This window comes from Pholcus phalangioides, unplaced genomic scaffold, assembly GCF_987345545.1.
Source record: "Pholcus phalangioides strain wild (caught in Gottingen) unplaced genomic scaffold, Ppha-v1.0 ptg000012l_1, whole genome shotgun sequence".
Taxonomy (NCBI): Eukaryota; Metazoa; Arthropoda; class Arachnida; order Araneae; family Pholcidae; genus Pholcus; species Pholcus phalangioides.
In genome coordinates this window covers 3,264,476-3,408,654 of record NW_028301605.1, presented here as the reverse complement: position 1 = coordinate 3,408,654, position 144,179 = coordinate 3,264,476, and the positions used below count along the sequence as shown (strand labels likewise).

General features: G+C 38.3%; 3 protein-coding genes across 12 annotated transcripts; 2 read left to right on the top strand and 1 right to left on the bottom strand.

The window, feature by feature from the left end:
* Positions 1-11,037: 11,037 nt before the first annotated feature.
* Positions 11,038-29,071, top strand: LOC149079158 (ethanolamine-phosphate phospho-lyase). Its single transcript, XM_089240058.1, has 8 exons — positions 11,038-11,228; positions 18,215-18,333; positions 20,470-20,795; positions 22,814-23,022; positions 23,117-23,211; positions 24,258-24,382; positions 25,160-25,404; positions 28,726-29,071. Exons 1-8 carry the CDS (start codon positions 11,152-11,154, stop codon positions 28,868-28,870), a joined length of 1,341 nt encoding a protein of 446 aa, XP_089096184.1. The 5' UTR covers positions 11,038-11,151; the 3' UTR covers positions 28,871-29,071.
* A 2,832-nt stretch (positions 29,072-31,903) lies between these two features.
* LOC149079157 (NADH dehydrogenase [ubiquinone] 1 alpha subcomplex subunit 7-like) lies at positions 31,904-32,493 on the top strand. The gene has a single exon (XM_089240057.1). It carries the CDS (start codon positions 32,014-32,016, stop codon positions 32,368-32,370), a length of 357 nt encoding a protein of 118 aa, XP_089096183.1. The 5' UTR covers positions 31,904-32,013; the 3' UTR covers positions 32,371-32,493.
* A 10,805-nt stretch (positions 32,494-43,298) lies between these two features.
* On the bottom strand, positions 43,299-121,659 carry EndoA (SH3 domain containing GRB2 like, endophilin-A). 10 transcript variants are annotated; one of them, XM_089240048.1, is made up of 14 exons: positions 121,512-121,646; positions 71,280-71,388; positions 69,928-69,996; positions 67,143-67,215; positions 63,800-63,934; positions 62,690-62,823; positions 62,477-62,543; positions 58,837-58,937; positions 56,296-56,399; positions 54,591-54,739; positions 54,256-54,270; positions 51,260-51,388; positions 46,949-47,197; positions 45,748-45,886 (listed from the first exon to the last, which is right to left on the bottom strand). In XM_089240048.1, the coding sequence occupies exons 2-13, from the start codon at positions 71,322-71,324 to the stop codon at positions 46,962-46,964; spliced, it is 1,257 nt and encodes a 418-aa protein (XP_089096174.1). In that variant the 5' UTR covers positions 71,325-71,388; positions 121,512-121,646; the 3' UTR covers positions 45,748-45,886; positions 46,949-46,961. The 10 variants fall into 10 exon arrangements, with proteins under 10 accessions (XP_089096176.1, XP_089096175.1, XP_089096180.1 ...); XM_089240047.1 differs by lacking the exon at positions 121,512-121,646 and adding an exon at positions 75,684-75,816; XM_089240050.1 differs by lacking the exon at positions 54,256-54,270 and having other exon boundaries at positions 43,299-45,886; positions 121,512-121,659.
* Between the last annotated feature and the right edge of the window lie 22,520 nt (positions 121,660-144,179).

Here is a 144,179-nt window from a genome sequence, read left to right as displayed (position 1 = left end):
CATGAAGAAGAAAATAAAAAAAGCGTTGCATGTAATCTCGGTGGGTTTACGACTTGGGGGTTACAGTAGGCCCTGACACAAACTATAGAAGAGGTTTAAAGCAAAATGGAGTAACTGTAAAGACAAAAAATTGTGTGTGTTCGAAGACTTTTCATTCAAAGAGGGCTGCCATAAAGAAAGCAGACAAAGATTTGTTGACCATTCATTGAAATTTTTTTGAGTGCTGGTAGTAAATGCAATCCAAGAAGTAGATGGGTGAGAAATGAAAGCTTATGTGTAAAGAAAAACCCACCGTTTTCATGCAATTACAGACGGATAGCCATCTAGTTTAGCTCATAACTATATTCAACCGGCACTGAGTGGTCTGATCATTGATCATTTTCGTCGCACCACGGTCATTTTCTGCATGCGAGGGCTAATTAGACCCCGGGACCTACAATTTATTGCCGATTCCGAAAGGCAGGCTTGTTTCTTATACTCATCGAGAGGTTGGTGCGCTAACCCCTCGATGGGGGACTCAGCAATTTTGTGCTGCGGTCAAGTCGTCATTTTTAGTTGTACCCCTATGTCAGGAAAGTTTTCTGACAAGGACGAACCGGGTATCGAACTCGCGACGCCTCTAAACCTGAGTGGTCTGATGGGGAATATATTGATAAAAATCGAATAAGGAATGATTGCTCTGGGGTATTTTTTATGAATTTTTGGGGAGGGGGTGTGCCAACAACCATCGCCTCCACTGAAAAGAAATAAAGTCGAATTCAGTTATAACGAACTCCATCCAAGAGACCAAATCATACATGAGGAAAAATACACGCGAAATTACATTTTTTAAAACTACATTGCCGTATAACTTAAGAAACTGTAATTGCATAAATTTGCTGTTGTTTCAATCGCAAGTGTTCATATGTCATTCATTTCAGTTTAACAGGAAAAACGTGATTTTAAACATATTTACGACGATCTTAACGTCATTTGGTTTGCTGATTGGTTTCTATATGCAATCCAAGCAGATAATTTATTGGTCTGTATCTGTCAAACTAAAATTTGTGGTTTTGCCAATGCAAAACCAATTCAGCGACGCATTTTTCACAATCTTCAAAAACCTCGTTTTATTTGATAGTTTGAAATGATGTCTAAATGCCAAAGATTTGGAGTTCGAGTCAAAATGAAAATGCCAAATAATTGAAATTATGTACTTCGTATAAATGAAATATTTTAATATTGAAAGCTATATATATATAGAGGTTAATCGTAACCGTAGTCAAACGTCTCATAAATGTGAAATTTTGTCATAAAACTGAGTGTAAGGCCCGAATCCCCTTGCACACAAGTGGAATTTCAAGGCATTTACGCACAACCGAGCCCCTCTTGGCCATTTTTCTTTTTTTCTCCCCACCCTTTCTTTCTTTTGTTTCCTTCTAAAATTTTATAAAAGTAAAATGACATAATAATTATAAAAAGGACTGCTTTCACATCAAAAATTATGCAAGAACTGCTTTCACATCAACCCCATTATAATGAACTCCAAGACACCGGAGTAATAAAGAAATTTCGTTACATTTCAGATTTTTTTATTGTTCCTATGTAAACTAATCCGGGGGGGATTAGAAAAGTTTTCGTTAAAACGATATTTTTTCCGTTATAACGGTATTGGTTAAAAATGGAGTCGACTGTATTTTTTTACGTGTATATGTAGACTGCATGGGTAACATGGAGTATGGCACTACTTGCGAGCCGTTAGTCTTACAGACATACCCAACTAGAAAAAGTATCCAAATCACGTGTCCAACTCAGATATGTCATTCATGTTATAAGGGGTTGTATAGTTATAAAATAAATAAAAAAACCAACTTTTTATACAAATACAAATACAAATACAACACCACAACAGGCAAATTGCCCAACGAGGTGGCTGACTTAAGAACATCATGGATCCCCGAGCCCTTTTTTACCCTACCTACGAGCCCTACCTACTACTGCTACACCACACATGCACCCCGCCCACAACCCCCCGCGGAACCCCCAACGAATCGGTACATGCGGGAATGTGCGTGTACGTGTAGTGAAACCTGACGTGAAGATTTTTTTGGTTTTCTGTAATGCTTGTTATGTGTAGTGCTGCCATCTGCCACCAGTTTTTCAAACTATGAGTGAAGTGTTATGATTGAATGATTTTTCGTTGTAGGACTGTTGCTCTCTGTGGCGAGACTTTTTAAAGGGGAGATCGGCTCGCATTTGCGCCTTGAAGTTGGGAACCACAGAAAACCAACTTCAGCCGACCACCACTGTGGGGTTCGAACCCGGATCCTCGCATCGCGAGTCCGTCACTATAACCATCCCCGTGTGCCAAAGAACCCAATTAAGAAGTTGTTGCTCTGTCTTTTCCGATGGCAACTAAAATAATTTCACGTTTCTAACTGCAATATTCACCGAGATATGCGAATTCGAAAAATTGAGGAAATTTGGGGGGAAAAAAACAGCATTAAATGCGGGTAAAATGGTTTCCTCGCATTTAATGATTTTTTTTTCCAACTTTCTTCGAATATCTCAGTGAATATTGCACTTAGAAACGATGAATTTTTTTATTGGAGACCGGGAAACAACTTTCCAATTGGGTTTTGGGGCACAGGGTATACACATAAAGAAGTTAACATTTTTATTTTAATAACTATGTAACCCCTGGCAACATGAATCAAATATCTGGGTACTACACATTATTCGGGTACTTTTTCCAATTGGAAGTATGCCTCTAAGACCAACGGTTCGCCATTAAAATGCCGTATGTCCCGTTACCTATGCGCCTTGTATATTAAATATAGTACAGACTATTATGTGAAATATTGTGTTGTTGTTAAGCCAACTCGCACGTTGCTTCGTTCGCCTGCGAGAGAGCGGCCACATTATGAACCAAAAAGCCACTTGAAGGTAGCTTGTCACATCCAACGAAATGCATCAGGTCTTCACCGTATCGAAATTGAAGTCAACAAACTGATAATTTTCTTATTTGAAAATCTGATTAGGGGTCATTCAAGTATTACGTCAGCATCGAGGGGAGGGAGGGGGTTTCGGATTTGCTGACTTTTGATGATGGGGGGGGGGATTGAAGGTTGCTTACGTCGTCATCAACGACCCCTTTTTGAAGATATGAAATATTCTAAGCTGCTGACGAAATTTTGCTGACGGGGAAGGGGGGGGGGGGGGTCAGTGTTTTGCTGATAACGCGGGGGGGGGGGTCAAAAATGGCTGAAAATCTGCTTATGTAATACTTGAATGGCCCCTTATTTATATTTGCCGACGGGCTTGAAATCCTGATAATGAATCATTATTATGTTCACACGAACAGTTTTGTCACTGCGTTACGCAATGACAAAATTCGTATATACCGGGTGACTCGAAATGTTACGCCGTCCGCCAATAGAATTTTTTTTTTTTTTTGCCTTGTAGCAGCATTTGCCGCGAATTCACAATGGCACTAACAATTTTAAAAGGGAATTAAAATTAATTTAATGCTCTAGAATACTTTAAGAAATTCATTTTTAAAAATATTGTTGGTGCTGCTACCTACTTTCAAAATCAGAAGTGCGTTATCAGGTGATGACGAAGCTCAGGTATAAAAAACTAAATTCTTCATTCAGCTTTGCACCTTATAAACAAACTGACTTATAAACTGACCTGAAAGATCGAAATTCCAGTTCAGTAATTTTTTCAAGACCCAAGGAGACATCCAAAACATAGGACCTCCACATTAGCAGACGACAGGTAAGACCGTAAAAAGTGAATTTTTCCACACTGCACTTTATAGTAATGTGCTGCCATCTAATGTCGAATTTGAAAGCGACTCATGTGGTGATGATGAAGTTCAAAGTGAAAAAAACTATATTCTTTATTCCGCTCAGCTCCTTATAAACAAAGCTCGTGAACTGAACTGGAAATTTAAACTATATGTTCGGTTATTTTATTTGAGCATAAGGAGACGTCCAAAACAAAGAACCTCTTAATGAGCAGACGACAGAGAAGAAGTCGGTTCCTTACAAGCTGAAGCTCACAAACAGAACTGGAAGTTCGAACTACCAGTTCGGTTATTTTTTAAGGACACAAGGAGAAGTCCAAAACAAGTAACCTGGAGAGAAGCAGACGACAGAAATTATATATTACTGGAGGGAGCATCCAGCTACCGCGACCGCAGCGACATCAAATGCAAAGAAATCGCGTGACTCGGTCAAAACAAACTTCTCGCCTGGCAATTTTTCCATAGAAATGTACAGTTCGGTCTCTAAATATTGGGTTTTAAAGATTTAAAAGAAGGATAGAGAGAAGAACTCATCTAAAGAGAGAGGTTAAATTATTTTTATTTAATACTGGAATCATTTCTTTCATAATTTCTTGAATTTTCCTTCATCAATTATGGATTTTCCTTCATTATTTTTTGAATATTCTTTCATTAATTCTGGAATTTTATTTCCTTCATTAATTATTATTTCTTTCATTACTTCTGAAATAATTGCTTTCATCAATTCTGGATTTGTTTCTTTCATTAATGCTGGAATTATTTCTTTCATTAATGCTGGAATTATTTCTTTCATTAATGCTGGAATTATTTCTTTCATTAATGCTGGAATTATTTCTTTCATTAATGCTGGAATTATTTCTTTCATTGATTCTGAAATTATATCTCATGAATTCTGGAATTGTCTCCATTAATTTTGGAATTATCTCTTTTTCATTAATTTTGCAATTATCTCTTTCATTAATTTTATTATTATCTCTTTCATTAATTTTATTATTATCTCTTTCATTAATTTTATTATTATCTCTTTCATTAATTTTATTATTATCTCTTTCATTAATTTTATTATTATCTCTTTCATTAATTTTATTACTATCTCTTTCATTAATTATTTCACTAATTTTCGAATTATCACTTTTATCAATGCTGTAATTCTCTCTTACATTAATTCTACAATAGTTTCTTCCATTAATGCTGAAATTATAACTTTCATTAATTTTGGAATTATCTCATCCAAGCTGAAATTATTTTTCATTGATTGTTTTAAACTCCTATTATGAAGTGGTGCCTCAGAAAAACGAGACGTAGTTGAATTTTTCGAGAATCATCCAGGTTTCCATTTTTTTCCATTCATCATCCATTTTTTGGGCCTCCAAAAAATCCCTTGGCTCGGGGGGGGGGGGGGGGGCTATGATGCTATTACGACGATCCTGCCTGTCAGTCCTACTCTTGTGGAAGTCATGGAATTCCAGTAATTGATTCCTTTACTTCTATTAATTTACATTAATTACACAAAAATAGCAATAAAAAATTCGAAAAATGATCAAAGTTATCGAATTGCAACGTATATTTGATAAAGAGGTGATGAAGCGCTTTAAAAGTACGACAAAATGTTATGACTGTTCAATATGATTCGAGCCACGATGTCAACAGCTGGACCACGCGCTAATTATTATTAATGATCTACGAATTTTGTAAAATTAATTTAAATGTCATTCTCTCTCAATGGGTCGTGTTTGATTACGATCAAGACTGTCAACGCGTTCATGAAATAATGAAAAAAATTAGAGTAATAAAATGCGTTCTTTCTGGAAAAAAATTTCCCTCCAAGATTTATGTTCGCAACTCGAAAAGTTTGTAAGTCGGGAACAACTACATAAAATTTTTTTAGAGGGAGCCGCAAAAATTTTTTTTTGCATTGGGCCGCGAAATTCTTCCGAGCCCGGACCTGTGTCCGATTTTGAATTTAAATATCTCAGGGAATAATGCAGTCAAAAACATGTGATTTGTTTGTTGGACTCGGAAGAGAAAGAGAAACAACTGTCTCATTGGAAATTAGAAGGGGGGGGGGTCGTACAAAAATTTACATTTTTTATTTCGTGTACACTGTATTTTCATCCTCAAAACTCGTACAGGGTGATTTTTGGTCATATTTTCAGAATTTTTAAAATTATAACCATACCGCTACGACGAACGGTTGATGGATAAAGGCTGTATCAACACTCCAAGGAGAAACCATTGAAACTTATAATGGCCATAATATTACCAATAGGCAGGGCCGCAACTAGGGGGGGGGGGCAGGCGAGTCTGGTGCCTCGGGCGCATTACAAAACGGGGCGCAAATTCAACCTGTCCTTCAGCATTACGGAGGGGGGGGGGTGCTTAAATGAGTAGCTGCCCTCGCTAACCAAGTATCCAGTTACGCAGTTGCGGCCCTGCCAATATCTTATTTCTGACAAATCGCCGTTATATTGGGTACTTTTTCTTTTAGATACATTCTCAAGTTTGTAATTTTACACCTGGTAGCATTTCTTTTACTTCTATGGATCAAACTACACAGTTGATCCACTAATGACCCACAAAAATCATGTCCTTATTCTGCAGAACTTGGTTTGCTGCATGGGACCCATCTGGTCACTTCTGGCAACCAAGTGACAATTAGATCTGGTTCCGATTTTCAAGAGTAAATATGCAAATAGGTAGGTAGGAATTTTTAGCAAGGTAGTAGTTCCTCTCTCAGAAAAGTCGCTTTGTATGCGGGCGTATGATAATGTTAAGACAGTCCCGGGCGAGCTTTATGAAAATTGTGAAAAGCTAATCGAAAAACTTGGCAATAATGTGAAGTCTAGTTTTCAATATAATTAGATTCTCATCTTTCGTGTCATTCTTGTGATAATGATCTTCGACTATACAATCAAGTGTTCTTACAATTTTAGGATCTTCTATCGGATGATGGATGTTGAAAAAAAATCGTGCATTTAAAATAAAATACCATATGATATCTTTTGGTGGTGCCCCTTTGGTACTGATACCCTAAGCACGTGCTTATTTTTCTTAATGTTTAATCCGGCCCTGTGACTTTCTCTGGAATGAATGTTTCAAACAAATATTTAAAAATTTTTCACACGTATTTTAGTTCATTTTTTTAAGTTCATAGTATGGCTACTACAACATGGACCTATGTATATCCTTGATACATTATTGAAAACGAGTGAAAGGTTGAACTTTTCAATTGTGATTCATTTCTGTCTGGCTACTCCCTCATTATATACCACTTTTATCCGCATGAAGAGAATAAAATTAATAAAACTGCTTGCTACCACATTTGGCGATTTTTATCACTACAAGAATGCGTATTTTGGAAGCTACAACTGACATTTTCTCAACGAAACCATAATAATTTACACAAAAATAAACTGATTTGAAATAATACAAATTTCATCCGTACATGAGGGCGTTACATCCATACAGTAACTTGATGACATTGTACCGTCTTCAAGCGCAGAATTTACATTGATTGAAAATAATTTATTATATATATATATTTTTTTTTTACTGTATTCTATTACGTTCATTTTGCTCTTTCCTTATTTTCATAAATTAAAAATTAATCAAATTAAATTCAAAAATATTTATATACTTCAGACAATTTTTGAATAACTATCTTCTAATGGAAAAACGGCCGGCGGGAGGGGGGGGGGGTAGAAAATTATTAATGTTCGCAAGAGGGAGCCATAGGAATGAGAAATGGTTGAAAGGGGGGCCATGGACAAGAAAAGGTTGAGAACCACTGCTCTAGACAATGGCAGTTTTGCATAAAAATGTATAACTACCTATAAAAATAGTATTTTTGCCTCTCTTCACGCCTGAGATAAAACTATTACAGAAAAGAAATTTTTTTATTGATTAATTTGTGTTTGTTGTATGTGTGAAATTGCCCTCAAACAAGAAAATCAATTAATTAGTTGATTAATTAATTTTCAGTCAATATCGTTATTAGGACCATCTGAGTCAAGGTCTGAAGTCACTATGTGTACCTCAGATGTTAACTTGAAGAAAGAATCATTCTAAAAACTACTTAATGCCTAAAAAAAATGAAGATTCACATATGTATACTTCTGGAGCGAAGAGGTTGCACATATGTCACATGTAACATACATTTACTACATACGTTAAGCGAAATTTCATTTCTTATAATTTAGAAAACTACTGACGATGAGGTATTGCAATTTTCTTGAAAAATTCATTTTATTCCTGAAACATTATGTAAGTGTTTACATTTTTGTGTGATAAGGTTATAAAAGGTTTTTCAGGAATGTTGGAAATGAAACTTTTACTTATTACTTGAATATTTCATGACTGAATATGGTATGAGTGTGAATGTGTGTTATCATCATCATCATCATCATTTGGCGTCCCATAAGGGAAAAGCCTAGGCAAATTTTTCCCATTGCTCTAACACCAAGTGGTTTAACATGAGTTGTGGATCATGTGAGAATGAAGAGAAACATTATTCTGTGGAAATTTCCAGAGTTTGGTGGCTGCTCCGGGGACGAAAGTTATGGTATCTGTTACCACATTATATTGAATCTCTGTATATGGGAGATTATGGAAAACCGCAACCGGTAAAGCCATATCAGAAAATTTGAGGATGCTCCTGTCTGCGGTGCCCTTTTAGAAAAGGAGCAGAGAAGGTCTCAGGGTTATGGCTGAGAACTCAACATGAAGTTATTAAATAGTAATGCATGAAAGTCCAAGTTAAAGCAGAATTGAAACTCACCATGAATTTATGTGTTTAGTGTGATTGAGAAAATTTACTAGGTTGTAAATGCAGGAAGCATTAACAACTTCACTTAGTGTCACCTGATGATCACCGAAGTAGTTCCTTCTCGGGAAGGCGAGACATCGTCCCACATAGTGGAGTGGAGTTTCGTCTTCTTCTCCACACGCAGGACAAATAGGTGAATCTGTATAGCCACAGTTGTGTAGGTGTTTCGCTAGGTTAGCATGACCAGTGATGAGTGAATGTGTGTTACATTACATAACATAATATGATGCATTATAATCATATACTCAAAATAAATGTATGATAAGAGTAATTTTAATGTCCTTTTATGTTTTAATAACCCCTAGTTAAAATAAATTTTCGAAATTAAAAGTGGCAAAGTGAATGAGAAGAGAATATTTAAAAATATAAATGAAATAGGCTGTATATATAAGAGATAGGTTATATATATATAATAAGATTTAAAAATTCACAGAAGTCTGAAGTCTGAAGAAGGGTGAGGGGACTAGTGGGTTCACCTTTTAACGTCTCGTTGAACATTAAATTGGGGTGATAAAATGTGTGCTTGCCTCAGCTGATCAAGCATGTAGTTGCGGCCCTAGTGGTCGGTATTCAATGTCGAAGTCTTTCAATTTAACGATAACTATTCTATGATAATTTTTTTTTGTCCACAGAATATTGTTATATTGAGATTTCACTTAGTTTTATTATGGATATACAGTTTCTCTTAGATAAGATATCCACGGCATCTCATCAGTTTCTTAGCTCATCAAGCAAGTATACTCATACTATTTTGCAATATTGTTGGAAATAATGTAATTTTATAAAAAAAAATTTTAGAAAAATGTACTTAACTACGGAAAAATCTTTTTTTTTCTTTTTGGAGTAATTTCAATATTTATAGAACAATCCTCCAATTTGAGCTAGGGGTACGGTGATCTCTCACTTATACACCCACTCACTCTTATTGGTTCCATTATACGGTTCTTTCACTTATGCGTCTTTTTTTCTTGTTCCTTTGCACCTACGCATAAGTGAGAGATAACTGCACATTTAATGTTTCAAAATTTAAAAAAAACAACATTTTATTGACTTAGTTTTGAAACAGAGATTTGCCGTTGCAAAAAGGTTTCACGCCCTGAACTTACGGTAGCCCACTAGTTAATGAATGAATTCAAATGAATGAGAGAAAAATAAAGACCTGATTCAAGTTAGTTATTTATTCCATATTCTTACTACTACTACTAAACCACGCATGTACCTCGTCCATATTCCTCAGCGGAACCTCTAACGAATTGGTACATGCGGGTATGTGTGTGTACGTGTAGTGAAACCTGACGTAAAGTTTGTTTCTGTGTAATGCTTGTTATGTGTAGTGCTGCCATCTCTCTGCCACCAGTTTTTCTAACTATGAGTGAAGTGTAATGATTTAATAATTAATCGTTGTAGGCCTGTTGCTCTCTGTGGCGAGACTTTTTAATGGGGAGATCGGCTCGCATTTGCGCCTCGAAGTTGGGAACCACACCATATTCTTACTGCCCGTCAAAAAAATTAATGGGAATTTTTTCAACATTTTAAAATATCTGAGCTTGTCAATGCTAAAATAAGGGGAAAGCGAGAGATTCACTAGACATCTCGTCAATGCCGCAAAAAGGGTTAAATACATTGTGCGCCGCTATGCAAGAGAGCCTAGGTTCGTGTCGTGGTGGAGACAAGATTACTTTTCTTTTCGAGTTTACCTCACAGCATAATATCCAGAAAATATGTTTCTTTGACATCTTGGGCCGAGAAAAACTGTCTATCTCTACTGTCCTACTTGAGGGAGGAGGGGCATTTCCTGAAGTTAAGAGATGCTTCTACTTCAGCTCCTTACTCCACAGTGCGGAGGCTCCGAGGTGGAGTCCCTTCCACCGGGGCACTGCCCCGGGACCCCGAGCCGAATGGGGGCCCAAAAATGTTTACATTTGTTTAGTACAATAAGACAGACCCCCAAGGAAAAGTCTGCCCCGGGGCCCCGAGAAAGCAAACTACGGCCTTGGTAAATGGAAATAATAATACTGAATAAATATTTTCATTGGCCTTGGCCAAAGCATCGGCCTACAAAATGGAACTGAAATAATTTAAATATTTATGTTCACTCCACCTATTCAACTAGCTTCTTGAAAATTCTGTTAATTTTGTAGATATGGCCTATTAAAAATAAACGTTTTACACTTTATGAAACCCACAGGGCCGCAACTAGATGCTTAGTCAGCGGGGGCAAGAACGCATTTCGGTGCTCCCTTAAAACGTTAAAGGGGAGATTAAAGTGTCAAATTTGAAAAATTTGTCGGTTTTTGTGTGTTCAAATATCGCCAATCATTTCATGCAATTCTAACAAGAAGCCAAGGACACAGATTTATCAAGTTAAGAGGTAAGATAAGTTTTTCGTTGTTTTTTTTTGTTTGTTTCTTTTTTTATCAGAGCTTTAGGCCCGGCGTTGGCTGCTCTACTGATTTCTGGTGCGCTCTTCTTATCGACTACTATCCACACAACCACTATTGCAATTCCTTATTGGCATTTCATTATAACAGTTATAATGGGATCGAACATCATCAATTGTGAAGAAAAGTTCTCCAAAGAAGAGACGCTCAGATTACGTAATGAGTTGATAGGGTGAGTAATATATTTTTGTTGATTTTTGAGTAATATTTGTTCGATCGAATGAATGACATCTGGCGGGCATTTCGTCAGACAGAGATCTTGCGATGATTGAGTTTGATTTCCAAGTGAAATTTATAGTTGTAGAACGTCCACCCAACTTCTTAAATTTCTGATGGATCACCTTCAAAATTTTACACATCAACAAGAGGAACAAATTTTTAAAGGGGAACATTTCCCCTTGTTTTTCTCAAATGCGATTTTCAACTGTTTCTAAATCTTTAGGATGAGCTTTGTCGGATTATGTTGCAGTACTTATTCAAACAGGAATATTTTTGGTCGAAATTACAATGTAAAGTTAGTCGTTCCTACAAGAAGGAACATATCCAACTTGTTCATTCACTTTCATACCTTCAATTGAAAAGGGAACGTAACGAAGCGGTCGAACTATTAGCGTTAAGGGATATTTTTCAAAACAGCACATATTTCAGAAGCACTTTCAAAGTCGCGTGCTGCAGAAGAACCTCTCATAGTTCAGTGACGGACTCGCATCACGAGGACCCGAAACTGACCATGATTCCCGCTCTGTCCCCATAGGGGATATAAGCTGTTTACCCAGAGGGTTTGGGCCATGGTGGAACAGCGATGAAACGTCCCCGGAGAACTAAGCACCGAAAAACCACTAGCGGGTAAGAAGACAAAAATTTGAGGTTACATGGGCAGGTGCATACGCACGTCGCCATCAGGACACGAAGGGGGGCCCCAGAAATAACTATAGACACATATATATAAGAGAGATATAAAAACATATAAACACTCATATATATAATATATACAAGACAGGCGCAGGGCCGTCTTAAGAGTATCATGGGCTCCCCGGCCAAGTGGTTTTTCGGAGGCCCTTCCTGATAAATCCTAGAAAATTTCAACCGGATCTCATTTTTGTGAGGCCCCTCATCTCTTGAGTGCCCGGGTGAGCCCATGCGACACTGGACAGGTGACATTGTCCAATGGCAGCAACGGGAATCAAGGAACTTAACCGTCTTTCAGAAGCCGCGCACAAAGATACCGTGAGACAACCCCAAAATATCTCATCTCATGCCAAAGAATGAGATGAGATATTTCATGAGACATTTCACCTGATGAAGGGTTGTTATCAGCTTGTAAGGCATTGTAAGGCATTTTCGTGACTGTGGTTTTGTCTTCGTTTTAAATGACTTATCTAATAAGCCGCTTAATTCTTTCGATTCTGGAGTGATTTCTCAGTAAGGGGTCATTCAAGTATTACGTCAGCATCGAGAGGGGTTTTGGATTTGCTGACTTTTGATGACAAGGGGGGGGGGGGGTTATGAAGGTTGCTTACGTCATCAACCACCCCTTTTTGAAGATATGAAATATTTTAAGCTGCTGACGAAATTTTGCTGACAGGGGGGGGGGGCGGGGTCAGTGTTTTGCTGACTTTACTTTTGCTGATAAGGGGGGGGGGTTCAAAAATGGCTGAAAATCTGCTTACGTAATACTTGAATGGCCCCTAAGTGTTGCTTCCAAGTGGTGTAATTCTGTGGCGTAGTAGAGCCAAAATGAAATCACCGAAATCAAATGAAAACATCGCGAGGACCTGAGTTCGAACCCCATCGTCGCCACAGTGGTAGTCGACTGAAGTTAGTTTTCTGTGATTCCTAACTTCGAGGCGCGAATGCGAGCCGATCTTTCCCTTTAAAAAGTCTCGCCGCAGAGAGCAACAGGCCCACAGCGGTAAAATTATTCAATCATTGAGCTCTTCACTCATAGTTAGAAAATTGATGGCAGATGGAAGCACTATACATAACAAACATTACACAGTAACAAACGAAATGTTAGGTTCACAACACTTACACGCACATTCCAACATCTATCAATTCCTTAGAAATTTCCGCAGAGGAATGCGAACGAGGTGCGTGTGTGGTTTAGTAGTAGTAGTAGAACCTCTCGATAACGGATACCCATGGGACGGAAAAAATTTTCAGCTGACGAGTAATGTCCGTTAATGGATAATAAAATAGAGTCCCATCGACGTAATTCAGAAAAGTGTCCGTTTTTCGAGGTGTCTGCTAACGGCGTAGTAGAGCCAAAATGAAATCATCGAAATCTCGGGAGTGTCCGTTATGGAAGGTTCCACTACTACTAAACCACACATGTACCTCGTCCATATTCCTCTGCGGAACCTCTAACGAATTGGTACATGGGGGAATGTGCATGTACGTTTAGTGTAACCTGACGTGAAGTTTGTTTCTGTGTAATGCTTGTTGTGTGTAGTGCTTACATCTGCCATTAATTTTTTTAACTATGAGTGAAGTGTAATGATTGAATAATTATATTGCTGTAGGCCTGTTGCTCTCTGTGGCGAGACTTTTTAACGGGGAGAGATCGGCTTGCTTTCACACCTCAAAGTTGGGAACCACAGAAAACCAACTTCAACGAACCACTACTATGGCGACGGTGAGGTTCAAACCCGGATCCCCGTGATGTGAGTCCGTCATTGTGACCACTCAACCACCATAACATCTAACAAGATAACCGCAGATCCAGAGAAATGTGATACAGCTTTTAAGCCGGCAGTAGAACTGCTGTTTCGCAAATTCTTACCTTCTGTAATGCATTGAGTGAATGTTACTCCAAATCTTTGTCTTCATGCTATACCTACAGCATGAATCGAGATTTTCATTCCTGTTATTGCCACCTAAGTTATAAACGGAGTCCTCCAGCATTAAAATTTCATGGTACGATCTTTGTTGAGGTATATTCATAGCCTGTGTGAGAACAACAGATAGATATAATGTTAGTTAAGAAATAATTTTTTTAAAAAACCTCGTCTTTCCATATTCCTCACGTAAAGTTTGTTTCTGTGTAATGCTTCTTATGTATAGTGCTGCCATCTGCTACCAGTTTTTCTAACTATGAGTGAAGTGTAATGATTGAATAACTAATCGTTGTAGGCCTGTTGCTCTCTGTGGCGAGACTGTTTAATGGGGAGATCGGCTCGCATTTGCGCCTCGAAGTTGGGAGCCACAGGAAACGAACTTCAGCCGACCACTACTATGGCGACGGTGGGGTTCGAACCCGGATCCTCTGGAAGGTTCCACTGTGGAATGATCGTGTTTTCTTATGTTATTCACGAGAGAGAAGTAAGGTCTCTTTCTTGGCTACTTTACCATGCACACCAATTTCGGTCATATCACCATATGACAATTTCCGACCATTGAGGTTCGGCTGGAAACAAGGCGCCATCTATCGGTGCCCCCCACAGGCCCGGTAGGTAGGGAACTTGTTTTTTATCTTCTCTCAGCTCGAACCCGTGTGGGCACTGATGGTAACGTTCATGGTGGAAGACGAGTATTGGGGGGGGGTTATTTCTGTGTAATGCTTGTAATATGTGTAGTTCTACCATATGCCATCGATTTTTCTAACTCTGAGTGAATTGTAATTATTAAATAATTGTACCGCTGTAGGCCTCTCTGTGGCGAGACGTTTTTAACGGGGAGATTGGCTCACATTCGCGCTCGAAGTTGGGCACCACAGAAATCAGCCGACCACCACTGTGAGGTTCGAACCCGGTAATCGGTGATGGATTGATCGACGATAGCTTAGGCTATTTGTACAGGGTTCAATATAGCAACCCAAAACTTTAATTTCAGGCTCTTCATGTTGTTATTGTTCTCATTACTGTATGTATGGGATTTTCGTATTACTATTATTGAGGGGCCGTTCAAGTATTACGTAAGCAAATTTTTAGCCATTTTTGACCCCCTTCTCTCCCTCCCTCCCTCCCCTTGTCGGCAAGTCAGCAAAACTTTGATCTCCTTCCCCCCCCCCCCCCCCATCAGCAAAATTTCGTCATCAGCTCTGCTCCTCTGAATGCTAACGCATATTGGTGGGATCAGAGACGTACACAGGGAGGGGAAAGGGTCATAGGGGGCTCGTTGCTCCTTCGACGATCGAAAATTCATTTTTTTAATGCAAAACAATATTTTTTTTAAAATTGAAATTTCGGAAGAAAATACCTTCATATGTTATTATAATCAATTTCTGTTAATTTCAATGTTATTTGAAGGCTATGAACTCAAAATTTATCTTTAAGAAATCCATTGCGACCCACCCTCTAAGCCGTATAATGATAAATCGTATAAAGGCCCTTCGCTCGCGGATCAAATATGGCCCTGGGGGTTATCTGATGCGGCCTGCCCTCCTCCAACCTAATTTTGTAAAAATGAACTAAGCGGCACATTTACAGATCACTTACGTGTCCCGTGGTACAATTCCAGAACATTTAAGCGGCCCGTGGCACATTTTCAGATAATTTAAATGACCCGGAACACAGTTCCAGAGCACTTGAGTGGCGCGGACACATTTCCAGACCACTTGGACAAGCGAAACATTTAGAGATCACTAAAGTGGTTCTGTGTAGGGCACTTATCAATGGGGGGATGTTACTTCAAGTGCCCACAAACTATCGAAAGGTTTTTCTCGTTTTTTTAGCACCGAGTAAGATGCCATTAAGAATATTTCATATTCTCATAAAGAGTGGTTGATGACGTAAGCATTATCCAACCCCCACCCCCCCCCCGTCATCAAAAGTCAGCCAATCGGAAACCCCCTCCACTCCATCGATGCTGACGTAATACTTGAATGGCCCCTAACCCTTTCACGTACATGCTTTCGGCAACAAATTTAGATGACCCGTATTGGAAGTGCAGGCGATAAATATAAAAAAAAATTTCCCTTGTTCGCATGTTAGAAATAGAAAGGGGAATAAGGATGAGTGCAGTAGATTGCTCCTGCCGCTGTGGTGGTCGAGTGGTCATACTGATGGATTCGAATCCCAAGGACCCGGGTTCACCGTCGACACAGTGGCAGTTGGCTGAAGTTGGTTTTCTGTGTTTAACAACTTTGAGGCACGAATGCGAACTTATCTCCCCATTAGAAAGTCTCGCCGCAGAGAGCAACAGGCCTACAACTGTAAAATCTTCAATCATTACACATCACTCACAGTCCGAAAAACAGATGGCTTGGTGCACATAGCAAGCATTACACAGAAACAAATTCACAAAAGGTTCACAACACCTACACGCACATTCCGGCATGTACCGATTCGTTAGAAATTCCGTTGCGAGGTGCATGTACAGTTGAGAAGAAGTATATTTCTCTCTCGTGATTTTTGAGTAAAAAATTCCCTCACGCGGGAAGAATAAATATTTACACACAGCTCTCCCCAAAGGAAGACGATAAAAGAGTGAAGAAGCTGAGGTGAACGGGGAAGGGGTCTTCCGAGGTAGGTCGTGCAATAATACATTTACAGCCAGGGATCCTTGATTAGAAACAAGATCCACGACCCTACCTTAATTCTCAGGGGGGGCTCTCGAGATGGGTCGTATAACAGTATATTTACAGCCAATCCTTGGCTGTATGTATCGAAATACGAATCCACTTACAGCAGGGATTCTTGAGCTATGGGTCATGACCAAAACTTAATTCGCAGCGGCTTCAAAGAAGGGTCGCACAAAATTTACTCACAGCGAAGTATTATTAACCTATGGGTCAGGATCCAAACTTTATTCATAGGGGCTTCGTAGAGCAGTGGTTTTCAACCTTTCCAAGCCCGCGACCCGGTTTCATTCATTTTTGTGAGTCGAGGTCCCAATCGAACACACGACCAACGAAAAATGAATGAGGAAAAATGAAACGGCTAATAATTCGCGGCCCGGTATGAATGATGTCAGGTCCCAGTTCCAGGCCGCGGCCTGGCGGTTCAGAAACACTGTCCTAGAGAAGCTATGGGTCATGACCCAAACTTAATTCGCAGGGGCTCCCGAGATGGGTAGTACAAATCCACTTACAGCCAATGAATCTTGATCTATAGGTTCGCGACCCAACTTTAATTCACAGGGGCTTCCAAAACATTCCACACGAATCCACTTACAGCAGGGATTCTCGAGCTATTGGTCACGACCAAAACTTAATTCACAGGGGCTTCCGAGATGGGTAGTACAAATCCACTTACAGCCAGGAATTCTTGATCTATGGTTCACGACACAACCTTAATTCGCTGTGGCTTCAAAGAAGGGTCGTACAAAATTTACTTACAGCCAAGGATTATTGAACTATGGGTGAGGACACAAACTTCATTCGTAGGGGCTTCCCAGAGTAGGGGGCTTCCTAGGCAGGGGAGAGTAGAGGCTTCCTAGGCAGGGGAGAGTAGAGGCTTCCTAACCTTTCCAAGCCCGCGACCCGGTTTCATTCATTTTTGTGAGTCGAAGTCCCGGTCGAACACACAACCAACGAAAAATGAAACGGCTAATAACTCGCGGCCCGGATGAATGATGGCAGGGCCCAGTTCAGGGTCACGGCCCGGTGGTTCAGGAACACTGTCCTAGAGGAGCTATGGGTCACGACCAAAACTTAATTCGCAGGGGCTTCAAAGAAAGGTCGTACAAAATTTACTTACAGCCAAGGATTATTGTGTGTGTGTGTGAACTATGAGTCGGGATTCTAATTTCATTCGTAGGGGCTCTTTCTAGATGAATCGTACCAATCCCCTTGCATACAGTCAGTCCTGTTATAAATGCACTTATTGCATCACTGGTTTCACTAATTTCGAAAAACAAACAGTCTCATGGGTCGCAAAGCTGATCTTGTTGTTGGTTTTGATTGTGGGTGAAAAAAGTGTTGAGAAAACCCATTGATTTTGTGTGTGCATGCGTGCGCGTGTGCAATTTAGTAGTAGCAGTAGTGTGCACATTATCTTAGTAGGTAGTGGGACTACTACTTGTCCTTCAAGTTAAGTTAATGGCGCACACAGGAAAATGCTACCCTGACTTTACTTTTTTGGAACATGGCATACCTACAGATATACAACATGAAGAAGTACAATTTATTAGCAATTAATGTCTTTGTGATAATTCAATTTCGGTTTGTGTTATTATTATTATTTAATTTTTTAACTTCCAACTGTATTTATTTTCCAGGAAGTCATGTCCATTGTTTTTCCAGCGATCACCATTGAAAATTGTCAAAGCATCTGGTGTCCACATGTATGATGAGTGTGGTCGTGAATATTTAGACTGTATAAACAATGTCGCACATGGTAATTAACTGTTCCGATTTCGTTTTAAAAATAACGTATGAGCCAATGCTTTTAGCAGAGCATCACAGAATTACCAAGCTCTCTATGACAGGGGGTGATCACCTACTTGAACTTGAACCACCAGACAGATACCCAGGTTAATATTCCTTAGGGAACCTCTAACGTAAAGGATATCTGTTGGAAAGTAGCAACACCCTCCCCAGTCAAACAAATCTATCCACCCCACCTGATCAAACATGAGAACACTTTTTCAAAGTATATGGGGTTAAAAAAATATATAGTAAACGCAAAATAATGTAAAAATTAAACATCTGTGGAAGCACAATGCACGTCACAGTCCAAGGAAAAAAAAGAGAAAAAGGGGACAAAGAACAGAAATGCAAATATGGTAAACACCCAAGAAATTCAAAGATTAAGCCTAGCCTCTGTGGTAAGTACAATGCACGTCACAGTCCAAGTACATATGTATGAAAAAGGGTTGGGGAAACATCAATTATATATATTATATATCGGTTATATAACACTATGGCAAACACAGAACAATTCCGAAATAAACCTCTATGGCACTATATTACGGGATATTGTCGAGGCAAGTAAAGTCGCCAATTACAGCAAAAATAATTGCCGAAGACAAGTAAAGTTACCAGTTAAAGACAACAAAAATTTCCAGTTACAGCCCAAATAGTTGTCAAAGCCAAGTGAAGTTTCAAATAACAACCAAAAGCATTTCTATGGGGCCGTTCAAGTATTACCTAAGCAAATTTTTAGCCATTTTTGACCCCCTTCTTGCCAGCAAAAGTCAACAAAACACTGACCCCTCCTCACCCTAGTCAGCAAAATTTCGTCATGAGCTCTGCCCCTCTGAATCCTAACTCATATTTTCATAAAGGGTGGTTGATGACGTAAGCACTATCCCCCTCCCCCCTTGTCATCAAAAGTTAGCAAATCGGAAATCCCCTTCCCCCCCCCCATCAATGATGACGTAATACTTGAACGACCCCTAAAGGCAAATAAAGTGGTTAGTTGCAGCAGAAAAAAATTGTCAAAGGCAAGTAAAGTTGCCAGTTACAGCCGAAATATTGTTAAAGGCAAGTGACGTTGCAAAAAAATTGTCAAACGGAAGTGAAGTTGCGAACAACGGCAAAAAAATTGTCAAAGGCAATTAAAGTTGCCAATTATCGCCATTGTTAAAGGCAGGTAAAGTTGTCAGCTACAGCCAAAAAAAAATTGTCAAAGGCGAGTAAAGTTGCCAACTATCGCCACTCTCGGAAAATGAGAAAATTCTGCAAGTCAGAATGTAATTCATAAGAGAAAAATCGTATATGTTTGACAAATATGTGAGATCATAGGCACCTGAATCAAAGCGCTGAGGTCATTTGAGCCTCCAATAAATTTTGTTAGAGAGCTGAGCACCCCCCCCCCCTCCCCCCAGGGCCGTCTTAAGAGCATCATGGGCCCCCGGACCATGATGATCTCAAGTGATTTTTCTGCAGCTCTACCAGGCAAATTCTTGAAAACTTCAAGCAGATCTCATTTTGTGTGAGGCCCCTTCTTCTGTTGAGCCCCCCCCCGGGCCGTGCCCGGGTGAGCCCATGCCTTAAGACGGCACTGCCCCCCCCCCAATAATTTCTAAAAAAAAACAACGCAATGCAGTTTCCCTCTCCTGCGTACGCGATTGAGTCCCGTATATACGAGATGACCAGCAACTTTCAGCCCACGCCCCCCCCCCAGTTTTCTTCATGTCGATTCTACCGTGAGAAATTAATATATTCATAAGACTATAACATGGATAGAAGATAATTATCATAATATTCATGGAAAATATAAGCCATGAAAATAATCTTAGTTCTCGATATCAAAAATTCAACTAAGCCTTGTTGAAAATAGGATTAAACGGGGACATTTTATGTATAAGAAAAGTTTTGCCCTCCAAAATTACGGGAATATCCCATGAAATACCCGTCACATATGATCACTCTTCATATACGATTTTTTGACCCGCGAGCCGTAGAAATACCGCATATCTGGCCCACGGGGCTGAAAAGGTTGTGCACAACCCCCCCTCCCCCGGTTTATGTCATCTAACATGAATCTATTTTCAGCCTCAGCTCATCCGAATGTTATCTTTTCTTTCAGTTGGCCACTGCCACCCACAGGTCACCAAAGCAGCTATCGACCAAATGCAGCTGCTTTGTACAAACAGCCGATATCTACATGATAACATAGTGTCATACGCCAAGAAGCTGTTATCGTATTTTCCCAGTGAATTGAGCGTGTGTTACTTCGTCAACTCGGGATCTGAAGCCAACGACTTGGCGTTGAGGCTTGCTCGTGCACATACGAACCACAAAGATGTCATTGTTCTGGATGGAGCATATCATGGCCACTTGACTTCAATGACGGATTTGAGTCCATTGAAATTCGAAAAAATTCCAGGTGGCAAAAAAAAGTTTGTTCATGTCGTAAGTAAATAACGGGTGAACCCCCCAGCTTTGCTCTGTCAACCCCACTGACTGTAAGGTTACGTAATTTTGTTTGTTTGTTTGTTTGTGTGTCATGAAAATAAGTCAAGCTCGCTATGTAAGCTTTTTGGAGAATTCGGGACCACTTCATTGGTTTGAAAACATGTCGCGGTTCTGGAAGTGATCTGGAAATGTGCCGTGGGTCATAGCCCCCCCCCCACATTCTCGAGTGCCCTCCCTCCAGGCTGGAAATTTTCGGTGGGGCCCCTGTTGTAATCCTCGAAAACTGGGAGGGTCTCAGTTTTCGAGAATTACGGTTACACCAAAATTTTCAAAACGTGTCTTCCAGGTCGGGATTACCCTATAAAAGTTTAATAAAAGATCTTTTACAAAACTTGCAAAAAAAAAAAAAAAAACAATAAGCAAATTGGTTACTTTCACTTGAATGTAACCGGTACGCTTTTGGTTGCATTTTTTATTTTACACACCACTTTATAAGACTTTTATGGTGTAATCTCGGCCTTGAATCGGTATTACACTATAAAAGTTCTTTACAAATATGGCAAAGAAATATGATAGTGTTTTGGACAACTTTGAAAATGAAGTTTTACAAAACTCTTTTATGAAACTTGACAAATGTAACTGATAAACTTATCAGTTGCATATGCTCGAGCGTTACCAACAATCTTATTGGTTGAATTTTTAAAATTTTATATACAACATTTATTAAACTTGTATAGAGTAATCTCGACCTTATCCAAGTTTCTTTCATGAAAGTATTAGCCTCTTCATCCAATATTTGATAAGAGATTTTGATGATGAAGTCCGTAGCGAGAAGGGAGAAACTGGGGAAAGGAAGGGTTCACCAGAAATCTTTTATAAAAGTTTTACAGACGATTTTTTTCAAGTTTTATAAAAGAACTTTTTAATCTCACAATATTGATTATAGTTTTAATTGATCGATATTCCTATCCTTTGAAAGTATTTTACTCGATTAAGATTTTTCTAAGAAGCAATAACAATACTATAGAATAATGTAAGTACAAATACAAATGCCACAACACACAAAATACCCAACAAGGTGGCTGAAAAAAAAGATACCCATAAAAATATGGTTGTCAAATATGTATCTAAACTATATAAAAAATACAGCAATCCAATAAGACCAATAAAAAAACTATAATTATGATAAAATATAAATATAATGCTCATAAATAAAATTATGGTCGTCTCATCTAAGTATGGATACCTTCTCGATTTATTCCAATATGTTTATCGTATTTTTTTTTTTAATGTGTCAATCATGTTAGATTTCACTACCCCCGGTGGTCTATCAGGGAAAAACCACCCTACGACACCACAACCTAGAATTGCCCCTTACCAATACCAATTGGTATTGGTGTCCCCTTGTCGAAGCAGTCGATTGACGGTGTATTAATATTCGTTCATGGTCCATCCTAACCATCCCTTTGAAAATTTTAAATACTTTAATCATACCCCCACCCCCCTCCCAACACTTGAGTCCATCCAATGTAAACATATTCAAGAAATCAAGTCTCTCTTCTTAGCTCAATCCTTATGTACCAGCCAGAACACGCGCAGCTCTTCTCTGCACCCCCTTCAACTACGTCTACATCCCTCTGTAGCTACTCGTCTCCAAAACCTAACGGCCTACTCCAATCTAGGACGAACTAAGCCCCGGAAAAGTGGAAAGATTACTTTAGGACAGTGTTTCTCAACCGCCGGGCCCTGACGTCATTCATACCGGGCCGCGAATGATCAGCCGTTTCACTTTTCCTCATTCATTTGCCGTTGGTCTTGTGTTTGACTGGGCCTTCCACCCACAAAAATGAATGAAACTGGACTGTGGGCTTGCCAAGGTAGAGAACCACAGCTTTAGGAGACCTCGAAGGGACCTTTTTGAGAATGAAACCGAGCATTCTGTAAGCTTTTTTTTTTAGTAGTTTAATAGCCATGTTGTTCATTTTTTGATCTAATCTGTTCTCAATTTCTCTCAGGCACCTTTGCCTTGCTCTTATAGAGGGAAGTATACAAAGGAAATCCATACATCACATGAAATTGGAGTAAAATACGCCGATGAAGTTGCAGTGTTGATAAAAAATGCTCACAACAAGGGTAGAAAAATTGCAGCTTTTATTGCAGAATCAATGGTCAGCTGTGGTGGTCAGGTTGTTCTACCTGAGGGATATCTAAAAGCAGTTTATAGGTATAAAATATTGCATTCTGACTTTATTTTTTTCATTTGGTCTGCTTATAGCCCTGCTTCATGAATTACATGGATTGCATTACTTTTTTCTCAGGTATGTTAGAGAAGCTGGCGGAATTGTTATTGCAGATGAGGTTCAAACAGGATTTGGTCGCTGTGGTGAATTTATGTGGGCATTTCAATTGCAAGGTAAGTAGTCCACAGATTTTAAAAACCTCGATCTCAATGTTATCTCGGTTAAAATGAAGAATACATGGTCCATCTTTGGCTTCATGTATGATCCATTATTTCTTACGCCAAGCTCGTTCACTCAGATAGCTCCAATGATCCTTACCCGTGTTGCTTTCGTTGAATCGAGGCAATGGTTGGCATATGGGATGCCTCAATCAGCGATAAACTTGAATGTACCGTTTTTCCGATTCAAGCCTTTGTAATTGTTTCAATTGGTTACCATTAATAAATAACCTAAAATGCTGATTGACATTTTTTTTGTATTAATTTAGAAGCTAGCAATATAAACAGTCAACGCTCATTACAATGACCGTTCCATTACAACCACGGACGGAGATAAGGGTTCCCCCCCCCCCGCACCAACGTCAAAGGTGGAATCGACAGATGTAATGTATATGCGTATATATATGAATCGACGTCATCATCATCATCGTGCCCCCCCCCCCCTAGGCTTCCAAGTCTATCTCCGCCTATGAAATAGCTGTTCTGCAAATAAATCTGTGTTTGTCAGTCGAACCGCTTCTTGTTTTGCAATCTCGAAGTCTTGTGGTAAAAAGGAACAATATGTTATAATTCCATGACTATTAATGATTATATCAAATCAAAAACTATGAAAACACTTTCCCATATGAGTTCTTCACAAGGAATCATGTGTATAATTATTGGGCGGTTGATAGCATCCACCCTGCATATTTTTTTGTATGTATATTTTTCGGCATTCCTGTTCATTCTGTAATATTGTACATACTATTTTATGCCAATTCCCCCCCCCCGAAACAGTTAAGGCGTCCTTGGTCTCCTAATTATTATCGCACCGGCCCCTTCCCCCGACTGATTACGGTGGCCCTGTAAGATTACCATTATAGTTTGAATTTGTTATTTTCTCCCATTTGAATTTTTGCTAGTCTACAACTATACTTGCATCAATTGAGCAAACTCAATTTGCTATAAAAAAGTTATGCATATAACATCACCCCCCCCCCCTTTTTTTCTGTAATTCTTAGGTGTAACCCCCGACATTGTTACAGTCGGAAAGCCAATGGGAAATGGACATCCAGTCTCAGCAGTTGTCACAACTAAAGAAATTGCGGAAAGCTTCAAAAATCTTGGCATATCCTATTTTAATACAGTATGTATAATTTGTGATTATTTTTTTTCTTTCAAACCGAGCACAATTCCGCTCTATTGCCATGGGCAATTTTCTACCGAATGAGTTGTACCGGAAAAATGTGTGTGCTTGTGTACTTAACAATTTGAGTGCGTAGCTAATGTGTGTGCGTGTGTACGTGAGTGCGTGCTTGCGCGTATATGTTGCGCTTGAAATTTTTAGTATTGCCACCTATTTTTCAACTTGCGAGTGTAATGATTGAAGTTTTGTACTGATATAGACCTGTTGCTATCTGAAGCCAGACTTTTTTAACGGGGAGATTGGCTCGCGTTTGCGCCTCGAAGTTGGGATTCAGTTCGGTGCTACGGACAGGAGTGCCCTGGACGCACCAGTGCATCAGTGCTTTTCGACACGGTGCGCACAAAGTTGAAAAACCTTTTAGATGAGTTATCAGATAATTGACTGTGTTTCGAGACGGACGGCGCTGAATACATCTTTCATTACCGGGACCAAAATGCATTCTTACCCCCGGCTGACCAAATACAGTGGAACCTCCCATAGCAGACGCTCCCTGTTAGCGGACAAATCCCATTAACGGATACTTTTTGAATAAGTCAACGGTCTTCAATGTGTTTTCTACCTATTAACGGACTCTCCCCGTTAGCAAAAAAATTTTTAGGTCCCAGGGGTGTCCATTATCAAAAGGTTCCACTATATCTAGTTACAACGCTAATAAATTTCACTGGTATCAGTTGCAGTATTCTTATTATGACTATGCTTATTTCATTGTTTATGTAGTTCGGTGGCAATCCTGTCTCTATGGCCATTGCAGATGCGGTTCTGGATATAATTGAAAATGAAAGGCTGCTCCAAAATGCTATCGTTGTCAGCAAACACCTACTCAAAGAATTGGAGGTTTTAAGAGACAAACATCCGATAATTGGTGATATCAGGGGAGTTGGATTATTCCTCGGTATCGATTTGGTGAAAAACAAAAAGACTAAAGAACCAGCAACTGAAGAAGCCACTTTGATTGTCGAAAGGTATCAATTTATTTTGTAATTATCGCTGTGTCCTCAGTTTCGTATTGGCGCTTGGCTTGTTCATACTAAACTTTACAAAATGCCAAAATAGCGCTGAAGACGCCAAATGAGAAAGATGCGCGTTTTTACTATTGAGGCTGATCGTCCTCAGGAAGCTATTACGAGCGAAAACAAGTCATGGAATAAGTCACGTGTATGAGGCTGGCAATCATGGAGCCCTCATTCTTATGATCATTTTTACACATGTTCTAAAGTCCCTCTTTTCTTCACTCACGTGATTGCAAACTCTCTAGGTCACTCACTCTTTATGTCATTCACTTATAGTCCCTTCTGTCTGGGCAGAGGCGGATTAGTCGAAGGTTATACAAGTTTTGCCATTCTTCTCCGATTCTACTAATTTTCTTGACCACTCATTCCATTGATTTTCCGCCCCTCTGAATTTGCCACCCTGAGCTAAGTCCCTCCTGTAAATACTTCGGAAAATTGCGTAGCGACGGGTGGATTGCATTGGCGATGAATTTACCGCACCCGTCTATCTGGGAATTAATGTGGTTTTTGTGAACTTCGGGGAGGCTCTCGGATTTAGTTCTGAACGAGACTAATTCGTAAATCTGGGGGGGGGGGGGGAGTGGCTGCGCAGGATAGAAATTTTAGGAAATTTACATAAAAAACTATTACGAATTTATATTTAGTACATAAGTTTTCTTTCAATCTGAGAACCAGAAATAGTACAGTAATTGGTTTATGCCAGCGTTTCTCAACCCATGGGTCCGCGAACCAGAGGGGGGGGGGGTAGAGCAATAAAGAGGGGGGTAGGGCAGTAAAGAGGGGGGGGGGGTGTCCGCAATCGACTTAAAAATTTGTTTATAATTAAAATGAAAACTATTCAAATGTACTCCACATATATCAGTAATGTTCACGGAGGTGTAAACAAAAACATTTACGCCCAGGTACTGTAAACTGAATTGTTCCAGACATTTCACTGGTTCACTGGTCCTTGAGTTCAGAAACGTTGAGAAACGCTAGTTTGTACGATTCACGGAAAATTCACCAACAATAATTCACCGGCGGAAAATTAACCGAAAGCATTTCACCGACTAACAGTTCGTCACCAGTGAGTGACTGAGAGACTGGGAGCAAGTCAGTGAATCTGAGAGAGTAAGTGACACTCACTCGTTCTCCTGCCCACTCATTCACTCGATCATTTTTGCTCACCTCCTAGGCAAGGCCGTCTTAAGATCATCATGGGCCAAGTGATTTTTCTGAGGCCCTACCAGGAAAATTATTGAAAATTTCAACCAGATCTCATTTTTGTGAGGCCCCCGGGCCGTGCCCGAGTGGACCCATGCCTTAAGATGGCACTGCTCCTAGGTCTTTCTATGATTTCATCACCTGCTCTCACTCTCACCTCTATCATTTGTTCGCCTGCTCACTCTCATCTCTATCATTTGAGCTCACCTGCTCATTCACTCGCTCAATTTCTTTTTGGCCATTTGCTCATCTGCTCCTTCATTTGGTCATTTGGTCACCTGCTCACTCACTCGTTCATTCACCTACTCACTTGCTCACTCGCATACCTGATCACACGGCTTAAGCGAGGGTGCAAAGGGTGTGGTGCACCCGGGCTGCAGGTTATAATGGACGGCAGCGTAGATTTTAGTAAAGACTCCAAAATTTTTAAAAATTTCACTCAGTGAAAACTCATATATGACATCATGCTTTTGAGTCATACCACGACAACGGAGATGTTGAGAAACTTAGGGGGACAAAATAGACAGGGCCTATGACCGTAATATCAGAAACAATAATGTAAGATATCAGGGGCGACTGGAAACAAAATCTTTATTTGGAATCTGTGATTTTTGTGCCTCCTGTCTATTCCCCCATAGCTTTACATCCGGCGTGAGGGCCCCCAGACTGGAATCTTTCGTGGACCCCAAGCCAGATATTAAATGGGGACCCTTCTGCACTTAATTTATAGCGTGAAAAAAAAATGGTAAGGATAGAGTCCCGGGCCAGCGGACTGGAGCCCTGTCAGCCTTACCCTTGTGGGCCATGCCCCTCCCTCATAACTTATCCCAATAATTCTTAACAAAAAAAAAATCTTTTTTTTTGCCCTTTTATCTCAGATTTAGCGCCTCTCCAGAACGGACAGAAATCATTTTCTTTGGTCAATGAAACTTTTTTCACCTATTCACCATGGACCTGGCACCCCTCTTGAGTGGCGCCCCTTGCGACTGCAATGAGTCGCATGGCCCAACAGCCGCCCCTGTATTCTATGAAAAGGGGCAAGTATGCATTTTGATTCCTTCACCCAGGAGTATTTTTTCCAGAATGGTCTGGAAGCAAAGGAAAAATTCGGCTTCTCACTTGTCTGGTTCCTGGAGTAACAGAAACACCTTTGAAATACATCTCTTAATAAAAATAACCTCATTATACATCACTATTGATAAGTGATGATGGCTTCCCAAATTAAGCGCTGTTTTAAGGATTAAATCACCTGTTATCTGGAATTATTAAGAACCGTAGAATAATTCTAGATCAAAATGCAGAAAAATCTGCTTCAAAAGCGGGACGTACGGTCACGACCATTTTGTATGGTAAACAATGGTTTGCGACTTTTCTCTGAAAAAAAATAAATCAGGTATATCTAGAGGTCCTCTTGACTGAAGCCCTGCCAGTTTCCTACCACGGTCGCCTTTAGGGGCAGCATATGAGGCCTCGCACCCAGGTGACAGATAAGCTCGAGCCGCCCCTGCCTGTTCACTCACTAAAATGATCAATCACCTACTCCTTACCTATCAACCCTTAACCCTTCAACGCGTCAGAAAAATTCTTTCGAAAACGGGCAAGGACGTGTTCACGCGACCAAAAAATTCTCTCGAAAACGGGCGAGGACGCGTCAACGTGTCCTGGTCAGACCAGTGCCTTCCCCTAGCTGCTTTGTCTGAGACTTGTCACTTGCTCACTCATCAACCCTTAACTCACTTACTCACTCATCAACTCTCTAACTCACTTGCTCATCAACTCTCTAACTCACTTGCTCATCAACTCTCTAACTCACTTGCTCATCAACTCTCTAACTCACTTGCTCATCAACTCTCTAACTCACTTGCTCATCCACTCACTGTGTCACTTTGTTAATGAATTGTTTGTCGTTGAATTGCGTACATCTAATCGCTTCCCAAGCGGTTAGTTGTTATGTCGGTGAATTGCGTAGCGGTGCGGTTGGTTGCTATGTCGGTGAATTGTTGTCGGTGAATTTTCCGCATACAGGTTTGTATCTTTCAAATATCGATATTCTTAATTTTTTCCTTCTAGGATGAAAGACCGCCGCATCATCATCAGCACTGAAGGTAAATTTGAGAACGTACTGAAATTCAAGCCCCCGATGGTTTTTTCTGTCGACGACGCAGATTACCTGGTTTCAGTGTTACACGATGTGCTGTCTGAAATGGAAAGTTAGCGAAAATGACTTGAAACATGGTCGGACTTGAATTCTACGAATGAAAATAATGCTATTAACAATGAGATTATCGATTATGCATCAAGTTTATAATTAGATCGTCTATCAATAAAAGTGCGGATGAACTCAGTTGGCAAAGCTGCTGATCCTATCAAAAGATTTTACATCCAAAGGAAATAAAGCGAAATTTTTTGAAAAATAGGACCTCGTTGTTCTTATATGCAGAGCAATGAAGCAATGAATTTATCCATGATACACTGCTTGACCAAAAATAAAAACTCATTACATAACAAAAAAAAGCGAAATGAAAAAAAAATTGTTACAAAATTCACCTTCTGTGATCTGTAAATCTGTAATTTCTTGGAATTCATCAAATCACAAAAAATCCAATGAAGAAAAAGTAAAAGCTTTTACAAGTTTCAAATAACCCCGGACAAGAGAGAAATTACCAGCATTTTTGGCTTGGTATGTCCGCCAAAAATATTATTTTGTCTCACCAACGAAATCCATCGATGAAGGAAGCAGCGTTAGCAACTTTACAAACCTTTTTGGCACCATTTTATCATTTTTGGTAACAATTGACAATGTCCCGTATTTTTCCCATGTTTAGGACCCGAATATTAGATATCCCAAATTTTATAGAAAGAAAATCATTTTAATCTTTGATATGTCGATAAAGAATTAAAGTATCTCAGCGTTAACTTCATTGAAAATACGGGAGAAAAAAGGGGGATACAGTTCACGCCCCTCTTAATGTGATCACACCTGGATTCGGGAATTTCTGATAACAATAACAAAATTATAACAATATTCTGTTATCCAATAACTCTGAAAAAGGTACTTTTATTTCCCTTTTGAGCTAAAATCCTGCATTTTTGTTATTCAGCTGTTGTAAGGAGTTAAAATAGAACTGTCTAATGCATAGTTTCCCAACCTTTTTTTGTCCCATCGCCCCCTTCTTCAGAATTTTTTTCTGTCATCGCCCCCCAACGCAATCTAACCCATGGGATCCTATGTTATATTCGTAGCTTTTCCCGCCCCCCCCGGAACATTCCATCGCCTCCAAGGGGGCATTAACACCCACGTTGGGAATCACTGGTCTAATGCAACGTTTCTCCACTTATGGACCAGAGGTGGTCCACGACGATAACATGGGTGGTCCGTAGGCGGACTTGGATAATTGGATTCTGATTGAATGAAATATCATTCCATTGTTGTAATATTGGTATTACTAATATCCATATGGGTTCAAATAAAAACTGTACCTTCATAGTACTTAGGTTCACCGTACTTTATCAAGAAAAATGTGGGAAATTGCGATCTTAAATACGGGATATCACTGATTGTAGCCAAAAGATATAATTTATAAAAAATTTGCTAATTAATGCAAAAATGGGTGAAGTTTGGAGGAAATAAACGGCTTCTACAAATCGCAGTAAACAAAAATATATGTTTGACGAAAAAAACATTCAAATCAGTAGATGATCATGTTCCATTGAGAAAGATAACGGGAACTGGTATCTTAAATACGGGACAATTGTCATCAAAAACATTGCCATAAGTTAGTAAAATCCATAATTATAGTTAAAATCGCTGAAAAATTGAGGAAAAAATACGTTGAGCTTGACACCGTGGGTCACGGTGGCAATGGACACAAATACGCACGATCAATAGTATTTATAGCCATAACTGTTGTAATAATTATGAAAACGCTGTTTATTCACGATTTTAGTAAGCAATAGAAAGTTAAATAAACATATTGTTGAAAAAACTGTACAGGTATATGTAAAATAAGTTCGTAGCAACGGAAGATACTGGACCGTCCCGTAATACGGGACACAGGTGGTCCGTCGAATTTTTTCAGACATTTTACTGGTCCTTGGGTTTAGAAAGATTGATAAACGCTGATTTAATGTATTTCTCGAACAACGATATTTTTTTCAATATACAAATGTCTCATAAATCTCTTGAGAAAGTCTCTCGGGAAAAGAAATGTACATCTGTGTCAATTGAAAGAAACTGATCAAGAACTTGAAGAAAGGGGTTTTTCCCCGTCATACACTTGCCTTCACAAAAGGAAGGCCATTGCAAAAGCAGCTCCACACGTATATGCATCACAGCGAATACATCCGACTGATTACGACATTAACTACGGAAATGCTTGTCAATAAGGTAGGGGGAAGAAAACACGCCAGCCTCCTCGATAGTCTTGCTTCCTGATAACGATAACTTACACGAAAATAAATAAGTTTGGTTTGATCAATTGGGTTAAAACTTGGTCATTAGCTCCATAATAGGGGAAAAAAAACTAACAACACATTATCCGAAGACCGGGTAACCAAGTTTTCTCAAATTATGATATTGGTCCGTTGCATTGATTACGAAAGTGATAACAATATCCGAATGGTAACATTATCCGTGATTCTAATTAGTGGTGTTGACTGTTTTAAAAAAAAAAGAGTTGGGACTGTCTCGGAACATTCGGGTAATATGGTCATCGCAGTGAGAATGTACTGAATTTATTGAATAATCATTTTCGTCATTATAAATTTCACAATTCCAAAAGACGTGGTAAAATCCAGTAATAATTATAAAAAAAACCATTATTGTTGTTCAAAAAAAAAGTAGCATGGCAAATATAGAAAGCCCCGCAAAAACTACGTACTTATATGGTCATAGTATTCACATCTGAACAAAAAATTATGGAAGTAGAGTTGGTGCTGCACTCTATTGCATCTCTTGGAAGGTCTGTTGACAAATTATCCTTGATAAAGTACGACTAGTGCTGCTATTTATTGACATTTCTGATAACGATTTGTTGTTTTTATTTGTCACTAGATGATAGCATGAGCTCTATATTTCCATCTTGTCTGATGTTTTTCTTTAAAGAATATTTCAATCAGATTATATGAATACAATAAAATTTCGCAATAAATTGTAATTTCATACAATTTACCTCAAAATAAAATTTATTAGACAAAAATTTACATAGGGGAATTTCTCAAGACGTCTTTGACCACCAAAAAAAAAATGTGTCAACATCATCACTATCACGTCCTCCCGACCTCTGAGCGTAGATGTAAACAGACGAGAGCCATCGAAAAATACAAAAGTATCTAATCCGCCATCGTCGAATCGCCATCATGCCCGTGGCACATAGGGATGTCTCGCCGTTCTTGAGATGGTTGCGCAACAAGCTGCTGAAGAGGGAGTACGTCAACTCACTGAGGTTCGCGGACAAGATATCACCGAGGTCCCAACCTCCACCGAACCTGCCCGAAGGACCGTCTCACAAACTGCACTCGAATTATTACTTCTCCAGAGACGCCCGGCACCAGCTCAAGCCACCGCGTGTCATGAGAGTGGCCGCCGGTGAATCCAAGCTGTTGTCCGAAGGTGGCGCTGTTGCCGCACCAGCAACGTCGTCTCAAGAACCTCAGAAAATAGGAGGTTTGGTTCCAGGTCGACCCTATGTATGGCGCGAAGTGGACTCCTCTTAAGGTGACATCTAGCGTGTGAGATTGTTGTTATTGTAGTTTGAATGCAGCATTGTGGCGAATTAATTGCAATTATAGTGTTCAAATAGTTGGCTAGCGAGCCAAATTAAACTGTATTTAATATGAGTAGCGTTTACTAGTTGGTCATTAGAGTAAACTTTTTTTTTGGTGAATTTGGCTAAGATTCTGTAAGTGGGGTTGCGCCAAGTTTGACAGTTATTTTTTTTGTCGCTAAGGTATGCTTTTCTTTTAAATCTATTAAAGTGGGTTTTTTTTTCTTATTGCCACTTGCGGCATTATCATCACCATTGTCTTAGGGCTCGTTATCATGTCTGTCATCATTTACCCTTTTAACTGCTGACAAAATCTTACACAATTCGCTTCCCAATACCACTTTTTTTTAATTGTAAATAGTAATATTCCCGTGGCAGTTGATGCACAAACGGAACAGCTGTCGTATGGTGCGCCACTTGGCGATTATTTGGCGCCATACATGTCTGATGGCCCGACGAAGAGTCGCCAAAGCCATCAGACACTACGGACGCCGAAAAAAAAACCAGCGTGCAAAACATAATAGAAACCACCAAGCATAAAAATAGAAAAAAATATCAGTTAAAAAAAATTACACCTGGCCTATTTTTTTAATAATAAAAAGATCGGGGCATAAGGAATTCCGGGCATAAATATTCTATGCATTAAAACTAAAACCCGGACCCTTTTTTTAAATAAACGGATCCGGGCATGTAAAATTCTGTAGGTTCATTTTAAATAATAAACCGATAAAACAGAAGGCATGGCAATGGATGAATAACTAATAAATACAACGAAATAATAAAACGGTATGATACCACCTGAGCAGTAGATAATAATCCAAATGATGTAAGCTACAGAAGGGAGGAATAATAATCAAAGAAAGACAGACGCGCTGGAAATGGAACAACCGTTGTTTAGAATTTTTGAAAAAACGCGGTGAACAAATGAAAAAAATCCTGTTTGGCGGAGCCAGCGCCATCTAGTATCATCCAACGAAACCGGAAAAGTGTTAAAAAATATGGCAACCCAGAGAAGCATTATGATGACCTTGGCGACTTATCGCGAGAAAAAAGTCGCCAAAGTTGTGGCGGACCATACTGTATCTGTTCCGCACAAACTTCCTATTCGGGGTTCTCAAACTTTTCCCACTCGTGCAGCCACTTTTCCCAATTCAATGCTTATCCGCAAGCTCTGCTGGTTCCCCAGAGCTGCTGAACAAAAGATATTTTCAAAAAACTTTGTCAGTATTGCAACATTTAATTCAACTTATTGTTGCAATTCCTGGTTCAATTAAGTTATCGCAATTTTGATATCGTACCATAGATGACAACAATGAAATCACAACAATAGTTTTTACTTAAAACATTTATTCCATTATTTTGAGACTAGATCATACACAGTTAACATTTCGTTCTAACTCAATTACCAAATCTTCATTAGAGTTCTATTTTTTCAACAAAAGTTCCAAAATAAGGTTCGGTCTCACCATTTCCGGACATTGAGAACTGTCAGCTATATGATCGCAACTTTGTCACCTAGAGACCCCAAAGTAGAATGTTTTGCAATGTTCTGCAACCAACCCTCAGCTGACTGAAAATGTTCTGAGGTAAAAATTCGCTTATACATAATAGCATTTTTCTACACTATTCTTACAATTCTTACAGATTGTTCTGCGACGTACGTCGCACATTTCAGCATATTCTGTTTTGGGGCCTAGAGGTCAAGTCTATACAGGAGTGGCGATAGATTGGAGATGAAGAAGACTTTGACAGGCATCGGTATGGCTGTACCAGAAAACTCCGGTCAAACCACTGGAGAACAGGTGGAATAGTCAGGATGATGTCGAACACATACGAGACATATCCGGCCAAGCTACTGGTCAACCCATAAGGCGGTGAGACGAAGTGACTCAAATAGAGTCGAGGCAATAAATACTGACTGTAAACAGGTTAATGGGCGAAATGCCTTAATGCAGTGGTTCTCAACCAGTGCTCCGTGGAGCACTTGGGGCTCTGTGTGTACTTTCCAGGAGCTCTGCAACTACTCGAGAAAAATAAAAAACAATAGTAAATTTGAAAAAAAAATTATTATAAATATTTTCAAATAATAAAAATAAATCAGTAACTGATGAATGAATAAAAATGGGCATACTGGGCGCCGCCAAAGAAATTTTTCACCAAAAAGAGGTCCACGAGTCAAAAAAGGTTGAGAACCGCTGCCTTAATAACCAGAACGTGATTTGAAGAAGAAATCGCGCTGTACCTAGCACACTGCTGGTATATACCAAGAAAAGGTTCCCAGCATGTGTGCGCTATACTAAGAAAATCGGAAAGATGAACTGATATACAACTAATTTGCATACAAAAAATTACTATTGTCCATTAGTACGTGATTTCTGGCAAGTCAAAAATGTAAACAAGATGGTCGATCTGCGGCAAACGATCTCACAGATTGATCCCAGGAATTAAAGTAGAGGTAAGACAAATAAACATATTAAAATGACTAGATTTGACTATTTCTGTGAGGCCCAACAGTAACGTTACAGGGCACCTCTGACAAACGTTGGAGGCACAGCAACGCATAGTTTGAGAACCCCTGCCCTAGGGTGTAACTAGCCATTCCTGTGCAAGAATTTGCATTTAGTTAAGGGAGTTGAAATTTGTTGAGCAGGCCGAAGCCCTGTTTATTATCGTGCGTCCTTTGCTTTGAAAAAACACTTCACTTCTTGCCAGAAATGTGCCGCTAGTATGGTTTCGAACAGCTGTTTTCTTTCTTTCAAAGCATGCACAACTCCGGTCTATCGCCATGGGCAATTTACTACCAATTAGGCTGTGCCGGAAGTGTAAGTGTTTGTGCGTATCTAGTGTTGTCTGATTTTTCAGAGGTGAAGTGTAATGATTGAGTGTTTGTACCGTTTGTAGACCTATTGCTCTCTGTGGCGAGTCTTGTTAATGCTGAGATCAGCTTGTATTTTCTCCTCGAAGTTGGGAGCCACAGAAAACCAACTTCAGCTGACCACCACTGTGATGACATTGCGGTTCAAACCCGGGACCTCGCAATGCAAGTTCTTCACTATGACCACCACAGAGGCTAAACACCAATCGCACCAAGAAATTCAGTTGCTATCGGGTTTGACAGAATAAGAACTCAAAGCACAAATGTAATGAATGGCTCAGTGAATCCTTTGTTGTTCTATTGGCTCCTGAATTCCTCCTCGTGATGTTCTAGTTTGCCAGAAAAAAAAAAAGTGCAAAATATTTCTCTACTTTTTTGTCGGCCATCTTGATTTTCATGATGTTGAAATGCTTGACGAGCAAAAAAAATTATAGAACGTCAAGGAGTGAAATTAGAAATTGACAAATTTTCCATGAACCCGCTTACTGAATCTTAGCTGTGAATTTGTTTTATTTGGCGAGAAGGAACTGGTTGGTTATTCGGACAACCGCCTATTGTGGTGACAGAAAAAAAACGTCGAGCCTTATGTGGGAGGGGACAGTTATAGTATAATCCCTTTTAGTCGTGTTGGCAGTTTTTTTTCTTTGCCGAGGAAAAAGCCCAAAAGCATGATGAGAAGCTGCCAGGAGTGAAACGCTTTCTGACTTCTTTCTTACCAAAAAATAAAAAATTGCCGGAACAGAAGAAGAAGTCTAAAATATTTGTTTGCTTCACTAAAAGCACTAGCAGAACTTCTATGTAGCGTCAAAATTTGAATTTGCTGACTGGAACACTTTCGGTTGATCAGTATTTGGAAAATCGATGCTCTACTGTAGTGAAATCTTTCTTTTTTTTTGTAGTTTCCTTTCTAGTCTGTTGGCGTTTTTTTTAGTCTGCTATTTTCTTCTGTTAGAGTTTTTTCTTTCCGGCCATTATTATTATTTCTTCAGCTTCTGGGTTGCCATTTCCTCCTTTGCTGTTGGTTATCATATGAAAGGTGATGCTACCTTTACAGCTCTCTAAGTAATAATAGGCTTTTGTATATGGTTCCGCATTTGAATTCAGTCCATTAGTATTTAAGAGCTTTTTTTTTGTTCGTTTTATAAGTTATATTGCATATACTATAGTTTCACAAACTTTTTGTTTCATTGCCCCTTTCTTCAGAAATTTTTGCTCTCATTGCCCCAACTCAATCAAATGCATAAGATCCTACATATACCTGCGGTTTCTATCGCCCCCAGATAATTCCATTGCCCACTTTGGGAAACACTGGTATATCCTATTTTCCCATTCATGCTGCTCTGTATACAAAAGTCAATTATTACTAGCGACCTCTGGGTGGTGGGGGGGGGGGGTCCTTCTCCTTCAGATGATAGCCAATAGTAAAAATAAATGGCTACTTAGTAGCGGAAGGAGTAATAGCTGACTGAAAAAAATGTGAGTGGAAGAAAACGGCGGTAATCTCTAACCAGGAAGCAAAGCACCAACTGGCTTGAACAGAGATTTCCCAAAAAAAGCTGCCAAATCGCTTTTTTATTTTTGGCAATTTCTTTTCTAGTCTGTTGGCGCTTTTCTTCCTGGTTGGCTATTTTATTCTGTTAAGGATCCCTCCCCCCCTTCTACCATTATTATTATTCCTTTGGCTTCAGCATTGCCATTTCCTTTTTCGCTATTGGTTATCTGATGCCACCTTTAGAGATTGCTAGTAATAATAGGCTTTCGTGTAGAGCACTGCACTTGATTGAAATATGTTCGCCTATTATTACCAGCAACCTGTAAAGGTTGATTTCTCCTTCGATAACTAGTAATGGATAAGGAAATGGTAACCTAGAAGCTGAAGGGAATAATAATAGTGACATTGAGGAACCAGACACACCCCTCCGCTTCCCATCTCAGAGAGATAGATCCCTAAGCATTCCCGAAGGATGGGCGCATCCGGAAATTTATTAATTCATGTGATGATGATAAACTACAATGACTCTGGAATAAAAATGTTAATTATAGCTTTGTAATCTTGTATAGAAACTGGAATTGAATTTATCCACTCTATATATGGAATATACAAATCACATTGATCTTCGGAATAAGATATAAATTGTTGTCTATACGGCCGGTGCCTTCATTTTATTTGCATCGGCCAGTAGTGGATGGAAACAGCTGACATTTGTCTTCTTGAGCGTAATATGTATCTCCGTACTACAGGGCCGTTATTTCAACTTTTTCCGAGGGGGGGGGGGTGCAAAGAACATGTACACAATGTATGTATATATATATCATTTTTAGTGTATTTTCAAAAGCCAAGGTGCATTACAATTTTTGATTGCGCCAAGATTTTTCTCTTCTGTGTTGCGTAGCGGATGGAGGGGCGCAGTGCTTCCCCCTCCAAAGAGCTGGGTAATATTAGAAAAAGTTGCCTATCTAGTAAAATGTAAAATATACATCTGGCACAATTAGTTGCCCTGGATCTGCATCTGCTTTCGTGTGGCAAAGTTCTTTTTTCTTTTGACACCAAACACCTAAGAGTTTTAGAAATTGAATATGGTGAGCAAATTGATCTTATACAGTATTAAATCTTAACGTTCGGAAAAATATGAAAATAGCTTCTTATATACGTCAAGGCTCGGTGGATCCCAGGCTGCCTTGGCAACTACAAAATCAGTATTGGCATCTAAAATTTTGCATGTGACTGCTATTGGATATCTTGAACTAGCAAAATGCATAAATATCGATTTTATATTTGAACCATTTTGAGATTTTAATGTTGTGTGCATCTTACAAGTTACACCTTATTGTTTTATTCCCAATGGTTCAATTATGTGTTTGTGAGCCATGCCCAACACTTCCATTTCAATGCAATAAAAAGATATAATTCATGTTCTGGTTTCGCTTTGCTCTGTTTTGTGTAATGCATTTGATATTAGATCGGCGTGAAAGTTCATGCCAAAATCATGTGCTATAAATACTGTATGAAAGACCATAATTTGACTGTGGTCTTACTTTCCCATATGTTTTTCCTTATTATGGTGAACATATTGAGAGAGAATTAAAATTCAAAATTTTCGGGTTTTTTTGCCGATGCGATGTTAAGTTTTTGACTTTCAACGTTTTGTTCACACGGGTGCAAACATTTTCAAGAATTACGTAACGGCAGGTGAAAGGCTACTACTTACGCCTTCTCCCTGCTTGAGTGACACGACCTCGTCGGGATTGGTCTGTCGAGCCAGATTTTTCCCCATTGACTGAAGTTTTTCCTAAGGGCTCTGGATAATGCTTGGGTTTCAATCTCATCATTTTTAAAATGTGAAACCAAGCACTGTTGATTTTCATCCTCTCTTTCTTTCTGTTGAAGCAGTTCTTATACTGTTGGATCTCGATTTGCTTCTCTAAAAATGCATGGAAAATATCTTGTGTTGTTGGATAGCACTTGGGTGTTCGCAAAGAGAATTTTCGTGATCCTTGGTCAGGGCATGCTCTGCTACGGAACTTTGAATTTTAATTTAAATGATGGCCATGAAAGCCTTTTATGTTTCATATTTTGAGAGAGTTGATGTGTTATTCTTCGAATATATTTAATGTCAACCATTTTTAAGCAATACTATCTCTGAAGAATGCAGCCACAGCAGTGTCATGAAAATATGCAAGATGAACACATATCCAAACTGCCTATTGAACATTTGAGATCACATTTCTCAGACAAAATGCGTTAAAATTAATGTTTAGTCAGAAATTTAAAAAAAAAAAATGTTTTAACATTGTTTGTGAAACATGGAAACAGGTTCTGGAAGTGTGCTTAAGAATATACAAGTACATCATTTAGTAAATAGCATATAGTGAAAGTCCATTATAAAGATAGTTCACAATCAGAGAGAAAATTGTAACGAACTTATATATATATATATATATATATATATGAATGAATTTTATTTTACACTGTAGAGACATGTAAATGGAGGAAAAAACAAACTAAAATGGACCTCACTTGGAACTCTTTCCTGCTTAAGTACAACTTATTTTCATGGCCCTACTCTTACTGATATATACTCATCAGGATTTCCAGTTTAAAGCTATTTTGCAGCTTACATGTTTTCATAATAGTTTTTTGAAAAATGTCATAAGCAGGATTGACTGCAGATTAAATTTACTTTTATGTTTTTGTTTTAAAGCATAAGTTTCTGCAGCCGGAGTGTTTGTTGTACTATAAAAGTGTCCAACAACATTTGAGGCAGAGAAAATGATCTCTCTCTCACCTCTTTGACCCATGTTCAGTTTTGGAAGATTCCGAGCAAAAGAGTGGGGGGGAGGGGATTTTTTCGAGGCAAATGATATCAAAACCAGAGGTCATTCCCCACCTGCCCAATCAACACACCTACAGATAAAATTACTTTTTTTTTTTCTCCACCTCCTGTATATATTACTGCCGCCAAAGCCTGAAATTAGCCACTTCGCTACCCAGCCAATGTCTGAATTTTGAATACTAGCTGGCTAGTTTGCGAAGTGGCTGGTGATCCCTGGTCAAAGTCAAATGGCATGATTCTGGATCTTCGTCAAGTTGGAATATTTTTTCATGATAATTATGTCCATGTCAGTAATGCCAACCTATCAAACTGCTGTAATAATTTTTTTCTCAAAAATTGGGCAAAAAAAAGTATGTTTATGTAATTATTTGATTAGTTTTTCTCTCAAATTTCATTCCCCCCCCCCCTCGTCACATAGAGCCAATCCAATACAGTTGCTATAATATAGATGTGTATCACACTGTGATTTTTAAAAAAAAAATGGATTTGGGTCCTACTGGGCCGTCCTACATCAAGCGTTCGCTAGAGATCTCTGGCCACTGCGTGGGAAATGGCTGGCAAAAGTATGAATAATTTCTGCAATTTCGGGCTTCGGTCAAAAATCTCGGCCAATTTGTGAAGTGGCCACACTTCAGGCTCTGGGCACAGAACTTAGCAAAAAATTTGTGTCGCAAAGGGACATTTTCCTGGGAGCACAACTTTTAGAGAAGCCATGAATTCAACTAATTCACCTCCAGTTATGAAGAATGACCTCTAACATACAATCATTTAATAATTTTTTATGGACAGTGTATGATATTTTCTCAATCATCAGCTATACTAATAGCTCTTTTTTGGGTCGCTGTATTTCGGACATTTTGACAACCATATTTTTTATTGGCATCTTTTTATTTTTTTTCAGCCATCCCGTTGGGCGATTCGCTTATTGTGACCTTTGTATGAAGCCATTTTTGACCGATACTAAATTTGAGCTGCTCCTGTCATGTTGGGAACATTGATTCTTTAAAAATGTACAATCCATCATGTATACAAATAAGACCGATTCTCGACACCGTGTTGTCACGTTAAAAAGATAGAATTGTTTTGCAAACATGGAGAGAATGTTTAATAAATTTTGTGCATCGAAACAGAACATATGCAGAACAATTATCACAATATTTTAATAATAATGTACATTCATCACAAACATGGCACACGCACACATTTTTTTCCCTTCTTCTTTATCGATTTTTGAGAACACCGTATATAGTTTTTCAGTAACTTTTTTCCAACACATAGCTTGCTCACACATCTTTAGTTACAAGTACATCAGAGATATTTGTTTCTTTTTAGATAACATTCAAAGTGTTCGAAAACTATGGAACATGTTTCGTAATATATATTTTTAAACATGCTAAGTTAGATTTTTTTGGAGGGAGGAAAAAAAATCTTCAAATGGATTTCTACATTTTGAACATGGTCATGTACACACATAGATGAACATGTAGAATTTTTCAACATACAAAATATCACATTAAAAATGAAAAATAGAGGAAAATTCAAAGAGAAAAACGAGAAGTTAAAAGTGCTTTACAAGGGCCTATGAAGAGCTCAGACTTCGGTTTTGACATTCATAATTCGATATGGAATTAAGGCTTTCAACCCAATCACATTTTTTCTTCGAACATTATTACTATATATATTACGTGACGCCATTTCCTGTGCACTATAAATTTTCTATAATTTTCAATTTATCTGCCAATTAACCTGTATCGTACTCCCTCGTCAAGGAACAAAATGTGATGTTTACTCTAATGTAATGGTTATAGAAGAAAAAAAGAAAAACTATCACAACTCATAGAATCGTTGACTCTCCGTGCAATGTTATTTACTCGTATATAATTTTTACTAAACTTTTAAACTTCTAATCATGCATATTAGGAGACAATCCTACATTTATGAATTATATCCCTGTCGATAATAAATTTATTCGGCATATATTATCATTATTAACAATCTCAGCTTTGATTACTATGTGATTTCTTCGTTCTGTCAATTCTCATGATCCACACTTCTAAAGATTCGACAGAATATTTTTCTCTTCTCGATGAGTCATTATTGATTGGATAATCCTACATATATGAATTATGTCCTCGTCGATAATAAATTTATTTGGGATATTATCATTATTAACCATAATGGTCATTTATTACTATATGATTTCTTCTTTTCTGTCAATTCTCATAATCCACACTGAAAAAGATTTGACAGAATATATATATTTTTTATTCTTGATAAGTCGATATTGACTTCAAATTCATGTGCTACTATAGAAGAAAACTATCAATGTCTGGAAGCCTCGTCTTCTAACAATATCAATTTTAAATAATGAGAAAGATAACTTGCAAGTAATCTATCCCAGTTTTTAAAATCGATATCATGTCATGTACGTCTTCTTAATCGACTTCTTTTGGAGAACTGAGATATAAAAATGAGAGAAATGGGTAGACGCTTTCATTGACTCAAGTTTGTAGATGATGGGGAAAGTTCAAATCTTGAGCTTTGTGTAGGATATTTGGATTTCTGAATGAATTCTGGGGTGGGGATGCTCAGGTTCATGTTACAAAATACTGTGGATGCTTGAGTGCTCACCTTACCTCTGGCTCAGACACCATGGCTCCTCCTTCTGCATACATATTTGAGTGTCGTGTATATATATATATGAGGTGACTGGTAACTTTCAACCCTCCTGGAGACTTTCTTCGTGTCAATACCTCTTTCAGCATAATTTTGACGTATGAATGAATAAAGTCAATGCAACTGGATGGATAATGCTTGAAATGCATCCTGTTCATAAGTGGCTATGTAGTGTTTGTGTGTGTGGTTTCTCTGTTCATCTCTCTGAAACATCTATCTGTGCAACATTGTTGGCCAAACCAAGACCTATTTCTGATAAAAGTCATTGTTTCCTCCATTTCATGTGGGTGGTGTTCTTAGTAATTATGTTTCAATCACCACTAATTTCAAATGCATTCTGTCAGCACTACCTACTAATGACTGTAACCCATTTCCACAACTGTATTGACCTCTGATTTATTGCAATTGCAAGCAGAAATTATTATTCCTATCATCAAAAACTCCAGTCAATGGAAGTGTTGCCCAATCCTATTTCCATATTTGATTTTCTTCTTAAGATAATTATGTTACTATTAAAATAATGTATGATATGGCATGATTTTCAAGTTCGGAGTAGGTTACTCGGGAACTAACTGAAAACTTACCCCAAATCTTCCAGCCATTTTTAATTTCTATAAATTGACTATTAAAGTAAATTCATCTCCCCCCGAAATGTATTTCGTCTAAATCCTTATCAAACATTATATTATTTTAAATTACAACATTTCAAAATATCCTCATCTTGATCATATGTATGAATTATCATTATACAAGTATCCAAACACACATGATTATGTTTTTCATTTAACCTCCGAAAGTCATTATACAATTCCCTATAGTAATTTTTTAATTAAATCTTATACACGTATTATATATATTTTTAAATATGATATATATATTTATTTGCATGGGCCCTGCATCTCAGTACATATTCATTTTTCCCCGACTCGCGACACTTCAGGCACAACATTCCCAATATCGGAGAGTATGAATAAGACACCTAAAGGCAGAGAATAGTGATTTCTTCTTTCTTTTTTTTAATGATTAAACATACACATTATGTATAACACACATTATTCATGTTCACAGCACCACTATTGAAATATGAAATTTATATATTTCTTCTTCGAGAATACCTAACAGCGAAGTCGTTGTAGTGAACACAGAAACAATCAACATGAAGACCATTAAAAACTACACAGAGAATATGAAGCTACAGGACTCAAAAACACCTAACAAGATAGCGAAATTGGAAAGAGAGAGAAAAAGGTGGATTCATCATTTGTTTCTTTGGGGGATGGGGACGACAGTTGCTGGATCGTATTTCTCTTTCGAAAGAAAAACTAAACTTTAGTACAATTTTTCAATGCATAAAAGAATAAAGTATCGAAAACGTACATGTCGATACTTTCCTAAATTTGAAATAAAATTGCTGTTTTATCACTTTTTTTATGAAAAAATTTCACATTTTCACGCGGCTATTAAAAATATTATCTTATATTGTGCTAATACTTATCCATAAATATATTTCTTAGTGGACAAGGTGTGAAAAACTGTGGTATGTAAATTATTAAACTATCGTGATTCATGAGCTATCTAAAATGGTATTTTATTACATACTTATTCAGGTCAACTCCCTCAAAATGAGAGAAAAAAAAAAGAACAAACCGCACATAGAAGAAACTTCAAACGTGACAAATAAAAACAGACCTGTTCATCGCTAACTATAGAAAGGCGTGCGCTATCGTAGAAGTGGCCATGAAATAAAAAAAAGAGCGACAAGTCAGAAACGAGTAATACAGGTGCTTTCCTCGCATGATTTGTATATATTGGCATTAATATGACAACATTCATCTTTTCGAGATTTATTCCTCATAGTTTTCTGTACCATGGTATAGCTGGTCAGGCGAATGATGGCCCAGTCCATATTCCAAGGGCATTGGGCATAGCTGCCAACCTTGAAGAATGAGAATTAGGGAGATTTTCACGGGATCCAAATTACGTACAAATATCATACATAAACGAATATAAAAAGGATTTTTTTGAAAACCAAGTATGATTTATCATGAATGAAAGTAAAATCATAATTCATTTCCGTTTTGTAAAACGTGACATGCCAGCCATCACCAATCAGTCCTTCGCATCATACAACAGTATTAAATTACCTTTTATTACTACACTCAAATCATGCCCAAAAACGTACATACAAAATCAAAATACTTTCCAAATATGAGTTAGCTCACTGATTTGACTGTCAAAAGGCCGAACCGATGCTAGGTGTTTGGCGAATTTTGCCTTTACCCCCTATCAAAATGAAACTGTACCTCATGATTTGATGCAATGAAGATGATTTACATTACATATGTGACATCATTTTGGGGAAAAAATATGTTCGGGAACTTTAGGTTATTTTCAATGTTTTTATCAATCACTATTACAAATTAGAATTATCGCTCCGGGGGAAAAATAATAGCATTTTCTATCCAACATATGCCTGCATATCTAACACTAACAATGCAAGAAATTTTTTAAAGATTCATGTATCACAGAATCGAAGTGATGAAAAATTATAGATATATTTCCTTGCTTTTTGTGATCAAGGCCACACGTGAAACGAAAAACCATCCAAAAAGAGTTGGTTATAACTAAAACAAATCCAATCAATTTGTTACACTTCAACGAAAGCAACTCATAAACCTATAGACTGCATTCCTAACTCAAATAATAATAGACTTTCCAATACATTTAACGATTTGATCTTCTGCGTCATAAAAAAAAATATTCAGGCCATCACTAATTTGTATTAATATGTGTGAAATTAAAGTAAATTGTTTACGCTTTGACATATTCTTCTGTAAATTGTGAAAAATGTTCGATCAGCATTTCCGTAGCTGTAGATCGTTTCAAAATCGGAATTTCTTTTGAATTCGGAAAATTAAATTTCTAAAAGACATCATAATAAATTAACAGCAAAAATGTAAAAACATTTACAAATTGCACACATAACAATCTCTCACAAATGCAAATTCCAAAACTAATTTCGCCACTAATTATTAATTAAAAATAATTATAAATTTTCATTTTCACATCTAATGCCGATATAATAGGAAAAATTTCATAGTATTATATCATTTAAAATATTAAGTACATCGATAATGATTTGTAATGGAAAAGAAGTCAATTCACCACAGTAATTTTAAGATTAATTAAAGATTTTAAGAAAATACAAATGGAATATAACTAAAAATTAAGCGGATATTCTTAATGATCCTAGTCTGCGGCATTTTGGATCAATCACCAAAATACTTTTTTCGCAATAAAAATTAAAAGACTGAATTATAATTTCATGACTATATTTGTTTTACATGAATATATTCGCAATATGCAATCGTCAATTTATTTAAAATGAAAAATCTGAACAAATTAAGCTGAGCAGGTGAAAGGAAAATAAAATGGAGAAGAGGGAAAATAGAAGAAAACGGACCAAGAAACATCTTTGGCAAAAAAAGAGAAGAAAAACAAAGAATCTTCAATACTGCATAGTCTGTAAAATGCAATATATTGGCTGTATCCAACTTCTATTTGGTGTCCTGTCCCCTTAGCTGAAAAATAAAATAAACATATTATTCTCGCAAAGAAAATTATATCAAGTTATACGCTGATTCGGTCCTAGGGAGAAAAGCTTGACTAATGAATTTCAAAACTGTTTACATCGCAGGTCTTGAATGCACAGGGTTACCAGACCTCCTTTAGAAAGAAATGCCCGCGGATTAAGGTCATATCAAATGTTTTATAAAATTTGTACTTTTGTCCTCCTTTTCAAGAGTTCCTGAGAATTTTTTTTCCCCTCCTAAACATACAACTCTTCATTGATATGAGTAAAATTTAAGAGGGGCCCCCCACCCTACACACGTTTAAATTCTTTCACTAATAACCGTCGAAATTCAGAATAATCCCCAAGTTGCCTCTAAAGCAGGGCAGACGCTACATATCTTTACCACAACCCAGCTTGCTCCAGAATAATATGGAAAAGACAGTTCGAAAAACTGCTCTGGAAGAGCAAAACCACAACATCCCTTCTAAGAATACCATCGTTTGCTCATTAACAGCAAATGCCGTTTTCTGAAGTGGAAAGAGTGTAGAGGTGTTACCTCTCCTATACAAGACATGTAGAAAATAGGATGCAAACACTCAATGCTGATTCTTATGGCAAAATTGCCTCTGGTAGAAAAAAGAAAAGCTCACGAAGGGGGAAAATACCCTCCTGAGTGTAAAGAATGAAAACCTCTCGTGTTACTCCAAGCAAAGTAATAAAACTGACCAGACTGTGTGAAAAGTTCATTATAAATGGGAATGGGATGGATCATTGTTTGTTTTTCAATTTATATATAATGTTCATATAGTGGCACCATCTATTGTCAAAATGGAAGAAAAATGATGTTTCTAAGGGTGCATGCACAAGCATCCTCCTTTTAGTTTTGATATCTGGTAACACTATGAATGCATGACCTGCAAGCTGTTTGTTATGACCCACGAGACATTTTGATTACTTATTTACAAAAAGTAAATCCTTTCATGGTTTGGTGTTTAAACGGTTGATCAAGGACTAACTGTTAGGAAGATACTTGAGAGATGGCCAATATATATATATATATATCACTTACATTTATAGATAATTTACGGAAGTGGCACCAATACTTGAACGTAATTGACAGGAAAGAGGCCTGCTTTGTTGTGGACACTTCCTTCATACCAGTTGTCATCGATGCGACTAGTTAACGTGATAACATCTCCTTCTTTGAATGCAAGCTCGCCTTCATTTTCTGGCTCGAAATCATAAAGTGCTTGACAACATGGTTGCTGGAGGGTTGGTGTTCTCGCTGGGGAACGAACTGGAGAAGGAAGAGGTGATGCTGAAAATATTGGTCGAAGGAGAGGAAAAGAAAAAGAACTTTTGTGTTAGTAAGTAAAATGACAAACAAGTGCAAACATGCGAGTAATAACAAGTGCAAAGGGAAGAGGAAGAACAACTTCCAACCACAGGTACATTTAGATTAACACATGAATCATGCTCTTGAAACATTGAAATACCACATAATTAGTATTGTTAACAGAACACAAACCAATACATGTACATGCAACAAAAACCTTAGAAATTAGTTCAAAACACAAATACAGCAGAAACCAGATTTTTGTAAAGCAGGAAGACATTCAAATGGGAAATAACAAATAAAAGTTCTGTATAATATACTAAATGAGAGAAAAGTGTATACTCAAGAGCACTTGAATTAGAGATATGTCGGCTTAGATCTCATGGTGTGATGCTTTTTGTACCCCTGTAAAGTCAGGAAAGTAGAAGAAGCCTTAGGAGAAATGAAATCAAGATCGGAACGATAGATAATGAATCGGAATTGCGAGAGAGTGACTGTGTGTTTTGGATCAGGATGTACATATGATGGCTTGCCTCGTGAACAAATGTTCTTTTGGATGTCACATAACTGAGTGCTTTTGTTCTGAAATCATGTTATTATAAGGGACCTACTTATGAAAGGAAGCAGGAAAAATACCCACTCCATAACCATAATGAGGAGATGGTTCTGGATGGTGTGGTATTTATATGTTTTAGTTGATCAGCTATAAATCACTAAATAATTCATTGCATCCCCCCTCCATCTATCCACTATTACCGTGCAAATTAGTCTGCATTCACACACAACACATTCTGACTGATTTGTTAGCAATTCAGCAGAGGCGTGTGTATTAGGTGCATGCACAGTTAATTAGCAGTAGTCGACATCAAACTCCACCCATCCAAATGCTGCTGTCTACAGGGATTCTTTTACTGGAATCTGTGTACTTATGTCGTGATAAGCCCTTGATACAGTGAAAATCCCAGTGCCTGCACAACTTCTAAGATAGAGTGACTCATATGTTGGTCCCTATAATATGCCCACAATCGATTCTTCTTCTTGCCCAGAATGTGCGTTCACCTATGACTGCTCCAGTGAGTAGCACTCCCATAGCTGGACTGCTGCTTATGTCATGTTGGCTACAGACTACCCACAGTTCCTCTTTTGCATATCACCAGCTGTTTATAACTCTGTTGTTCTTGAGTGTATTATTGAAATCATAGGTGTACGTAGGATTTTCTCAAGGGAGGGGGTTTTCATAATTTTTTTTTTCTGAAAGGTAGGGGTTTCAGGAGCTTTACTATAAAATAGGACCAAAATCTCAGCTCAAGGGAGGGGTTTGAACCTCAGAGAACCCCCTCTCCTGGGTACACCAATGATTGAAATAGAGTTAATGAGATAAAGCCTATGAAAAATAACAAATAATGTGGTAAAAGGAATAAAAAATCTGGGTTCAACTGCATTGTAGAACAAAACTGAGAAAAGTTAGGAAACATTCAAGTGCTCATTACAACATCAGGAAATTTTGTTCAGCCGGGAAAACTCTTGATGCAGAAAATGCCTTTTATTTATATAACATGAAAACTGGGAAAATATAGACTCCATATTTCTCAAATCAAATATTTCATTTCCCTTTACATGAAATAATTTGATTAAAGGTATTTCCTATGTAATTGGCACTTAGCGATAATGAGAATAAAACTGAAAAGCAAAAGAAGCATGGATTTTTACATGGGAGCATGAATGCGCAGGACATTGCTGTATACAATAAACGAAAATATGAATATGCAGAAACAAATTTAACGTAATAATGTAATACAATGCTTTGTTCATTGAAGAATGGATTTTTTAGGACAGAAAAGGTTGCTTCATATCTGTTCCGAGAGTAAATTATTAATATGTATGTGTTCATTGAAGAAATCAAATCTGTAAATTATGTGTCCTATATTATATATATAAAAGCATATAAATTTTATATGCAAGAGGGCAAATTAGAATGGTATAAAGAGTTTATAGTAAAATTGGGAATGACTTCCATGACTCTCACAGATACAGGCAAGATACTTAGATTGTCTAGAAGTAAACAACCTACCCCAACTTTTTGCTACACCACTGTAATAAGAACCCACTTATCAGGAAAGATTCTGAAGGGACTGTAGAGGTTTTGAATACTGAAATTTTTGTATGGTTTTGGTATATTGGGGGGGGGGATACCTGATGGACTAGTGCTACTATGTCATTTTCCCTATAACATTATAGTCCTGAGACTCATTTCAGCAACATTACAGTTTCCTATATTTTAAAATCCATAAATGTAATTATTATAGTTGAATTACTGTTGAAGTTAGTACCAAGTCCTAAAGACTAATCTCTCATCATATTATAAGCAATGACCTTTCACGATGTAGCACAAAATGTAATTAATAGCTTAGTTCTTAGCAGTTAAAAAGTATAATCAATAAGAGAGAGAATGATTTACAGAAACCTGATAAGGTCATTGGAGAACTTCAAACTGTTGCTCATAAGCACTATGGTGATCTCTCAGTGAGTGTGCTTGATTTTTCGTTCCTGAGGTGTAAATTGACACATCAATCAAATACCCCAGGAATGGCCAACCTGCGATATGCATGCAAGCTATGGTGTTGCAAAAATTTTTTCAAAGGAAAAGTTCACATTTTTCAAATTTAATTAGATGTTTTTGGGACACCCGTAGATTTCTTTAAAAATATGGTACAATTTCATACACATGTCTGCAAACCGTAAATCATAGCAATGAAAAAAATTGAATGACACAAGGAAAAAGTTATAAGTTACAGAGTAGTATGTGTAAGATTTCTGACCTTTGAATTTGGCAAGAATTGAATCAGATATAAAAGGTTGACCGCCACTGAAATACTGCCTCCAAGGATGTGTGCTTTGGTAATTTGTGATTGAGATCATCAGAATTGTCATATGGATGCTCTTTGTCTGATGTGGACATAGACCAGTGGGGTCTAAAACTTTTCAGACTCAGCGGGGCCAAATTGAAACTTCCCACAAAAATCTGTGGGAACTAACTCGTAATTTAATGTTATCTTAATAGAAGGGGCCAATGGGGTTCAGAGTTAAACAGAAACAGAAATAATTGAAGAATTTTACATATTCTGAAATTTTTTTTTTATTAATTATCAATTTTAATTAATTTTGAAAATACTTTTAACACTAATTCTGAAAAAGTTTTTGAATAATTACTGATTAAATTAATTTTGAGATTAATTTCAATCTGAAATCACTTTAAATGATTCTGTAATTATTTATTTCGGTAATTCTGACATCATTTTTCTTCTCAATATATCTTGAAATTATTTCTTTCAATAATCATGCAACTATTCTTCTCTATTGATCGTGAAATAATTTCTAGCAGAAATTATCTCTCTCACTGGTTTATGAGTTATTTTTTACACTAATTCTGAAATTACTTGTTTCAGAAATGATAAAATTATTTCATAATGTAATTCTGGAAAAAATTTCATTAATTTTTAATTTTCATCAATTGGTCCCCAGAATTATTTCTTTCAGAAATATTTATTTCATTCATTCTAGAATTATTGCTTTCATAAATTCTGAAATTATTTCTTCAACTAATTCTAGAATTAGTTGTTTTCCCAATGTTTGCAAACCATTTTCTGAAAACAATCGGTGGGCTACAGCAAAAAGCTCTAAGAGCCAAATGTGGCTCACGGGCTATGCATTGAAGACCTCTGACATAGATAGTGCTTCACAATTAAAAACAAAGGTTGAGGATAACTGCAAATGCATGATCATGGTAAAGAGACCACTACTAACATCCAATCAAGTTAAACTTATGTATCTGTGTATTTTGGTATTGTATATTAACCATAAAAAAAACCAGATTCTTAAACCTCTATAGAATATTTTTTTTGGCACAGTCCATGGAGACTAAATATTCTTAGATGTAATTTAATTCATTATTCATTTTTTGTGCATGTGTAGTATTTTCAGTTATATATATATAAAAAGTCTAATGATTCATTTGAATGGTATTTCAAGTATAAATGCTAGTACCATTAGGGGATCTATTTGGGGAACGCCCAGGAGAAGTGGCATTCTGACCAGCATGGAGGCCACCGAGAAATAAAGGCTTAAGCTGAGGCGAATCGCAAGGAGTAGTGGCAGGAGAACGAGCAGGAGATGCTAAGAGGAGAAGATGTTAATTACAGTGATAATCATGCCATTCATACAGATGGTAGCACATACACACATTGAATTGTTAGTACAGAATATATACAATATTTTTTGATACAAAATAGAAAATAAATGCCAGTGAAATTTTGAAAAAACAAAACAATAGCATCCTGAGTTATGTTGAGTTTTAAGCATCAGAAAGATACTACACAAAATAATTTGATAAACCACTAAAAGCAAAAGATATTTAGCATGGTATCCTTGATCTATCGTTTTCTGTTTCTTTAATACACCGCTACTTTTTATTAAAGACTTCTATAACTCCTTTAATCATAGAAAAAAAACTAGAAATTTTCTCTCACTGTCAAGGTGTCTAACACATACTGAAAGGCTAATTGAGAAACTTTACTGTGATTTTTCTTAACTAACAAAATGAACTACGCTGCTGTTCTCTTATAGTAAAAAAGAATCTCAACTATTAATTTATTCGTGACTTCTGGAGCACAGCAATCATTTCATGCTCCACTGAAGACCAATAATACTAATAACATTCATAGGATATCTATGAACCTCATATTTATGTCAATTTTTTTTTTTGTGGACGGGATTTATATTGACTTCTCATTAACCATTTCATTGCTGAAAGAGTAAGATATATATATAAAGTATCTCTGGGCAAAAAAATCTTTTTGTTTACAGCAACAATATTTAGCATTTATCTAGTTTTATTTTGTGGAAAATAGATGACATTCAAATTTAGACACTGCATAAGAGATCAGTGTTCTTCAACCTCTCATTCATGAGGATTTCTTGCCGGTGTGCTAAACATTTTTCCCAATTCAATATAACCAAGCGCAACCTATAATTTTAAATTTATATAAATACTGTCTCTATTTTGGTTTTTATTTGTGATCCAGAAATTATTTACAGTAAAACCTCTGTTATCAAACCTTCAGTTACTCGTCACTATAGAAAAGTGTGAGAGAAAGCGAGAAATAAATAATTTCTATGGCTCCTTTCAATGAAAGAGCTTAATAACAGTATTGTCATGTGTTCAAAAGTGGCCATGAAAGCCTTATGTATCAAAACAGAATAGCTGAAGTGATGAAAGTGACAATGAGGAAGCTCACTTACTGACTAAAAAAAAAGTTCTTGAAGTATTCGGAACTGTTCAAACTGGACCCAATTTCTGCGTGGGCAGGTGAGGGCATTTGCCAAGAGCCCCACTGATTTGTGAGATGCAAATCTGAGCAAAGTATTTTTTGACAAAGAAGGCATTTTTTCCCCAAGTCGGGGGAGTTTTCTAATGTCAGCTTTGCCCAGCCCATTGTCCCTTTAAGTCAAAATCAGACCCTGTATTCAGGATTACCATATGTTTGCAACATGAACTACTGCTGAAGAATTTAAAGCAACAAATTTTAAATGTTTTGTAAAATTAATGTGCTGGAGGGAAGGTTAACTATTCTAACAGTTACTCTGATCAGTCTAAATTAAAACAAAATTGCTATAAATCGTATGTGTACCTTGTGTTCAATCCCATAATGAGTTAATACTGTAAAACTAAAAAAAAAAAGAAATTTGTTTTTTTCCCCCCGTATATAATCTATACTTTTTATTATTATAATTTTAATTTGTATGAACATAAATAAATGCTATATTATTTTAAATTTATACGATTCTTACAGTATTGCACTTGAAACTGATGCCACACTTTGCTTAAGTCATCACAATTTCCCGAAAACGTGAGGTAACGACTTATCAAGGGTTTACTGTGAAATTGTCAAACTGTTTTTACCAGTCTAATAAAGGTATAAAAAGGTTGAAGAACACCGGCATAGACTCAGTAAGATTGAAGAAATGGAAAATACAGTACAAAAAAACCTGTTAGAGATAAGGTATATAATAAAAGAAAAACAAAAGGTGGAACATATACTCATACGCCATCTATTTTCCAATTTTGGAATCTCATTTTAAAGCAATATTAATGCAATTATAATCATCAGAAAGTGATTGGGCATGCCACTAAGGCTATTATTTAAAATTAACGGTTACAGTTTATTCATTAATTATTGCACTATGAGTAATCACATGGGAAAAATTTGTTGCCAAGTGGGAAAATTTTTTTCACGGAATTGGCACACTGTTTCAGCGACATAATCGAATACAGGGAGGTGATTTGACAAATTCAATCTTCAATTTTTACACCAAATGAAGCATTTCATTGTAATCTGGAACTATGGGGATCGAAAGTGGGGCAGGGCTGGGCACAGCCTGTGAGAAGGGCCTCAAAAAAATAAAAATTAGTTGAATTTACTAAGTAGGGCTTCAGAAAAATCACTTGGCCTGGGACCCATAATGCTCTTAAAACGGCCCTGGATAGTGCCCTGGTTCAGGGCCATGTTTTCGCTTGAGCAAAACATTTTTTACACAGACTAAATATGCAAGACAGCAAGTGCTCGTGAGCTATAAAAACTGATGTACTCATCATACTTTGTGGATTTCTAAGTTTTTGTTATAAGCACCTTGATAGGCGACATTTGACTGGCAGTAGGAGATTGTGCAGTAGTTTTTTTTTTGCCCAATTTGTAAGGAGTTGGTGCAACATCATCTGATTTTAAAAATCTGTTGCCTTTTTGTCATTTTGCAATATTCTCATGTTGGAGATGCCCATGATCATCACATATTGAAGATAATTTCAATACTACTATAAATCATGAAACCTATTCATAACTACTCGCCTAACTAATATGTGCATTAAAGTCATTTAAAAAAAAATTGAAATCAGTGCTCATAACATCAAAGGTGATTTTGTGTACATTGTGCATGTTAATTCTGTGTTCTGGTGATAATTTAGAAGGAAAAAAATGAGCACTTACGGAGTCGAGGTGGCACTATAAAAAAAATTTCAAAATACAAAATTTAATATAGAAAAAAAAGAAAGAAAATAAAGAAAAATGCTGCAAAACTTAAAAGCAATAAATGTGAAAGTTGTGAGAAAAATAAAAGTGATGTAATGGTCCCGAAGTATGTTTGAGCAAACAGAATATGCAGATCCAACAGGAAAGGTCGCAGGACAACCAAAGTGTGGCAGTTGCTGAAGGTTTTGCGGGAGAAGAGGAAGAGTTGAAGCATAGCAGCGGCAGCAGCAGTAGGATAATCATTTTTCTCCCACATCCTCGACATTTTATCCGTTTTTCATACAAATATTTACCTGCTATTGGTGGATGCAGAGTAGCACCATTAACATTACCTCCGTGCTCAACTTGGGGTGAAATATCATCATGCAACGACGGAATATTTAGTTCGTGGAGCTTTTTCGGTATGTATTGTTCTTTTGGACGACTGGCAGCATCATTCTTCCTAGATAATACATGGAGGTGACAAAGTTATAATAACGTTCATGACTAGAGGAAGAATTTACATAACATATCTCTCTTAAAGTCATTTAAAAAATCATAAAGTTCTGTTATTTCTGGAATCTGTATAAGTAATACAGTAGACTCTGTATAATGCAGCCCATCCCGTCGTGTCGTCTTAACGCATGGGCCCACCTGCGCAATCATAACGAGATCTTGTAAAGATTTTTGAGACTCAGAGAGAGAGCGCATGAAATTGGAAAGAAATTGTTTCTAGTCAGGTACTACTACTTTACCACACACCAACTCCTGTCATATATCGTCATAGGGCAATTTCCAACCAGTGGGGTAGAGTGTGAAATGAAGGTGCCATCTATCGGTGATCACTCCAGGCTCAGTAGGGTAAAGAACTTCATTCTGATGTTCTTTGGCTGGATTCGAACTCGTGGACCTTGAAGGTAACCTTCATAGTGGAAGACGAGCATCTTTCCACTGCGCCACTTTAGTGCCTCTAGTCATGTAGGGGGCCTCAGAAAAATCAATTTGAACTGCAGCCCATGATGGTCTGTCTTACCGTCTCTATCGTCCAGTAATCTCACATTTTCAGGCTGTCTCCCTTCGCATATGGAAGAGAAAAACAAAAAATGTTACTGAGTGTCTAGAGCCTGACTTTAATATGAAGGGGCCCTGGGTAAAGCAGAAATTGTGGAACCCCTGTGACTAAGATCAAAGATATTTAATTATTCAATGAATACATGTTTAAATTTTGGAAGCCCTATAATTATGGAGCTCTACTTGCACATGCGGAAATCAGGCCATGTGTGTATCTACACAGAGAAATTTCCACTGTTTAAATGGGTTTTTTTTTTCAACTGCCTTCCAGTAATCTGGTGATTGTGGTGATTCAGAATAACCCTGGTTTGATATGTGCTGAATTAATGAGAGTCTAATGCAGGGCAGGACAAATCCCAGCAGCCAGGTCGCCATGGCAACTAAAAAACTGACATTGCCAACCTAATTTTTTTTATGTCCTATAACTGCATCAAAATCTTAGGACAGCACAAAATCGTTGGAAAATATGTCAAGCGTGTGTGCTAGCATGCAAAGGGATCCCTGTCAAAAAATACACTATCTTGCAGAAATTTTGTTAATAAAAAAATGCCTGGCTCCTACGAAATTTTGCTGGTACCTAATTTTTCTTCTGATTTGTCCAGCCCTAGTCTAACGTACTTTGATTTACAATTAGGTCTATAAGATTTTGTATGGAAATTACAGATATGCAATAGAAAATAAAAATGTTTCCTTTTATTAATTACACTTTCTCAGGGTTGCAACTGAATATTTGGCCAGTCAGGGCAAGAATATATTTTTATCGCGTCTTTGTGCAATGTTGAAAAAGCTGTTTAAGAGTGAATTCAGTATCCCAGCATCGTAATTGCCTACTGCTCTCTAGTTGCAACCCTGTACTTACTCTACTTAGTGCCAGCAATATCGGTTGAAAAAACAAACAAATCTAGGAATAAATAAATCATTAAAACATGGATATTCTGATGGACTTACTGCTCAATCAGACGTTCAACTGTACTCTGTAAAATGGCCGCACATTGGTTATGGTAATCATATAATGCTTCAGCTAATGTAGCCAGTTGAGATATTTGTTCAACCTGAAAAATATTGAAAATTTTATCCACCACTTTTAATAGAATATTTTCTAAATATCAAACAAAAAATTGCTTCAGTTTTGTGGAAAGCTCACAGAGCTAGACTTTTATTCTCATTAGATCACACAGCGATGAACGAATTGCAGGTGCAAGGTTACTGTGAGGACTAGATCATAGGTTCAGTATGTCATCCACCACCAATTATCAGCCACCTCGTTGGGCATTTTGTCTGTTGTGGCATTGTATTTGTATGGAAAACTGGTTGTATGAAGAGATATTCCTTTCCTAAAACATCAATATCTCTTCATACGGCCAGTTTTCTGTGCATATTTTATTAACAAGGGAAAGTACATCTTTCATCTATATCATAAGTATTTTATACTAAAATTTCACTAAGTCATAGTCATGGATGGGGTACTAAACTCTTTTGATTTCATGAACGGCATGTCTACCAACATGGAAAAGGGTCATCAAATCTTGAAAAAGTCAAAAAAGGATTATTTAGGAACAGTTTTCTTTGGAAAAAACATTTGACTCTTGGCGATTTTTTTCTTCTTCTTTAAATTATTTGTCGAGACTGAAAATTGTCTCGGTGGAAGTAAAATTCATTGAAAATATATAATATTTCATGTATTTAACCAATTTGAAAAGAAAAAAATTATTGCAAGCTCTTCTCTGGAAGGATCTACATTTTGACACCTGCAACTGTTGATATCGCACAAACTGCACTTGACTCAGACCCACAGACTTCTCTGCTGTTTCCCAACTTCAAGGCGCAAATAAGATCCAGTCTCTCATTTGAAAAAATCTCCCTGCAGATAGCAGACAGGCCTTCAACATAATACTTACATAACATGAAAAAATTCAAGTATTTTTCATCTTTACTTCAAAGTATGGGATACAGATGACAGCACCAGCAAAAACACAAGACAAACACAACTCTAACAACATAAATACATTAGAGCCATGCATATACATACACTCACACAACAGGTTCCCGCATGTACCAGCTCGTTAGAGGTTCCATAGAGGAATATGTAAGAGATGCGTGTGCAGTTAAGAAGACCACTCAGCTATAATATACACATGTTACTAAAGAACTTGGGTGGGCCATCGGTTAATAGTCTTGAATTAATGTTCAATAGGTCAATACATTCAATGTATATGTCTGGTCCGATTTTGGTAAATTCACGAAGTGCTCAGACATAGTCTTTAATGTATGCACCATAAATTCATTTTGCAACTTGCATAACTGTTGGGAGGTAGTTTAATGGAGTCTTGGCCTAGAGCTAAGGTTCGAACAGCTTTAAGCACATGTATGTCTCCTCCCCCTAATTTCTATGTACAAGTAGTAATACAATATACAATGTTTGTAAGGCCATTGGCTCAGCTAGATGGCTCTATAAAAAGATCAGTTTTTCTTCTCAGACTGTCTAAAGATTGTCCTCGACTGTTGTCTCTCATGCACCGATGTGATACTTTGATTACGCATTTACTGACTGTCAATCAATTTGAAATGGCAAGCAGTTCCAATTGTCAACCACAGATTGAGAAAAAAAAAAAAAACCCTATGATAACAAAATCTAAACCTATCTTTCATTGTTTAAATAATAATTAGCAGTTTAAATAATTTTTGTAAGAACTTAGCTTATGTTGGATTATTAAATTAGCCTATGAAGTTTTGTTCATTTTGAAAGTATGTATCTTTACTACACAGCAGCATTTCCCAATTTTTTTGATGTAGTGGACCCCCCACCCCCGTTCGTGAAGGTCAATTTCAATTTCTATGCTGCTTCCCCCATGAAATCTAAAATGTGTTTTTTTTTATGATTTGCATATCATAAAAAATTGAAAAAATAAATTACAATTTCACATCAAATTCAATGTCCTTCCTGCAATAATAGCAAATGAAAATGATCCAACAGGGTCCGTTGAAAAACACTACAGCACATGATTTTATGTTTCCAGCAATTAAGTTAGACATTATAAAGTTTATCTTGAAATGTGTGCAATATTTTTATTCTCCGCTTTTTTTTTCTGTATAGAAAATTTTTTAAAACATCACAGTTCAGAATTACATAACAAACATTTATTAAGTACTCGCCTGTGTTGAGGTCAGAAATTATGAATACGAGTGTGTTTTGGTATAAAAAAGGATGGTTTTTTTTTTATTGTATGTTGAATTGGGGGAGGGGGGTGTTTCAGAAAGGTAAGTATTTATAGAACTCCAGCCTATTCGGCTTTTCTGTTATTTGGCCTGCCTTTCTACCACATTAGGCCAGATAGTCCAGAGTCTAATATATTTAATGTAAACTGCTGGGGACACAATTTAGGCCAATTTCGTGAGAATCATCCTAATAAAAACTTGTTAATCTAAGCATTGGGATCAATTTATTTTTGTCTATTAATTAAGATGATAAAAATAAGAGAAATCTCTTACATCATTTTCAAGCAAGTTGAACATTCCCATTGACGCTAAATTGAAAGATTCTTCAAATTTATCTTCAGCTAACTTTATTTCGTCATCTCCTAAATGTGCACCTAATAAAAGTCAAAAGAAGGAGTCGTATGAAAAGCAGGGAGATTGACAGTACCAAGCAAATTTTACTGAAAATGAAAAATCGCTGTAAATTATCAAAATTGAATTACCTGGTGCTAGAGATGGAGCAAGTGCATGAAATAAGAAAATATAAAGCCAGTTCAGTCATGAAATATTACGATTTGGTAAATGTATTCAAATACATAAATGATGAGAAATTGAATAAATGTTTATCAAAGTTATTCTACTTTTTTAGAATGAAATTTTTTTACAGAGACAGGTTTCTCTGAAGATCTTGTTGAGCATTTCAGTGAGGAATTCAAAAGTTTTTGGGCTTTTCAACAAGAATAAATTTAAAGCCTTCACTTGTTTGAGAGGTGGGCATCTTCAGGGATATCATAGATGTCTGCAAACAATCTAGGGTTGATAAAATATGAGAAATAGAGTGGAAACTCCCAAATACAATGGCCAAATAGTCCAAAAACTATTTACAGTCAACACTCGTTATAGCGACCATTCCGTCTGGTAACAAAGTCCAAAGACCAACAACTGGTAGAATAAGTCCTGAATGTATTATGTATTCATAGAGCAACTGCAGGGCTCCCACTCAAAAAATCATAAAAGTAGGACTGGAGTACCCACACCCCATAGCATAATAAAAAAAATCCCTCAAAAAAGTAGTATTTTTATTTTCGGAAAAATTGAGAAAAAAATTTTCATAGCACTATTTCAGTATCCTGCAAGAGTGACTCGAGCTAAAGCAAAATAACAGAAGCGACCTGGTGACAAAAACAATTTCGGGCCAAAATAGTGTACTAGAAATCACAGATAATTCTTTTCTTTCTCTCTTCAATATATACCTATACATTGCATTCATTTTTCCAAGGAGTCTTCCAAAGTCCATGCTACCAACTCTCTTTGACAATACACAGTAAATTATGAAGACAAGTAATAATGACACTCTTTCGAGACCACTGTCAAAAGCACAGTGCAAAATTTGTAAATTCCAAGGTCCACTGTAAATAAGTTAAGCTTATATGGATGATTTTACCGTGTTGTCCATTTTTTTTCAGGAATTTGTTTACACTTTACTGTTCAATACCAGTGTAATCGTTTTTGGCAAATGAAGGGCTTTCATTTTTCGCTCTTTGCTGAACATTGTATACATTGTTTACACCCCTCTCCATGCCTTAAAAATACAGAAGGCAACTAAATGTTATTGGGTAGCATCAGAATCACTAAATCTAAAACAGACCTAAGTATTCAACTACTTTGTTATGCAAACTGTTGTTTCACTTATACACAAAATGTGCACCATAATTTTGAATGATGAAATGCTAGTTACTGTACAAGACAATGAAGTAGTAAGTAAAAAATTATTTTTTCCATCCAGACACTTGCAAGTTGTTGATGAATAGGCTACTCTACTTGTTGGACCCTCAAACTAAATTAACATACCCAATGGTCCACATACACCCTTCCCCACAAGCAACCTTAAAACGGAACAATTTCTGCTTTGGCAGAATCATTAATTGCAATCTACTACATTTGTATTAGGCAATATATCAATGATTCCAAACTTGATTAAAATCAATTACATAAATTTTGTTAATACGATTTGGTAAAATAGTTGGACAAAACCTAGAAAGTAGGACACAAGTAGGGCATTTTACCAAAAAGGAAGACAAGTGGGAGCCCTGCAACTCTCGTGTAAGTTTTACTTTTGATATAACAACCCTCCCAATATAATGTCTGTTTTTGACGGGACAAAGAGGTCATTATATCAAGCTTTGACTGGATTACCTCCTTAAATATAGCAACAAAGGATTCATATACTGCACAGAAAGTTGTATATTGTACTGCACTTACTCTGCAAGACTTGGGATCTGAAGTGTTAAGATCTGGCATTGTTTTTGTTAACACTCAGAATATAATTAATAATTGTTAACACACAGCATCCACAGATGATTAGTGTAGTAGCCTGCTCTATCATTCTGTGATGATCAGAATTTTTTTATTTTCAACATGAAGTTCTCTTAAAATTATGTATATATATATATGGCGTTACACATATAAATTTTTGTTTTTATACTTTCTTTATCACTTCTGTTTTCTAACAGATTTGCTTGTACACTATAGGATGAGTGTACATTGGTGAGTAGTGGTAGAGTTCTCGTCTGCTACCAACTATTATTTTGTCAGTGGTTGTGGGTTCGTACCAAGATTATCTGTTTGTACCCAACATTTTTAAACTTTTGTATTAATGCAGTAGTACGAAACTTCGTACAAAACAGAACGTTAAAAGACTGAAATAATATTCCATTTTATAAAGGTGCACATAAAAGCAATGAAAAGACTGTTTTGATTCTGTCAAAGCCATGTTTCAGTCTAAGGTAGGTTTCACTGTATTTGCAATCCATGAGTTTGAGTGCCATCTATCTTTCACAAAAAACTACTCCAGAGCTTTTTTTAAAATCATACCTTTGAATGGTATAAAATGGGCACTGGAGAAAAGCAACCATGATGGAATATTTGTTCCCTAAATATTAATGTTCACATAAGAAGACTTTTCATTTCAGCATCTTTTGTAATCGTATTAGTTATATATATCTATAGTAGTCAAAATAACCGATACTGTTGTTCTAAGGCAGAACTTCATTTTACCACCAAACTAGAGACCTAGAACATTTTACATTTTAGGAATTCAAAGGTCTTAACAAGGTGAGGGAAAGTCATGAAACTTCGACAATGTGAGATAAACCATTTGGGTTTAATCGTGTGTCAAAGTAGCTTTGCAGTCAAAATGACAGCTTCCGTCATTCTAATGCTAATCAGCATAGAAGAAAAAAACACATTTTTAGAAAATCCAATAATTTATACAATTATAGCAATATGAAATTATAATTGACAAAATCTGGTCTATTTGAAAATAACAACAAAAAAAAAGGTAGATTTTTCCTAAAATTTGAATTCTCATTTTTATTTAGAAAATATTTTAATGTTAATAATACAGTTATTTACGATCACTTCCTATTGAAACAGACCAAAAATGTGGTTTGCTATGTCCAATCCTAGTCAGAGGTAAATTTACAGGAAGGTATAGCTCAAGGTAGCAAGTTCAAATGTTCTGTAAATTTTATGAAGATGTTTTAAAAAGATTAAACCCAAATGAGAGGAAAGTGACAAAATTTGTGCAACCCACCCGCCCAAAATTTTGAATCTGCATCGGAGAATAACCGATTTATAGTATTTATACCTATAGTATAATATACTTTAAATAATGACATGATAATACACCCTCCCCATGATCTCAGATCCTTGGTAGAAGTGCCAAATCCTATTTACCTAACAATAAGACAATGTTTTCCCTGCTCGAACTTTTGTCTGGATGAGATAAAAAAAATTCATATATTATGGTGTCTATCAAGTGCCCTGACTTCAGGTATCCTCTCGTAGACATAGATTAAAGTAATATAAAGACTCATAAGGGGGAAAAAAACTGCATACACATACAGCCATACATAATAAGAATTATTATTACCTTTCGCTTGCTTTCGCTTTTTGCAGTCAAAGTCCAACCTCCTACCTTGAAGTTTTTTACGGTGGTGCTACCATAAAACCAACATATTTCAGTGCTAACATCATACATGAATGTTCAGATACACAGATTTGCAAAACAAAAGTGATTAAATAGATAGCATTTAAAAAACAACACACAAGATACTACGTCTCTCAAATATCTATCAAGTCATACCATCACATCTTTCAGATCTTTCGACTGAAGATGATGCAGTGGCTCCAAGAAGTTCTGCTTCACGTTATCTTCCAATGCATATTTCACTTCTGCCATCTGTTTCAGGGCTTCGCCAGTCTCTATTAAACTCAAACCTACAATGAAACATAGAATAAAAACACTATGAGAGATGAGCTTGAAAATATACAATTGAAACTTTACTGCACAATGATGCTATACCCGATGCTTACAAATTTTTCTGGCTAATGAAGTTTTTTTAAAATTCTTTTCTGCTTCCTCCAACAAACATTTTAGTTGATTTGGATGCATGCGCTAACACAAAACAGTCACGTCGTGACCAAAATCCCTATTCCATCACTCTTTAGAGGGCAATATAATCCCACTTTGGGAATTCAAACTTCTAATGGATTGGTACATGTTGAAATGTGTGCGTACGTATAGTGAACCTTTCGTGAAGTTTGTTTCTGTGTAATGCTTGTTACATGTAATGCTGTCATCTGCAATAAATTTTTTTAAACTATAAGTTTTTTCTCAACTCATAATGATTGAAGTGTAATGAATGAATAATTATACCGCTGTAGGCCTGCTACTCTCTGCGGCGAGACTTTTTAACAGGGAGATCAGCTGGCATTCGCGCCTCGAATTTGGGAACCGCAGAAAACCAACTTCAGCTGACCACCACTGTGGCAACAGTGGGGTTCAAAACCGGATCCTCACAATGTGAGTTCATCACTATGACCACTCAACCACCACAGTGGCCAACAGAACCCGATTGGAATGACAGGCGATTTTAAAAGTTTTTCCGATTTGAGTAAATGACCAAACTCGATGAAAAACTGTCAGGAAACAATGATTTTTGGTCCTCGATGACTTTTGGAATGTTTACTTTGGTCACACAGTGTTTCCAAAACAATGCATTTGAGACATCATCCTTTTACAATGGTTTGTCACTTCTGTTACGCTCCCACTGTATAGAGAAAACCTGGGCAGTGTCAGATATTATATACAGTAGATAGTACATAAATAATACTTGTATAAGAATCATTTCTCAATGTAAAGTTTAATATCAAGTCAGAGCAGAAGAAAAAATTGGAATTGCAAAACACTCACCAAATGGCGATTCTTCTCCCAATTCTTTACCGAACTTTCCCATTGCTTCTCCAAGGGTTCCTTCAGGTTGTGGGTAAGCATGAGCTTTCGCCCCACCTCTAAACTTCGAACTTACCATAAGTTTCGCTCTAGAGGCTGAAGATATAGAAGACCAAATATATATAGCAGCAACTTATATATAAATATACAACTGTGAATATTTGAAACTTAGTAAAATGTTTATAATACGACCAAGATTTCTCCCCTAAATACAAGTTATCTAAAAATAGAGATCTTGCAACACAAGTTCTCATAATATCACTTATGATTTGGGTCATTCTCACAAAATAGGACAAAAAATGAAAAAAAAAAGTTATCAAAAAGAAACGTCAACCAAAAAATCCAAAAAAAAAAAAATTCTTGGGAACACTAATACTTCTTTACTTGCTAATAAATGAAATATAGTCAGCAATGAAGTTTGTTATAAATTCATGACGCAAAAAATTGATTTAAATTCAATCATGGCAAATCTGACAAGACATTTTGCCTGTTTCAGCACTTAACTTGATATTTATGCTTGACACTTGCAACATGTTCCACATACAGTAAAACCCTCTTTTGCGGACGCCTGCGGGACAAAAAAAAATTAATTCATCCGTAAAATAGGGTGATCATTAATTAGGGGTTTGAAAACATTATAGAAGAGGAAATAATTATTTAGCCGTAAAAGAGGGGTAACTGCATCTGAGGGGTGTCCATTAAGAGGGGGTTTTACTGTATTTTAGTATTTTGTTTTCGACATAACTGGTTATCTAATACCAGGAGAAAGATATTTTTACATGTTTTGCAACACTGATCAGGAAAAAATAGCCAGGAGAAGGACATGATAAACACATTCACCTCATTTTCCCTGAATAAATCTAGTTTGCGAATTAATTTATAATTATGATTGATTTAAAAGGAGGTTAAAATGATGGCTACATTCTTCTCAACACAAAATTTGATAGGTGGTAACTGGTATTGTAGGACTTGAACTAATATTTTCCAACTGTCACGAATGGGCTGAAATAAGCTGAGGAAAATTTTAGTTTAGCTATAAACTGTTTATAAAAAAAATATTTAAAATCGTAAAAAAGATGAAATATGAAGAAGTATCCTGGCTCTAAAAATATATGTAATTGAAGAAAAGAGTATATTTCCGTTTTAAGATACAAAGTTATCATTTTAATGTTTGAAAAATGTAATTGGGACAGCCAGGAAGACATTTAATTAACAAATTAAAATTTGTTCAAGCAAATTAAGATTGATATTAATCTATTGATGAAAAAATTAAAAAGAGTGGCGATTTTTCAGAAACTGGACTATAAATAGAAAGTGACGAAAAAAAAATTTGTGTCAAATATATTTAATGTAAACTGCTGGGGACACAATTTATGTCAATTTCATGAGAATCATCTATTTATCACTGTCAATTATCATGAGTGAGAATTCTAAATGGGGGTAATCCTATGATACAGTAGTTCCTAACCTTTGGTGCTTCAAGTACCCCCAAAAATGCATAGGAGATGTACATACTTCTATAAATGTCCAGTACGCTTGTGCACACAACCTTGGACTTATAGCTAAAAAACTAAATGTTAAGTTTTTTTCCCGCACTATACTTATTTTGGCACCACTGAGGATTCTTTTGTGCTTACCACCTCCCCCTCCTCCAGATGCACACCACAAGTTGAGAATCACTGCTATACCATATAAATGTGTGGTCAAACTTCTATAACTCAAATTTTGGATGTGCCAAATTTTGGAGGACATAACGTCCCCTCTGGGGACAGAATAAAAGTGACTTTATAAGAAATCTGATTTAATAAAAAAAATGGCTCTGGGAAGTCACATAAGTGAAAATTCACATCGGAAATTTGTCTCCAGCATAAAAATCAAAGGTTAGACCAGAGATTAGCAAGATATAACATTTCACTCATTAAAATAACAAGGAAAAAAACCAAAAATATATTTCAGAATGATTGTGCAACAAGGTGGAAAAAATAAAAAAATAAACATTCGTTGAACTTATGTTTACACTATTTAAAGAAATCTGATATGCAAGATTGCTTCTCTGCGAGATCAATAAAATTTGATCAACTTTTCTAATTGTCTCATCAGGCCCGTCATTTCAACTTTTTCCAGGGGAGGAAGAGGGCAAAAAACATATACTCAATATTTGTATGAATGCATATATTTCACCTTGTTTGTCCATTTCTATTGTATTTTCAAAGCCACCCCCCCCCCCAAATGACGAGACAGTGTCTCATAACATTAAAATGTTCTTTGTCAAATTCGGTTTTTATGAGAAATTGTTTGACAATACACAATGCTCGGAGAATTTCCTACTTGGATATAATTTGTTTTCGCTTGAAAATTTGTTTTGGTTCATTACAGCAATCTCGGTTGGAACAGGTTCACACAGGACAGATACAACAAGTGATGCATAAAGAGTCTGCCCAGATTAGTTAAGAACATGAAATCAATAACAGTTGCTTGTTTCCACGAATCTGTGTTGATTGTGTTATTTGGTGCAGATCATATCGCTTGTCATATCTAGTGCTGGATTTTCTTACACGCTGCTGCCTAGGACCCGAGGTCTGCAGAGAGTCTCGAAAATCTCAAACTGTTATTTTTTAGAGAAATTGCTCCAAGATCAAATTTTAACACATTGAAGTAGGAAGTTTAGAATTTTGTTACCTCACATTACAAATATTTAAAATGCTTTAGACACGTATTAGGTTCATAAATTACTGCATATATATTCAGCACAAAAAACAGCAACAATTTGTAATTGATAAAGGACAGCTTTGGAGTTGGACATATAACAGGTCCCTTTACCTTCATTAGACTAGTGCCTCATCAAAACTAAATGCGGCCCTGTTCGTATCTGTCCGGAGTGAATCTGGCCTTAAAAGGTGCACAATTGCTGTCTATTGTCACACACTCAATTTCACCCGGGTATCTTTTCCACAAACTTTTTGAAAGTTTAAATTATGCCTTGATTTGAACCTTTGTAACTATTCGTTTTACTCACAATAAAATTTTGTAAATGACTTTTGTTAGTGATTTTTGGAATTCAAGTATGACATTAAAGAAAAGACTCTCATATTAGAAATATAGCAAAGAATTCCTATTCTGTCAGTTGAGACTTTTAAAAGCTGGTGTTATAAGAAGGGTGAAGTTAAAACCATCAACGTTATACCAAGGTCTTACTGTAATTTCATTCAATACCCATTCTTTGATAAAGAGGAAAACGTTTTCAATTTTAGCACATGAAACATGAAATTAATAAAATGGTCGTCATAATATTGATTCAACTTACCAGGATTTGGCTGCAAGTATTCTTTGGTTTTTATTAAGAGATCTTCAACAAGTTCATTGGTGAGATCAGTTTTCTATTAATGAATCAAATGTACGTATTAGCATCAAGTAGGAAGTTTCAATGACAAATTTTTTTTTTTTGTTTTCATGGAACTACACAAACTGCATATTAAGATAAAAACCATTGTTAATTTCATTTCTTAATCAGAGCAAAACATAAGACTATTTCAAATGTTTCGCTAACAAAACCCCTACTGATCTAAACATTTATTAAGTTCAACAACACATAAAAATGTGCGTGAAAAACAATAAGAGAAAAGATATGCAAGAATTTCTTGAAATACTTAATTCCCCCCCCCTTAATTTTGAGAAGAAGAAAAGAAATGTTAGATTTGGATAAATAATGTAAACCAGATGAAATGTGACTATTTCATAGTTTTTGTCACACCATAGTCATTTACTACACATAAGGGCTAATTAGAAAGAGGTTAATTTTTCAGTGACAGAATGTATGGAAGATGAGCAACAATATTATCATTAGAGCATGGAAGTTTAGGCACTAAAAATGGTCAAAACGGGCAGGAAAAAAAAGCATTAAAAATAACTAAAACAGGCACAAAGAAAAAGCATTTATAATTAATGGGGGGAAAAAGTAGAAATAACTAAAAGCCATGATACTAAGGGTCCGAAAATTAGCTAAAAAATTTACTGTTCTCACTCAATCTACAGTTTTAATAATTGATTACAGTAACTGCATTACTATTAACTGCATACATTATTAGTTAGGTTAGTATAATCATGATAAAAAAAGTGTTTGTGCCCCCTCCCAAGATTGGGTATTCGATCAAATCAAAACTTTATAATTAGTAACATGTGCAAACTAATGCTAGCTGAAATTACAGAATAATAACAGTCGAATCCCGCTATAACGAAATCCAAGATACCTTAGAAATCGCTTTGTTATAACAAAATTCTGTAATAAGGTAATTCTAGGTTTTTGTATTGTTCCTATGTAAACTTAGCTGGGGAATTGGAAAAGTGTTCGTTACAACGAGATTTTTGCTATAACGGTATTCATTAAAACGGGATTTGACTGTATATCAAAACGATAACATTGTTATATGGAATTATTTCAAAACAGAATTTTAATAATCACATGTTCTCCCAAAATTTTCAAATGTTAAGCTTTATATTCAGTCTGTATCAATTTAAAAAAGATCTCTCCAATTCCAGAGATGGTTTTTGTATATCTGAAATATCTTGCCATGGTTGTTTGCAGTGCATTTATGGTGTAAAAAAATGAAATGCAAATAACATCGGCCCCAGAGACCTCCTGTCAGCTCCTGCCCCTGCTCTGTTTGAGACATGACACCAACTGATGGGCTATTGGGGCAGTCCCGGTCAGCTTCCTTTTACAATACTGTGATATGAGTGAACAAGACATGTTACGATAAAGCCTGTGGAGAAACTCAATTTTTTTTTCAAACTCATTTCTAGCATTCCGTTATACATGAGTTGTGTTCATCTGAAACAAAAACATTCATGTCTAATACCATCCGGCCAAAGCACAGTTAATGCATTTGTGAATAATATTGATTGATCTTGTAATTCAGTTTGTTTAAACTAGATCTCTTACGATCTTGATGCAATTTTGACTACTACTACTAAACCACACACATACATCTTCCATATTCCTCTGCAGAACTTCTAACAAATTGGTACACGTTGGAATGTGCATGTTCGTGTTGTGAAGCGTGTTTCTGTGTAATGCTTGTTATGGTGCTGTCATCTACCACATATATTTTGAACTATGAGTGAAGTGTAATGTTTGAAGATTTTACATTGCAGGCCTGTTGCTCTCTGTGGAGAGAATTTTTAACGGAGGGATCGGCTTGCATTCACACCTCAAAGTTGGGAACCACAGCAAACCAACTTCAGTCGACCACCACTGCGGTGACTGTGGGGTTTGAACCCAGGACCTCGCGATGTGAGTCCATCACTATGACCACTCGACCACCACAGCGGCAAAAATATGAGATTTCAACTACAGGTTAATTCTTTATCTGAAAACTATGTATGTAAAGGCAATGCATCTTTGTCATTTCCGTGCCTAACAAATCTTCTATCCCTCGGGCACGTACATCAATGAGCACAAGGGCGTAGCGGGGGGGGGGGGGACTTAGGGGTCTGGTCCCCCCCCCCCCCGAAATGTGAGAAAATGACCGAAAAAAGGGAAAAAGATGGCCAAATCCATTTTTCTGTCACTTTGGTCCCCCCCCCCCGAACGAAATTTCTGGCTATACCCCTGAATGAGCATTTGAATGGGTCTGGAAGTGATGCGTGGGAGGAAGGGGAGTGTTTCTAAAAAGAGTCAGTACTAAGGGTTGAATATTTTAAAAAGAGCAACATTTTTAAAAGTTCTATAAATATATCTTAGTTGTACAGAATATTGCTGCTATTGTTCACGAATAAACATAAAAACTCATATTGAAATAAGTATTTACGGCAGGGAAAATACAAAAAAAAGGAATTTTTACCAAAACAATATGAAAATGGACAAAAAAAGACATTTATGGCATTTTGCCTGAACTTCCAGGTTCTAATTATTACCATTATCTACTTTATTTCCAGCTCCTACAGACTAAACTGGTCCATTGATCTAACTCGATCCAACTAGATATTTTATGTCACTTCACTGGCGTTTAAAATTTCTTGGCATGCATACTGACTCATATAAGTAAAATATTTAAAAGTATAAGAGTATATATATATTTAAGAGAGTCTACCCTTTCCATCTCAGTGTACTCTTCCGTGAACTTTGTTCCTTCTGCTCCACCAATCTTCTCACTGACATACTATTGATGGAAGTTCGAGGGAAAAAAAGTAATTCAATATAAGTTCATGTAAATGAAATACACATCTTTTGCACAAAGAATAAGAATGACAACAACAGATGAAATCCATGAAAAAAAAAAAAATTACAGTAAAAGAGAGCTTGACAAATCCTAGGAGACAGGTTCATTAGAAAAATTGTTACGAGCGCCACAACGCTTCTTTAATTCATTGTTAAATTTCAGTCAATGGATGACAAAACATTTTCTGGTTTCATGACAGTGTATCTTTTAACACAGAATAGGACAGCGGTTCCCAATTAGGGATTGCCTGGACCCCTCCCTCTCCAAAGGGGCCAAGACTCAATTGTAGAATTATGAAAAAGATTAATGCTATATTGAAAAAAAAAAGCAAATAAATTACTGAAAATGAAAAGTTTTGATTACATATACATGCAAAAGCACCGCTGCAATGTTGGTAGACCGCAGTGGTAATATTGTTACGATTTGATCAAAAATTGTGCTAGTGTGTCGTGGCAACTCTTGATAGGAGTGTAAAACATTGTTTCAGTTCTTTTGCAGTCTAGTAGATGGCATTGATATTGCATCACACTTATTAGTACTACTTTAGCACACACCAACTCAGGTCGTATATTGCCATACAGCAATTTTCCAATAATTAGAGTCGGGTGACAAATGAAGGTGCAATATATAGATGGTCGCCCTAGGCTCGGCACGTAAAGAACTTGTTTCCGATGTTCTTGCCCGGATTTGAACCGTGGACCTTGACAATGAACTTTGTAGTAGAATATGAGAGCATCTTACCACTGTGCCACTCGGGCACATTTATTAGTACTGGATAGATTGCGCTCCATTGGTAGAGAAAACTCTTAGGCTGGTAAGGCGGCTGTAGGTTCTGCTGCTATAAATTAGGGGGAGGGTCCATGGTAGACAAGATTTCTGGGCAAGGGGGATCAATAACTAAAAGTATTTGGGAACTGCTGGGGGAATAGGATAATAAACTCTGTAAAAGTGAGGAAAAAAATATATATGACAATTTTTCTTGAGCAACAAATATGCTACGTTCCTAAGAAATGTGGCGGGTACCGAATTTTTACTTAGGGGTCAGTTTGAAGAGACAAAAAGATAAATGACACATAAGTATAACAAAGTGGTTTAAAACAAACTCATCAAAATAGTGGCAACAGCTTTGAAAGTTGAATATCCAAACCCTGAGTTGAAAGAATGAAAAAGTTTAATGATTACTGATTCATAATTATGAAAGAAGATTATAGTAACTTATATACCTGATTCGCTTTGTTAATCTGTTTTCTAATTCCAGCAAACGCCATTGTTTTTTACAATATCGATACAGACTGCAATGAGAAAAGTGTTGGATTTTCACCCTTCAAGGACCTGCAACAAAATAAGACTTGTATATACACATTCACGTAAAATACAGCATCACAGAACTGATTCAAGTTGAATATCATCCTCGATTAATTCAGTCGACATCAGGAAGTTCTGATCCTTCCTTGGGTGGGAAAATAAAAAAAATTTCCTCAGGTAACATAGGCCCGACATGAGTATCCATGTTTCATTTTAGCACACTTCTGGGATTACTGCTTGTGTAATCAAAATGGCTCGTAATTTAATATACTGTATTCCCCGCATTAGCCGGCATGCTAGGAAACCGTGATGGATGACCAGCATGCCGGGAATGTCAGTATTTTTCAACATGGATTGAAATCTGAAACGAAGATTCTGGAAATTTCTAAAATAATCTTTATTCTAAAAATCTATTGCATTGGATAAATACATATGCCTATTTGCAATCATTTTTAAACCTTGCTTTTCTCAGCATGCTGGGAACAGACCAGAACCCAACATTCAAAAAGCTGGTTCCCTCAAGTTTCACGGCATGCAGGCTTATGCAGGAAAATACAGTACAAATAAGAAATAACATTCAGGCCTACAGATATAGGCACTGGAACCTAGGGGCCGAGACCATTTGAGCCTCCAACAATAAATTTTATAGGGGGGCATGCCCTCCCCCCATAATTTCTGAAAAAACTATGCAATGCACCTTCCCACTCCTGTGTATCACTTTCCTCAGATTCGTTCCATTGGATAAAATCCATGAACAGACACCAATAATTGTAATTTTGGTTTGAATTATGCTCACTAGATGGCAGCAGAAGTTCAAATACAGTGAAATCTCGCTGCAACAATACTTGATGTAACAATAACTCCTCTGCAATGATACTTGATGTAACAATAACTCCTCTACAACGATTTTTTTTGGCCCGCAGATTGTCATTATATCCACGTTTCACAGTATTTGATCCCCTTTTTGGCTATTGTTAATGAAATTTTGGCTTGGATCTTGTCAATCCATCTGGCAACTCTGATGACAGTTTTGTCTTTGAGCTTGTATATTTTGCATGATTTCACACTATTTAGAATGACCAGCTCTTGTAATCGTATCAAGAGAACAGGTTCTGGAGAGAAGAAATATTGATGTCATCAAATGCAGTGAAAAATGGGAGTTCGTGATCTTGCAAATGAATTGAGTGTCATGAGGACATAGACATGCTCCATTTTGAAGCAAAAAAGAACATTGCTAAAAATGGCTGAAAAACCGAAAGAGATGGGAAAAATAAATTTCCGAAGGCTGAACTTGACGTAGAAGCAGAAGCCGACTAGAGAAGCTGCAGAAGAACTCGAACTCATCGACTTCAAAGCTTTAAATGGTTAGTTGAATGATTTTTGTGTGCATTACAAAATCATATTAGGGGTCATTCAAGTATTATGTTAGCATCGAGGGGAGAGCGGTTTCGGATTTGCTGACTTTTGATGACAAAGAGGGGTGGGGGTTTGAAGGTTGCTTACATCATCAACCACCCCTTTTTGAAGATATGAAATATTCTAACCTGCCGACGAAATTTTGCTGACAAGGGTGGGGGGGGGGGAAGGTAAAAAATGGCTGAAAATCTGCTTACGTAATACTTGAATGGCCCCTTAAAGAATTGTGTCGTTAATTCTGCTGTCGCCACAAATAGCAACAGGCCTACAACAATACAATTATTCAATCATTACACTTTACACATAGTTAGAAAAGTTGATGGAAGATTACAGCACTACAAACAACAAGCATTTCCAAGAAATGAACCTTTCATAGGTTCACAACACATACATGTGCATTCCAACATGTACTAATATGTTATAGGTTCCACAGAGGAATGTGGACGAGGTGCACATATGGTTTAGTAGAAGTTGTGAATTTCTGCTGATGTCAATGATCATTTTTGTAGCACCACTACTTCGCCATTTTTTTGTTGCACCATGGTAATTTTCTGCACACGAGGGCTAATTAGACCGGGACCTACAATTTATTGCTGATTCCGAACGGCAGGCTTGTTTTTTATACTCATCGAGAGCTTGGTGCGCTAACCCCTCTAGGTAGGACTCCCTGTGGTAGCAATCTTTTATGTCGCAGTTTCTGTTGTACAAATGTCAGGAAAGTTTTCTGACAAGGAAGAACCGGGTATCAAACTTGTGACACCTCTAAATATCCTTTGGTACTTTAAACGAGCATCTTATTGACCTGAGCTACCATGCCCCCTGATGTCAATGATGGAGTGTCAAAAGAATGAAGTAAAGAATTGCCAAAAATTATCCAGGGATATTCAGCAACTGACATACACCACAGGTGGCCAACAGCTGGCCCTCAGTTGTATGTGGCCAATGCTTGAAGGCGATGGAATACTCAGCAAAACCCACCGAACATCAATTGATCCGTTTTTTCTAAAATATGTAAATTCAGTACTTAAACTTTATACAATACTCCTTTTGTGATTGTAATTGTGCATTTGCGCAATAATTATGTATGCATCTTATATTGTCAGAATTTCGTTCATTTGCAAACGAAAGACCATCTCAGTTAGTAGTGTGTATTTGCAGTTTCAACCCCCCTTCTCCCTCAGATATATTTGCCCCTCTTTTACAAACAGGTTTTTTTGTCCCGCAGTTTTCTACAAAAGAGGGATTTTACTGTAATAAGATACAGCGAAACCTCGATATAACGATACTCTGCAGACCAAAAAAAAAAACATTGTTGTAGTAGAATTATCATTATATCGAGAGAGGCAGCAGTTTAGAGTATAGACAAATTTCAAAAGACAACTTGAAAAAAAATATTGTTGTAAAGATTTATCGTTATATCGAGTATCGTTGTAGTGAGGTTTCACTGTTTCCCTTTTACTAAAGAGGAGACAGAAAAATTACCCTGCCCCCTATCAAAAAATGACATTGTGTGATTACTGATACACAATTTGCAACTTATAAGGATTCTTTGAGTAGGCCAACATACTTGACCAAAAGAAATGGCCCACCCAGGGCTACATCGCCAAACCCCAACTCGGGACATATTGCTACACTGCGATTTATTGCCATTAACGAGTTGGGTTGGAAACGGAGGTATATATATCAGTGGTTACCTCAAGCTCATAAGGGAAAATATCTTAGATATACTCTTCCCCCGATTCGAACCGGGGACCTGACGACAACCTTCACAGTGATAGATGAGCATCTCGCCACCATGCCACTTGATGATAATTAATTGGAACTTGAATCCTGCAAACTACGTGGCCGCAGGACATACGAACTGATGAGGGTGGGGGGAACATTTTTTTTTTCATCACCAAAATATTATTCACTTTCATTTGAAAAATGCCCAGAACACATACAGGCTCTTGTTCTACCCCCCCCCCTCCACTCTTTCAGAAATTTATAATACATCAACAATCAACAATTATTCCTTAGTTGTAGGCACGTTATAAAAATTTCTTCATAACTGGATGCACATAACAGGGCCTCTAGACTGGGATCTTTGGCAGGCCCAAAGCCAGGCTTTTCATGGGCACTTTTATAGCAAATTTATATGAAAAAACACGAAATGATAATTGTCCGGGCGCTAGGGCTGGAGTACTGCCAGCTCCCCACAATTATAGGCAGCCATGCATCAATGTTGGACCAACACGGAGGGGCATAATTACAACTTTTCCCGGGGGGGGGGGGGGTAAGGCAAACGTGATTTCACCACCCCTTCTACAGAAAAATACTTCAAAAAACAATTTTTGTTCCCCTTAAAATTTGGCCGCTTCTTCGAAGACTTCCACATGGGCACTAGCCCCCCCCCCCCCCCCCCGCCAGATCTGGCCGTGGCCCAAGCAAGCGGCGAGACCGAATGACCGCTACTAGAGTCAAAGATACACAACGAATTTATAGTGCATCAATTTGCCCCCCCCCCGGCAGAATTGAATTCACGGTGGCCCTCGGATTACTAGGGGGCCTGGACGAATACCCAACCCAATAATATATATATAACCACTATTTTTTAAAAAAATTTAAATAATTTCCCCTTCACTTTTGAAATCTGAGATCCTCACGCTTCATATTTTTCCTTCTCCCATGATAATTATTCAAGAATAATTCCTAGATAACGTAACAATTTGATAATTCCTGGTAATTATAAGCACGAGGGGATAATTCGAACCCCTCACGGAGAAAACTATTTTTCCTCTTCGCCCCGTAAGCTTATAACCTCCATTGTCCTATTTTCCGTTACAAGGCAGCAGCAACAATATGCTCGTGAGATAACGGCCATAAATAAAACAGTATAAACAAATAAGAATATTTCCCATTGTTACCTTGAGAAGTTCCGTGTCAATCGAACTGTGCCTCCCTTCAAGCACGCACCATTGTGTCCGTGTCTTCAACAATGATTAAAATAACAACAATCGGGAGGGACGAAACAAAAATACCGTTTTTTTTTTATTCTTTTTCGTTAAAGGGACCAACAATATCGAGATGTCATCATCACCATCACCATCATATCCCATAAGTCTGTTTCTGCCGCAATGCCACCACGGCCTGCTTTAAAGATCAGTGCCATCTACCGGCGTTCAAAAGAAGTAGAAAGGGGGAAAACACAGGAAGAAATTGATTTCTCTTTATTTTCCTCAAATATCAGTACAAAGGATTTAAATCAACGCTAAATTTTAAAAAAAGTTAATTAAATTAATTAACATGAATTTTTTGTCATCTATTATTTGTTAATCACGTTAATTAGTTTTATCAATTTTTTTAAATTATTATCATTTGAAGTTTGTTCGTTCTATTGCTTTTGAGGGCCGTGCTACAGATCATATGTAGTACTCATTTCTCGTTGAAATTGTCTGTAAAATGGGGGAGGGGGACCGTGCCATCTACCCAGGGGCCTCGGAAAAACGAGACGTAGTTGAATGTTTCGAGAACTTTCCCAGCTAGGGACTCAGAAAAACCACTTGGTCTGGGGCCCATGATGCTCTTAAGACGACCCTGGGAGGGGACACGAACCCATTCTTTTTTTTGTGAGCACAACCCCGGAACCGTCATTTCAACTCTTTCCGGGAGGGGGGGGGGGTGAGAATATGTGCTCAATTGCATATATATATATACAGAGGGGGATTTAACTGCGCTCCCGGGGCACCGACTTCTGAAGGGCCCGAAAAACCGAAACTTCACAGTTTTTCCTAATGGGGCAAAATATTTTTTTTTTTTTTTTTTGCGCCCGGGGCCACGATCCGCCAATATATTTATTTATTTGTACATACAGTATATATGTGTGCTCAATGTGTATGAATATATGTATATTTATTTTTTTATATATGTATAAAAATATGTAGATATTATTTTGCCACCCCCATAACTTTAAAATTCAATGATTTTGTAATGGTGTTCTTTGTTCCTACCTTAAAATGCCGCCCCCCCTAAATTTTGCTTCCCGGGGCAGTTGCCCCCCCCCCACTCCCCTCTAGTTACGGCCCTGATATATATATATATATATATATATATATTATTTCTAGTGTATTTTTTAATTTAATGGGGGAATTCAACTAATTTTTTTATTCCTTGGGTGGGTGTTCGTTTCTTCTTCAAAAATACATCATAATATTTTCCTACGATGATTCAAATTAACACAAATTAATTCATTTGTATCAATTTGATCAAATTTGATTTCATTATACGCATTTTCAGGGGAATAAAGGGCTTTCTTAAACCTTACTTTCATATTTCAAGGCTATGAAGGGGTTTCCCTGTAGGACCGCAACTAGGGGCGAACATATAGAACCTATCATTAAAGTGGGGGGGGGGGGGGTTGTCTCGAGAAAAAAAAACTCTACCCGTGCGGGACCTATTTTAGGCACCCCCCTTCGACCATGTTTCTTTTGGTCGATATTCCCCCCGCCCAAACTCAGATTTGACGCCCCTCCTAAAGCGGCTGTACAGGTCGCACTACCCAAGAGCCACCCCTCGTAGGGAAGCTGACAGGACTCCAGTCCGGAAGCACGAGACGATTGTCATTATTATCATTATTTTTTACGTTGTGAAAAAGGCTGGGCGTACCCATGCATTAGGACGGCACTGTTTTATGGTTGATGTCTCTAAACTCTGAATGATCAGAAGAGAAAATAACAGAAAAAAATTTAGAAAATAAATTCAAATCGTAATTCGGCCGTTAGTTTCCATGTGTTGGGGTAAGAAATTCAGAATGATAAAAAGCAATGCTTGGCACTAATTGAAATCTTCAATAATTTAGGGGGGGGGTGGAGGCGGCACCTGCCATTACAGAGTCATTCAAAGGAACTAGGCCGCCCTAAGAGTACCTAGGGCCTCAGAGCCGAGTGATTTTCTGGCCCCCCTCCCCACAACCTAGCTGCCTAACAATTTACATACTTATTCGAAGAAATCATTAGTACCAAATTTCATCATCAAATACAGTGGCGCGTTTACGGGGGGGGGGGGGGGGGCTTAGTGGGTTATAACCCCGGGTGGCAAGTTCAGAGGCGCGGCGAATTTGGGGAATGATTGGACAAGGAAATTGGTAGAATTGGAAAAGGGTGGCAAAATTTGTATAACCCGTAATAAACCCCACCTCTGCGTAGACAGCTTGAGGCTCTAGAGTGAGTGACCGAAAAGGGACCTCGAGAGTTTGCAATCACGTCACTAAGCAAAAGAATTACCTAGAGTCATGGCCCCCACATCCTTCTTTTTCTTTCTCTCACCGCCCCCGACTCATGGGAACCCATGGGATCCTATGTTAAGTTCGTAGCTTCTATCGCCTCCCTGGACCATTCTACAAGGCTGTATCGAGGGAAGGGACTTGGGGGGGGAGGGGTCTGGTCAACACCTTCTAGACCCAATTTTTTTTTAGAAGGTGTTGGTCTGGTCCCCCCTCGAAATGTGAGAGAAGGGAAAAGGTGGCCAAATTTATTGTTCTATCACTTTGGTCCCCCCTCCGAGAGATATCTGGATAGGGGGCCTGCCATTCCATCGCCCACCGGAGGCGATATTGCCCAATTTGCGAAACACTGACCAGGAGCATGTGTAAACAATCAAACCACAGAGTAAGAATAATTTATATCTTTAGTCTATGAATCAAACGAGCGACCCAGCAAGGTATTATGTTAGTGAGCAATCAAAAGAGTGACCTAGAACGTGTGCAAGCACGTGAATTACCAAAACAGTGTGCAAGCATGCAAATGACTAAATGAGTGACTTAAAAAATGTGTGAGCATGAGAGTGACTAAAAGAATGACTTAGAGACCACAGATGCACTTTCAGGAGTGGAGGGAGACCAGCTGGTTATTGCACAGGGTGGCGGCGAATTCGAGGAAAGAGTATAGTGAAGAAAATCAGACTAGACTTTGGGAAGGGCGACAAAATTCGTGTTGCCCGCAGGCGGCAAAACTATAAATACGCCTTTGATCACGAGGTCCTCTATGAACTTGAGGATCCCCCTTCCCCCCGGGTCAGCCTTGTCTATAACTTATAGGCTTATTCGTGCAAACTACGCAGGGTTCAGTTCATAGCTGTTAGAAATTCTTTAACGTTTTATCTTTTTTCCCTCGCTTCCTCAAAAGTAAATAAAAATGAGGAAAATAACCTCGAAACGGGAATTCGAAAAGGCCGAAATGCTTTTAGACAGGTGGGAAAGCCTGAAATTAGGCCAAGCATGACCATAACAACACTTTCTTTTATGGAAAGAAATTAGAGCATTGATACCTGAGCTAGCTCATGCTTGACGTTGTACACGAGTGAATTAATTCTATGGGGATTTATAATCATTAACATAATAATAATAAACGCCCGCAACTCATGTGTAGAGGACGCGTGGTCACACGACACAATAGACGTTTTGAGTAGAAAATAAATTGAAAGCATGTTAAAACGTTTCTCGTGGAAACATGCAGTAGTGTCTTAAAAAGGCCGGGATTACCCTTTAAAAGTTTTACAAAACTTGAAAAATGCAACAAATAACCTTATCGGTTACATTCGAGCAAATTCAACTGATGAGCTTGTTAGTTACATTTGTCAAGTTTTACAAAAGTAATTTTTATGCAACTTTTATAGTGCAATTACTGGGCTAAGCATGGAAGGAGATACGGGGGGGGGCCTTGGCTCCCCCAGTCTCAAAGGTGGAGTCGACTGATCTAATGTATATATGAATTGACATCATCATCGTACCCCCAGCAATAATGACCGTGCTCTCCCCCCCAGACTTCCAAGTCTATCTCCGCCTATGGATCTAAGGCCCAGATTACACTATAAAAGTTTGATAAAAATTCTTTGATGAAACTGGAAAAATTCAACCAATAAGCGCATCGGTTACATTCCAGCAAATGTAACCAATAGGGTTAATAATTGCATTTTTAAAGTTTTGTAAAATATCTTTTATCCGACTTTTATAGTGTAATCCCAGCCTAAAGCCAAGATTACACTTTAAAAGTTTGGCAAAAGATATTTTACAAAACCTAAAAATACAGTTAATAAGCCTATCGGATGCATTTGCATGAATATAAACGGTACGATTAATGGTTGCATTTTTGAAGTTTTATAACAGAAGTTTGGTAAAATTTTTGCAGTGTAATTCCGGTGAGTGAGTCAAACAGGGCCCACCAAATTGGAAGATGTGTGAAGTAATAGCATCAAAAAAAATAAAAAATTTAATTAATTTATTAAAAATTACAATAATTTATAGTTCATTTTATACAGGGTGTCCGACAAATTCGTAAATAGGTTGAAAATTTCTTAAAATTAAAGGAATTGGTATATTTGAATGTGGTTTTTTGCGAAAATGTTATTTTCACGAAGCAGAATTTTTTTTTTTTTGGCGCAGCAAAATATTTTTGTCAATAGAGAGCGCTGCACGAAAGCAAATCATTGGAAATATGCAAATCAGAGTTCTATAAAATCCAGGGTGGTGTACGATTAACTGTTCATTTCTGAATTGCACTTTTACTGACGCAAGGTTTTCATTGTGATGTTGACATTGGTGGATGAAGCACTTTGGGTGTAATTGTTTTACTTCAGCCACGAATGTTTCGGCCACAGAAGAGACTGAAGAAATTTTCCGGTCGAAAAATATGTGATTTGCTTTCATGCAACGCCTCTACAGAAGTTTGAATCAAATTTTTTTCCTAGGCCAGAAGAAATCCCCTCTTCGTGAGAATAAGTTTTTTCACAAACAGAGCATTCAAATATGCCAATTCAGTTTTTAAAATGAATTATTAAACTGTTTACGGATTTATGGGACACCCTCTACTTGTATATATTTGAACCCGGATATTACGAAACAAATATTTCGTATAATTTTGGCGCTGTAATAAGATTGGCGTGAAATGTAGAGAATCATTGTTTATTTCCTTCAATTTTCATGAATTTTTAAGGTGCTTACAATTTGTCGCTTGGCAGTCCATCCAGTGTTTGGGGAGCTAACCTTTGACTGTGAAGGTCTGGGTTCGAATCCTGATTCGGGTATGGGGGAATGTCTAATAACACTACAGCTAGCTTTTCCTAGGAGCAGGTTTCTACAGAGCGCGCAGCGTGAAAACGCTGATTGGTAAAACCTGAAATTCAGGTTTTTTTTACCAATCAGCGTTTTCACGCTGCACACGGCGCAAAAGTTCTACTTCTAGGAAAACCCGGCTTTACCAAGTCCCAGGGAGGTGGGGTGGGGAGGGGGGGGGACAGATTTTACCGATCTTTTGGTAAATACGTGAGGATCACAATTAAAATTTATGGGACACCCTCCACTTGCACAGATTGAAATCCGGATATAACGAACCAAATATTTCGTAGAATTCTGGCGCTGTAATGAGTTTGACGTGAAATGAAATTCACTGTTATTTCTTTCAAAAAATTTTCTTTTATTTCCTTCAATTTCCTTTATTTACTTCAATTTCCTTTATTTACTTCAACTGCCTTCAATTTCCTTTTTTTTCAATTGGCTTCGATTTTCTTTATTTCCTTCAATTGCCTTCAATTTTCTTTCTTTCCTTCAATTGTATTCAACTTCATTTCCTTCTTTGCCAGTTTCTTCAATTAACATGAAAAGTATGGTGAAACCCGGATATAACGCCACCAAACATTTCGTAGAATTTTTGTGATGGGATAAAGTTGACGTTAAATGAAATCACTGTTAACCCCCAATTGTATTCTCTAGGTATGGAAGATTCCTTCGCAGAAAATTTTTGACGCTGTAACGGGGTTCGGCCGTGTTTCACTTCACGCTATCACATCGCGCGGTTGGCAAAAATTTAAAAAATTCCTTACTCTCATATAAAATGGTTAAAAGCGTGGCTTATATCTTGGTGGAAATTTATTGTTTTTATTTTATGCCGCACCCCATGCAGTTAATAAATTAAGTTGATTTTTTTTAATGAAATTAGTTTAATTAATCGGGATTTAGAGAGGTATTATAAGGATTTTTTGGCTTGTCGAGATTTTGGTTTTTGCGTGCTATTGGTGGATATAGTGTTAGAATGTTTTTTGGCTTATCAGGATTTCGGTAATGTTGGATTTTTGTCAGCTGGGATATTATATTTTCGGAATATTTTTTAGCCAATTTTTTGTTTTCTTGCCAGAATTTTGTTATTGGCAAGATTTTGTTTCAGACATGGGTATAGTCAGAATTTTCCAGTTTGTAGGGATTTTGGTGATAGAATTTTTTTGATTTGTTGGGATTTTTTGATGTTAGAATTTTTAACTTGTCGGAATTTTGCTATTTTTAAAATTTTTTCACGGGATTTCAGTGTCACCAGAATTTTTCACTTTCTCGGGATATTTTGGTATTTCCAGAATTTTTTTTGTTTGTCGGAATTCTGCTATTTCCAGAATTTTTTTGGGGGGATATTTTAGTATTTAAAGAATTTTTCACTTTGGTATTTTAGTATGGATATTTTAGTATGGATATTCAGTCGGGATATTTTAGTATGGATATTCAGTCGGGATATTTTAGTATGGATATTCAGTCGGGATATTTTAGTATGGATATTCAGTCGGGATATTTTAGTATGGATATTCAGTCGGGATATTTTAGTATGGATATTTAGTATATATTTAGTAATTTTTCACTTTGTCGGGATTCTGGTATTGCCAAGAACGTTCTGGCTTGTTAGGATTTTAGTATCGTCAATTTTTTTTTTGTGCCTTGTCGGGATTTTGGTTATTGCCAAATTTTTTGTTTGTTGGGGTTTTTGCATTGTTCGGATATTATTTATTTATTTTATTTTTTTTTTTTTTGCTTATCAGAATTTCAGTATTGTCAGAACTTGTAGAGATAATAGTATTGTAATTTTTGGTCCGTCAGTATTATTTCGGTATCCTTGGAATTTTCTGGTTTATCGGGATTTCGGTGTAGTTATATTATTTTGTCTTGTCGAGATTTTTGGGATTTTCATCTGTCAAGGTGTTGGTCTATTGGGATTTTATGTAATAACGATTTCGGAATTTCGACTGTGGTGAAGATTCTGGATTTTCAAGATCATGTCTCAAGACCCTTGTTGCACATTCCTGTGACTAGATGTGGTAATCGATTTCAAATTCGCAAATAAATGCCATATCAATTCTTTTAACAGATGAAATTTGTAATAAGCAACAGCGTAAAATATGAGATAAGATTAGAATGGCAACTAATGTGATTAGTTTCCACATGATAAGACATGCTTTGTTTTCGCTCCGGAAACCGAAATCTGATGAGAACTAACTGAACGTGAAGATAATAATCAGTGATAATCTTCGGAATTGCAATGGATTTCTCTCAGACAGTTATATTTAGAGCACACACGCGAGCAGGAATTTCAAAATTTTGCTTCTCTTTACTGCTTTTAATGCAATTCAATGTCGTGTAAAAACGCAATGATTTTCTCTTCGGTGTCTATGAATATTCTAGAACAGTGTTTCTCAACCGCCGGGCCGCGGCCCGGTACTGGGCCGTCACATCATTCATACCGGGCCGCTACTGATCTGCCGTTTCCTTTTCCCCCATTCATGTTCCGTTAATCATGTGTTTGACGGGGCCTTCCACTTACAAAAATAAATGAAATCGGGCCGCGGGCTTCCAAAGGTTGAGAACCACTGTTCTAGAACATAGTTTCCCAACCTTTCTTGTCCCATCGCCCCCTTCTTCAGAAATTTTTTTCTCCCATCGCCCCCCAACGCAATCTAACCCATAGGATCCTATGTTATACCGGTAGCTTTTATCGCCCTCCTGGAACATTCCATCGCCCCCAAGGGGGCGTTAACGCCTACGTTGGGAATCACTGTTCTAGAGGCTATAGGATAGGAAATGCCAATAGCGAGCGGTATACGGAAATTTCGCCTCCGGTATTTCGTCTTCGTTGCATTTCGCCCCTAACATTTCGCTCCGGACATTTTACCTACCCTAACCATGTGAGTGACGAAGTGAGTGAGTGTGACCAAGTAAGTGACCCTATCAGTGAATGGCCGAATGTGACCGTATGAGAGACCAAGTGAGTGCACAAGTGACTGTATGAGTAAGCGAGTGACCAACTGAGTGATCAAGTGAGTGCGGTCATCAAGTTGATCTCTAATGCGGTAACTGACTTCGTCACTTATACAGTCACTCACTTGGACCACTAATAAGGTCACTCACTCGATCACTCTTATGGTCACTAACCTGAATGTGAAAAGGTCACTCACTTCGTCACTCATACCGACAGGCACTTGATTATTTACATGATCATTCACTCAACCATACCATCACTCACACCCACTCATACGGCTTGGTCATTCATACGGCCACTAACTTGATTACTGATACGGTCATTCACTTGGTCACTGACCAAGTGAGAGACCCAAATATGAGCCTACAGCCCCTCTTCGGAGACGAAACAGTATTGAGAACTGCTTTTATGTAGCGGGGGTCACCTGAGTGATCCGGAACTGCGACGTGGGTAGCTGAAGTAATCGTTAAATGCGTCGGGGGCCGCTTGAATGATAAACTGAAGAGCCAAAAAAACTGGTACAGGCATGCGTATGCAAATAAAGAGATATGGAACCAATCAGTGTACGGCGCTGCGGTCGGCAACGCCTATAAAACACAACAAGTGTCTGGCATTATTGTTAGATCGGTTATTGCTGCTACAATGGCAGGTTATCGAGATTTAAGTGAGTTTGAACGTGGTGTTATAGTCGGCGCACGAGAGATGGGACATAGCATCTCCGAGGTAGCGATGAAATTTGGATTTTCACGTACGACCATTTCACGAGTGTACCGTGAATATCGGGAATCCGGTAAAAAATTAAATCTCGCTGCGGCCGGAAAAAGATCATGCAAGAACGGGACTGACGAGAATCATTAAACGTGACAGACGTACAACCCTTCCGCAAATTGCTGCAGATTTCAATGCTGGGCCATCAACAAGTGTCAGCGTGCGAACCATTCAACGAAATTTCATCGATATGGGCTTTCGGAGCCGAAGGCCCACTCGTGTACCCTTGATGACTGCACGACACAAAGCTTTATGCCTCGCCTGGGCCCGACAACACCGACATTGGACTGTTGAGGACTGGAAACACGTTGCCTGGTCTGACGAGTCTCGGTTCCAATTGCTTCGAGCTGATGGACGTAAACGGATATGGAGACAACCTCGTGAATCCATGGACCCTACATGTCAACAGGGGACTGTTCAAGCTGGTGGAGGCTCTGTGATGGTATGGGGCGTGTGCAGTTGGCGTGATATGGGACCCCTGATATGTCTAGATAACACTCTGACAGGTGACAGGTACGTAAGCATCCTGTCTGATCACCTGCACCCATTCATGTCCATTGTGCATTCCGACGGACTTGGACAATTTCAGCAGGACAATGCGACACCCCACACGTCCAGAATTGCTACAAACTGGCTCCAGGAACACTCTTCTGACTTTAGACACTTCCGCTGGCCACCAAAATCACTAGACATGAACATTATTGAACATATCTGGGATGCCTTGCAACGTGCTGTTCAGAAGAGATCTCCACCCCCTCTTATTCCTACAGATCAGATTTATGGACCAGTGTTTTTGGCTCTTCAGTGTATGAAACTGTGCAGCAATCGAGTAATTTCTAAATATGCCGCGGTTCACTCAAATGATATGGGATTATGCCGTGAGTCACTTAAGTGTGTGGAAAAGTGTGTTTTCGCTTTGTTAATTTTTTATAAAATCACTTTTGAGCTCGTGGGTCATATCAGATGACCAGTGGTAGCGGGATATAGCCCAGGGAGGCAAGTTCAGAGGGGCGGCAAATTTTTCGAATGAGTGAGCGAGAAAATTATTGAAATCGGACAAAGGCGGAATAATTTGTGTAGCCCACCACAGATACACGTCTGCTCAGAAAGTGAGGGACCATATTAGTGAGTGACCAAATGACTGACCTTGAGCGTATGTAAGCAAAATTAATGTTCAAATTAGTGACCTAGAGAGCTGGGATTCAGGTCAGTGAGCGACAAAAAAAGTGACCTACAGAGTGTCTGAGCATGGGACTGAACAAAAATGTGATTTGCGTTTTTGCAAGCATGGGAGTAACCAAAAGAGTGACCTAGAGAGTGTGTGAGCAGGGTAGTGACCAAAACTGTAACCGAGAGAGCGAGGGATGGGATCAGGTCAGTGAACACATCTAAAGAGTGACCTTAGGAGTGCGCAAGCATGTGAGCGACCAAAACACTGTGCAAGCATATGAGACCAGCCAGGAGTGGCCTAGAGAGTGTGTGAACATGTGAGTGAGCAAAAAAAAAAGTGCTAAAGCATGTCAATGACTAAAACGGTGTATGAGCATGTGAGTGACCAAAATAGTGTAAAAACGTGAGACCAAAAGAGTGACTTAATATAGAGAGTGCGTGAACATGCAAGTAAAACAGTGTGCAAGCATGTCAGTGACCAAAATAATATATGAGCATGTGAGTAAACAAAACAGTGTATGAGCATGTCAGTGACCCAAATAATGTATAAGCATGTGAGTGAACAAAACAGTATGAGCATGTCGGTGACCAAAATAGTGTGAAAGCATGTGAGACCAACAGAATGACCTAGGGAGTGTGTGAACACGAGAGTGAGCAAAGCAGTTTGCAAGTATATCAGCGACCAAAACAGCGTGCAAGTATGTCAGTGACCAAAACAGTGACTTAGATACATTGATGTATTTACAGGAGTGGTCATGGCGGTGAATTCGGATTGAGTGATCAGGAGACTACAAAAGGAGAAAGGGCGGAAAAACTCGTGTAACCCACAGGCGGCAAAACGGTAAATCCTCCTCCGACCGAAGTTCGCATTTGGCCCTTGTTGAGCATGTACGGCGCAGAATGTACGGTCAGTAAATTACACACAGGTCAAGTCCGACATGAGAATGGCAGGAGAAACAACTGGTTGCCGTTCCAGCCTCGGTCACGCTGTTGTCAACAAATCTCCGAACCGTGATGAACACGAATAATAAAAAAAACAGTAGCAAAAAGAATCTTGTATGTTAAAGATTGCTATTCGGTCCGTGACCGGTCAAACGGAAGAACACTTGGCATCCAACCATAAGGTTTGACATTTCTTGTCTCCATTTTACCTACTACATACATATAGAGTCAGTTCCCTTTTCTACTCCAGTATAAAGCGACGACGTATATTCGTGGCAGCCTCGGAAAGGGAACCAACCATTAAGCAAATCGATCGAAGCTAACAGCATATCAAAAATAAAATAATGTAACCGAAAGGAGAAATCGTTTTTTTTCCCCCCCACACACATTGTGACGCCCACTGGCTTTTTCCCCAATGTGTGGGTGATTTTGCGGGTTAATGGTGTTCTAGTAGTGAGTGACGCTTGGGGTCGGACACGTCACGAAAATGGAAAATAATATATCGGCGAATATACTGTAACAGCACATGTGACGTGACAAAAAGCACGACAGGAAACAAAAGTCTCGACAAAAATAAAGAAACCTGTAATTTTTTTCTCTATCCTATGTCAGGGAGAAGAATGAAGAAAATTTGTTGGGAATAAAAATCGATTATTTTCATGTAAATCGATTTTTTTTTTTTAAATTCCGAAAAATTCAAGAATTTTTTTTTTTTTGGACTTGATATACTTAGATGTACAGGGTGTCCCCCATAAATTAGTAAATGTTTTATTAAAAATTAATAATAATTTTTAAAAAAATGATATATTTGAATGCGAAAAAGTTATTCTCTCACGAAGGTTTGTTTGTTTTTTAATAGGAAAATAATTTCGTTCAAATTTTTGTCGATAGGAGGCGCTGTACAAAATTAAGTCACTAATTTTGTACAGCGTCTTTTATCTGAATTCTGGGCTTTAATCTTTTCCCTCTCTGGTAGGGTTACCAGATTCGAAAACTGAGATGGGAGGTCTCCCGCGTGCGCAACTTAAGGCCCGTTTACACGGGTAAGTGATTAAGTTGGTTACTAAATTTTAAGTTATCGATTGTTCAGAAAGTGTCCACATGATAAGTAGTAAGTAGATGCAATTTTTTTTACGGAGGCGAGCGCAGTTGACGCATGCGCGTTACATTCCACTCGAATCAACGGAGGGAGAGAGACGCAACTCGCTGGAGAATAATAGTAACAAAAATTCATTGAAAAAACATGAAAATTATTTGAAATTTTATTATTTTTTTAAATTTAATGCAGATGCTATCTTTGTTAAATACTTGATTATGTATTTTTACAATAGATGACAACAAATTCGTTCTGGATGAGAGAAATTCTAGCGAAATGGTAGTAGAAGACGGAGCATAAACAGGTTCACGCTTGCGATCAAAATAAACCCCTCCGTGAGAGAGCACACCAGAGCGGCGGGTCACGCCCACTGGCGCATGCGTATAGGTCTACTTAATCGGAAAAAATAGAACCGTTTTAATTTCACTTAACCACTAAATCATTGTGCACTTGCCACTTACCAAATAAAGCCGTGTAAACGGCCCTTATCGTCTGCATACATTGTATCGTACTTGGCAACTTAAAATTTAGTTATACCAACTAAATCACTTACCGCGTGTAAACGGGCCTTTATCCCAATTTTTACAATAGATAGAGCCACTATTCAGACTAATAAAACTGTCCACAACAATAATTTTTCTTAACAAAGCAGAAACAGAAAACATTCTGGGAATTTCGACGGTTATTGGTGAATGCGTGTGGGGAAAAAATTTCCCCCCCCCCCCTCCAAAAAAATAATTCTGGTAACACGAAAAGGACGAATTATCCGAAACGTAGAAGGACGCTTCAAATGACATCAAAAAGGAGGACGGTTGGTAACCCCACTTTTTGGTAGGCCCAAACATTACCCACTTTCCATTCCCATAATATATGGCAAGGTCGTCTTAAGATTATCGTCGGCACTCGGACAAAGTGACTTTCCAGAGGCCCACAACCGGCACATTCTGGAAAATCTCAGCGCGATTTCATTTTTGTGAGGCCCCTTTTTCTCTTGAAGCCTCCTTTCCAGGCTGTGTCTGGGCGGGCCGATGAGTTGGGTCCACCCAGGACGAGGTCTTCATGTTGATAATTCCTCCACGTTGAACACCACGGAAAACCACCTTCAGCCAATCATCACTGTGGCTTCGTCCCTATGACCCCTCGACCACCACTACGCAAGTGCTGCTATCTATTGAGCGATATCGAAAAAATAACCTTGAATGTTTTTCTTTATTTTCATGTATCACAGATTACTTTATGAAAATATAGTATTGAAAATATAAATTTTTAAAATCGTGTCACTCATTTGTGCAAACCCTGTATATTTTAACTATTCGAGGATAAATTGGATGTCTTTAATTGTCCCTTTTTGGTGAAAAAAAAATTAAATTTATTACTTATATAGTCTGTTGCCTGCGAGCATCATGGTGCTCCCTGTAGCACCAAGAGTGCTCAATGCTCTTGTTAGATTTCATTCTCGCGAGCACTTGATCAACTCTCCTATCAAATGCAATGTAAAAATTGCATTCGAAAATTAATATTATGCAGACTTATGCAAGCATAAGTACGTAAACGTTGCCGAAAGACATACGCGGGCTCACGTCTTGGTCCGAGGGCCTGATGTGGCCCGCGAATTCAATCCCTAATTTTTTTGAAAATGAACTAAGCGACATATTTACAGATCACTTAAATGACACTCAGAAAAAACCCAGATGACTTCCAGATCGCACAAGTGACCAGCGGCATGTTTACAGATCACTTAAGCAAAAGACCCGCGACATAGATACAGATTACACTTAAGTGGGACGTGGCAAATTTGCAGAACACCGCACTATCCCGCTGCACCATTGCAGATCACTCAAGCAGCCCGCAGCACATTTACAGATTACTTTAGTGCACCACAGCATATTCACGAATAACTTAAGTGACCCGCAGACGTATATGGATCCCTTAAGTGACCCGTAGACATTTGAGTGACCCGCAGCATATTTACATATCACCTAAGTGACCCGTAGACATTTGAGTGACTCGCATCATATTTACATATCCCCTAAGTGACCCGCAGGATATTTAAAGATCACTTAAGTGACCCGCAGGATATTTAAAGATCATTCAAGTGACCCCGCAGCACAGCTACAGATCACTCAAGCGGTACACGACACAATTCCAGATCACTTTAGCGGCCCGCAGCACATTTACAGGTCACTTATTTGGCGCGACACGTTTTTAAACCGATGAAGTGTCCCCGCACTCATCTAAATGCCGAGCACCCTTGCCGTAAGGGAGGGGGGTGCTCTACGTTTGACGATAAGCATAGGCAGTGCTCGTGACAGGTTGAAAAGACCGCTACTTAAAAGTTATATAACAGTTATAAAACATTGAAATGCATCCCATAAGCGTGTAGGCTGTTTTTCTCAAGTTTTGTAAAAGATCTTTTATGGAATTTTTTTTATAGAGTACAATACCGGCCTTGAAAGAGAATATAATGGAAACTCTTGGATAAGTTCCGGGACATTTTCAGGAGAACAAAATGGATTCCACGGAATGAATGTAACTCATCCGATAGAGCCCGCCAGACCAATCGATGTGAATGCGGTAGAAGAGAAAACATGGAGTTGGTGGTGATGATGAAGTCCCGTGACCTTAATGACATCCAGGAAAACTGGAAAGAATGGAAGTGTGACGACACGTATACAAAAAAAAGTCAAATGTCAAACTAAATTGGCCACCAAATCTCTTTGCTGTGGGCGACGTACAAAGCGCGGATTAAAAAAAACAGGAAAAATCGATTGTGGAATGCTTTTTTAGAGCTAAAATTTAATATTTTTCAGCGTTTTTCAACCGCTGGTCTGCGGACCGGTGCCGGTCTGTCGGAATTTCCTACCGGTCTGCGAAGCATTTCGCCCGATTCATATAGACACTGCGTAATTTTAAATTCAATCTCATATACAGGGTGGGCAAAGAGTCCGTAGGAACTCTATAAATGAATAAAAACCGGAAAAAATAACCGAAATAAAAAAAAATGGTTTGCAGGGTTAGCATCGCTAGAGGTCACGGGAATTTTTTTTTTTGAGACAAGAAAAAAAACGGCGATAGGTGGCGCTGGTACGAGCGACTTCGGTGGAAATATGCAAATGAGACGGTTATAAGAATTTTATCTTATTAATCCACAACCAGTTCACCGTTGTAAACCGTGTATGTGGACCTGCTGCATTCTGTCGTTGCTGGATTTGTGACTCGCCTGCAATGTGTTATCCCCCTGTGGTGGTGGTCATGTGGAACACATGCTGCTGTAATAAACGATTTGTAGGAATTCTGTTCGTTATTTGAGTATCTACGTTGATTTGCGTACGTCAGCGTCACCTATCGGCTGTTTTTTAAGTAATTTTTTCCCTGTATTAAAAAAATTCCCGTAAGTTAGCAACGCCTAACCCTGCAAACCGTTCTTTATTTCGGTTAATTTTCCGGTTTTTATGAATTTTTGAAGTTTCTACGGACTTTTTGCCCCCCCCCCCTCCCTGTATTACACCATTTTATCTGTATCAGTTTTTATCTTTGTCTTAGCCGTCAGTTGGTCTAGAAGTTATATTTATCTGTAATGGAGTCTTCTTCGGTACCGAAAACTATTTCTACTACTGCATTTATTTTCCACCTATTTACATTTGCAGGTATGCAAATCATTTCTCTAATTTCCCACGGCGCACAGATGTAAAATACGTCGGAAAACATTGTGCTATACTAGTGTTCTTCAACTGCTGGTCCGCGGGCCGTTGTCGGTCCTTGGAGATTTCCTATCGGTCGGTGAAATATTTTGCCCATTTCTTATAGACACGGCATAATTTTAAATCGAAATTTAAATATTATATCGTATCTATATGGGTTTTTTAAATCTTTGTCTTAGCCGTCACATAAGGTCTAGAAGTTATATTTATTCATTATTTACATCTGTTAACTAATCATTTCATTGCCGGTCAGCAAGTTCACCTGCAAGGAGATGAATCAAGTCATCGATGGCAAGGACGAATCAAGTCATCAATGGCAAGGATGAATCAAGTCATCAATGGCAAGGACGAATCAAGTGTTATTTACTCGGCTATATAGTGAATTGTGCTGATCTTAGTTCACCCGGTGATGACTTGCGGCCTAGACGATGATGATCTGCGACTAATTCACCGTGATTCGAAATTTTATATTCCAAGATTATCGGCAACCATTCGATCAATTGACGATTGCTATATTCTTATGGGATGGACGGCTATACACCGCCATCTTATAATCCCGTTTATAATTTTGATTGCCCATTGGCGTTGATTGTTTAGATTTTATTTATTTGTTATATGACTTCAGGAGTTGACGATCAATTTTTATGTAAATTATTTTATTTTGCTGCCTTCGTCTGAGGTGGTCATGTTACGTTGTTTTTAATAAAACTTTCCGGATACACCCATCCTTCGGGAACGCTTCGATATCTCTCTGAGATGGGAAGCGGGGTGTGCCCGGTCGTCAAAGGTCCGCAAATTATTTCTTCAATTTACACCGGCCCGCGAAATTGCTCAAATACTTAACACCGGTTCACAATTGTGATAGGTTAAAGTACACTACTGTACCGTTCTAAAAATTCAAAACTTTTAACAGCGTGTACAGTCAAACCTCGTTAATGAGTCGTCACTCTTGGGAGAGCAAAAATATGACTTGGCAAGCGGAGTGACTCGTTAAACGGAGTAAGCCATAGCTGTGCCAATTCCTGCCTGAGGACAATTGGGACTTTCAAAAAATACACGGTATGCGGAGTGACGTGTTAACCGGGTGACGAACTAACGAGGTTTGACTGTATAGGCAAGTTTGTTACTTGTATTTGAAAAATCCATATTCTATGCCAATTGACATAAAAAGCATAAACAGATGCGGCGCTGTAAAACGAAAAACTCGCCATAACACATAAAATGTAACACAAACCGTGCATAATTAATGTTCATGACGGAAACGCATGGCCCTAACAAATAGAACAGGGCTGACATGGCTCCAGCCCGGAAGTTATCAGTTTTTGTTTTCACACTAAATATCCATAACAGCCAGTGAACAGGCTGACCTGGGGGCTGGAAAAAGATCCCAGCCTAGGTGGGTCACTACTGCAGGATTTGCAGGCCATGGGTCCCCGTGCAGTGCCCGGATGGGACTTATGTGTAGATAGCCGTGGGTGTCCCGTAAAGTACACGCAAATTTCGCAAACTAAGAATCCTCACTTCTAGTGGGTAAATAAGGCCGGGAGGGGCTCCCGGTTCTTTTTCTTAACGCATGGGCCTGAGCTGGGGCCTTCAATGCATAGGAGGGGTCTCATAATTATTTGAGATCCAGCAGTATGATTTTCAAGAGAAAATATGAAAACTGGTAGGCTGCGTGGGATTTCCAACCAGATAGGGCACGTGAACATCCCATGGCCCGGGATGCCCATAATTCTCTCAAGAGGATCTTAAAGTAGGCTACGAGGTTGGAGCCCATTCGGAGGCATATTCCCGAATCAAGAACTTTGATTATAACCATCACTAGAAGAAAAGCAACGGCACAAGAACTCTGACTGAAACTGAAATAATCATGATGTGAATCATTGATGCTCTTAAGACGGCCCTAAAGTCATGCGTGGGACTAGTATTAGTGACAAGAAGGTTTTCTTCTTTGAAAGCTCCCTGGGATCCGGGATTTTTATGGGTTCCGTGGCGTTTAATCATGTGAAACCCCGGGGTTCCGTAGAACATCAGAACATGGAAGACCATGTTCTAGGGCTATCTCAAACCGTTTTTGAGTTATCAGGGATATTCGATTGCGGAAGAAAAATGTGCAAAATCTGAAAAACCGTATTTGTGAAGTTTTTACAGAACCTACACGCAAACTAAGCTCATATTTGGAAAGAACAGCAAACATCCTATAAGGTGACATAAGTTCAATCAGAATATCCGGATTTAATGGCGAGATATAAGCACTTAAAGATTGCGAAGTTCCCAATCGAGTTGCCGCCGAAATTTCAATCGCCGATTCCGTAAACACCCTTCTAGCAACAATCGGTCAAATTTACCATAAACTTGTTCATTCCCATCTTTGGAAAGAGCCTACAATAAACCATATCGGCGTTCAGGAGAAATTTAGTCATTTATCCGCAATACATGGCTGAAATCGGCGTTTGCCGAAGTAGATATTCGATGAAAATTCTGAATTGGGGGTTGCATATTTTGGAAATAATTTGATAATTTGATTTTAAAAAAAATCCTATTCAGTGACACCCCCCCCCCCCTTCAATATCAGGATACCTGAATTAAATGGTGAGCTACAAGCGCTGAGAGATTGGCGAAGTGCAAAACCGAATTGTCGCCAAAAATCTACTAAAATGTCTACTTCGACGAACGCAGATTTCAGTGATGTATTTACAAGCAAAAGGCTAAATTTCCCCTGAACTGGAGCACCTGAGGAATCGTGAAGCGCTTGCAACTGAAATGGTATTTGCGGAATCAGCGATTAAAAATTTTGGCGACAATTCATTTCGATTTTTGCCAATCTTTCAGTACTTGTAGCTCGCCATTAAATCCAGACATACTGATGAAAATGGTGTCACCTCATAGGATTTTTCTGCTTTTTTTAAATATCCACTTAATTTGCATGTAAGTTTTTTGCAGAAACTTTACAAATTCTTTTTTTTTCAAACTTGGCGCATTTTTTCCCATAATCGACTATCCATCATAACTCAAAAATGGTTCGAGATGGGATAGGATTAGTAGGGTGTTTCATGTTCCACTTGGACTCGCGTATCACCCCCCTTTTGTTTGGCAGAACAGGGTGACGTTCACCCTGCATACTAACGGGCACTCACCGTTAGCAGAAAAAAATTTCAGTCCCATGGTATCCGTTATGGAGAGGTTCCACTGTAAAGTACTGTTATGGTTCTAGAAATTTCGGTGATGAATGATAGAGGAAATGGATAAAGAGTCACATCGCAAAGAAATGATGCCTTCGAAAAATATCTTTAAAAGTAAATGCATCGAAATATTATACAATAGCCTTAATACAGCTGTTATAAATATTCTAAGAACGTATAAAAGATTGCGAAAGGCAACCATTCATAATACTTTAAGAAGCCAGTTCACGTTTGCGTTAGCCAGCAGCACGACTGGAAAAGCGATTTTCAGAATACATATGGGGAACTAACTCAAAAATACGTACGTGCGAATGGTCCCAGGTTACAGAATTGAGCGCATACAGTACTTTACAGTTTGGTGCGTAGCAATAAAGTTTGCCCTCCATAGTTCTAGACAATATCGATCAATATTGGGATATCCAACGTTGCAATTTCCGTAACCGTTTGTGGCAGTTCCCATATCATAAGGGACTTCTTCATCCAAAGTCGCACCGGCCACATTGGGGGCCGTGGTGCTTTTTGCAGTGCAGATAATAGCTACTTGAACATTACGAGATGATGAAACAAAGAAAAAAAATTCAGTAAAGCTTACAACCCTACGGAAAGCTATATAGTGTAATGTCTGTCAGACTGTCTGAAATTTTTTACACAGCGGGTATTTCTGAACTGTTGACTTTTAGAAACGTACTTTCAATCACAAAAAGTTTTCACGCGACATGCAGTTACTCGAAACGTCTTACATTTCGCGAAGAATCGTATACATTAAAAAGTATAAAAATTAACTTTTCATGTAGTCTGTGTGCCAGAACTTCCACTTAGTGAAATGTAAATGCAGCTCTGAGAAGTCATTTACAAAAAAAATTGCACATTTCTAGGTGAAATACGTACGGAGATATTCAACTTTGAAGTTTTCAGCATTTATCGCCAGTGATTCAGGGTGTGAGGCACAAACTGCGAAACGTAAATTAAATTCGAAGTTGTAGAAATTCTGTAACTGTCGAAATCACTGTCAAAAAATTTGATTTTGTTTATGGTGAATAGAAAAGTAAAATGGTCGATATAACGACAATGAATTTTACTATCGTACCCAGATATAATGATAACAAGTGTTTGCGATCGCATTCGATATTACAGCAACGAGTTTTACGATCGTACCCGGATATAATGATAACATTTTTGCGATCGTATTCCGATATAATGATACATTATGATAATTCATACATGAATATGAATTATCATAAATAGTATATCATATAGTACGATTTATAGTGCTTACTAACGACGCGACGCTTGGGGGTATTACCCATAATCGTCGGTAAAAGTGATAATTTTTAGTAATTATTTCACCAACGATGCTTGGGTACTATGCATAATCACTGGTAAAACTGATAAATTTGGGGAAATTGATCAAACTAACCAAAAATGCTTGGTAAGTAAGCATAGTAACCGCATTTATCATATTACCGTTATTATTTGTTGTCATTATGCATCTGACATGTACAATGAATAGACATGCGACATATGGCGTTCAATTTCAACCACAAAAAATAAAATAAATAAATAAATAAAATAAAAATAATAATGCTAATAAAAGTAGATGATAATAAGTGAGAAATGACTCATTAAAATGAAAGAATATTTTCAAAATATGTCACAGAGACGCTTTCATTAACATGAGATCATTCGAGCTAGATTATTTAATGATGCTTTACGCAATATACATAGGATATCATTATCGTTATTTACAGACAGCTTTTGATGATTTCTCTGACACTCAGAGGATGTTTCAGTAGACGTACGTATTTGTGGGGTAGTGTTACGTCTAAAGAAAGCGTCTATCAGGAAGATTAAAACGCGATGATTGCGTATCGCTAATGCCGAACAAATAATCTTTTGATGCCCATCTTAGGCGTCTGGAACCAATTCGATTTTTTCATCGATTTCTATTTGTTTTAGCCTCTTTACGCGCTAAAGATGCGTGTTTAGAGGCCATTCAGAGGTAGCGACCGCCATAAAATGAAAGAAAAACCCCGAAGAATTTATGTTTTCATAAAGCTCTAGGAGAAGCAATTTGTGCTGATTTCAAGCACGATATTTCTTGCCGTAACGATCAGGATTTTCCAATTAAAGCACTCTACCCCATGAAATCCCCATCAATTCTCTGTTGTATATACAGAGGTGGATTTATGGTTTTGCCACCCCATTCTAGTCTTATTTTCTTGACTACGCGTTCCTCGAGTTAACCGCTCTTTTATTATAATAACCCCGCATGTCCCCGCCCTGTAAATACGCCTGTGTCTCTGAGTGACCATTTTTGGCCACTCCCATGCTCGCGCACTCTCTGAGGCCATTCTTTTTTGGTCATTCACATTTTTTTTTTGCTTTCTTTCAAACAGAGCACAACTCCGGTCTATCGCTGTGGCAATTTACTGCCGAACGAGTTGTGCCAGAAGTCTGAGTGTTGTGTCTAATTTTTCGATGCTGCCAAATATATTTGACAGAAGTGAAGTGTAATGATTGAATATTTGTACCATTGTGGACCCGCTGCTCTCTGTGAGAGACTTTTTAATGTGGAGATCAGCTAGCATTTGAGCCTTGAAGTTGGGAACCACAGAAAATCAACTTCAGAAGACCACCACTGTGGCGACGGTGGAGTTCGAATCTGGGTCTTCGCGATGTGAGCCCATCACTATGACCACTCGTTCATCACAGTATGCTCACATTCTTGCACACTCTCTTGATCACTATATTTTGCAGCTCACTGACTTGTTTCCTGGCTATTCAGGTCTAATTATTCACATGCTTTGGCCTACACTAGAATGCATAATGTTTCAACGCATTCCAGGGAGGTGCGCTCGACTCCTATGCTAGATACGCAAGTCTCCTACGTATTTAAGGGGTACAAACCTATATAGTACGCCTGGGATACACAACCCCCCCCCCCACCAACACATTTCTAAGGGGTACACATGTTTACGTGCACTGCCCTCTATCGACAGAAAGTTTGAACCAATTTTTTTTCTTCATCGAAAAGAAATTGCCCTTCGTGAGTGTGTAGGAATAAATGTTTTTCAAACCTATATTCTTTCAATTTTTTCTAAGTGCAATATTCACTGAGATATTCGAATTCGAAAAACGAAGGAAATTTGGGAAAAAAAACGTCGCCAAATGCGGTTAAAACGGTTTTTCCGCATTTAGAGCTGTTTTTTTTCCAACCTTCCTCCATTTTTCGAATTCGAATATCTCAACCAATATTGAACTTGAAAACGTGGAATTTTTTTGGCATCAAGAGAGACAGGGCAACAACTTTCTAACTGGGTTTTGGGGCACACAACGAATGTATAAAATGTTAATTTTTGTTTATTTATTTAATAACCATACAAAACGCCTTACAACACGAATGCCATATCTGAATACTACAACGTTATTTGGAAACTCTTTCTAATTGGAAGCACATCTTTAGAATCAACGGTTCGCGTTTGCTATGCGTCCTGTATACTGATAACAATAATAATTATTATTCTAAATAATAGCTTCTATTTTCCCTGAGGAGAAGAGAAAGCTTTTGAAACGTACAAAAAGTTTTCAATTTTATTCACTCATATCTCATTTGAATGAACTCAGACAGAAAATTACTTTTTCCCTCTCAAAAAAGCGAGAAAAGCATTTCGCATTCACAGAGAGAGAAGACTATTTACCAAATCTTATTCAAAAAGTACGAGAAAATGCCATTCCCCCGGAAAGATTTCATCAAGAAAGAAAATGTCTTTTATACGTAAAAAGAATATTTATCATTGAAAAATCAGGGAGAGAGAGAGAGAGAGATTTCTCTCACAAATAGGGAAATTCCATTTTTATCTAGGGAAAATTTTTTTATCGTAATGGGAAGTTATTTTCATCAAAATAAAATTGCATTATAAAAAAATATTATAATTCAAATAATATTAGGGTTATAATTTGTTGGAAATAAATTGAAATTGAATTTTTCAATTTAAATATTTAGATGAGGTTATGCTTAAATTTTTCAATTTAAAATTCATTATTCAATTTAAAATGAATTGATGGAAATTATTGAAAAGAAATTTTCAATCAAGATAATTATTCATTCAAGATAGCATTATGAATATGTATTTAATTACATTACATATTCATAGAAGTAAATATTGCTGTTATAAGTTTTGTGACGGGGTATCATATTGAATTATTTATTACGCTTCTTGATTAATCATAGTTTAAGCATTTGAATACATTATAAGAAAAACAAAGTATACCAATAGTGAAAGCTTAAAAAAAATAAATAAAAACCTCGCTGATTTTTTGCACAGACGGAGGGCAATTTTAAAAGCACAATAAAAAATTTATACGGATTTTGGGAGCTTAAAAGTGATCGTACTGATTTTGGGAGATGAATATAAGGACACGTGCAGATTTTGAGAGAGAGACGCGTGCATATTTTAGGAACTCCTTAAGTGAGGGAGAAACACGCGCTGGTTTTGGGAGCTCAGTGAGAGTGAGACGCGTGCAATTTTTTGGAGTTCAGTCAGAGAGAGAGAGAGAGAGAGATGCATTCAGGTGTTGGGAGCTCAGTAAGAGAGAGAGAGAGAAGCGTTTAAGTTTTGGGAGTTCAGTAATAGAGAGAAGCGTTTAAGTTTTGGGAGTTCAGTAATAGAGAGAAACGTTTAAGTTTTGGGAAGCTCAGTAATAGAGAGAAGCGTGCAGATGTTTGGAGCTCAGTAATAGAGAGAAGCGTGCAGATGTTTGGAGCTCAGTAATCGAGAGATACGGCAGGTTTTGAGAGCTCAGTAATCCAGAGATACGGCAGGTTTTGAGAGCTCAGTAATCCAGAGATACGGCAGGTTTTGAGAGCTCAGTAATCCAGAGATACGGCAGGTTTTGAGAGCTCAGTAATCCAGAGGCACGTGCGAGTTTTGTGGGAGCTCAGTAGGAGAGAAAGACACAAGCAAGTTTTGTGAGTTCAGTAAAAGGCTGCACAGGTTTGATAGCTCGGTGAAAACGAGTGCAGATTTCGAGAGCTCGGCGAAGCATTGGAAATTTAGGGGGCTTGGTAAAAAGCAGTGCAAATTTCGTAGCTCAATAAAACATCGTGAAGCTTTTCGGAGCTCAGTAAAAGACGCCTGAAAATTTCTGAAACTCAGTAAAAGGCCGTATTGATTTTGGGAGCTTAGTTCAGGATTGTTCAGATTTTTCGAGATCAGTAAAAAGCCGTGCAGATTGTGGTGCTCAATAAAAGAGTATGCATAGTTTAGAAAGTCAGGATTAGGTTGTGCAGATTTCGTGAGCTCAGGGAAAGGCATGTACAGATTTGTTGAGCTCAGGGAAAGGCACGTACAGATTTTGAGAGCTCAAAAGATGCATGGCTGCGTATTATTGAAGTTACCGTATAATACCGAAGTTCCGTAATAATTTACCGTAATTCAAGTACCACAATGGTCATGGAAGCATGCAATGATGTTCGATGGTTGTGTCTGATTTCGCACTCGAATCGTTTCGTGGCATCCTAATTACACTCCAAATTCAAAGATTACCACATTGAATTGAGTTTAAGCTTATGTGAGAGTTACTATATGGGTGCTGTTGCTCTAATTAGTGGCATAAATGGTGATCCTGACATTCAAAATAGGTCGAAGACTTTATAACATTGTGATACGGTGAAGCTAGCTTACATGTTTGGCCTGCTCGCATGCCTGAATGTTGTTAGAAAGCTACGAAAAAAACTATTTCACCCGAAATCATGAAACCGTTCGGTATCACAAGCACACGTCACCTTTCAATTTATTCAGCATTGCGAATAGAATGTTTCAGTTACATCCACATTACGTCAGGTGAAGTAGCCAAATTTGGCTGCTCTTCTGAGTTCCAGTGACGGTACTTAAAGATTGTATATTAAAAGTTAGTTGTGACTAAAATGGTTTCAGCTCAGCTCTGGATCAGTAAGGCCACCTCCTCAAAACCCGGCACCAACTGGCACAGAGACTAGAAGACACTAGCCCGTGAAACCATTGCCACGACGATGTTAAAGTGTAAGTGGCTGAGCAATTGACCTCCAATGATGCGAGAGGTATTCGAGAACACAAAGGGTTCTCGACTCAACCAGCCAGTAGGTCAAGAAACTCGGTACCTCGCCGATCCGCAGAGCTGAGCCCACTTAACAGGGAGGACAACGAACCACAAAAAACATGAAACGAGAACATGAAGGGAAAACCCCCCAAAGCTACCTAACCGTGGCTATACCCGAAGACCAATCCCAAGAAACTTACTCGAGTTATACTTACAAGTTATACTTACTCGAGTCTAGGGTTCAGACCTCAAACAGAGGCCTTCCCTTGGTGCCTAAACGCAAACGCGTCTTACCCGAGTGGAATTTCCAACGAGAATAATGATGTTCAATAGTCGTTTCAATACATCCAAAACTTATTGTTAGAGATGCATTATTCTTTAAATGACAGAGGAAAAGAAATCCTTTTGTTGAATGGCATTGTTGCTGCCGCCTGACAGACGAGTGGTCACATAATTAGAATAGTATCATAATAACTCATGGGCTAGGTAACCTTCGATTTTGAACTAGGTAAACGAATCTATGTAGGCCTATACGAATTTTGCTTCCCTTTACCCATTCTAGTCCGATTTTCTTGACCATTAATGCCTCAAGTTAGCTGCGATGGGGCTATAGCCTTTTAGATACTACTAGGCGATAACCCCAGGGGTGGGAACTCTGCGCCAATTGCGCCGCACTGCGCCAAAACTAATATCTTGCGCCATCCTGCTCCAATAGCGTATTTTCGCATTTTTCTGCGCCAAATAGCGAATTTTGCTTCAGTATGCCTGGAATTTCGGAAAGGACACCAAAAAATTTTTGTTCCTGCTAGCCACGAAACGTTTCTTTACGAGAAGAGCGTGTTTTATTCCACTATACTTAAACTATCGGCCCCTGATCGGGTTTTCCATCGCGAAACCCCGATATTGTCCGTGATCATGGAACTGAAGATGGTTTTCAATGCCTTTCAGCTTTAAAGTGCAAATTCGAGTGTTTCCGTTTAAAAAAAAAGTCGTCACTGGAAGCAGCAGAAATTACTGTAGTCGATTGTCATTGTGTTAAATCCCGATGTTTCGTGAAAAAAAATTTCATTCCGGGAGTAAAAAGTGCATGTTCGCCGAATTACGAATGTTAGTTTAGAAACTTTGCCGAATAACGAGCGTTAAATCGCCAATGTTGCCGAATAACGAGCGTTAAATCGCCAATGTGCCGAATAACAAGCGGTAAATCGTCAATATCGCCAAATAACGAGCGTTAAATCGTCAATCTCGCCAAATATCGAGTATCAGATCGCCAATCTCGCCAGATAATGAGTGCTGAATCGCCAAACATCGAGTTGATTCTTCCGAAATTCTCTCCCATTTTGCAACAATTTCTTTCCAAGTATAAAAAAATTTAAAACTTATAAATTTTTTTTAGCTCATTTGAAGTGCTGCTGTTCAAGGCAGCAAATAGTGCCCTCAGTAAGCAAAAATCATCACTGGTGCAAAAATTTTATGAAAGCTGTTCTTTCAAACAAGGTGTCAAAAGCCTAAAACACCAAAAACAAAAATCAAGCTGACGAAAAGATGTTTGATAACAAAAGACAGTGCAGTTTTATTTTGAAAAGGGTTGAGGGTTAGCGAAAATATTCTTGTTAATTTCACTGCTCTAATTTATAAATATCTGCTCCGAATCCCGTATTTTTCTGCTCCAAATCCTGAATTTGCTGCTCCAAAACTGCCCCAAATCCTGAATTTTGCTGCTCCAAAACTGCTCCAAATCCTGAATTTTGCTGCTCCAAATCTGCTCCGAAATGGACTTAGTCACTTCCCACCCCTGTAACCCGCTTAATCACCCCCCCCCCTTAGATATACCGTATATACTCGTGTATAAGTCGAGTATTTTAGTGAAAAAATTCGTTCCTCAAGTGGGGGGGGGGGGGGTTGGCTTATATACGAGTAGGCTTATACGGTACCTCTTTCTTTAAGCAACTCCTTTAATCGCTTACATAATTTCGCACTCTCTAGGTCACTCTTTTGGTCGTTCACTTGACATCTTTCCTCGCTCTCTAGGTCACTCTCATGCTCACGGCAACTCTCTTTGTCAGCGGTTCTCAACCTTTTTTTGACTTGGGATTTTTTGGTATGTAATTCCTAGGACACAGCCCCGCAGGCTTTTTTTTTTTTGTTTAACTTATTCATCAAATTGACTGACTTATTTGATTTTCTTCAGCGGCCGCTGATCTCCAAGGGCTCTGTGTGATCTTCGAGTGCGGGTCACCTAAATGATGCGAAACTGCACCACAGTTCTCTGTAAATATGCCGCGGGTCACTTAAATTATCCGTAAATGCCGCCAAGTTCATTTTTACCAAATTAGGTTTGAGTTCATACGAGTCCAAGCAATGTTGTCAACTCGATTATTTCTCAACTATGTAGATCTGGTCGTTTTTCGACCATTCAGTTGGAAAACATACCACCTGGCTGTTTTTCTCGTTTTGTTTGTGTTGTTTTTCTAGTCTTTTTCAAAATCTTTCTGTGTACTATTATTAAATGACGAGGAAATACGGGAATTTCCCATAAAATACAGGACGTATGGTCATTTAAATAAGGATTGCAATTAATTCTGTTGCTTAAGCCTAGTTTCTAGTTGTCTTGACGAAGAATCTAGTTGGAAAATCTTTTGACTGTTGGCAACACTGAGTTGCAGGGCCATTGCTTGAACTTGCATGTTCAAGCCTAGATGGCCTAGCCTCTTATGTACCTAGTGGCTGCGTCAGTGGCAACACACAGCCTCCATAATTTCTTTTCATTCATTAAAAAACCAATGGTTAACTTACTATCCATGGGCATCAACGTTTAAAAGGAAATTTTTCAAGCATAAAGCTGGGTATAAATCCTGTTAAAAATAAATCCTGGAAAAAATTCCTGGCATTTCAAGCTTTTACGTGAGCATAAAAAACTTGGAAATATAATATTTTCATGGGGGAGGAAAAAAATTGTACAATATTATTATTTTTTAAACGTCGAGAGTAATAAACGTGAGTGATTTTGTTACTCCCACGAGTGTATCGAAGGGAGGCATCTTGTATATCGAACCATAATTGGACTGGCAGCAGCATCTCGGAACGACTTGATTCAATTACATGCTACGGCGCTTTCCGCAATCATGTCGAGATTTTTCCTCGAGAAAATTCCGTCGCTCGAACCTTATGGGACCATATACCTTTAATGGTAGTATTAAAATATTTATCCCATGTCCTTTTTGTATACAGGGAAGAAGAAATGCGGTGTTTATTGCTGAATAATTTCGCGTTGAAAGCACGAAATATAACTGATATTCGATCACAATGTATGGATATAAACATTTTATCACAAAAATATTTGCTGAAAGGGAGTTTTGAGCTCTCCTTTAGCCATTACAGCAAGCATCTTCAACCCGTTACTCGCGAGCACCGTGGTTCACGATGAAGTACCCAGAGTGCTCGATGCTCATGTCCAATGTCGTGCTCGCGAGCACTTGATTAACGTTTCAGTTACACAAACACCTTAGATTTGCATTCGATTAGACAATTGCATTCAAGGATTGAAATCCTCATTTCATTCATTTGTATGTTAAACTTTCCGTAAAGGCTCTGCGGGCACGGCCCGGGGGGGCCTCAAGAGGAGGGGAAGGCCCTCACACAAAAATGAGAAGTGATTGAAATTTTCGAAAAAAATTGGCCACCCTGGGCTATAGACTGCTTAACCTCCCCTACCCTAACCGCGGAAGTATTTATTTGTCAGAAAATCACTCTTTTTGTCGCTCACGTGCTTTCCCACTCTCTAGGACACGCTTTTCGTCACTCGCTTTCTAGATCACTCTCATGCTTGCGCATTCTCTAGATAAGGGTTTCCTAAAGTGGGCAAATAGATGGAATTGTCCAGGGTGTGATAGAATTTACTGATATAACTTAGGATCCTATGGATTCACTTGAGCTCGTGGGGGATGAAAGGAAAAAAAAATTTCTAAAGAAGGAGGCCACACACATACAACAGAAAGTTTGGGGAACTATGCTCTAGAATTCTAAATCATTCTTTTGTCGCACGCTGACGTGATTCTTCGCTCTCTAAAGGCCGAAACCACCATCATCTATAGCAGAAGGCCTACGCGTGAAACTCCTGACGTCACCGAAGGAGGTCATCCCACCTATAGCCATTGGATATACTACAAAAAAAGGATAAAGATGGCGCATGCGTCAACCTGCTATATTCAGTGGCTGCATATGAGATTACCTTCTTCAGCTACGTCACGAGCTTCGCGCTGAGGTTTTCTGCTAAAAATGGTATTGCCGAAACACACTACACTGACGTGACATGATTATAACGTTACGTCAGAGACGCTGTGAATTCTGATTCGTTTAAATTTTGTGACGGGGAAATTATAAAACGTGTAATTCCCACGTCACAGAATTTCCACAAATCAGAATTAGTCACGTCAGTGTAGTATGTTTCGTCCTTTGGTCACTCTCACGCTTACATCCTATCGAGGTCACTCCTAAGGTCATACACACTGACCTGATTTCTTTGTCTCTCTATAGGCTAGGTCATGGGTTTCCAACTTTCCAACTAGGGTTCCGTGACACCTTTCCAGAGTTCCACATCATCAAACGCCACGGAACCCTTAAAAATCCCGGAACCCAGAGAGTTTTCAAAGAAGAAAACTTTTTTGTTACTAATACTCGCAAAGCTGTTCTTTACTTTGAATTTTAACGATATAGTGTCTTTTTACAAAAAAAGTCAGCAGATTGAAAGAACAGAATAAATATGGAAAGGAAGAGAGTTGTCCGCTAGATTTCGCTGTTTCTCCCCAACTTTCCTCCGATTTTTGAATTCAAATACCTCTGCAAATACTGGACTTGGAAACGTGGATTTCCCCCCCCCCCAATAGAAACAGGGCAACAACTTTCTAATTTGGGTTTTTGAGGACAGGGTGCCCGTATAAAAACATAATTTTCTTTTATTTTGATAACTATACAACCCCTTGCAACATGAATGACGTATCTGAGTCGCGTTATCTGGATAACTTTTGTAATTGGAAGTATGCCTCTAGAGAACCAGCGGTTCACAAGTGAAATACCATACGCCATAGGTGCCGGAACCTAGGGGCTGAGGTCATTTGATGGGGGGGGGGGGGCTGAGCCCCCAATTTCTGAAAAAAAACCAATGCAATGCACTCTTCCTCCTCCTGCGTACGCGCTCGAGGAAAGGAAGAGTATAAACGGTAGTCCCGTATATATGGGACAACCAGCAACTTTTTCAACCCTACCAATGTTTTCTTCATGTCGGCGCCTCTGCCATACCCCCTGCTGCCTATACACCCTGTATGTAAGGAACATTATTGAGCTGGAATCACTGCTGTCACCTATCGAATAAAAAGAAACAAAAGTGTTGTGATTCTTCGATTTTGAAATTGATGACCGGTTTTTGAGTAATGCGCCGGGTAGAAATAGTTAATATAGCGTGATGTTGATAAATATTTTTTTGAGCAATAATATTATTTGAATTGTTATTTGAATTGCTTAAAAAAATTTAACAGTTGTTATTTGTGTGCGGTAAATTTATATAACTAAAATACGAAAATTTTTAAATTGCGCTCGAATGGTAATTAATTTAAATTTCTTGTGGTTAAAATCTCGTAAAAGCCGAGATGGGAATTTTATTTTGCGAATCTTACTAACGTTAGTTTGCCTTACGCAAAGAACAACTATTAAAATTTTCAAGCAAACTTGATAATTCAACTAATATTATTGTTCAAATGATATTTGTCAATATCAGTTTTTCATTGCGGCACACTAATCAAAAACCGGTTAGAAATTTCAATGGAAGAAGCACAACAGTTGTATTTTTTTATTTGATAGGTGACAGAGCCGTAGCTCCAGTTCAGCGATGTTTCGCGTACAGTAGAAGTCCGTTATAATGACAGCTCACAGTCACGGGAAAATCATAAACATTGAGGAAAGGAAAATCATGAAAATTGGGAAAATGAAAATCATGAAAACTGAGAAAATGAAAATCATGAAAACTAAGAAAATGAAAATTCAGAGAATGAGAATCATGAAAAATGGGAGTCATGATAATTCAGAAAATGGGAATCATGATAATTCAGAAAATAGGAAACATGATAATTCAGAAAATGAAAATCATGGAAATTCAGAAAATGAAAATTGAGGAAATGAAAATCGTAAAAAATTCAGAGTAAATAAAAGAAATACAGTTCTAAGGAAATCCTTCTGGAAATTCAGAATAAATGAAAAATAGTTTCAGAACTAGGAAAATAGATTTATAAAATTTATGGACATATTCAGAGTTTATGTAACAAATTATTGTTACCGAAAACGCGGGACCCCGGCGTGGGGACCATACCCGTAATTGCGGCTGCAGAATTGCATTCGCATTCGTCAATTTTTGCGGCCACCAGGGGCTCGCATATCGGTAACGTAATTATATGACCACCCTGTGTACGATACCTTTTTGAAATTTATGATATTTTTAAGTGACCGTATACATCATTTGAAAAATTTTACCAGTTGAAAGTACGTTTTTAAAGTGAATGGTTGCAGAAACAATTTGGGACAGCCTGTTGGTATAAATGTGGGCCATATTTTCTTAACCGATTAGGCAATTCTTTGCGAATTGCTCCACCGAGGATACGAGCATGGAAACGGCCAATAGAGATGATCACCAGATGGCTTTTGTTTTGCAATAATTTCACTCCAGACGGCAAAAGAATTTCTCCGCCATTGCCGACGCCACATAACCTTATTTATGGGGGCTTCACATAACCACAAAATTAGCATTCATTGAAGAATTCTTGAGCAAAATATTTATTTTTTCCTCCACCAGCTTATTGAGTTGATAGCATCACGCGATGTTTTCTTGTCGTTTATTAAATGCATTCAAACTCGGTTATAACGAATTCTGTTGTAACGACACACACCTCGGTTATAACGACAATAATTATTGACGCCCAGACATACAGGAAATTATTGTATTTTCCCGTAATTTTTCCTTTCCCCCCCCCCCCATTACAGAAAATGTCCCGTATTTCTCTTCTGCAATCAAATGCTTCTTGCGCAAGAAGCATTTGATTGCATCTGATTATATTTTTTCGTCAAAAAAAAAACCTCGAAAACGGCAAACTTGGTTATAACGACAAAAACTCGCGGAATCTGCGATGTCGTTATAGCCGAGTTTGATAGGATATGACACTGGTTATTGAACAGAATTTCGCGGCGCTGAACTTTCATTTTGGCTAGAAGTAGTTTCGAAATCTAAGCTCTTATACTGAAGAGTAAAAGTGCTTTTCTACGTCAAGTAGTCTCTAGTCTCGTCTTTTAAGAGAAGACGCGAAGACAGCCATCTTGTGAAGTGTCCAGCCGGTCAATCACATCCGTCCGTCCTCTTTAGAATGTCTCAACGATGTCGTCTCTATTTACTTTCACGAACCACTTAATGTAACATTTCCTTTCGGTCGTCTGTTTATATTAGAAGTGGTTCTTATTTTAATGGAATCCATTCTTTTTGGGAGCCGAAATCTCCATATTTTCCATTAACTATTAAGAAATAATATTTTCAATTGAGGGAATTCCCAACTAACCAATGCATGTCCGGAAAGGTTGTATACGTTGCGGTAAATGTGATAAACCATCACCTCCTAAAGATAGAAGGCCTCTGCACTGTTTGCCATAAACGTCATTCAGACTACCTAGCAAGTTTGCCACATTTTCAAACACAGCATCCTATTTCGTTTCTTCTTATTTTGGCGTAGAATCTTCCTGATTGGCTCACAAATACCGCGTAGTGATTGAATGATAGAAATCGCCAATTCTGAACCCGATCATTTCTTTTCCTCACAACGATGATACTGGCACAGGGAATTTTTTTTTCCCCTGAATATTCTGAGGGAAAATGTACTGCTTACTGACGTCACAAGCTGAGTGCGGAGGCCTTCTGTCTCTAATCGGTTCTGGATAAACCCGGTCGGACGGCTCTGTGTGTGGAGAGACTTTCTCAAATAGTAGATCCCAGATCGTCTCCCGTTCGCGCCTTCATAAAAGTTGGAAAACCGCAGGAAACCAACTCCAGCCAACAACCGTTGTGGCTCCCGAGATCGCTACTACTAAACCACACGTGTACCTCGTCCATATTCCTCTGCGGAACCTCTAACGAATTGGTACATGCGGGAATGTGCGTGTAGTGAAACCTGGCGTGCAGTTTGTTTCTGTGTAATGCTTGTTATGTGTAGTGCCGCCATCTGCCACCAGTTTTTCTAACTACGAGTGAAGTGTGATGATTGAATAATTGATCGTCGTAGGCCTGTTGCTGCCCGAGATCGGTAGTGACTACTACTTTCCTTTCTTTCAAACCGGAAACGGCCCATGCTCTATCGCCGGCGGGCAATTTTAGCATATCCCCGATGGGGGCTACACCGTGGCGGACTTTTATTATATGAGAATAATAATAATGATAATACATGAAATATAAAATAAAACAACACAGATACAGCGACTATATACAAGTGGAGCGTGTGTAACGTAACACAGAAAAACAAGTAAATACAGAAAGAAAAAAAACAATATACAGTCGAATCCCGTTTTAACGAATACCGTTATAGCGAAAATCTCGTTTCGAAACGAACACTTTCCTATTCCTTCAGATATGTTTACATAGGAACAATGCAAAAACCTAGAATTCCTTTATAACGAAATTTCGTTACAACGAAGTGATTTACCCGGTCTCTTGGAGTTCGTCATAACGGCATTCGACTGTAAATACAAATGGGTGAGGGTCTCACTGCGTAATGGGTACGCACTCGTCAGAAGCACATACACAGGATCGCTAGTGGGAGTAAATCCTGAGTTACCTGACTCCAGTAGATCTTCTGACCATTTGCCGCATGGGTTCTGCGTGAAGGGTGCGTTTTTGGTCTTGTCATGGACAATCTGCGGATTCCCTTGCAGGTAGGGGGGTCATTGAAATATTACGTCAGCATCGAGGGGAGAAGAGCGGGTTTCGGATCGAATGACTTTTGATGACGGAGGTGGGGCGGGGGGGGGGGGGGTTTGAAGGTTGCTTACGTCATCAACCACACTTTTTGAAGATTTGAAATATTCTAAGCTGCTGACGAAATTTTGCTGACAGGGGGGGGGGGGGTCAAACATGGCTGAAAATCTGCTTACGTAATACTTGAATGGCCCCTACCGTACGAGGTCAGTAAGCTGTCTCTTAGATCACTCCCACTGCAGTATGCAGCTCAGCCATTGCACGTGCAAGGTTTCAGCAGGCCGGGGGGGGGGGACTGGGGCTGCTGTACTGGATTAGCTCCATGTGGCCAGAGAAAAAAAAAGTGAAATTTGAGGGGGGGGGGAACCAACAAAAAAAATAATTATATATAGCCTAAACAATAGTTTTCCGACAAATTTTTCAGAAAAAAAAGAATTATTACCGCATTGTGACTGCGGTTTGATGGGTTGCCATATAACTATCGTGAAAATAATTATCACGAGAAAGTACGCCGAAACTTGACGATGATTTCGAATCATGTCTTTTGTTGTCGTTCTACTATGGCCAGGGATCACCAACCACTTCGCGAACTGACCGGTCGATTTCCGAAATTAGGACATTTCCCGGGTCAATATTTAACGAAACGGGCCAATTCGCGAAGTCCCCGGGCCCGTTACGAATTGGCAATTTCGGGCTTTCGCAGTAACATATATATATAACGTATAAATATAAACACGTGGCCTATGCACACACGGAAGTGCGAAACTGAACAAAGAAGAAGGAAATTAGAGGACTCTGGCGCGTGGAACTTAAAGGACTCAGAATCATGTTCATTCACACACAATTTCAAAAAACACGCGCGAGGATAGACATACATATACAGGGTGGGAAAAAAATTTGTAGAAACTTTAAAAATTCATAAAAGCCGGAAAAATAACCGAAATAAAAACGGTTTGCAGGGTCTTCCCGGTGATGGCTTTTCGGTTCGGGGTCCCGTAGGATATGGACCGAGCCATCACACGGTTAGTTAGTTAGTTTGTGTTAGCATCGCTAGGTCGCGGGAATATTTTTAAGACAGGAAAAAACACCGCAAAAACAGCCGATCAAATAACGAACAGAATGCCTCCAAATCGTTTATTACAGCAGTATGTGACCACCGCCACAGGGGATAACACATTGCAGGCGAGTCACAAATCCAGCAACGGCACTGTGCAGCAGGTCCACATACACGGTTTACAAGGGTGAACTGGTTGTGGATTAGGAGTGCAAGTTCTTACAGCCGTTTCATTTGCATATTTCCATCGAAGTCACTCGTACCAGCGCCCCCTATCGGCTGTTTTTCTTTCCTGTCTTAAAAAAATTCCCGTGACCTATCGATTTGCAACCTTTTTTGCAAACCTTTTTTTTTATTTTGGTTATTTTTCCGTTTTTTACTCATTTTTAAAGTACCTACGAACTTTTCGCCCACCCTGTAGGTCTTCTAATATGAAAATTACCATCCTTTATCGAATCATGGAAGTTCGTCGCATAACTGTGTTATTCATGTAACATGAAGTGGGTGGTGAACTTGATGCGTCACTGATAGTATCAGGTTCAACATGCTAACGAGTTCCTGATTGATCGTGGATTCAATAACAAACATGGCAAGCGTCTCTCTCTCTCTCTCTCTCTCTCCCTCTCTCTCTAATGATCAATAAACCTCGTCTACGAATATTTAAAGTAAAATGTTCCCAAGGAGATGCTATTACCGTCATCACCTGCGGTCATGGAATTTGAGTGTGTGGGTGGAAAAAAATACACTCTTTCCATAAATACGCGACAGGACTCTCTAGAATTCGGTATGGAGTAAACGTAGAACTAATTAAGACTGCCACCCTTCCCTGTCAGTTTGTTATTATTATTATTATTTACTGGCGAAGAGATAGGGAATGTTAGGGTGAGTTTATCTCATGTGACACTCGGAGATGTCGCTATTATCTTCGATGGGAAAAAAACCAGGGGGCCATTCAAGTATTACGTCAGCATCGACGGGGGAGGGGGTTTCGAATTTGCTGACTTTTGATGACAAAGGGTGGGGGGGGGGAGTTTGAATGTTGCTCACGTCATCAACCACCCTGTTTGAAGATATGAAATATTCTAAGCTGCTGACGAAATTTTTATGACAAGGGGGGGGGGAGGGGGGGAGGTCAGTGTTTTGCTGACTTTTGCTGACAGGGGGAGGGGTCAAAAATGGCTAAAAATCTGCTTACGTAATACTTGAATGGCCCCCTATACATACGGCTGGTTCCCGATACAGATCTAGATTTGGAACTCGGGGGTCTATTAAGTGGTGTTAATCAGAATTTAGTATTCGCGACCTCTTACGGCAAAGTCCTGGAATTGGTGCTCAAGACCTGTTCTCGACACAGACCTGAACTTAGCACAAAGAATATGTCCCCGAAAAGACCTGGATTCGGCACTCGAGACCTATTTCCAACACAAATTTGTATTTGGCATTCGGTATTTCTTCCTGGAGAGGATTCCAAATTGATATTCAAGATTTATTCCAGGCACAAACCTTAATTAGTTCACAGAACCCGTTCCCGGCACAGACCTGCACTCTGGAGCAGATCCGAAGTTGATACTTCGGAACTGTTTCTGGAACAAACCAGAAAACAAGGATTTGATTCGTTATTGCACGTAAACTTTCATTCCGTACAAAAGTAAAGTTAGTAGTGAATATACACAACTTTTCATTCAGTTTCATTTTTTACCAACAACGTGCGAAGTATGTATTTGTTCTCAAAACAGGCCTGAATTTGTTACATTGACTTTAACATTAACCTAACATGCATGCAGGATTTGTTCACGAGAAAGACCAGAACTTTGTTATCAAGATTTCTTCACGAAAAATATCCGAACTTCGCATTCAGGATTTGTTCGCAAAAAAGACCTGAATTCATCATGCAGGATTTGTTAACGAATGAATGAATGAACGCCAGGCTCTCTGCCACCGGACTTATCCCGTTGCCGAGATCTCTTCCAGCCCAGGTTCGTGGCAGAGTCTGGAACAAAGTGAGTGCACCTAACAGTCTGAGTGTGTAGCTAGTATTGTGTATGATATTTCAGTGCTGCCATCTATACTTCAAATTGTGAGTGAAGTGTAATGATTGAATATTTCTAACGTTGTAGGCCTGTTTCTCTCTGTGGCGAGACTTTTTAACGGGGAGATCGGCTCGCATTCGTGCCTTGAAGTTGGGAACCACAGAAGACCAACTTTAGCCGACCACCACTGTGGGGTTCGAACCCGGATCCTCGCATCGCGAGTCCGCCACTATAACCACTCGACCACCAGAGCGGCAGGATTTGTTAACGAAAAAAAAGGATTTGTTAACGAAAAAGATCTGAACATAGTTATCCGAATTCGTTCACGAAAAAGATCTGACCTTCTAATGCAGGATTCGTTCACTAAAAAGACCAGAATTTATCATGCGGTATTACACCCATCCTTCGGGAACGTTTCGATATCTCTCTGAGATGGGAAGCGGGGTGTATCCGGTCTTCAAAGGTCAAAGGCATGCGGTATTTGTTCAGAAAAAAGACCTGAACTCTTCATGCAGGATTCATCAACGAAAAAGCCCTGAATTCTTCATACAGGATTCATCAACGAAAAAAACCTGAATTCGTCATGCAGGATTTGTTCCGGAAAAAGATCTGAACTTGGTTATCCGAATTCGTTCACGAAAAAGATCAGAGCTTTTTTTCATGAAGGATCCGTTCACTTAAAAGACCAGAATTTGGCATGCGATATTTGTTCAGAAAAAAGACCCGAATTCGTCATGCAGGATTCATCAACGAAAAAGACCTGAACTTAGTTATCCGAATTTGTTCACGAAAAAGATCTGAACACGGCATACACAGGATTTGTGCACAAAAGAGACCTGAATTCCTTTGAAATTCCAAGTACCTCTCCGCACTTGAAGCACACTCATCATCATCATGACCTTTTGACCACCAGGAATCGAAATTAATAAATCAATCAACGATTTCTTGTCTCTCGGGTCATCGGCTTCAAACAGGAACCGAACCACCACGACGAAAATAACCATAAGACGCACGATTATTACTATACGACGATGATAACGCGCAATAAAAAACCGGCGATAACATTTCTCAAGTTGGACGACGATCGACCTTCACGAAATGAATGAGAAATAGTCGCTTTACTTGTAAACACAAAAGAGAAGCTGTCGTGGCACGCGTTCGTGACTCAACCTCAGATATTACGTAAATTCCTTTACACAGATAGAACATCCGGTGTCATAAGATTAAATGGCTTAATACGCGATTCCTACGATAACTCATAAATAGATGTTCTTACGTAATTCATGTTTTCTTCATTTAGGAACTTAAAAACAAATAAATATGACGGAATGTTTTTAAATGGGTTATTTATTTTTCCTTCCCTTAATGACAAATGCGAAATTCATTATACACTCATTGCCATAAAAATTTGCGCACCAAGAAATAATTGTGGTGAATTGTGTAATCGTTCTCCTTGGAGTATAAAACAGGTAAGCAGAGCTTGCTGGAGTGTATTTAATCGTTTGCAAAGGAAATGCTGAGGTAGACATGCCGTTACGCCGCCGTCGAAGACCATATGAGCAGTTGTCAGAGTTCGATAGGGGAAGAATCATCGGGATGATGGAAGCTGGGAGGTCAGCTCAGCGAGTAGCTCGTCAACTAGGCCGTTCTGATTTTACTGTGGGGAGGTGTTGGGACCAGTGGACAGAAGAGACGTCATTCACACAGCGACCAGGTTCAGGACGCCCTCGACAGACCAGTCGTCGAGAAGACCGTCACATCATCCGAAACGCACGCGTAGAGCCAACTGCCTCATTGGCCGCTATCCAGACACAGGCAGCAGTTTCACTACGGGCCCCTGTGTCTTCTCGAACCATCTCAAGGCGCCTGGCTGAAGGACATCTGGTATCGCGGCGCCCATTACGTGTGCTGCCAATGACACCCACCCACCAACGCCTCCGTTTGGAGTGGTGTCGAGCACGACGGGATTGGGCTGCAACGGAATGGAACCAGGTCGTCTTCAGCGACGAATCGAGATTCAACTTGAGCAGTGATGACAATCGTGTTCGTGTGTGGAGGCCCCGTGGTGAACACTTCAATCCTGCCTTCGCTTTACAGCGACACACCGCTCCCACAGCTGGTGTCATGGAATGGGGTGCCATTGCTTACGATACACGGTCACCCCTAATATTGATCCATGGCACAATGACAGCCCAGCGGTACGTCCATAACATCCTTCAGCCACATGTATTGCCACTCATGGCAGGGCTCCCAGAAGCCATTTTTCAACAAGACAATGCTAGGCCACACACAGCAAGGATGTCACAAGACTGCCTCCACCACATTACCACCCTTCCCTGGCTCGCTCTATCCCCAGATTTGTCACCAATCGAGCATTTGGGACGGCAAGTTGGACACCCTACGAGGTTGGTCGAACTAGAGGCGCATTTACAGCAACTGTGGAACGAGATGTCTCAGGACATCATACGGAACTTGTATGCCTCAATGCCCGCTCGTATCGCATCGTGCATTCGCGCTAGAGAGGGGTCCAACAGAGTACTAAAACTTCTGTTCATCTGTACTTTTTTCTGCAATAAATGATCCTTTTTCTTGGATGTTCTAATCACTTACTTATATCAACGTAGTACTTACATGTGTAAAATTTCGTTTCATTTTGACGACTTCTTCTGGGTGCGCAAATTTTTATGGCAATGAGTGTATTTTGAAATTGGATTTCTTAGAGAAATGTAATTTTTTAATCAAATCTAAGAATTTTGCGATGTGTAATACGATGAGGGGGGGGGGGTGAGTCTCATAAAATGGATTTTGCCTTTGAAATGTATCACGGATTTCATTGAAATAAATTATTATATTATGGTTGTACCGAAAAAAAAACAAACAACGAAATGCAGTCGAAACCCGTTGTAACGAACGCCAAGAGACCGGAGGAATCACTTCGTTATAACGAAATTTCGTTATACAGGAATTACAGGTTACCTAGCATTGTTCCTAAGTATACTTATTTGGGGAATTAGAAAAGTGTTCGTTAAAACGAGATTTTCGCTATAACGGTATCCGTTAAAACGGGATTCGACCATAATACAATTTATGATTGAAATAATGGAAGAGGCCACAGCAAGATATATAACCTGGAGCGAGGCGGAGGTTGAAACAATACAACAAATTGAAGAAGCAAGTGACTCCGAATATGAACAATAGTAGATTAGCGACTCAAAACCTCTCTCTCTTAGTCATGGGCGGAGATACGGAGGGGCGTGCCCCCCCCCCCCCAGCGTCAAAGGTGGAGTCGACTGATCTAATGTATATATGAATTGACATCATCATCGTCCCCCCCCCCCCCAGCAATAATGACCGTGCCTCCCCAGACTTCCAAGTCTATCTCAGCCTATGTTCTTAGTGCGGTGACAAACAGAATTTTCCGAGCTTCTTGGCTTCGAAATAGTTCATTTGACTATAAACATTGACATAACGATACAATGTGATCGATTTGTACATCATTGGCCGTATGACTTTGTATGTACGTCGAAATAGGGTATACGCATGTTGCGTATGTTCGGAATTCACAGCCTTGAACCCCGTCTCACAATTTCATCTTATACCATAATTTCCCAAACTTTTTTTGTCCTACCATCCCCTTCAGAATTTTTTTTCTCAAATCGCCTCCCCCCCCCCCCCAATGCAATCTAACCTATATAATCCTATTATACTCGTAGCTTCTGTCGCCAGGGTGGGAATCACTGTCTTATACAGCGATACCTCGGTTTTCGTCGATAATCCGTTCGAAAACAATCGGCGAAATCCTAAACCGACGGAAACCGAGGCAATTATTTCCATATGAATCAATGTAAATCCAATTAATTCAACAACTTAAATTTAAAATAAGATTAAGTCATTGAAATTCTCAACCTTTTGCTTGTTGAGCATTTCGTAAATTGGAATCATACCTCAAATAGGACGGTTGTTGAGATAAAGACCGCATTCTCACGTACGGGACAACCTCTATGTATTTTTGTGGTTCGCTGAGACAATTTAAATTCAAAAATCGGAGGAAAGTTGGGAAAAAACCACATAAACCAGGGTAAGAAGTGTGTTGTCCGGTGCTTTATCCTGTTTTTTTTCCTGAATTACCTCCAATTTTCGAATTCGAATATCTCAGCGAATATTGTATTTAGAAACAGGGAATTTTCTTTGTCGGCATCAGGTCAGGAATGAAAGGGCAGCAACTTTCTGATTTGGTTTTTGAGCACAGGGTGTCCATATAAAAAAAAGTTAATTTTTTTTATTTCAATAACTACATAACCCCTTGCAACATCAACATGAATGGCGTGTATGAGCTTTACAGGTTATTTGAATAATTATTCTAATTGGAAGTCAACCTCTACAATCACAACGGTTCACCAGTAAGATGCGGCAAGGACAATCAAGAAATCACTCTGTATATACAGGGTGATTATAATTAAAGTTCCCATAATCTGTGTGACTAGTTTTTCTCAAAAACTGCTTAGCTGAATACAGCCAAATTTTTAGGATATCTTAACGATACCATGGTAGAGAGATTTATGCAATAAAAAGTTCTATTTTCGACCACCAGGTGAATAAGTTTCTCTTTTTTATACTTTTTTACATTTTCCTATGGTCCATGTATCGTATATATCAAGTTTCAATGGAATAAGTCTACCAGAACGGACGCTACATAGGTCTTAGTAGTTTCAGTATACTGATTCCTCATACCGATGTAGCACCCGGCAGTATACTGACACTAGTCAGGCCTATGTAGCGTCCGTTCTGGAGGACGCATTACATTGAAACTTAGTATATACGCTACATGGACCACGGGAAAATTCAATGTTAAAAAGTGCCATTTTTCCACCTGGTGGTCGAAAATTGAACTATTTCATAAATCTCTCCCATGGTCTCATAAAAGATATCCTAAAAATTTGGCTGTATAAGGATAAACAGTTTTTTTTTAGGAAAAACTATTCAGAGTAAGGGGGACTTCAATTATAATCACCCTGTAGATTTGATAATCATGACTCGACACAGAGCGGAAATTATTTCGAGCCTCCATGCGAAAATCCGAGATATACGAGAGGCCATACGGCCTTGAAATATTGTGTGCGAATCCAATTTATCCCGCCAGGTGGTGTTACGCCCCTCTTGTTTTTACGACATTACGTCTTGAATATACACGTCATTGGCTTCCACTGTTTGCACAGGTTGAGAACGACGGGGAAAACACCAGTTATACCAAGAGAGCTTAAATCCAGAGGGAAAACTCGAAACAAATAATAATAATTATTATTGTCATTATATAGCAACAAGAACAACTAAAGAGTACATATATTTAATTAATGAGAGAGTTTTCTTCTTGGATGTTATTATTTCGATGTTTTCGGAAGTCATTACGAAACGCCATCTTGTTATTACGGAAATGAGCATAGCCGGAACCTTGGCAGACCTTCTTCCTTTACCGAAGGATAAATACGTAGGAATTGGAATTTGCTCGGCCTTGACAGCATCGAGGGTATATGACCGTTAGGGCAAGGTCCCGGGGTTTAAATCTGGGCTGGATTGTGGGAACGCACAGGTAAATGATTATGATAAGTGATCAACGGAGGTTTGAGAGTGAAATGACGACTACTAAACCACACATGCACCTCGTCCATATCCCTCGGGGAACTTTTGGTGAATTGGTTCATATTGGAATGTGCATGCTCTGTGTAATGCTTGTTATAGTGCTGCCATCTATTTTTTTCCAACTATGAGTGAAGTGATTGAATATTTGTACCGTTTTAGGCCTGTTGCTCCCTGTGACGAGACTTGTTAACGGTGAGATCGGCACGCATTCGCGCCCCCTGAAGTTTGGAACCACAGAAAACAACTGCAATCGGAAGAGCGAAAGAAATTAATGTATATTTTTTATTTGTTCTGTTTTTGGTTTTTTAGTGGTTCACTTGGAAAAATTGTTATGGTGTTATTTTTGTTTGCATAGTCTCGCCATCTGTTGTAGAAATTGAGAAAAGCGACGTTATTATGGGTCCAAGCGCAAGCATCCTCCTTTCTCAGTTTTCAAATCCGGTAACCCTAAGGTAAGAGGTCTGAGTTGAAGGATCTGTGAGTGAGTAAGATAGCCACGAAACGACTAATTTCCAGGAAAAGGGTGAACGGGTAGAGAAATTTTTTATTCATTGGTGGTGCCATCTACCTTTCAAATTCGCAGTTATACTGCATGAATTTTTGGAATATTGTGTTCTCACAAAACGCTTGGTGAAAGGATTTTTTTAATAGCCACCGAATGTGTGCATTCTTGCTTGGAAATCTTAAATACAAAATTATTAAGTATTTTGTACCATCTCTGTACGAAATTTTCCTCGACTCAATTTTCGGTAGTCTTGTTTGCTTGTTGCGCCATCTATTGAGCATCGGCGGTAGTAAATGCGGTGATATGTTACGTGAGTTTGTTTTTTTTTTTAGTGTATTTACTGGTGATGGCTGATCGGGATCGTAGACAGCAAATAATAGTGCCTTTAATGTTATTTTTGCAATTTGATGGCCCTTCCCCCCATCCCATAATGCAGCGAGGTCTCCAAGCAAGAATCTTTGAAGAGTCCCTGGTCAAATTTTTCATGCATTTTCGATAACAAATAACAAAAATGAAAAGATAAAATTTTGTCCCCGTCAGCCCTGTCAGAGTCCAACCCTTGATGGCGGGAGTCTTCAACGCAGGGCCCGACGGCCATATTTCGTCCTCAGAGCTTTTTGTCGTGGCCCGCTGATGATATTCAGAAAATGGTGGAAAACATTGAATAACAATTAATATTACAATTAATGGACGAAATTATTTCGGAATTAATGAAAGAAATAATTTCCTAGAAAAAATTTTAAAAAATGATTTTCTGGAACAAATGAAAGAAATGATTTCAGAATCGATGAAAGAAATTATTTCGGAATTAGTGAAAGAAATAATTTTCTACAATAAAACGAAGGAAATAATTTTTCGAAATTAACGAAAGAACAAATTTTTCGAAATTAACGAAAGAACAAATTTTCCGGAATAAATGAAAAAAATAATTCTAGAATAAATGAATGCAATGATTTATGAATTAATAAAAGAAATGATTTCGGAATTAATAAAAGAAATGATTTCGGAATTAATGAAAGAAATGATTTCGGAATTAATAAAAGAAATGATTTCGGAATTAATGAAAGAAATGATTTCGGAATTAATAAAAGAAATGATTTCGGAATTAATAAAAGAAATGATTTCGGAATTAATAAAAGAAATGATTTCGGAATTAATGAAAGAAATGATTTTCTAGAATAAATGATTTAGGAATTAATGAAAAAAATTATTTTGGAATGAATGAATGAAATTATTTCGGAATTAATGAAAGGTATGATTGCGGAATTAATGAAAGAAATGATTGAGGAATTAACGAAGGAACAAATTTTCTAGAATAAATGAAAGAAATAATTTTAGAATACATGAAAGAAATAATTTTAGAATACATGAAAGAAATAATTTTAGAATACATGAAAGAAATAATTCTAGAATAAATGAAAGAAATAATTCTAGAATAAATGAAAGTAATGATTTCGGAATTAATAAAAGAAATGATTTCGGAATAAATGAAAGAAATGATTTTCTAGAATAAATGAAAGAAATTATTTTATAAAATAAATGAAAGAAGTAATTTTATGAATAAATGAAAAAAAAATATTTTCTAGAAAAGCGAAAGAAATAATTTTCTATGATAAATGAAAGAAATAATTTCGAAATTGCCGATAGAAATTATTTCATAATCAATCAAAGCATAATTGCATAATTATCGAAAAAAAAATGGTTTCAAGATGTATTCGAGAGGGATAATAATTTCAGAATAACCGAAATATATCATCAGAGAATCATTAAAAGTGATATATCCGATCAAAACCAATCTGATAATTAATCAAAAACGTTTCCGGCATTAGTGAAAATGTTTTTTTTAAGAACTAATGGAAACTGATAAGAAATAAAATAAATAATTTTAGGATAAACAAAAGACTCAAATTAGTTTTGTCCCTGCTCAACTCGGGGTCCCATTGGATTCAATCAAGACCCGTGGTGGCCCCTTGAAAGGTTGGAAGATCCTTGCAATGGGGCACTACGCTAGTATTTGCTTTCATGTGGTAAGTTAACAAAGTTAAAATAATCTATTATATAATTATTTTTTATGAAATATGCATGTTTTCTAAGTAAAAATTCTGATATTAAAAAAAAAAACAAGATTAAAAAACGTCAAAAGGAACCAACAATAACCATGAAAGGCAAAAATTGGAGGTCTATTAGGTGCTAAGTCGTATGTGTAATGCGATGCTTTTTTAATAGATGGCGCTACAAACAAACCACAAAAATTTCTTAATTTCTAAGAAAACTTCTTAATCAAATCGAATTATAAAAAACCACGTGAAAAAAAAAACAAAAAAACATTCATCCACAAAGCACGCGAAATACTCCACCTATAATGATTATTGATAATTATCATAATTATTCTTGAAACCAAACATCAAAAATGTAAACAAATTTTTCACAACAGCATTTTAAATCTAAAAATAAAAAACATTAAAATTCATAGGAAAATGTTTTTAAAACTATTTCTAGAAATTATCAATTATAATTGACATTACCTAAGATAATTTGCATTCCATGATTGATAATCGGGATAATTTGAATATATTCCACGAGTTATCTCGAACGGGCACACACGCGCAGGAGGTATTTCGGTGTCCTTTTGAGTAAGAGCGAAAGAGACTCTCTCTCTCTCTCTCTGAAAGTGAAGAGTTGAAGCCGCTCTCTCTCACGTCATCGCTACGCTACGCAAAAACAAAAAAAAAGGCAGGAAAGGCAAATCTTGGCAATATTCCAGGGCGCTTGCCTTGCGACAAAATAACAAGAGACAGGAATTGCCGTTAAAATATATTTATCTACTTTTTTTTTTCTGCTATTTTACTACCGTTTCTCGTAAAATCAAGGTCGTTTTCATGAGTTTTTACGTTCATCGATGTTTATTGATTTTTACGTGGATACACGTCTTTCGTGGACCCCACGTGTGGGGGTGGGGCTGACAGGGCTCCAGGGCCCGGGACGAGAGATTCTCATCATTTTTTTTTTGTTTTTGCACACTGAAAATTCGCTAAGGAAAGGCCCGTGAGAAATCTGGCTTGAAGCCCGCAAAAGCAAGGGTGCCGGAAGTGTTTCGAACCTGTGGGTGCTCGTCTTAAGTTTTATATATGGGAAATTTCGATTTTTGAATCAATTCTCGGGTGCTCGGACCCGTATCATAAATTACCGTGGGTGCTCGAGCATCCCCGGCACCGACGCCACTGAGCAAAAGATCCAATCCTAGGGGGGCCCCTGGTTTCCTTGAATTCCAGATGGAGCAGGGCTGCGCATACCAGATTGGGGAGCCCGGTATGCGAATAATTGCTGGGCCGAAATCAATTAAAGAATTTTGGAGGCCGCTTTAGCCCCGATTTCATATATTTTGAGGGGGAGGGGAACCGCCATTTAAAAATTCACGTTAATAATCCTTACGGAATATATGGGAATGCGCTGAGAAATATAAACATACAAGTAAATTAAGACAGAAATTAATGAAAATCTAGAATGAATGAAATAAAAAGTAATTCCAAAACTTTGAAATGAAAATTTAGACCAAAATGGAACATCTCCTTAACAGTAATGTAGGGAACGCTCCCCTACATTACTAGGGATAGAGGATTCCGCTATTTATAGGATTAATAGCGGAAAGTAACATCATCTTCGGATAAGAGTCCGTATCTGGTGGCAATGCCAGCAACGTGAGCTGTGGTCTGAGTTTGGTCTGGATGTCCACGGACGGACTCCAGTTCAGCGCACGCGAGCTCTATAAGGAGAGGGGGATTCATTTCCTTTGCAGCGTAGTGCTCTAGCGCGTTCTTCCGGTAAGTGAGAGGAAGTGGGTTTCGATCATTACTTCCTACAGATGCATCTAGGAGGTAAGGGGCCGTTCAAGTATTACGTCAGCAGATTTTTAACCATTTTTGACCGCTCCCTTTGTCAGTAAAATTTCGTCAGCTCTGTGCCCTACCTCCTAATGCATATTGGGATCAGAGACATACGCGGAGGGGAGACATGGGCGATCGTGCCCTCACCCCCACGATGAAAAATTTATTTTTTTGATGCAAGAAATATTGTAAAAAAATGCAAATTTTCGGAAGAAAATACCTTTATATGTTATTGTAATGAACTTCTGTTAACTTCGATGCTATTTGAAGGCTAACAACTCAAAATTACTTTTTTAAGAAATTCATTGCGACCCACCCTATAAGCCATACATGCGAAACCCATGACCCGTGGACCAAATGTGGCCCGTCACCTCAAACCTAATTTTGTAAAAATGAACTAAGCGGCACATTTACAGGTCGCTCGAGTGGCCCGCGGCACAGTTCCAGGTCATTTAAGCGGCCTGTGGCACATTTTCAGATCACTCAAGTAGGCCCGTCGCACATTCACAGATCACTTAAGTGACCCACGGCAAAGTTCCAGAGCACTTGAGCGGCCCGAACACATTTCCAGATCACTTGTAGGATCCGCGGAACATTCCAAAATCACTTCAGTAGCCCACGGTAAGCAATAAAACCCCTTTTAACGGATATTATTCAGATGCGGTCACCCCTCTTTTATATTCCATATACTGTATATATGAGAGGAATTACACCATATAATATATTCCTCTTGTATAATAAAAGTATGGATTTAAAACCCCTGATTAAAACGATCACCCCCGTTTTTTGCCGAAGAATTTCTTTTGTTCCACCGGTGACCGCAAAAGAGAGGTTTTACTGTATTTACGTAGCACTTGAGTAACATGCGGTGCAGTTTCAAAGCTTTTAATCAGCCCGCGATACCTTTTCAGACCAGTTAAGTGAGCGGCACATTTCCAGGTCATCCAAGTGACCTACGACGCTGTTCCAGATCACCGAAGTGATCCGAGGTAATTTCCAGAATACTAATCGTTCTGTGGCACATTTTTGAGATCACTTAAACGGTCTGTGACATATTGATAAACTGAACTAATGGAGCCGAGCACGACCATAGGCTCTGTCGTACGAGCGATATTAACTCTGTAGGGCGCGTTCGTGACGGATGATGCATTGATAGATAACTCAAGTTTTTTCCACCACGGCACTGTTTTAGATCATTCAACCGGACCGTGGCACACATTTCCAGATCACTTAAATCACCAACGGAACATTTCCAAAGACCTTGGGTGATTTATGGCACAGTTTTATAGCACGTAAGAAGTCTGTGGAACATTCACAGATCGCTTAAAAGACTCGCGGCACATTTACAAACCACTTAAATGACCCGCGGCACATTCACACAGACCACTTAAGTTTCTTCACTCAATAAAGTGGCCCGCGACATGTTTTCTCAGACCAATGAAGCCACCTGAACTCTCCTAAAGGTTGAGCACTCTTGTTTTACTGTATTTATCAGCCATTTTCCAGGGGGGTTGCAGATTCTCCGCCCTCGCCCCCAACTATAGCCTCAAACCAGAGTATGGCCAAAGCCAAAAGGTACTTAAAGAGAAGTTTGTCTGGAATTCGTTTGTGACTTGGCATCACAAAAAAAAGACCATATCGACACTCGGAAAGTTATGAAGTGTCCGTAATTAGTGCTATTTTCCACAGCTAATCGATTAAGACGGGACTGGATCCTACTGCGGCTACACAAATTCAATTAGTGGCCGAGGAAGGACACGAGAATCAATTTTAATTAAGGAGAAATTCCATTTCCTCAAGGGTGACCTCCATCTCTTCCCATTGATTTATTCTAGAATAATCAAATTCAATTACGTGTAAGCAACTCACACCACGTTACGAACGAATAAAATTGGGAGGAACACACACGCTGGATTCATCTTATGGTACTAAAATATGTTGTAATATAGGACTAACTAACAAGGGAAGGATCCCGAGGTGTCGTCCATGCATGGCCCCAAGGCTGGGATCCTTTATGGGCGCCCCGGTCAGACTTCCCACGGGCCCTTGTATAGTTAATTTATAGCTTGAAAAAGTAAAAAATTATGAGAAATGTCCCGGGCCCCATGGCTAGAGCCCTGTCAGCCCCGCCCATGTGGGGGCCATGCGTCTATGATACGGAAATGTTTTGTATAGCGGTAAATGAGCAAGCCATGTCAATGGGCACGTCTCGGAGCGTCGAAAAATGTAATAAATCTTTTTTTTTTTCCAACGTTAGGTAGGCCTACATATAGAAGAACAGACGAATATCACCTGGAACCATCGAGCTTATATTACTGGAGGGAGTATGACGTCAGCGGTCTCCGCCTTGGTAGTGCTGAGAATGATGTCCCCAACATCTCCGTCGGAAGATCACGTGACTCGGCGCAAACAAACACGATCCCCCCATAGAGATCAATGTTAAAATTGCCGATTTTAGCATAGAAATGCGGAAATTTAGTGGAGTTTCCCGCTACATCAATAATTTTAAAAATTGAATTGAATTTTTGATTTTCGAAATATTGAGTTCGCTTAGAAATACGAAGCCCAGAAAATTAAATATAAAATAATGAGCCAGACCCACTTTTGAGGTTGATATCCATGCAATAACATTGATTTCAACTTTTTATTTATATCTCCTTAAGCACGAAAATGAAAATTAATGTCTCCGTATTGTCTAATATTATCCAATTGCATCAATCCGTATAGTTTAGGATGTTTTGAAATTAGTTATGTGTGGGGCCCGTACAAATTACATTGGAAAAATTCCGCAGCTTTAACCAAAGATTTTTGGAAACAAAAACAGGTCGATTGTTCCTTTTATGAGTCGCATGTGGCATTCCTTTCATGAGAGTAATTAAAGATAATTCCAGAATTAATGAGATATAATTTCTATAATCTCAGAATCAGTGAAAGAAATAATTTAAGCATTGATGAAAATGATGATTCCAAAATTAATGAAAGAGATAATTCCAGCATTGATGAAAGTGATAATTCCAGAATTAATGAGATATAATGCCAAAATTAATGAAAGAGATAATTCCAGAATAATTCTGAGATATAATTTCAGAATCGATGAAAGAAATAATTTCAGCATTAATGAAAGAAATAATAATTATTCCAGACGTAATGAAAGAAATAATAATTATTCCAGACGTAATGAAAGAAATAATAATTATTCCAGACGTAATGAAAGAAATAATAATTATTCCAGACGTAATGAAAGAAATAATAATTATTCCAGAAGTAATGAAAGAAATAATAATTATTCCAGACGTAATGAAAGAAATAATAATTATTCCAGACGTAATGAAAGAAATAATAATTATTCCAGAAGTAATGAAAGAAATAATAATTATTCCAGACGTAATGAAAGAAATAATAATTATTCCAGACGTAATGAAAGAAAATTACGAAAAATAAGTTTCCCGCTTCAGAGAGCTCTGAAGTTCGTTCTTCTGCTCTAAATTAGACAAAATTTTTTGTATAATTAATTTGCATAATTCAAATGATACGCTTGTCGTTTATTAAATAATACGAAAAAAGTACAACAATCCGTCGATAGTGGGAGCTGAAGCAAACTCGAGAGCATTTTTAATATGTAGCACTCAGTCCCGTAGCCAGAAATTTCGTTCGGGAGGGAACCGAAGTAATAAAACAATAGATCTGGCCATCTTTTTCCCCTTTTTTCAGTCATTTTCTCACATTTCGGGGGGGGGCAAACCCCCAAGCCCCCCCCCCCCCCCCCCGCTACGGCCTTGGTAGCACTATAACTGCTCAATATGTCCCCCCACCCTCACTTTGAACAATGTGCTCTAATCGCAAAACCATATCTCTCACAGCTGAACGTAGTGAGTCTGCCGAAATAAATCCGTAACGCGGCACCGAATGCTATCCTGTGCGACTTTCAAAATTGTTCAAAATGAAAAGGGACATTTTGAGCAGTTCTAGAGCTACATATTAAACATTTATGCGCAGGGTTTACGAGAAATAAGTTCCCCGCTTTAGAAAGAGCTCCGAAGTTCGTACTACTGCTCTAAATCGCACGAAATTTGTATTGCAGATAAGTCAAATGATACGCTTGTCGTGTTTATTAAATAATAAGGAAAAAAAAGTACAACAATCCGTCGATAGGGGGAGCTGAAGCAAACTCGGGAGCATTTTTAATACGTAGCACTCAGTCCCGTAGCCGGAAATTTCGTTCGGGAGGGAAATGCGCGTAAGCATATTCAATATTTACATGTGTGCTTTACGGAAAACTCATCACATAAAATCATGTCTTTACTCAACATTAGCATGTTAGAATATATCAAAAATGCACTACTATACCAACAAAAATATGGAGCTCCGGCAATTCTTTATTTTTCAATTCGAAAAAAATTGCAATATTTACATTAAACTGATTTGAAAAAATCGCATGTAATTTTTGCTTTGAATAAAGACTTCACGCACTGACAAATTCCTACATATTTAAAGCATATGTTCTGCATATGGAAGTTCTATACATAAACACAGTGGAACCAGGGCCTTCTTAAGAGCATCATGTGGACCAAGTGGTTTTTCTTAGGCCCTACCTTGGAAATTATAGAAAATTTCAACCGGATCTCATTTTTGTGAGGACCCTCTTCTCCTGAGGCCCCCGAGCCCATGCGTTAAGACGGCACTGAGTGGAACTTTCTCTAACGAATACCTCCCGTTAAGTAACTTTTCTGATCTCCGGTCGAGTGGAATAAATCTTTAATGTATTTCACTCCCCCGTGAGCGGACAATGAAGTGAGACAAACTCTAATTTAGCATATTTTGTTCATAAATAGAGAACTTGCCATATTCAATAGACTGTTTAATCCCAAACTCGTGACGGTAAATTTGATAAATCGTCAATTAATTACTTAATTAACCATCCAGGATGGTAAATTCGAATGAGAATGTTGGTTTTGTTTGCACATATTGATACAAGACTGATAATGTTATGAATGTTTTTCGGCACTCTTATTTAAATATGTGTAGCGCACGTATCATGTACGGGTAAAAATTATTAATTGTGGTTTAATGAAGAGGGGAGAAAGGTTATAAATTTTTCCATATTTATCGGAATTTCCAACTCTATTTGGAAATTATGCATAATCGCCGGTAAAAGTAATATAAATGTAGTGGAATTTAATCAAACTTCCGTCATCGAGACGATCGGTGATTATGCACGATCACCAGTGAACCACTTTCACACAGAGTAATCAACATTAAAATGCATAAGAAATAATTGCGAACGGAGCCAAGCATCGTATAAATACCGAAATTCGTATAAACGAGGTTTCCACCATATATCCTACCTCCCCGATAGCGGACAAAATTTGTGTTCCCATGGTTGTCCGTTATCGAGACGTTCTATTGTATTTAAATACAATACAGTGGAACTTCGCTAAACGAGCAATTCGCATAATGAACAAAAATTTTGAACAATTTTCGATTCGATTAACGAGCTATGATTCGCATTACGAGTAAAAAATTTGCGCTTTTTCTATTTATTTTCACGTTATCACAACTGAGCTGATGGGTTTTCGCTTTCATCAACACAAGTGCTGTGAAAATTGCGCGTAATATTCTCTCCTAGTCTTCGATCAGCGTGCCTAAGGGGTCATTCAAGTATTACGTCATCATCGATGGGGGGGGGGGGGGGGGTTCCGATTTGCTGACTTTTGATGACAAGGGGGAAGGGGGGGTTTGAATAATGCTTACGTCATCAACCACCCTTTATGAAAATATGAGTTAAGATTCAGAGGGGGCAGAGCTGATGACGAAATTTTGCTGACAAGGGTGGGGAGGGGGTCAAAAATGGCTAAAAATTTGCTTACGTAATACTTGAACGGCCCCTTAGATAAGAGAGTTGCAGAGATAAGATATGTATAGAGAGACTGGAGGTGCATGAGCCCGACATTCAAGAACTAGTGGAGGAACATGGTCATATCCACAGCCAAACTCATGGATCGCCATTGCGCGCAATAGACATCATCCTCGGATAAGTCGCCATCTGGTGGCATTGTCAGCAGTTGTGAGCTTTGGCCTGAGTTAGTCCAACTGTCCATGTACGGTCCCGTTCAGTGCACGCGAGCTCCAAGGAAAGATTGAGAAATTCGTTGCCTCTCTGTAGTCTAGGGCGTTCACTCGGAAAGTGAAAGGACGTAGGTTCGCTTCCCCGCAGGGGCACACACACACACACACACACACACACACACACACACACACACACACACACACACACACACACACACACTATCGTATATTGTATATTTTATTTATGTTTTTTAAATATTTTATTGCATTATTTATTATTATTGTGTTGCATTAATTGAATGAATGACGTTTTTGTTAGTCATTTGCATGCAAAAGAATAGTTGTGGAACGAATTATCCAAGTTTTCATTATTTCCTATGAGGAAGTATGATTTGCATAACGAGCGATTCGGACAACGAACACACGTTAACCGAAGTTCCACTGTATATGCGAAAACTGCGTGGGTGTTTTTTGGTAATGCGATAATAAAAATGAGTTTCCCCACTATTAGAAAATTAAATTTCCATTTTTTTTTTTTACTATTATGTTCATGTTACTCTGTGAAATCGCATTTAATGATTGAAATTCCACTTTTCTTTCAGCTGTATAATAACAGTATGAAAACCACACACTCACACACTTTTCAGACTCGTTTTCTAAAAGGAATGTCGACAAATAACTTCATCTCGACATGATTTTTGTTCTTTATTTTAAACAATATAACTTCAATTCATCCAACGCATGATTGATTGCATCTTGCGTTTTCACTGTCTACAGCTTTTATACTCGACCCGTGGCCCTCGGAGCCATCTAATGTGGCCCACGATCTCAAACCTAATTTTGTAAAAATAAACTAGGCGAGATTCATTTCCACAGATCACGTCAGTGACTCGCAACCAGTTTTAGATCACAGTGTTCAGCGACTCACTTTAGATCACTTAGGCCCTAAGTTGATACACACTTTACCTAAGTCTTAGGGGACTCGCGACATATTTACAGGGGGTTGGTGCAAGTAAATTTTCCAAAAAAACACATTTTCTAATTTTTCAATTTTCAAATAATATGAAATTTTCTGCGTCTTCTGAATTTTTGTTCTACCTGTACTATATAGAAGTATTTTTTTAAATATTTTAATATAAACTCCTGGCAAGCATTATATAATATGCTAATGTTTTCCACTATAAAAATGGTCTTTTTTTCTCAAAACTATAAGAACATTTTTTCAAACACCACTCTTGTCTTGAACTTTGCCTCTCAACACTATAGTGTTGCATACTTTAACATTAGAATTTTTTTATTAAAGTTATTTAAAAAAAAATTTTATGGCACAAAATATGGGTAAATTTCGGTAATTTTTGAAAAAGTTTCATTTTGTTGAAGTTAAAATTCGAGAAAAAATAACTTTAAATAACTTATTATTCACCGATTAAAAATCATACTTTAATTTTGCTCCCTCACACAAATCACGTAATCACCATCTCGTATTTTGGTATTGACGAAGATGCGTAAAAGAAATGAGTTTTTTATAGAAATTATTTCAGAAATCAAATGCTGGAAATTATTTGTCGGTCGATTATTTTTTCCCCTCTCGCAAATAAATAAACCGAAAGTAGGAAAATGTCTGACTTCTTTTGAAAATTTTATAAATTTCAAAATGATTTAAAAAAACTACTTAAATTTTTAATTAAATATTTTTTTTTGGGAGATTCATTTTATATCTATGAGATGCTACGTTCGTTTATTTTTTGTTACCTGCTTAATATTTCAAATCTTATGGAAGGTAAAACATCACCTCTAATTTCAGAAATACAGTGGAAGTTAACGAGCTTAATTCGTTCCGCCAACTTGCTCGTTATCCGAATAGCTCGTTATTCGAATCAAACTTTCCCATAGGAAAGAATGGAAACTCGCGTAATTCGTTTCACAATTATTCATTCATATAAAAATGACTGATAAAAAATGGCATTCAATTGATGAATAAACACAATAATAATAATAATAATAATAATAAAATGTAATACAAATACAAATACAACGCCACAACAGGCAAATTGCCCAACGAGGTGGCTGACTGAAGAACATCATGGATCCCCGAGCCATTCTTTGGAGGCCCTACCGACTACTGCTACACCACACATGCACCCCGCCCACACCCCCCCCCCGCGGAACCCCCAACGAATCGGTACATGCGGGAACGTGCGTGTACGTGTAGCGAAACCTGACGTGAAGTCTTTTTTTGTTTCTCTGTAATGCTTGTTATGTGTAGTGCTGCCATCTGCCACCAGTTTTTCTAACTATGAGTGAAGTGTTATGATTGAATTATTTCTCGTTGTAGGACTGTTGCTCTCTGTGGCGAGACTTTTTAACGGGGAGTTCGGCTCGCATTTGCGCCTTGAAGTTGGGAACCACAGAAAACCAAACCAACTTCAGCCGACCACCACTGTGGGGTTCGAACCCGGATCCTAACAATACAATAAAATACATATAATATAAATAACGCCATAAATAAACATACAAAATACAATAATATTTACCAACATTATTGACTATTAACTTACTCGAAACCAGTGGTTCTCAACCTGGGGCCATATGGCCCCCTTGCGGTCCTGGGATATTCTAGGGAGGGCCACGGGAGAAAATCAGAAGAAAGGTGATCCACGACGAGTGGGTGAAGGGAGTCATAGAGAGAGCTGTGAAGAGAAAAATAGCTTCAAAAGTGAAACATGGTTGAAAAATATTACTACTTTCAGAATCCATCAGATCCGTCCATAGAACCAGGGGCATCCTAACCCTTGGGTCTATGTGGGCATGACCGGGGTCTTCATGTCTATAATGAAGGGAGGGGGACTTCACTATATGGGATTTGGTACTATTATTTTCATACGTAAGCTGTTACTTCCAGCTATGTATGGAGGACCGCCAGAGCAACGGTTGATGTGTTAGGAGGGTCGATTTATCGTGCAGGTTCGCTGGATCGTCCCGTATTTTACATAGACCGTTTTTTACTGAGATGATAATCAACCATTTGAATTCGTGCCTACTCGGGATTCCAGAGATTGATCTGATTTATTAAAATTCCATTCATAATAAAAAAAAATAGAAAGTATCTCACTCTTGGATGAGGGTAGAGGGGGCCCTGGATAGGACAGGGGCCCACGACAAAAAATGTGATCCATAGGGGGCCATGAGCTGAAAAAGGTTAAGAAACACTGCTCTAAACGACGAGAGAGAGGAAGACTATCGTTTAGGCCGATTTACAGACTCACCGTTGTTTGCAAACTTATTATTTTTGCCCGACTTTCAAAAAGAGCCTTATTCAATGACACTATTGCTTTTGCCTCCTTTTTAGGATTTCTGGGAAATAGGAAATTTCGGTGTTCGTTGAACAGATTCATTGCTCGCACACTGCTACAGCTTTATTTGGGTGGTTCTTTTCTACAGTTTTGCACAGATTCCACATTCTTCTACACATCTCTCTACTCTCATTTTATGTGAGGAACTTCTTACTTCGCTCTTCCTCAGATGAGATGCCGTCCATAAACTCTTGCTTTGCTGGTACGTGCAAAAGAGATCCATCACTTCATCTACCGTCAACTCCTAGACATTTTTCCCGACTACTTCTTGAATGCCATCCTCAAGCACTTCAAGTCCATGGCCTTCCCCAAGCAAACAATCTCTTAGACAAGCAGTGGCTCCTATTCATGAGCTAGCTCCCCTCAAAGTCACGTTCAGTAATACAAATCAGCCTACAGTGTTCTAGCAGAACTTGAAGAAAACCTCATGTGCGCATGTACGCATGGCTGCAATGGCACATCTAAGTATGATGTCGTAAAAATTCACAATTGCAGGTGCGTTAATTTTCCGAGTGAGAAATAAATCACTCATCAATGAACAGGTTCTTATTTGATCATTTTTGTCGCACCACGGCCATTTTCTGCACACGAGGGCTAATTAGACCGGGACCTACAATTTATTGCCGATTCCGAACGGCAGGCTTGTTTTTCATACTCATCGAGAGGTTGGTGCGCTAACCCCTCGATGGGGGACTCCCTGCGGTAGCAATTTTTGCTGCGGTCAAGTCGCAGTTTTTTGTTGTACCCCTGTGTCAGGAAAGTTTTCTGACAGGGACGAACTGGGTATCGAACTCGCGACACCTCTAAACATCCTTTGGCACTTTATGCGAGCATCTTATCGACCGGGCTACCGCGCCCCAACAGGTTCTTATCAACAACGAAAATATTTGAAATAATTAGTAATAATAGGTAATCTATAACTTCGTAAATAATAGATTTACAAATTGGAAAAAAAAATTAATGCGAGGATTCTTAACCCCTTTAAGATCACGGGCGACACAATCGACGCTCGATATAACGTCCCCTTCGTCCTGTCGAAAACGGACGTTATATTTTGGGGGTCGTTATATGGAAAGTAAAAAATTTGTGATAGTCGTTCCATGAAAACATCCTACCCGTCATTGTAGTGGAATGGTCACTATTAAGTGAGGTCGTTATAACGAGCGTCGACTGTATTACGTGAAAACATCAGTGGAATAAACTCAAACAAGTTCTCTGTGTTTTTTTTTCCTCTCTCTTCACCATCGCGAAGCTTTCTAGCAACCCTACTATTTATGGAAGTTGCTTTTTCTATCCCTTCTTTCTTTATAATGCATCTTTCTACTATATATATATGTACGAGCAAGGGCGTAGCGAGGGGGGGGGGACTTGGGGGTCTGCCCCCCCCCCCGAAATATGAGAGGATGACCGAAAAAAGGGAAAAAGATGGCCAAATCCATTGTTCTGTCACTTTGGTCCCCCCCCCCCCAAAATGAAAGTAGTCTCCCCCCCGAACGAAATTTCTGGCTACGCCCCTGTGTACGAGTGAAAGAGAAGGGAGGAAACACAGGGTGAGGGTGAAAAAAAAAACTCTCTTATCAATATTATCTATTATAATTTTTCCTTTCATATTCGTCCTTTCCCCCTTCCTTTTTCTAACGTGTGGTTAGGCCTGGACAAGGTTACCATATTTATCGCCGATTCGTTAAATAGATGTAATCAAAATTTCTTGCCGAAACCTTGTACGTGAAATGGTTATTTGCATTTTTTTATGGCAATATTTAATTCTTCTCAAAATTCAAGTAAAATTCTTCATTAAAACGGTGAATATTCTCTTCTACCACGTCACTAATGAAGTTGCGTAAATGCAGAGATGGACAAATCCAAAGCGTCGGGTCGCCATGGTGACTAAAAAAATTGGTATTGGCGCCTAAATTTTTCTTTGTGTAGTTACTGAATTGCAGGCTGAGAGCAGCACAAAATGTTTGGAATTTATAGAAGCATGTTTGCCAACATTAAGAGGGTCACTATGTACCGAAAAAGTAAAAAGAAGCATTATTTTGGAATTTTTTCTCTCCAGGTAAAAAATTTTTTGGCGCGGAAAAAATGTTTTCTGGTGCCTAGATTTTTTTTACGATTTGTTCAGCCCTATGTAAATGTATTGCATAACCAGAACACTATTCAAAAAGATCTTTGACAGACTTTTGAATAACACAGATCAGGGGCTCAGAACATTTTGTGTTCGACGGGCCCCCTTGTGCTAATGAAACGAAAGCTACGGATCCCTTTTCAAAACAATATTCTGCGCATAGCAATGTAAAAACAACGAGTTAATTTTTTTTTCTCATCCAAGTTTACAGTCACCCCTGAAATCTTTCCAAGAACCCCCCCCCCCCCCTCTCCAAGGAGTCCGTAGATGGATTACATCTACGGACAAGCGATTTCATTGAATACTCGTTGTACTCGTAACAAATGGGTATATCCGTAAATGAACTCGCATTTCAAAAATGGTTATGCTATTAAAAGTAATTAATGACCAAAGATGTGAAAGGGAAAAATAACTTTTTTCGTCCCCTAATGGATCGAACGGGATAATTAATCAATGAATGGTATTATTCCCGGTCCGGGAATTGGCTCTTTTCAACAACAGACAGATAACCGGAATAGAGATTTCATTCCGGTTCCGTTTGGGAATAATGGAGGGAGTGCTATGCCAAGAATACGCGTCCTGGAACGCGAAAATAAATAAATAAAAAAATGGTGGTACCATTATTGATCAGCAGCCATGGGAGCGAACAAAAAGCCATTATATATCGGCGTTAGAAGCTCGGATATCCGCAGATAGTGCGTTTCCCGGAAGAGTAATCTCCGACACAACCAACTACTGGAATAAGTCTTATCTCGAGAGTATTTCGCTTCATTGGTTTCACATATAGGAAAAGAAATACACTATATTTTTTGTATGTATTTTGTACTACCCTTTTTCCTCCCATTTTTGACACTTCATGCACAAATATAGCCGATTAATCCAAAAGAGAGAGAAATTTTCTTTTTGTTGTTGTTGCGGCATCTCTACTTCTTATTTGAGAGGATAGATGGCGTCTGTGAAAAAAAAATGAGATTTTTTTGCTGAGGATTTAATTAACATACTAATAAATTATCATATTTCATGAAAGAAAGGAAATTTGGAAGTAACTAAGGTACGAAAAAGCTCCATAGTTGCCAATTATTGCCAAAATGATCGCCAATTGTTTAAAAGTATAGATTTCAAATGACAAACAGATCTTAGATTTGACATTTATTTTACAAAAGACATCAAAATACTAATTTTAGTACATTTAGATTTGTTTGGCTCTTATCACCTATAACGTAATCAATGGGTAGGAGCTTTCGCTTGCCACAGAGAGCAACAGGCTTACAACGGTACAATTATTCGATCATTATCACTTCACTCATAGTTGGAAAATTTGATGGCAGATGGCAGCACTACACATAACAAGCATTACACAGAAACAAACTTCGCGTTGGGTTCACAAACATGCCGGCATGTACCAATTCCGTTGAGTAATGTGTACGGTTAAGTAGTAGTACAGTAGAAGCTTTCTGTCGTGCATTTGATGAGTCAGGAAAAAAAATACGTGTTAAAGGGAAATATTCACCGAGGTATATAAATTTGTTCATGATTTTCTGACGAACCATTAGGGGGGGGGACCCTAAATCCCTCTGTTGTTGGAAAGTTTCTAGTTGCTTTTAGACACGATAGGTGGCGTCTGTGAAAATTAAAAGACGGCTGAAGATTCAATCAGCCCCCCTCTTACAGATAGAAAGCCTCCGCACGGGTTGCCATAAACATCATCCTAGCAAGTTGCCACATTTCGCATCACAGCATCCTATTTCGTTTCTTCTTATTTTGGCGTAGAATCTTCCTGATTGGCTCTCAAATACCGCATAGTGATTAGACGTGGGGCATATAAATCACCAATTCTGAGCCTGATCGTTTCTTTTCCGCACAACGATGATACTGGCACGTGCAGCAGTATATATCTAGGAGGTGCTGGTTCAATTGACATGCAAATAAACTTATTCAGAGCCAATCATATTCGATCAGACAAAGACGGGAAATTGGGATCGTAACTGCGATATGAAAGAGTCTATTATCGCCAAGGTAATTGCTCCAAAGGCATCTAAATATCTGTTCTATTTCTTTATTCGGCTCTTCATACTTGTAACGAACATCGATTAGAATATATTTCTGTTTTTCAAATTTATGGCTCAAACAATTTCAGGTTTAAACACCAAAGTGAAATTAAATTAAATTCAAAATTTGTGATTCACCGATTAACCCTAACTAAAGAAAATTTTTGTTCCGGCTTTCGTATTTTCCTTTTGAAACAATAGATGACGCTGCACAAAAATAAAAGGTAGCTGACGATTTATTTAACATGCTAATAACCTTATTTTGGGATAGCATATTTCATGAGTCAAAGCCGGGAAATTGGGATAGTATTTAGAATACGAAAAAGCTACAGATATTGCCAATTATCGACAAAGCAATCACCAGCTGTTCCTAAAACCTAAAAGAACTTTATTTAACTTCTTCGCGTACAAGCTGTTGGTGATAAATAAGAATGGTCTGCATTGGACTTACGGGCGATAAATGTGGTATCCTTGTTCGCACGTTAAAAAAGAAGAAAGAGAAAAAAACGATAAGGGTGGGGAGGAACAATACAGACTGTAGATAATTAGGGTCATTCAAGTATTACGTCATCATCGATGGGGGGAGGGGGTTCCGATTTGCTGACTTTTGATGACAAGGGGGAGGGGGGTTTGGATAATGCTTACGTCATCAACCCCCCCTTTATGAAAATATGAGTTAGAATTCAGAGGGGCAGAGTTGATGACGAAATTTTGCTGACAAGGGGGGGGGGGTCAAAAATGGCTAAAAATTTGCTTACGTAATACTTGAACGGCCCCTTAGATAAGAGAGTTGCAGAGATAAGATATGTATAGTACCTTGTTTTTTTCCCCTCTTCACTTACGTGTTTCCTTTCTCACTTCCATGTACATAATAGAAGGATTAGTTCTGAGAAAAATACATTATATGTGGGGGAATTCCGTGGAAAACGAAGAAAGGGGGGGGGAAGCTGGGGAGAACAGAGAGGAGAGGGAAAAATAAACACACACACACAACTTTATTTCATAGGACTACAATAAAACTTCGCATTGAGGAAGAAAAACAGGTTGAAGAAACAGTCAGCTCCACTGGCATTAGGGCGCGGTATCACGTCCCTGGTCGAGAAGGGGGTTAAATAGCATGTAAATACCACTTGAATATGATATTTGTTTTACAAAAGGCATTAAACTGCCAATTATATTTCATTCTTCGGCTTTCTTTACCTATAACGTACAACTGTGAGTTCAAAAATTCCATGTTAAAAGGGAAGAATGTTCGCCGAGGTCTTAAAATTTAAGGTCCCAGGTTCAAACGCGAGGGAGGGCATAAATAAGATATTTTCCCTAACGAACTTGAGGCGAACCACTGATAGGCAGCACCTTCATTTCCAACCCATCGCATTAATGGCAGTAAATTGCAATATAGCGATATTGCCGGCGTTGGTGAAGTAGTCAGACGAGGTAGCCACATCGCTCTTCCGACGTGCTAATTGTTTCCTCATTCAACTTTGCGCACACCCTTCACTCTGAAACGTCTCCATGGATCCCTGTTACAAACCACTACTGCACTAGATAGATGTTTCAATGAATTATTTCCGTGGAAAAAAATTGATTACCCTCTATTGTTCTCCAGCATCGGCTCCAAAATCCGCCATCTCGATATCAAATGAGTAGAAATCCCTGCCCCTCAATGACCCCCCACCTATACCCATGGATCCGAATCGAAAGCAATTTATATGTATTAAAGTTATTTTCTAGAAGAAAGTAGAATAATACGTTGTTGTGACGGATGAAATATTGCTCCAAGTTGGACGTCTCTTTTATTGCTTTTGTTTTGCGCGGGGACGTCACTGATGACGAGCTGTTCAAATATTTGAACTGAAGCCAAACTCAAATAAAGTCCAACATCAAAGATCCACTTGAACAAACACGGCAAGCGGAGAAGCAAAAAAAACAAAAGGGGGTTTGTCATCTCAATCTTCGAGAGGAAATACTTCTCATCAAAATGTCACGACTCGGCGGAAAAATCATGATGATCTCAAATTGCTCGCGAGGATGGGACATTGCAATGATGTACAGGGTGTTCCTGTAAGTGCTAATGCGGCGTTTATCTCATCAACCGTCCGTCGTAGAGGTATGATTCCAGTTTAAACAATGCTCAAAAGGCGTTTAAAAAGTACCCTGCACCAGTTGTGGGAGTGAAAATATAAAAAAATCTAATTTTTTTACGGTCCCCTTTATCCTCTAACTTCCAATTAGAAAGTTGTTTCCCTGTACCTTCTGGGGCCTACAGGAAAATTCCCTGTTTCCCAGTGCAATAATTTCGCTGAGATATTTGAATTCAAAAATTGGAGAAACCTTATCATAACGGCAAAAACTAAGGCCGGGATTACACTATGGAAGTTTGAATATACACTTTCACAAAAAGGTGAAAGAACAGCCAATTAACCAATTGGTTACATACGCTTATTGGTTGTATTTTCAAGTTTTATAAAAAAAAACTTTTACAAAACTTTTACAGTGTAATCACGGCCGACACCCCCTTTCCCTCATTTATGCTGTCCTTTCCTAACTTTTTCGATTTTTGAATTCGAATACCTCGAAATTTCACTCAACATTGAGCGAAATATTGCAATTTTTGTTTTTTGCCTCAGGAGAGACAGAGGAAGGAGACAACAAGAGGGACCGTTTAAAAATTTAGATTTTTTATTTTGTTACACATTGTACTTTCCACTCTCAATACTGGGTATAGGGTGTAATTTTTGAACACCTTTTGAGCGTTTTTTTAAATTGAAACTATACGTCTGTGACGGACGGTCGATAATATAAAGGCCGCATTAGCACTTACAGGACACCCTGTAATATAGTATGTACTTGTGGTCGTCCAGAAATCTCATTCAGCAACATGAAAGATGACATGGCTGTTGCTGTCGGTGTCCGCGGCCAGTGCTCACTATACCTGGCTCTGTAAATAAATTAATTTGAACGCATGTTTTTGTGTGTTTTCCATCTATTGTCTGTTCGTTTGCGGAAGTTTACAATTAATTTCATATACTTATCAACAACAAGATAATATTCATGTTGGATTTGTAGGATGAGGTCTGGACTAAAAATTTAAATCATGATTCCTGTTGAGTTCGTTGATCAAGGATTCGTTGTTTGTGGTTAATTAGGCCTCAAAATTGGTTCTGAACTACAAATTTGCAGACACCCTTGCGTGTCTGAACTACTATTACTACTGCTCAACAGTAAATGCACCTCGTACACACATTTCTTTATGGAATTTCGAATGAATTGGTACGTGCCGGAATGTGTGTTCTGAATGTATGTGTAGCCCTGCCGTATTTATGTAGTCAAAATTGTGTTTGTTTCGTGTTCTTGCTAGTGATGCCATATGTCTTCGATATTTTACAGTAAAGAAGTAAATGCTCGAATCTTCATGTTATGTCAATATCGTGATGTAGTTCTGCCTTCTCTCTACGGAGAGACTTTTTCGAAATGGGAGACCGGCTTGTGTGTGTGTGTGTACTCACAAAGCGTGTCTTAACTGCAAAATCAGATCATGATTCATTTTTCATTTACTGGTTAAGGCGCTGTTAGCGTCTAAACTAAAACATTAACGTGATTCGTGTTGTATTCGTTAGTTCATGTAAATATTTCATGTGACATTTGTTGGTTTAGTTCAAACTTCATGTCTGACTTACAAAATTAAATAATGATTAATGTTTGATTCGTAGGTTGCGGGTGCTATTCATGTCTAAATTACAAAATTAGACCATAATTCATGTCGTATCTCTCGGTACAGATCATAATTCGTGTTGCATTCACCGGTACGCTAGATCCATGTTTGATCAGTAGGTTGCATACACGAAACGAGTTTGAAATACAAAATCAGATCATGATTGATTTTGCATTGATTAAAAATCATGTTTGCATATGAACCATGTTGATTGTTTAAATTAATACAATTTCTGATTTTGAGGACCAGGTATGTCACCATTCGGTCTACCACGGATATTGTCCTTGTGTTTTTTTTTTTTGTTTTTTTTTGCTGCTGTCCAGGCGTCCCATATACGTTAGAAGTTTCTCAGGAATATTAATGTGGGGGGGGGGGGGGGCTTTTGGTTTAATAAAGTGATTGTGGCAATGGTTAATGCTTATGCCAGAAAATTATATTATGATTCGTGTTGTATAAATTGCTTCATATTCATGTCTGACCTATAAAATTACACCATGATTCATATTTCATTTGTATAAGGCACTGAGCTACAAAATTAAATAATGATTCATTTTGCATTCGTGTATTTTGTCTATAGCCAGAGCGGTTAGTGTCTAAACTACGAAATTATATCATAAAACCTGTTACATTCATCGGTTTAGATCATGATTCATTTTGCATTTGTTGGTTTAGATCCGTGATTCCCAACGTGGGCGTTAACGCCCCCTGGGGGGCGATGGAATGTTCCAGGGGGCGGTAGAAGCTACGGGTACAACATAGGATCCTATGGGTTAGATTTGTTTTGAAGGGGGGCGATGGGAGAAAAAAATTTCTGAAGAAGGGGGCGATGGGACAAAAAAGGTTGGGAACCTATGGTTTAGATCACGATTCATTTTGTATTTGTTGGTTCAGATCATAATTCATGTCAGACCAACAATATTACACCAAAAAAATTCATGCTTAATACTTAGGTTGCGGGCATGATACGTATCTGAACTACAAAATTTGATCATAATTCGTGTAACATTTGGTGCTTTAGATCAAACTTCTTGTCTCTGACCTACAAAATTACACCATGATTCATGTATGATTCGTTGCGGGCATGAGACGTGTCTGAAGTGCAAAAATCCGATCACGATTCATTTTGATTCATCAACTTTTACAATGGTCAGAAAATGGTTAGTGTCTAAACACAAATTTATATCATGAGAGAGAGTCGTGTTGTATAACATGTTTCCGATAATAATTCACGTCATACTTGCAAAACTGTACTGTAATTTACGTTTGATCCGTAGGTCGCAGATACAACACGTGTCTGAACTGCTAAATTTTATCACGATTTGTTTAGTATTCACTGGTAAAATGAGAATGGTTAGTGTCTGAACTGCAAAATCAGATCATAATTCGAGCTGCAAGTGTTGTTTCAAGTCCAAATTCATGCTAGAGACCCACAACATTCACTAAAAAATTGCTCACTGAATTTGCAAAACTAGATCATGATCCATTTCGATTTCGTCGATTGTGCCAATATCTAATGTCTAGACTATAAATTAGATCGATCATGATTCTCAATAACGACGACTGAAATTCTGTGGTGTTTGGTCAGAACATGATAACCCCAAAATCACATTTTTGAGATATAAGCATTTTCTCGTTGTCATTTAAAAATCAGAAATAAAGCATACACACACAAATGCAAATTTAAAAAAAAAATCATACATCAGCATGTTGTTTAGCCGTACGCACGTATTTGTGCATTTATCTTACTTCTAATTAGTTATAATTGGCAAGACTTACTTTTTAGATCAAAAAGCCATTTTTCGGAGATATATTCTCCCCAAACACCACAGAATTCTCCCAAACGATAGATAGATAGAGCTTTAGCCGTGTGTACGGTCTGGAAAAAAACATGATTTCTACTACATCTACCCTAACAGTCATTTATTGCATAGGTTCGTTGGATCGTCCCGTATTTTACATAACCCAAAATTTTCCCATATATTTCGGATCTTTAATGAGATGTGATTTCCCAGCCCTACCCCCCCCCTTTCCCATTCGGATTTCGTGCTTGAGCTAGGGTTCTGGAGATCGATAGTATATATAAAATTTTTGCTGATTATAAAAAATTTAGTTTCGACTAAATTCAGTTCAAAAAGTAGAAAATTTCTGGTTCCTCGATGAAGGGGGGGGGGCGCACGAAGTGAAAGTGTAGTCTAAAGCAGTGTTTCTTAACCTTTTTGTGCCCGTGGCCCCCTTTGAACCATTTTTGTTTTCTCGTGGCTCCCCTGTCTTACTCAAAGTTTTCGACCCTCATCTAGAAGCAAGATCTTTTATACGTACTGAATTGATTTTTTCAGTGAATATACGAACATTTTGCAAATAAGATTGGCCTCCAGACCACAGGCCTAGAATTTATTGAGCTCCCCGCTAGCTCGAGTTCTTTTCACACCCGTCTCATCATCATGGGCCACCTAGGCAGAGTGACGCTATGGTAGTGCCGTCTTAAGGCATGGGGCCCACCCGGGCACGGCGAAATCTGGTTGAAATTTTCGAAAATTTGTTTGGTAGGGCCTCAAAAAAACTACTTGGCAAGGGGGTCCATGATGTTCTTAACACGGCTCTGCTCACAAGAGTGGGACTGACAGAGCTGCAGCCCGGGGGCGTGATATGGTTTTCATCATTTTTTTGTTTTTCACACTAAATTTAATATAGAGGAGGGGCCTGTGTGAAAAATCTTGTCGGAGCCTGCAAAAAACCATATCCTAGAGAGCTTGCTGCAAAATGTAGGCGGTGAGGCCCGGGTGGGTCCATGCCCTAAGACGGCCCTGGTTTTTGTGGGTGGCTTTGTTGGATTCTGTAAGTGTATAGTCACTAATATAAATGCTTTATTTCTTCACACCTTAATTTTTCTTCTCGGCTCTCTGTAGCCCTCCAAACCACCTGTCATGGCTCCATTCTAAATTTTCTTCCGTGCCCCCCTTGAAGTATCCCAGTACCACTAGGGGGCCATATGGCCCCCGGTTGAGAACCACTGGTCTAAAGGGTAGCCATGGGCTGAAAAAGGTTGAGCAACACTGGCTTTATTTAGAGGGTATCCTGTAAGTGCTAATGCGGCCTATATCTCATCAACCGCCTGCAGTAGAGGTGTGATACTATGATTCCAATTTAAAAAATGTCTAAAAGGCGTTCAAAAATTACCCTGTACCCAGGGCCGCAACTAGATGCTTGGTCACCCGGAGCAAGAGCACATTTTGACGCCCCTTCGTATTGCTGAAGGAGAGGCTTCAGAATGAAATTTGTGCCCCCTCGGGTCTAGTGCCCGGGGCACGAGACCCACCTGCTCCCCCCCCCCCCTCTAGTTGCGGCCCTGCCTGTACCAGTTTCGAGAGCGTGTCGTAAAACAAAGAAAAAATCTAAATTTTTAAACGGTCCCCTTGTTCTCTAACTTCCAGTTAGAAAGTTGTTGCCCTGTCTTTTCTCAGCCCAACAAAAAAAATCCAATGTTTTTAACTGCAATATTCGCGAAGATATTTTAATTCAAAAATTGGAGAATAGTTACGAGGGTACAGCAAAAACCAACGGACAACGCTCCTTTCCGTCGTTTACGCTGTCCTTTCCCAACTTTTTCCCGTTTTTTTGAATTCGAATATCTCAGCGAATATTGCACTTAGAAACATGGAATTATTTTTTCAGTTGGCCTGAGAAGAGACAGGGCAACAACTTTCTAATTGGGAGTTAGAGCGCAGAGGGGGACCGTATAAAAATTTAGATTTCTCATTTCGTTGCACACTGTATTCTCTCCCTCTCAAAACTGGTGCGGGGTAGTTTTTGAACGCCCTCCGAGCATTTTTTAAACTTTAACCATACCTCTACAACGAAGGGTTGATGAGATAAAGGCCGCATTAGCACTTATAGGACACCCTGTATATAGTAGATCACTTCAAGATGTAGAAAACTACAGTTTAACTCGGTTATAACGTTAGTAATTGGCGATTGTGATTTATTGCCATAGAGAATAAT

What these genes read in the sequence shown, in the direction of transcription:
- LOC149079158 (XM_089240058.1), top strand. Translation starts at nt 11,152, where the DNA reads ATGGGATCGAACATCATCAATTGTGAAGAAAAGTTCTCCAAAGAAGAG. An exon ending in TTACGTAATGAGTTGATAGG is followed by an intron (nt 11,229 to 18,214) that starts GTGAGTAATATA and finishes TTTATTTTCCAG; the next exon opens with GAAGTCATGTCCATTGTTTT. An exon ending in GCCACTTTGATTGTCGAAAG is followed by an intron (nt 25,405 to 28,725) that starts GTATCAATTTAT and finishes TTTTCCTTCTAG; the next exon opens with GATGAAAGACCGCCGCATCA.
- LOC149079157 (XM_089240057.1), top strand. Translation starts at nt 32,014, where the DNA reads ATGCCCGTGGCACATAGGGATGTCTCGCCGTTCTTGAGATGGTTGCGC.
- EndoA (XM_089240048.1), bottom strand. Translation starts at nt 71,324, where the DNA reads ATGGCGTTTGCTGGAATTAGAAAACAGATTAACAAAGCGAATCAG. An exon ending in AGATTAACAAAGCGAATCAG is followed by an intron (nt 69,997 to 71,279) that starts GTATATAAGTTA and finishes TTCCATCAATAG; the next exon opens with TATGTCAGTGAGAAGATTGG. An exon ending in AGTACACTGAGATGGAAAGG is followed by an intron (nt 67,216 to 69,927) that starts GTAGACTCTCTT and finishes ATTCATTAATAG; the next exon opens with AAAACTGATCTCACCAATGA.